This window comes from Meriones unguiculatus, chromosome 21, assembly GCF_030254825.1.
Source record: "Meriones unguiculatus strain TT.TT164.6M chromosome 21, Bangor_MerUng_6.1, whole genome shotgun sequence".
NCBI lineage: Eukaryota > Metazoa > Chordata > Mammalia > Rodentia > Muridae > Meriones > Meriones unguiculatus.
The window spans coordinates 13,429,950-13,574,128 of NC_083368.1; the positions used below are offsets into that span (position 1 = coordinate 13,429,950).

Genomic DNA, 144,179 nt, shown 5'->3' on the forward strand with positions numbered 1-144,179 from the left:
CTTCCTTGGGGTTGAGGAAATGGTTCATTAGTAAGGCACTCACCACAAGAGTATGAAGACCCAGGCTCGGATTCCCAGAACCCATGTAAAAGGTCAAGCCTGGACTGGGGAGATGGTTCAGTAGCTAAAACATTGACACTGAAAGCCTGACAAGAGTTCAAATCCCCAGCACTCACATAGAAAACAGATGGGCACAGCTGCCTATAATGCCAGCACAGGCACAAACACAGGAGAGACACAGGAGATCCCCAGGGCAAGCTAACGAACTGGCCCATGCCAGCAAGCTCCAGGTTCAGCAAGACACTTACCTCAGCAAATTAAGTGGAGAAGGTTCAGGGGAGACAGTGATGCCAACGTTTGGCCTCCATATGCCCATATACTCATATACACACCTGTGTGAACACCAGTAAGCACACACACACCTACAAAAAAAAGAGATTGCACGATGGTGTGCTCATGATCCCAATGACGGCAAGCTAGGAGGTAAAAACAAGTGGATCCCTGCACTGAATGAGCAGCCAGCCAGCCAGCCAATTGTGCTGGGGGTGGGCTACATCCCCAGGCCCCTGAGAGACCCTGTCTCAAACAAAAGGAAGAACTCTGAGGAAGGGTGCCTGAGCTTGTCCTCTGACCTCTGTATAAACATGTGCACACATACATGCAACTGTTCCCTGTCTTAGTTTGCTGTCTATTGCTGTAACCAGTCATGATGACCAAAAGCAACTTGGGGAGGAAAAGATTTATTCGGCTTAGACTTCCACACCACAGTCCATCACTGAAGGAAGCCAGCATGGGAACACGGACAGGAACCTGTAGGCAGGAACTGATGCAGCTGTTATGGAGGGACATTACTTACTGGCTTGCTCTCTATGGCTTGCTCAGCCTGCTTTTTTACACCACCTGAGACCACCTGCTCCCGGTGGCACACCCATAGCTGATCGAATCATCCCACACCAACCATTGATCAAGAAAACTTCCTAACAAGATGTGCCTCCAGGCCAATGTGATAGAGGCAATCCCTCAACTGAGGTTCCCACTTCCCGGGTGACACCAGTTTGTGTAATGCTGACAAACAAAAGAAAACAACAACACACACACAGGTACACACACACCTCCCTGTTGATGAGGGTCAGCAAGAGGAGGTAGAGAAGGTAGTGAGAAAGGGCTTTCCCTTTCCAATGATTTGAGTGGATGAAAATGTCATAATAAAACCCATTATTTTGTATACTAACTGAAAAATGAATAACAAGAGTCCAGTGCAGAAGTTGGAGAGATAACTCCATGGTTAAGAGTACTTGATCCTCTACTAGGAGACCCAAGTTCAGATCTCAGCATCCATATGAGGCAGCTTACAACCACCTGTATCTACAGCCCCCAGGGGGGGGTCTGATGCCTCTCCTAATATCACAATGAAACCCACCAGGCACCCACACACATCTGTGAACACATATACCTAAATATGTACATGTTAAAGAATTCTTTTGAAAGGGTAGGAATTTTCAAAAGGAAAAGATCGCCCTTCTGTGGTCAGCCCAGGCCAGCTCTCAGCAGCGGTGAGGCACTAGTCGTTTGGCTCCAGGTCAAGTCAGGCTTGCCTGCTGTTTCAACATCTGCAGCCACCTCCTTCCCTGCAGGCCGAAACGGACTCCCAAGCTTCTGCTGGTGCAGAAACTCTGTGGGTCCACTGAACTGTAATGTTCTGAACAGTGTCCACGGTGGCAGATCCTCCCCAGAAGGTTTACAATTCACTCACTGTGCCCAGATCCACCAGAGGGGATTGTCCACCGCAGCCTACAGATCGACCGTTTCACAGACTGAGAAGTCAGAATTCCTCCTTGCTCCATGCCCTATACTGTGGCCACAGACATGAAAACACTTGTGTGCCTCCACCTACAGTATCATCATTATTTTATTATTTATTGATTTGTAGATTTTGTTTTACCTGAAAACACTTACTCAAGAATATATTGTAGGGTGAACGTATTTTCCCCATTCTCTCCTACCCTTTCTTTTCTCGCCCCTTCCATTTGTCCCCAGACAGTTTTACTTCTAATTTCCCACCACAGATACATACATTATGTTATGTGTATATAATCCAGGAGTGAAACATAATAGTTGTCCTTCTGTGATGGACTTAATCTACTCAATTTGATAGTCTCCACATCCATCCATTTTCTTGCAAATGATGTGGCTTCATTCTTCTTTGTGAAAAAAAAAAAAATCCTTTAGTGTGTATGTATGTGTGTGTGTGTGTGTGTGTGTGTGTGTGTGTGTGCACGCGCGCACGCGCGCGCCTGCGTGCATGCATGAACATTCTTTTTATACATTTTAATTTTTATTTGTTTGTTAATTTAGTGTGTTTGGAAGGGATGTGCTTGCCAGTGTGCATGTGTGAAAACCACCAGTCACGTTTTCTGAGCTCTCTCCTTCCACCATGTGGGTTCCAGGGACTACATTCAGGCCATCAGGCTTGTCAGTGTCCCCTCACCTGCTGAGTCTGGCTGGTCCCTATCATACATTCTCATACATATCATACATTCTGCTGTTGGAATGTATTTGCCTTGTTTTGCAGCTTAGCGATTATGGATGCTGTTGCAACAAATATCAATTTGCAACATTTTGAGGGAATAGCTTTTCCAAGGGAACGTTTTGTCTGAATAGTAGCGTTAGTCACATGGTGGGCAGAGGTGACCCAGGGCTTTGCTATTCCACCAGCAGAGCACGGTTGATCTACCATGATTCCTAAGGACCATGGTGTCCCTGACAAGCATCGGCCTCTCCTTTGACGCCCACCCTTGGCTTCCCTTCAGCTATGAATGTCCTCAGGAGAGTCCTCATCCAGAGAAAGGTTTACTCAGCAGGAAAGCATGCCATGTGAAAAAGAGTGTCACATTTTCGGCTACCCTGTGTCTCTTCTGCAGCTCCTTTACCTTTCTGACAGAGACCCAGTAGTGCAGGAGCCTTCTCTGGGTCAGGCGGTGGCTGGAGGGAAAGCTGAGGCAGGTTTGATCACTCCACATCGGCAACATGGCTGTTTCACTTTCTTATCGCTAGTGTGCTCAGTAGAGCAGCACTTTCAATTTCCTTCCAGAAGGTTTCCTCAGCTCTAAAAACCTGGTTAGCCCCTCAGTGCAAGAGGCCTCACGTTAGGCTAAGCTCAATAGCTTCAACTTTTTATTTTATCTGAAAGGCACATCCTTCCACTTGGACATTTAGAGGTTAATAACCACAGTTATTAGTTGGCCAAACTTTAATATTGTTGTCTCAGAAAATAGCAAGGTTAATGCCAGAGAGGGCTCAGAGAGCAAAGGTGCTTTACTACCAAGCCTGATGACCTGAGTTCAACCTCCAGGAAACACACACCTGTGTGTGTGTGTGTGTGTGTGTGTGTGTGTTTGTATTATGTATATGTGTATATATATGCACTTACAAACTCAGTTTTATTTTTTATTAATTCAATTTACTTCTCAGACATAGGTCCCTCCCAGTCCCACCTCCTCCCACATCTCCTTTCCTCTATTTCTCAGAATAGGAGAGCCCCCTACCCAGACACCCCAGCTCATCTATTCACATGAGGACTGAGTTCTGCTTCCTACCCATGGTATGGTATGGAAGTCCCATCAGGGCAAAGTGATCAAAAAGCAGGCAAGATAGTCCATGTAAGAGACATCCCCCATTCCCCTAACTAGTGGGCTGATATGAAGCCTAAGGTGCGCATCCGACTTATCTTCTTGGGGTCTGTGTATTGCAGCATATCTATCCTGTAACATTATGACTAAAATCCACTTATAAGTAAGTATAGACCGTGGTGTCTTTCTGGGTCAGTGTCACCTCATTCAAGATGATCTTTTTTAGTTCCATCCGTTTGCCTGCACATTTCACAATTTCCTTGTTTTTAATGACTAAGTAGTAAAATGTAGCACAGTTTCTTCAAGTCTGTGAAAAAAGAAGTTGAAGAAGATATTGAAGATGAAAAAAATCTCCCATGCTCATGGATCGGTAGGATTAACATAGTAAAAATGGCCATCACAGTAAAAATGGCCATCTTACCAAAGACAATCTACAGATTCAATGCAATCCTCATCAAAATACCAACACAATTTTTCACAGACCATGAAAGAACAATTCTAAATTTCATATGGAAAAACAAAATGCCCAGAATAGCTAAAACAATCCTATACAATAATAGAACTTCTGGCAGTATCTCCATATCTGACCTCAAGCTATGCAATAGAGGAACAGTAATAAAAACTGGAAATAGAAATAGGCTGGTTGATCAATGGAACCAAATCAAAGGACCAGAAATGAACCCACACACCATGCACTCCTTTGACAAAGGAGCCAGAATCATGGAAAAGAGACAGCATCTTCAACAAATGGTGCTGGTCTAACTGGATGTCTACATGTAGAAAAATGCAAATAGATCCATACTTATCACTGTGCACAAAAGTAAAGTCCAAATGGATCAAAGACCTCAACATAAAACCAGATACAGTGAATCTGCTAGAGGAGAAAGTGGGGAATGACCTTGAACTCGTTGTTATAGGAGACAACTTCCTGAACAGAACACCAACAGCTCAGGCTCTAAGATCTACAATTAATAAATGGGACCTCATGAAACTGAAAAGCTTCTATAAAGCAAAGGGCACTATCAATAGAATGAAACAGCAGTCTACAGACTGGGAAAGGATCTTCACCAATCCTTCATCCAACAAAGGGCTAATATCCAGAGTATATAAAGAACTCAAGAAATTAAATACCAACAAACCAAATAATCCCATTAAAAATAGGATACAGAGCTAAACAGAGAATTCTCAACAGAGGGATCTTGAATGGTGGAGAAGCACTTAACGAAATTCTTAGTGTCCTCAGTCATCAGGGAAACACATCAAAACAACTCCGAGGTTCCATCTTATCCATGTCAGAATGGCTAAGATCAAAACCTCAAGTGACAACACATGCCGGAGAGGATATGGAGAAAGGGGAACCCTCCTCCATTGCTGGTGGGAGTGCAAACTTGTACAACCACTTTGGAAATCAATCTGGTGCTTTCTCAAAAAAATTGGGAATAGCCCTACCTCAAGAGCCAGCTATACCACTCCTGGCACTCCTGGGCATACACTTCCAAAAGATGTTCCACCATACAATAAGGACATTTGTTCAACCATGTTTATTGCAGCTTTATTGTAATAACCAGAACCTGGAAACAAGCTAAATATCCTGCAAACGAAGAATGGACAGACTCAATTTTAAAAGAATTAAACTACAAGAGTAACAAAGACTGTTGATCATAGACCAGCACAATGACCAGAATAATGGAAGAGCTGTGGTAATAGACTTCTGCATGCAGGGTGCTGCCCACCACAATGGAAGTGCGACACCTATAAATGGAAGTGCGAGCTCTGAGGTGGCTGCTACAGGGGTCTCTGCTCTTTCTACCCCATCCTTCTGGCTTTGAGTGTGGAGTTCCTTAGGACAAAGAGAATGAGCTTACTTTGGTCTGGGGAGATGACTCAGTCAGTAGGAGGACCTGAGTTCCCTCCCTGGTGCTGACATGAAAGTGGCATGTGCCTGTGTTCCCTGTCCTGGAGGCAGAGACAGGATTCTTGGGGCTCACTGGCCAGCCAACTTAGCTGAATCACTGAGCTTCAGGCCACTGAGAGAACTTATATCAAAAAATAAGATGGAGAACAACCGAGGAAGACACCTGTCCTTTGACCTCTACATGCATGTACACACACACACACACACACACCCCACACACTAAAATGAAAAGAATGAACCTGCTTTAAAGTGTACGAAGTCCAGCACTGACCCAAGCCATCTCACACCGTGGTAGCTCTGGGCCCTGCCCACACCCTATTTTGAAGCCTCCAGACTTCCCTCACAGCCACTGCGCTACGAAGGGCATCTCAGATCCACCTTGGGTTTGCTCAACAGAATGCCAGTTCCTCATGCCTCAGCCCTGTCTCACTCTGCCCAGGCCTGAGGTGTGACATGGAGCCCTACACGGGGCCTGTGGCAGCTCTAGTTCCTTCAGGGAGCATCAGTCTTGGCATCTCATCTTCTTCATGCTGAGATATTTATAGAAAATTTTGCTCCCTAGTCAGTCCTCCAAGACACAGTATTCAATCAAAAAAATACCCTTTTTTTAGGTCAGGTAAATGAGTTTTAAAATACTTTGGCCCTGTCTACAAATGTGTTAGATGGAGGGTGGGGAGGTGGAGACTTTCTGTCAGGAACAGCTCTAGAAGCTTCCTCTGGGTACACCTGCCGGGGGCAGCCCCTGGCCCCAGCAAGCAACCATAACTTCCTTCCCAGCCACAAGGTATCCACTAGCTGGCCAGTGTTGTCACAGACACCGCAGCTCCTAGAGCTCCTAGCCTGGCCTCCTCAGGAGCCTTGTGGTCCTGTGGCTCATGACCTCCACCCTCAGGAGGGCTAGCATGCCCTTGGAGGTTCTCCAGCAGTGACTTCTGCTAGAGCTGCTTCCTCCTATGACAGAGACCTGGACCTGCTGGTGACCCCACGGGCTCTGGGCGTGAGAGAGGGAAGGGCTGTGTATACCTTGTGTACACAAGTGCTTGCACACGGATGGATGGATGTAAGTGTGACTGTGTTTGTGTGTGCCTTTGAATATGTGCTATCTGTGTATGGTTCTGTGTCTGTGTGTGTGTGTGTGTGTGTTATATGCCACTGTGAGCATATTATAGGTCCATGTGTGACAGAGGTATAGCAAGGGGTGAGGGTACCAAGAGAAGCCACCACCAACTACCAAATCTTCCCGGAGGGTGGCTCTGAGTGGTGCTGGCCATAGAGGGTTCCTGTCCCAGGCATCCCTGTGAGCACCAGAGAGTGTTCACCCCACCCCCACCCCAGTCAGCTAGTGAGACAGTAACACCTAAGACCAGCTGCAGAGAGCACTCCCTCTCCCCACTCCTGAAAAGGCCCTTCTGTAGTTCACACTCTCCCCTCCAGCTTCTTAATATTTCACAGGTGGTCACACGGTGAGCAAGGAAGAGGCTGCCAGCTCCATGAGCCATCAATCATCAGAGCCTTTGACCAGAGCTCAGTGGTGGGCATAGGCAGAAGGGAATCTGGACAGGAATGGTCTAGAGCAGTGGTTCAAACCTGTGAGTTGCAACCTTCAAACAACTCCTTCACAGAGGTCGCCTAAGACCATTGGAAAACGCAGATAGCAAACCCACAGTTAAGAAGTAGCAATGGAAATAGTTTTCTGGTTGGGGGTCACCACAACATGAGGAACTGTATTAAAGGGTCACAGCATTCAGAAGGTGGAGAACTGCAGCTCTAGAGTGTCATGACTTGAAGGTGAAGTGTCTCCTGAAGGTGTGGAAGGCGTGGTGCTCACTGGGGGTTGAGGTTAAGAGGTGATTGGATCTGAGGCCACTGTGCTTTGCCTTTGAAAGCCTTCCACGGAAGGCTTGTATGTCAAGTGTGCAGCGCCACCTGACATCTTTGGTAAGTGCTTGCCCTCTAGAGGGAGCTGCCTTCCACAGTGGATTATCCACGGGTAAGTTCAGAATCTGATAGCATTATGGGGGAGAGGTAGAAAAGAGGATATGGGTCCTAGATGAAGCAAGCAGGTTATTGGGTGCTCTCCTCAGAGCCACAAATTATTCAAAGCTCCTCTCTGCCTCTCTCTGCTTCCTGGCTGCCAGTGCTGAACTGAAACCATGAGCCAAATTAATCTTACCTCCTTTAAATGACTTCTTTTGGAAATTTGTTACAGCAGAAGGGACAGATGCTAGCCAAGGACACTGACTTTCTTAATGAGTTACTCCACTAGTGAATTAATACTGGGCAGGAGGTGGGACCTGGTTTCAGAAAGGATGTCACTAGGGAAGTGCCTTTAAAGGTCTTCTCTCTCCCTCCCACTCCAAGAACACATAAGCAGTAAGAACAACTGGGACTCAGAGCTGTTGTGCTTCCTGGAAGAAGCAGAGGTCAGTTGAGCCAGCTGGCAGAGGCTCAGACCAACTGAGTTACCTGGAAGGAACACTCTCCAACCTGTCGAGCCGCCTGCAGCCTGTGCAGTGAACCCCAGGTTCCTTGCTTCTGTGAGCCGTCACCCAGGCTGTGGTAGGCTTTTGGTAATGCAGCTGTCTTTGAAACATTCCTTCCACCCCCATATGTAATCAGCCACTCATATTCCTATATGTACCCCCAATAAAACTCACTGGTTTATCAAATGAACTTTGGTGGTGTCTCAGTTTGCTTTCTATTGCTCTGATAAAACACCATAACGGCAACTTGAGAAGGAAAGGCCTTATTTGACTTATAAGTTACAGTCCATCATCAGGGGAAGCCAGGGCAGGAACCTGGGGGCAAGAACTGAAACGGAGACCATGAAAGAATGCTGCTTACCAGCTTGCTTTCTTGTATAAGCCAGGAGCACCTGCCCAGGGATAGCAACACCCACACTGACTGGGCCCTCCCTCATCAACCATTAATGAAGAAAATGCTTCCGCAGACCTACCTACAGGTATTTTCTCAATCGAGGCTCCTCTTCCCAGGTAACTCTAGCTTGAATAGAGTTGACAAAAAACAAACAAACAAACAACAAACTAGGCAGGACAGGTGGAATCTGTACTTTGATCTGTACTTTGTCTGGGGTGAGTAGATGCCTGTTCTTATCTCCTGGAACACTGTGACACAACAGCCTCTGTCACAGTCCTAAAAGATAACCCCTGCTGACACCCCAATCTCAGGTGCTTAGCCTTTAGGATTACAAGACAATTAGTTTCTGATTAAGCCCTAGGCTAAAGCGCTTCATTATTAATGGCTCTAGGATGCTGTGGTATTCATGTGTAATCTTAACTCGGGTTAAGACACATCTAAATCAGGTGTGTGAGAATGTCTCCAGACAAGTGGAACTAAGAAGGCCCACCCTAAAGGTGGCCAGCACTGTCTCTGGGCACCAACCCCAGACAGCAAAGGCGGAAGCCTCTCTGCCACTGCAGGTGGAAGGTGACCATGCTCCGGCCCCCCAGCTAGCTCAGCTCTTGCCAGTGTGATCCTAATGGGCCATACCCTCAAGCCGGGAGGCACTTCTCACCTTAAGCTAAGGTCCCTCGAGGACCAAGGAGTCTCTGACCTTTGGTTTGCAAATGTGTCCGTCCTCCCACCACCACCCCACCCCCATCCACCACTGTCCCCATGAGCAATGAACTTGCTTTCATTTGTTTCCTGCATAGTTACAGTTATTCTGACACACTGGTTAGCCACTGGGCCCAGTGAACTGAAAGTTGCTATCCTTACGCAGGCAGGCCTCCACACATGGCTGGGTCTGCTCCTGGCTTTCTCTTGCAGAAACTCTTCCCCACACTCAAACCACATCCTACCTGCCGGCATTTCTGTTAATTCTGATAACCAGAGTCTAGGGTCCTCTCTTAGCACCTCCTCATGACAATTTTCTCTATACTCGAGTCTTGTTTTCAACACAAACTCAGTCTTCATCGTAACATCTAATCCTGACAATTTCTCAGGAATTGGCAGACCCACCAACAGCTTCACCACCAATGATTCAAGGATGTAAAAAAAAAAAAAAATTTAAAATGTGCACAGGTGAGACTTTTCCTAAGCTCAGCCACCTAGGCACTCAGAGCCACTATAGCTAGGGTTTGAGGGAAATGGCTACTGCTCCAGCTGGCAGAGCTTGGCGATGCCCACATACTGCCACTGTGCAAGCATGCCAGTTTATCTGTTGGGAGGCTTCAGCTAGTTTCCAGAGAAGTCTTTGGAGGCCAGGCAATATGTGGAAGGTCAGTGTCCCTGCTAAAGGCTCCGTTAGGGGCCAATGCATGACACTGAGGGCTGTGATGCCAGAAGCAGAATGTTGAGAGCCCAGGAGTGTGTAAGATCTGCTTCAAAAAGCCATAAGCACTAGGCAGAAGGAAACAACTCCTGCCCCAGCTTCAGAGCCCATATCATGACACCAACTGGCCTGAATGTTCAGCACAGAGCGTTAGGTGCTTGAATGTTAGGTTCATTCAGTTTTGCTCTGGTCCAATTCTCTCTTGCTATGTCTCCTATTGTTTTATGTTGGGAATATGTAACTTTCCCCCCTTACTTTACAGGGGTTCACAGCTGATTTTGCCTTGGGTCTCAGAAGCGACTCTGAACTTGGGCTATCAATGTTGGAGCTATTGAACATGATGAGGACTCAAAGCAATGGACTGAACACAGTTTGCCTTAGAAGGTGGTCCTGGGCCTCTCAAGATGCCAGAGACAGAAGGCTGTAGTTTAAAGTTTGGATATCGAGTTGGCAGGGTGTGGACCGGAAACGTAGATCTTAGTAAGGCACACTTGGGAGTACCTATGTTTCAGATCACTGCTTTGTTTGAACACTGACCTGATCTACAGATTCCTGCTGGACTCATGACATGACAGCACAACTGTGAGGGGTTAACAAGTAGGAGAAATAACCTAGCAGGAAGCAGGATACTGGAAGCATGCTCCTGAAGCTCTGTCTTATCCTGGCTCCTCTCTGTGATCCTCTCTGCTTCCTGACTGCCATGAGTTGAGCTAAGATGCTTTGACTCCCTCCTGCCATGATGAAGGGACCCATCAAATGACATGCCAAGAGAAACAATCCCTACTTTTGTTTTGTTTCGAGATCAGGTTTTCCTGTGTAGCCTTGGCTGTCCTTTGTAGACCAGGCTGGCCTCGAACTCAGAGATCCACCTGCATCTGTTCCACGAGTTCTGGGATCAAAGGCATGTGCCACCACGCCCAGCTATACAATTCCTGCTTTTAAGTTGCTTCTGTCATATATTATGATCACATATATACAGGAGATAATACATCTGTGCTGCATCAAAGCCCAGTCTTTGGATAATGATGGCGCATTTGATTCATACACTAACTTGTGAACTATTATTGCTATTTATTAGGCACACTAAACGGGACCATGAAGCGTCCACTTACACTTCTGCCCTCACCTGTCTCAGGGTTCTGGCTGTTTTGATAATTTTATATTAATTGTATTCTTTTATTACTCAAGTGGCAATTTTCTCTTTTGTGCTATCACTATCAACTTGCCATTTATACAGGTGAGGGCCACAGATTTTTTTTTTTCATATTAATTTGATCTGAAGCTACCTTGGAATTAAAAAAATAATAATTGGTTCTAGGGTATAGATGCACATTATCATGTGACTTGCAAATAGCTTTTATTACCCTAAAGCTTCTAAAGATTTCTTCTTATTGACCATCTCCAGGCTATTGAGAAGCAGAGACAGCAACTGACTGTCCTGGCTGTTCCTGGCTTGGCAAAGATATCTATTCACTCAGGGATAAGACAGCCTAAATTGAGGATTGAAAACACATTATACTGTGTTAAGAAAGGACTTCTCCATTCCTCTCTTTCTGAGTGCTATGAGGAAAATGGATAGTGAAAGCTGGCAGAGTATTTTTTCCAGTGTTTTATGAGTATTTAATTAATAGATTTCCTGATATAACACCATTTTCTGGCATTTATGGCAGAAACCTTCAATGTTATGTTTTTGTTCTTATAGATGGTTATGAGCCATCATGTGGTTGCTGGGAATTGATCTCAGGATCTCTGGGTGAGCACACATTCCTCTTAACCTCTGAGCCATCTCTCCAGCCCTATGTTTTTGTTTTTTTTAATGTCATGTTTCTTTCCTGTAGCACTGATATGTACATAATGGCATATTTGGGGGTCTCTCAATCCCTTTGTTTTAAGACAGTGTCTCAGACTGGCCAGTGAGGCCCAGGGATCCACCTACCCTCTATCTCCTCAGCACTGGGTTTAGATAAATGCCTTCACATTCACCTTTTTATGTACATGCTGGGGGTCCAAACTCAGGTGCTCATGCATGCATAAAAAGCACTTTAGTAAATCAGCCATCTCTCCCATCCGGTCTATTAATGTAGTATTTGGTCATGGTATTTTCTTTATAGAGTTTCTGTTGCACTGATAATCAGAATAGTAAAGATGAAGTTGCTTTGCATGGACATAGAATGTAGCATGGCTGCATCTCATCTCATCATGACAAGCTGATCATGTTGCTGCTCCCATGAAGAGCAGGTTAAGGTAGGTGTCCACTGTGGTCTCTCATGCATATTTTTAAGTTTATTTGCACAGATCTGCAAAGCTGGCTTTGGTGAGTTTATTCCTAAGAAAACACAAATGGCCATGAGCACAGGGCATTCAGCTCTATCAGAAGAAAATCAAAACTCCTGACATCACTGCATACCTGATGGTGGAAAGCAGAACGTGGGAAACCTGGACTCCACAGATGAGACTGTAAAATGACGCAGCCACTGCAGAGACCAAGAGGATGGTTCCCCACAAACTAAACAGTTATCATGTGATCCAGCATTTATTCTGGACATGCAAAAATTACTGGAGGACTTAAAGACATTTAAATCCTCATGTTCACATCTTCACAGTAATAAACTACCCAGATGCTCAACACATGGACAGAGAAGCAAAGTGAGGCCCATCAGCAGACTAAAAAGGAATTTCTAAAACAAGCTGCATGAACAGACATTGAGGATGTAACAAGTCATAAAAGGACATATCCTACATGTTTCCTTTGCCATGAAATCCATTCAGAGTACAATGGCAGCTGCTGGAATCAGGTGTTCAGTGGGGACAGACACCCAAGCTGCACAGGATGAAGAGGGTTCTGTATCATTTAGGGGCTGCACAGAGGTGTGGCCTAACACCTCAAAGGGCAGAACATACAACCAGAACCACACACAGACCTAATGACACTCTACTGGCTCATCAGTCATCTCCTGAATGTGCTTCCTTTTTTTTTTTAAACTTAATCAACTCATGGTCTGTGAGAACCAGTATTTTAACCTGACTTTTATTTATTTTCTTCTTAAGTACAGAGGTTTCTGTACTTGTCAGGAGTATAATAAACCATGACTAGAAGCTGAGGACTCCCCAGAGCAGAGTGGGTCTCCACTCAGTGACTTCTCTGAGTGGTCTCCACTGCAGGCAAAAGGAACCGCATTTTTACTACTTGCTGGCCAGCAGAACTAAAATGGCCCCACTCCAGAACACATTTGGAACGGGTCTCTGGGCTCCTGTCCTCTGGCCTATGCTTGGACACAAAGCCCCTTCATGTACCCCAGGCTGGGCTGAGGACCAAAATTTAACAACCTACACCTGGGCAGCATGGGATGTGAGGCTAGACCAAGTCTTCCCAATCAAGCTACCAGAGCTTCCCCATGCCCCTTCCTATTGCCTGTCAATACTCAGCCTTGGCCTGATGGACAAGGCACAGGGCCAACAGGGTATGACTGCATGTGCACCCGCCCTAACCTCACTCACAGTCACAAGCTGCTCCAGGTCTGGATCAGGTGTGACATGCACTCCCTTCTCAAGAAAGTCAAGGAGCAGGCAAGAGCAGTACTGTGCAGGACAGTAGTTGGCCCAGACAAGAGGAGAGGTACACGGGAGGGAGGAGGGAGACGAACAGCCCAGGATGAACCCTGGCCTATGGGGCACAACACTGTCTGGTTTCTCTCTTTGAACAGTACCCAGGAGCAGGGCAACTTGATGATGCCTCACTCTCAAAACAGCAAGCTCTGCATGAAACAGGCAGTGGCTGCAAGGAGGGCTGGGACAAGATGGTATTTGAGATGATGGCCCTCTGCCTAGTCCCTAAAGAGCAGTGGCAGAACACTCATTTCTTGCAAGTTGTAACAATTACCTAGGAGTTGGGCTAGTGGTTCTAAGGAGAGACAAAGTTACTGACCCCAGCAACATCACTTGGCCAGTTCAAAGTCCTGAAACACAGAGATAGTGTTGAGTGGTTACCTGATTTCATGGTTCCACTAAGGAGACACCTGTGTTGCAGCTGTGGGCTGTGCTAACCTCATGCATTCAGGGCCAGTCACTGCCCAAGAACTGAGTGGGGAGGCAGACGCAAGAGGAAGTAAACTCATCAGAGACAGGAGAACCTCTAATATTTTATTGACAGAACTTTTGGTTACAATACAGCTGAAACACATTTTTTTTGCTATGAAACCACACAAATGATACACACAACAATACATTTTCTTTTCACCTATGTCACTACTATTCTTCACATATACAGCCTGCAAGAGTTCCCACGTGGTTAATGCAAAGGAAAACTGGAGTAAAGCATGACAGTGTCACTCATAGGGGAAGGGCACGCGACTGGCAGAAACAGTGAGGCCAGAGGAAAGCAAGGCGGTGTCTCGTGGTTTCTAAGCAGTCAGCGCACTCCCAGCAACAGAGCCTGCACTCCAAGCTGCCTGCACAGCAGCGAGGCACACACATTACATGACGATGAGGGCCATATCAGCAAGGGCAGTTTAACGGCCACACGGCCACCACTTCCAAGCGAATGAGAGCACGCTACCACTAACACTGACCCACGCCCTGGGTCCTGCAAAGGTAGAGGGGTAAAAACAGAGAGGGGTCGTTAATGACATGCAGACCACAGCTGAAAGTCACTGGCATAAGCCCAGAGTCAAACTGCAAAATAACAAGCAAAAGGTCAGGCTCTCCAATTCAGGTTCTGGAGGAGTAAATCCCAAGGAAAGATCTGTCAAGGCAAAAGGGTTAGAGAAACTGGAGATGAGGCCCTGGTGCAGACATCCACACTGTTCCCTCCTGCAAGAGGGAGCCTGACTCAAGTGAGTATCAGTGGCCACTGCAGGTGTGGAAACCATGGAGGTGGAGACAGAGAGCATGCAGACAGGAGAATCACTGGGTGGGGGAACAGTGACAACACCTCAGGTGTGAACAATAGGGAAGAGAAGCTGAAGGTAAAGAGGGAGCCAGAGCCCCAGCCAGGGCAGGACAGTGGACTGAATAGTGGGAGAAGAGAAGAGAACATCAGAAGCTCTTAAAAGGAACACACACCATCAATGCTGCACCTGCAAATTAAACAGTGGAATTAAAGCCAAGGAAGGAAGTCTGCACACAGGACACAGCTCTGGATCCCACCACACCTGTAAAAAGTTAAGAACAAGTGGTTATCTGCTCCTCGGCGGCCAGTCAGTGTGGGCTGGGTGCAACATGCTGTCTACAATGTGTGTGCTTTAAGACAACAATGCAGAATGCAAAATGTGTTAGTCCCCAAACCAGCCTCCGCCGCACGTGTCCTTAAAATGAAAAGCAGTTTAGCAGAAAGTTACATAAGAAGGTCAAGAGGCCTATCAACTAGAGCATATTAAACTTTTTGATACAGAATACAGTAACATGCACCTATCTGCCCCAAACTACACAAGTTTCTCTCTAAAGCACCTGAATTTTCCCACAAACCTTTGAAAAATCAGTAAAGTGAACCAACCTCTTCTACTGCATGTCTAAGGGGAAAGGAGAGCTCTTCTCAGTGCAAGTACTTGTCCTTTCAGCTCGTCCTACCAACACACGATAGAAAGAGTTAGCTGATCGGCACTGTCTAGGAAAGTCAGGTGAGATACCTAACAGGTGCCCCTTTCTGACACCTGATACCAGCAGGCAGTATACCTGGGATCCAATATGAATCAGTGGATTGCTCTGGTTCTAGTACACAAAGCCATGGGCTTGTGTATCTAAGAAGTTAGGCATTTTAAGTGATAAAAACGGAATAGGTTACAAAAACCTTACAGAAAATCCTTAGGATTTAATAAATCAAGGCTAAGTGCCTTTCCAAGTTTAGCAAAACAAAACTAAACACAAACAAAAAAACTTACAGAAAATCCTTAGGATTTAATAAATCAAGGCTAAAAGGCCTTTTCAGTTTATATTTAAGAATATAAAAACAACACATCATAAAATTTAAAATACGCAAGCCATCACTGCAGTATCATTAAACATGGTGACGTTTCTAAGGTTCTGTCATAACTGAGCTAAGCTTTAGTGGCTTCCCCTGTGGGGATGGGTCTTGTTTGTGTCTACCCTGCACCTTATTAGCTCCTTTGCAGAGCACAGGAGTCAAGTCTCCCTGGCCTCATCTTCCTCTCTGAGTAAACCAAAGAAACTAAGCATGAGAGTGAGGATGCAAAGCCAGAGCTGGGTCTAACAAGCAGGAGGCGGGAATTAAAGCTGATTCTTAGGAAAGGAAACAGCAATCAACAGAGCCACCCAATGTGGCCTATAGCTCTGGCACAGGGATGTGCTTCCTGACTCCTGCATTTGATCTTGGGTCAGAGGACCCAGAGAAGAGCCTCGGAGTACCCAATGATGACTAAGAACAATACTTAGTTACTGCATGGACCCCTTGGGCTAGTGCTCTTCTCACTAGGACCTATCTTTACATAGTGTCATTCAATGGTCTACATCAAGCTTACCTTCCCAATAATGCCACAAGGAAATAAAAGACAAACAACAAAACAAAAACCAAAAGACAGAAGACAGGGATAGTCCTTAAGCCTAGTCCTCCAAGACCCTTCACCTAGTCTATGTCACCCTGAGAATTCTTTCATGTGCCCATCTGTGGACCACCTCTGGGGTCCATCAGTGAACATCACTGACATCCATCCTGTAAGACTCTCCTCACCCACCAGACCACTCTCCAGTCCAGTCCTCCCTCCCATGCCCTTTAGGTACCCTGCCAGCTTCCATGAGCAGCAAAGCCTTCTACCTGCTTCAGGCAGAATGCTACCTGGGTGGGGGAAAATGACCACTGGGGCTCGGACCTAAGCTCTCTCCTGATTCATACAACCATCCCTGAGCTTTGCACATCACATGAGAACTACCCAGATGAAAATGGTTATGGAAAACCCACCTCCCACCCCATCCAGCCACGCTCCTCCACAGCAAGGCCTGGGCGCAGAACCTGCACAAGAAGCTGCCTATTTGGATTGGGTGGGGGCTGGGGTGGGGGTTTGCCTCAGACTCTCTTTTGGAAAAGAAAAGGTGAGATATCCCCCTCAAAAAGAGTATAAATATAAGGATTTAACAAATGTGGCCAAGCCAAGGGCAACATAAGGTTATGTTCAGGTAAGCAGCTAAGTGAACTCACATTCATTACAGCACAAAATAAACAAGGCAAAGAGAGGGAAAGTAACTTGTCTCCTCCCCCTACTATCTACCTCAGGACAGATGGGAGAGTCATTCCTTCAACCTCCTAGAACTTGAGAACAAATAATACACAGATGAGGGTTAATGTATTGACTCACTACCATCTTTATGAAAATCGAATGTACACACAACAACAATTATGAAAGTGTCTCCATTAAACTTTGATAAGACAACAAAAAAGAACTAACAAATAGCTAAGATGTTACTGTTTGAGTTGAAAGCATTTTCAATAACGTTTTAATCTTAAAAGGTCCGTATTTACACAGTACGCTAATGCTTTTTCATCTCATTTTAAATGCATGATAAAGAAAGAACAGAGATAATGGTTGCAGCAGATCTTCCACGGTTTGAGTTCGGGGGGTGGTTTGACTTCACTGTGAGAAGTGCACTGCAAGTGGGGAACATTCTTTCTAATTCTGCTTCTTTTCCTTTCTGTGGTCTCCTTCACAGAAGCTAAGCCTTTAGGACTAGCTTGGAGGTCTGACGGTCCACTCCCGGTGTATGCATATCAAGGTCAGAGTGAGTGGCTGTTCTAAGCAGTGCTGGTTTCACAAGCTCATGTGTGCAGACAGTTAAGGGACACACATGCTCCTGGGTACCTCATCACACTTGAAGCGGCCCTGAGGCCAGTGGTGAACAGTGGTGTTGATGAGGATGTTTCCTTAACTGACTTCAATGCCTCAGTGCCTACTTTTCAAACAAAAATGCAGATTTGGGTTTTAAAGGTCCAGCACTCAAAACTATTTGAAAAAGAAGCAAGCTTGTTAAACTCATTTGTCCTATCCTCAACCTCCTACATAGCCTCCATCTCATCCTACTAGAGCTAACATATTACCAAACTCAGCAATTTAGAAAAATAACTATCAACAACCCCTGTGTCTAAGTGCAGTAGGTGGGAACGACAGTGGGGCGACCAGTTGATAGCACTTGGATGGGCTGGGGCCAAACATGCTACAGACCCCACAGAGCTGGCCCTTAGTGCACCTGTCAGGGGGCAAGACAGAAGCTTTGCGTCAGAGGTGGCACCATAACACAAGGTCTTCTAAGACATCCTATGAACGCCTCTCAATTGCCTAGAACCCAAACAACCACTGTATTCCCCCAGTGCTCCTTGCCAGCACATTAATGTCATCTCAGAATCAGTCCTATGCAAATTTTCATGGAGCCTTGAATACCACTGGCAACTTAATTGAACAAATAATGGAAAACTTCAGCTGTGGAAGCCAGCTTGAAGTCCTGTGCCTACTTCTCATTACCCAGCAACAGTAATTGAAAACAGATTTCTCTCTCTCTCTCTCTCTCTCTCTCTCTCTCTCTCTCTCTCTCTCTCTCTCTCTCTCTCTCCGCCCTACTAAGATATGTGAGATAAAATTACAGGTATAAAATAAAACTAAAAAGTCCTGAGTGTGTCCTAATGTCATTGTCCATTTTTTAGTATGTCCCAAACACTGAAGCATTCATGGGGGAAACATTTTAAGGCACCGTGTTCAGTGTCTGCCCGGCATGGACTTCCAAGGGATGCTTTGTAGAACGCAAGTCTCACCTGCTGGAATTGACCAAAAGACTAATGTGGACAGATACAGTTATTTTGGGCAGTGTCAGTCCTGCTGAGAAATCCATCCCTCACACATGTGATAGAAGGGTAACCCAAAGGAAACTCAGCCCTAAAGGACAGCGAGGTAATCAAAGCAATGACAGCACACGCCACAGAGCTAGGGCATTAAAAAGCGGAGAAGCCCAAGCAGGTCTGACCACCCTTCAAGCTGTGCCTCAACCTATGCCAGAAAACTAGGCCGAGAGGGCTGCCTGCAGGGTGGCAGAGCCACTGGCTCTGGAGTGCCCTGTGCTTGCCTAACACTGTGCCCATCTGAGTTTCTGCTGAAACAGGTGGCACTTTGGAGGTATTTACAAGAAGCAGAATTGCCACTTCCATGGCACCATTCCCAGACACCCATTTCACACCCCAGCTTTCCAGGGCAGGTGTCAATCATAATCACCCGAATTTTTATCTATGTTTTGCCAGAGCTTGTGAGGGCTTTCTGAGGCCACTCCAGTTAAGCCTGGTTGAGAACTCTTTTCTATCCTGTACTGAAGATAAGTGCAACCATTATCAAATATTCTTTGTTCTGGAAAAATCCTTGGAATTTGAGCTGGTAACGTTCTTTCCTGAATCTAAGACTCTGTGACCAATCACATAGTAGTATCACGAAGAACAAAGTCTACATGCATTGTAAGCACTTGGAAACAAAAGAACATGAGAACAGAGTTCTTGTGGACAACAGAATTCAAAACAATCTAACACCAGACTCCAATCCCATGTCCACCAGTTTAACTTTCTTCTGGAATCACCCTGTGGCTGGCTGGCGCGCAGACAAGTTGGCAAACTGCAGACCGGAGAAACCTATACTTCTGGGGACCTTGAGCCGACCTATAGCTTCCTTGAAGAAATTCCACAGTGTGTGCAGCATGAGGTCAGATTTTTCCATTCAAGATCACTCCACAATCAGGGCCACATTTATGTGGGACAGATCAATCATGTGCCTGTAGAAATTTGAAGAAATAGTTAAAACAAACTCTTACGACAGCAGTTTACCAAGGCACATGAAAATAAAGCAGAATGGTAGAGGTCCTGATGAGCAAGACCTAAGGTATCTAGAAGAAGGGGTCCTCTCCAAAAAAGGAAAGCGGTTTATTAGAAAGGATGTGTTCTGCACCTCTGTACAGCACAGCATAGCATAGCACAGCACAGCACCCCCCTCCTCCCCAGTTACCAACTACAGAACACACGGAATACCTGTGGAATTTCTGCTGAAATGCTAGTGCATGGGCTGGCTCCTTGAACTTTGCTATGGCTTTCCGCTGCTGTGGAAGCATCTGTAAACTCTAGGGGAAGAAAACAAGGACAATTAATTAATTAATGCCCGATGTGACATGAAATGAGCAATTACATGGCATAAGTTTATATGCAAAATAGGAGCCTACGCCATTGCCTTGAATAAGGAAACAAGCCACCTTTCCTTCTTGGCCTCCCTGGGCACCTGTGCAAAGCAGAGCTGCTCAATCAGCTGGGGAACAACACATCCACACTACAGTATGACACTCAGACACCACTCCACCTGGACACACAAGCTGCCCACATTCTGAGACTAACACAGGTATCCACGGGTGAAGACATTTTCTTTTCCTGTGCCTTTCAGGAAGGTGACTTTTGAGGATATCCTCACCATCTAAATAATGACACTCACCCCTGGTTTACCACAGGGTAAATGAGTTATGAACATGTGGCAGGATGGGGGCAGGGACATGAGACACATAACACATTCACCTTACCCAGAGTAGGTGCTCTGGGTGAGGGGCCCTGTGCAAGGATTGCACATTGCGCCCCGGGAACTTGGGTTTCTCTGATTTTAACAGATGTAGCAGACCTGGCTCCCAAGTGAGAACTCTGACAAAAACTGTACACTGAGAAACAGCAGGCCGCAGAACCTATTATCTCACAGCTCTGGCCAACTGCTTTTCCAAGGGTTAATGTGGTAGTGAGAAACAAACTCACAATCCCCAGGCATTTCAATCTAGTCCACAGACCTACTAGAACAAGCAAGTGAGCTAACACAGAAAATGAAAAGCAGTGTGTGACCAGAGGCAGAAATCAGATGCCAGTTATCACTATATTATGGTTCACACCCAGTACTGGCTTTGAAGTCACAGTTACTGAGCCACATGGGAAGGAGTCATTTTTTGCTCTCAGATACTGGAGGTTCATTGGATAAAAATTTTCTTCTCAACATAATTTCAGGAAAAGCTTAAGAAACAGATTTGTTTTAGCAGAAGGGTCTTGAAATTACAATGAACTTATTTCCTTGGCTCTGAGCTTTAACCTGGGTTAGCTCTCCAAACAGAGGCCCTCCCTAGTGACTTTCCGACTTACGGGTCTTGGGTACCTACACTCTCTTCATATGAAACTGAAACCCCAGGAGACTTATGCCAGAAGTACCCTTGTTCTACTCTTCATTGTCTCCTCTGGTTTAGAGGGGCTTGTAGAGTAACAAATACCATGCTAATTAACATCAGCAGTGTCTGTGGGATCACTGCCCTGCCAAACACAATCCTCAGGTCTGACAGGTACTAAAGCACGGTTTACCATCCACTCTCTCTTGAGTAAAAAGGCTTGGAAGACCAGATATCCCCTCCGCCAACACCAGTACTGAGCTAGTGAGCACTAGGTGGTGCCATACCCAAAGCACACTGAGCTTGGACTTCACTCTCAAACACCAAAGTACACTTCCAACAAGGAAATACAAGCAAACAAACAACAACAAAACACTGCTTCTTCTCAAAGCAGGATAACAGTGCTGGAACTAATTAATAATTATTATTTAATACTTATTATTTAACCAGCCAAAGTAATCAAAGACTCCTGAGTGAGAGTGAGAGAGAGAGAGTGTGTGTAAGGGTGCCAGAGAAGGACAGACATGTCAATTGCTTATAGGCAACTATGAGTCACCTTTTGTGGGTGCTGGAAATTAACCTCTAGACCTCTAGTGCTCTTAACTACTGGGCCAGCCCTGAGTCATTTTCTTTACCCATCAAATGGTACCATCAGACCTTGTTTTGTTTTGTTGGCGCACACATTTAATCCCAGTACTCAGGAGTCAGAGGCATTTGGATCTCTGAGTTCTAGGGCAGCCTAAGCTACACAGAGAAACCTCATCTCAAAAAAACGAAACAAAAACAAAAACAAACCAACAATGAAATAAATAGCCACACAATCTTATGCAAAATCATCCCACTAACCTAAGACCAGTAGGAACCAAGTGTTCTGCTTCCAGGTTGAACAAGCCTTCGCCCACCAATCCCTCTGGGACTCCCAGGGTGGAACACAGCACTGAAGCTTCTATTTCATGTAAAGGGTAGGCATATTACTAGCATAACCTAAAAAAATTCTCCACTGGTTTCAGACCTTCGTTTCCAACACACGCCACTAATCAACAGCAGCATTCCTTCTGCCAGGGATTTTAGATGACCACAATTAACTTTATATAAAACAATTATTCTTTTTTTTTCCAGAACACAAAAAAGTGACAAAAGGGGAGTATCTAAGAAATCTATATTAATCCCAATATATAAAATTCTGTATGAGACAGGTAAGTCAAAGGTCACATTGTTTCAACTAATTATCTCCAAGAAGACTGTGTGTCCCACTCAGTATGTCTGCTGGGGATCACGAGAGTCAATAGAATACCCAAAATTGCTTATGCTGAAACCAGGGCACATGGCAACAATGCTACAGCTGCCTTCACACTCAGTGCAGAAAGCCCAGAAAGTGAGAATTCTCACAAGACCCGATTATAAACTCCAGCCTTCAAGGAAGGACCTGAGGCTATGCGTGCATAGCAGTGTTAAAATCTGGGCTATCTGGGCCATCATGCAAACCAGAATTTTCAACTACTACTTATTTTGATTCTCTGGTTATAATAACAACATGCTAACACATGTGTAATTCTCCACCATTAATTCTGGTAATTAATTCACAAATAGCCCATACTAAATCACCTACTCAGAAAGCATCTACCCCTTTTAAGACAATCTCAAAATGTACCCTTGCTAACCTCAACCCATGTTCCTCCTGTGTGAGCCTCTCAGTGCTGGGATTACAGGTGTGCACCATCACAGTAGCTAAAACCATTTATCCTTAAAGACAGAGTGTCACCAACAGCTAGCAAAAGTGGGAGCCCAAGTCTAGAGATGAATCTCTTAATAATAAATGCTAAATTAAATCTAACAACCTCTCTAAGAATCCCATAATAAAGGTGGCTGTAATTAAACTAAATACCTAAACACCAGGCTCAGTTTTGGAAGGCTTTCTCTTCTACTCATTTTTAGAGCACTTAATAATAAACAGACATACTTATGTTTGAGGAAGGGTCCTTCTTGATTGCACCCACACACACACACACACACACACACACACACACCCTGGCTGGCCCAAAACCTACTTTGTAGACTAGGCTGGCCTTAATCACAGAGAACCCCCTGCCTCTGCCTCCCAAATGCTTCAAATTAAGTGTGTGAGCCACCACACCCAGCTGTAAATGAAGATCTGAAACATCTTAGCCAAGCACTAAAAGAAAAGAAAGCCCTTTGTTCTGCTCAGAAATGTAACATTCTCGTTTAACCTGCATTTTTCACTGGCCATGCACAACTCTGAAGACCTCCTGCATGGTTAGAATATGGGGCAAACTTGCTCATAGCAGACACAGAATGGTGTCTGTCTCTCATCTTTCACATCACTGGTAACAAGCTCAGACCTTAAGGATCAGACTGCCATTTTAAAGGCCATGACAACAAAATGCAAGTTACTGCATTTAGCATCTGTACTCCAGATGCTAAAATGAGTACCAGAGTTGTGTGTTGCAGAAAATAAAACAAGGAGGCTATCTACTTGAAAATTTGAGGAATTATCACAAATAAAATGTGATTTAGTAAAAAAAAATATATATATAGGTATGTGTACACATATGAACTTCAGGACATACTTCAAAGGATAATTTATTCTACTAGAGTATTTACTTTTTAAACTTTGAAAATAGCAATCTGAGCTCAGTCTGAGGCAAGCAGTAGCATCTTTCTTCTCAAGTACCATCTTAATACAATGTAACGCACAATGTTCACTGTTCAGTACCACAAGATAGCTCTATCTGGAGAGGTGACCTACTGGCATCATCACCACAAGAAGGCAACCCACCTGGATGGGGCCCACGGACATCAGCAGGCTCTTCAGCTGGACATCAGTAGTGGATGAGGATAGCCCTTCCACAGATACCACACAGGGCTGTGGCTTGCACTCCACCACTCGAAGGTTCTGCTTATTTGGCATTAGGCGACCCCGGCCCATGGGACCTGCCACTCCTCGGCCTCGTCCATGCATGATGGCCTGGCAATGACAAAAAAGATTCTGATATCTGAGTGGATTCTTCCCATACTGGCTAATAAGGTACAAAAGTAAGCATGTGCTGAGGGTCCCTCAGGACATGCTGTGAGCCACAGAATCTTCTTCGAGGGTGAGGTCACCCTCTTAGTCACATTATAAACACTCCAGTATGGATTTCAGCTAGATACTAGGTTTTGACATAAATTCTTATAAAAAAGCTTCACAATAGCTCCAACAAATGAGAAACGTCATTGTCTCTTAAAGGAGAGCTAATGAAGAGAAGGGTGAAGCCTCTCTAAGACACCCACATATAATTTCCTAAAGTCATATTCTTTATACAGTCAGGTGGTTAGGTCTAAAAGAAAATGCAGCCAGGAACAGTCTGTGAGATCCACCATTTTATACTTATCACTAATGTGCACACATCTGCCTGCTGCACCTCATATCTCAAGAGAGCAGACCAGCACCAGTCTCTCCCTCTGCCTGGCTTCACCTGAACCTCAGACATGTGCTGCTGCAGGGAGGATTTTGAGTTCACCACGTCTGAAAATTAGAAGGCTGCCTTTCCCTTAGAAGCCGAGGGACAATACACTGTTACTTCTCTGCCTTCAACATGACTAGACTAACCTCCTTGAGAAGGGACAGGGAGCCTGTGGGCTCCAGGCCTCCCATGTGGCTGGCTGGGCTCAGAGGAGACGCCCTTCACCTCCACAGGGCTTTGTCTCTATTCCTTGATCTGAGGAGGTCAGACAGGAAGAGCACACCTCTGGTTCTGCATTAGGAACATCCCTGGTCTAAGTGGGTGAGAGGAACACAGAGGTGCCCAGTCCTGTCTGTACGATGCAGTAGCCCTTCAGAGGTGCAGGACAGCCACACTCTACAATTGTACCACTGAGTAAAAGCCTTTCTAAACCAGGGCTAAGAAAACAATGTCTCATTTACTAACGTGACTATTAGCAAACACCAGAAAAAACATCTAATGCCAACTTTTCTCAACCAGTGAGCCAGGAAACCTACAGGGGCCAGGGCCCTTCCACTTCAGTACCTTCTTGGCCGGGTGAATCCCTTGGATGCTTTTGATCCCTGGAGGAATAGCCGGGTACATGTGCGGCCCCACAGAAAGGTGCTGGGGCTGCTGAGGAACCCCCTTGGTCAGCGTCACCTTGCGGGTAGGCTGCTGTCTCATGTCTGGAGGCTGGGGAAGCCGCTGGGGCTGGCCCTCTGTGTGAGAAAAGCCATCGCTCTCTCCTCCCTGCTGAAATCAACAAGGCAAACAGGGGGATCAGTGTCTGCCCATATTCTGGCTAGGCACTGGTACCCATGTCCAATGCTGACCTCAAAGCAGAATCTTTCAGACATAAATAATACTAAATTTGCCTCTTCCCTAGAGCCAGTGAGTAAACTTCTCACTGAGCAATTGTTAAGGTTTCAAATACAGTATTTCTGAAATTTAAAACATTGTTTTCTTTTAATGGATATGTCCATTTAAAGGGGCTACAATGAACATAAATACTATTTAATATGTACTTGCTACACTGTAAAATTACTTCATTTTATTGCCAAGAACAGTATTGTTGAAAACTGACTGTGTACAACCAATGGCCCTAACTTTGTAGTTGCTGCTCAAACCCACCATAAATGGGAAAGCTGCCTGGCTCCAGGGCCAGCTGCAGGAGGACCCCCACCTGAGGATCTGTGTCACCAGCAGATTTCACAGACAGTGAATGCCAGAGAAGTAGCACATGTGCTCTGTTAAGAACTTTGGAAACATCCACAATCTGCTTTCTGATCCTATTGTTCTCAATCTCAATAGCTCCTGACCACAAGGACCATGAGGTATGACCATGAGGGATGCCTACATCAAGCTGGCACCTGAATCTACCAAGCAACAGCATAATGGTAGTCTATGGGTGGGCCTAAGGGCAACCTGCAGTTTTCAGGACAGTGTTTCAAAGAATGACTGCTGGTTGGAACAGGAAAAAAAAAAAAAAACAAAAACAAAAACAAAAACAGATGACAAGAATTATTATGCAATCTTAGTAGAAATGGATGCTAGGCCTTGAGAAGTGGCAGGTGTAGTTGTACTCCTCTTGATGTGAAGAGGCATATACCACGTAGTAACCTTCCCACACAGGCTACACAACAATGGGGGCAGTGGGTGATGACTTAGCAAACAATTTCAAAAGAAGTACATGTCCCACCTCCCACTCTCATCCTACTGTAGGTGGATTACAGTTTATCCCTTCCAAAGTCATGTTGAAGTTTAACCGTCACTGCAGTGATATGAGAAGCTATGAGGCCTTTAGGTGTTTTGGTCAACAGGGCTCTACCCCCATGAATTAGGATTAATTAATTAACCATGATTAATATGGTTCTGGGAAAATGAGTTAACTGTGCCAAAAGCTGCCAAAAGGCACCTGGCCTCTTACACCACTACCCCTTCTGCAAGCAACTGTCTGACTTTCCTCCATGAAGTCCTCATCACAACTGAGATCCTGATACCCCACTCTGAAATTTCCCAGCCTGAAGAATCAAGAATCAAATTAACCTCTCGTTTATATCCAGCTTTTGGTATTTTGTTATAGCCATAGAAAAAAGATGAAGAAAATCTCCCAAGTTATCTTTTAGAGACCCCTTAATGGAAGAAAAGGACCTTCAAGGAAAGCAACCAATATAATTCATGATCCAAGAAAAGATAAGCTTAAAACTGTTACTAGGGGGCAGAGCTTTGGCCCTCTGCAGCATGGAGAAACTGGCAAGTCTGGTCTCTCCAAAACTTCAGACTTGCTGAACAACCATTCTGAGGAAGTAGAATCAATACAGTGAAAGAAGAGGGAACAGTGCTGCTTGCCAGAACTGACTGTGTATGTACTGCTGCCTTTCCCCAATCGCCCCAGCACAGAGCTGGATCAACCCACGGAACCCACAAGCTTCTGGGGCTATGGTCCTGTTTGATGACTGAAAGAGCCGTAGACTTTCCTCCACGAAGCCCTCACTACAATTGGGATCCTGGTACCATGCTCTGAAATTTCCCAGCCTCTGGGTATTTGGAGGCTTGGGGAGTGGGGGGGTGGAAGGGAAGAGAAATGACCTGAAGGCCTGTGCTAAGCTAAGCAGTACCAGTCCAGCACCAAGAAAGTCACGCTAAGAAATAATGATTATTTTTAAAAAAGGAAGGAAGAGAAAACATTTAAAGTGAACTAAAGCAAATGTATAACACAACAAAATTTAGGGATTCAAACACGACAGTTATTCCAAAAGGGAAGGGGAAAGACCTAAGAACAAGCTGAGATCTTAAGAGGAACCAGCCCCACTTCCAACAGAGAATAGAGACAAGGAAAACCACAATGAAGAACAGATACAGAGAAGCCACTTCTCCATCCATCCCACAGGCTGTCCTGAGAACAAGAAACATCACACTCCTTCAACCATCTGAACCAAGAAAAATGGACAGAGGATACATGTTCATATTGGAAAACAAAGAGGAACCTTAACAACATACCCCAAAGCAGTGAACAGGATGTTATGAGCATTATGCCATTGTATCAGTCAACTTACATGGAATGGGCCAATAGTACAAAACACACACACGCCCAGACTGACTCAAGGAGCAACTGACTAGAGCTCTGAGGAGCAAAGACACAGCATTAATGAACAAATGTTTCTCACAAAGAAACACACAAGACTCCCCCCCCCAGGGGAATTCTACCACAGTACTAAGGTAAAAATGTTATCTAGTTCAGTCTCTTTCAGAAAAAAAAGGGGGGGGGGAATTTAGGGGTTGACATAGGAGGCTGATCACAAAACCACCAACATCAAAAGAAAAGGCACCTACTAAAGAACATCCCTCAGAAACATACACACAGGAAAAAAAAAAAACCCACTTCATTAAGCTGTTACCTGGTTCACTCTAGCAAGACAGAAAAAGCATCTCACACATGGTGATTCAACTCTTAATTAACTAGGAACCATAACATGACCCAGCTGTGGCTAGCTAGACCACAGCCTGAGAGGTACTGGACCCAGTGAGTGCAGGCAGGTCACTGGCTCTTATAATATGTGGCTATGTTCTTAAATTTTAAAACATTCTACTATGTAAATTCTCCAGCATGTACAGAAAGAGATAAACAAATCACTTTTTATTTTTGATCACTTATATTTTGAAAAATGTTAAGCACTCAGAACAGGCTTTTCTACCTGGTTGTATCTCCTGCTCCCAAGGACATTAGCTTCTGAGGGTTCTTGACAGGCAAGGGCAACACCCTGACTTTCCGAGAACCACGTTCCTATGATTCAGTCAGCCTTTCCACAAATCACCACTGGATAAAAGGTCAATTCTGGACAAATTTGTATGCCCTCTACAACTGCGAATACTACCTAAGATGTTAAGTGTGAGGCATGCCAGGGTCTTAACTATCAAGAGAACTACATATCACTCTGCACTTTCTACCTGTCCTTTGCTGTGCAATAGTGACTAGGAACTTGACAGGATCTGTGTGTGAACTGTTTTCTTCAGACCTGCTCGTAAGCTGAATAGTAGAATGTTTTGTAGATGGAACAGAAGCTTTTGGACAAATTCGCACAATGCCAAAGACAGCACCCCAAGACCAAGCCTCATACAGTTCCATTTTACTCCTTGTGGTGGCATCTCTTTTTACAGCTCAGGCTGGCCTGGAAACTGTGGTGATCCTCCTATGTTAGCCTTCCCACTGCTGAGATCATATAACTTGCTTTCAATTAAGGTATTACAATGTCATGCTTTGACTTTTTATGAAGCTCATCTTACTCACTCAAGGCCCAAATGTAAGCGAACAAATTATTTTCCTTTGTAAAGAAACTGAAACTTTTTTTTTTCCCCATTGAGAGAACAAATATTATATTTCACTTCTGCACAATGGAAAGCTCATTCTAGGGCAAGTTTTTGGCCCTCTGGATTAACACTAAAAAATGGTCAATAGACAGGCTAACAGGCCATTGCCAGAAACACATTTTTATATCCATAATGCACATACACAAACCTGAATGAGAGTCAAGACAAACTAAACCTACCCCATGCTGGTAGGCTTGCTGTGACTTGTACACCCAGTTCTAGCACTGAAAGTGGACCGTAACTATTAATCTCTAAGTCTTGCAAATTTTAAAATACTGTTACTTCAAATTAGGCATCTTAGAAATCTGTTGCTCAGATGTAAGCAAACCGGTGTCTCTGATATATGGCAGATTAGGTTCCCATATGAAAGCAAGTCTGAAGGAAAGGCAGTCTCTGAGGCAGTGTGGCATACTGTAACTTCTGGCATAGCAGTTTACCCAAAGTAGATGAAGGGGAAAAAGTTGTACCCTTTTTACCCTCTGAATACTGAACTGCTCTAAAATGACTGCCTTTTAATGAATACAATAAGAATGTCTCTTTAGACATTTGGTTTAGTATTTGGTTTTAAAATGCCTATCTGAATTAAGTAAGCGCAGGGAAGACTTTTTATCAACTTAATCTTGCAAAAAATGAGGTTTGTGGCCATCAACATTAGCAGGACAAATTTATTTATAACAAACGGTTTAAATGTACAGATAAAAATGCCTATTGATACTGTCAGGCTTCTTGCAATTTGACAGATCAAATCTTATTTTCATTCTTTAAAGCCCATGAAGAAGTGGTATCGCTGAGTTGCATTCACTAGCAGGCAAATTGATTAATCCCTCTCCATAGAACCTCAGCCCTTGATTATACCTATCAGGCGTTAAGCAGCATTATTCTGGAGTGACAACACTTGACAAATTCCCCAATCATTTTCCTCAGCCTTTGTGGCCCTGCTAGCTTGTATTAACCCTGATGAAAAATTAATTTTCCTTATCTTCTTCTAAACCCCAAAATCCAAATCCGCCAAACTGGCAACTCTTTCTGTAAAGGTATTATGAAAACCTCTAAAAGATTAATTGCATGTCTTCAGGTGACATTAAATTAATTTCTATACTCATGACAGACATTTGATACTCAGCACTGAAAGGACAGATAACATTGTCAGGACACACAGAAGGACAGTGGCGTGGTGTCCCAGGGCAGCCTCTTATGAATTCTCCTTCCGATAAGGCCACACTTCACTGTCACCAGCAGTGTAGATAGATGGTGGTGCAGCCACAGCCCTTGCCTCACAGGTTTCTATTAAGGACAACAATACAGGCCTATCCCAGCAATCTCTAGGAGGCTCGTCTGGGATCAGCACAATAAATGATATGCAAGCTATGTGAAATTTCTAAGCACACATATGTGTAGAACACTATTTTCTCTGTGTAGACTGCTGGACTACACGAGAGACAGGACAGAAATGCGCTAGCCCGAACCTCCTTGCCCCAAGTGCTGCTGTGAGATGTGGAGCACCTTACATTTTCTATCTGCATCAGCCATGCTTACAACCAGCAAGCATACTGGGGACAGAAATCTGGAATATTATGTCAGATAATGGGTCCAGAGGCAACTAACAAACCAAATCCTGAAGGCTAAAGCCACTTGAGTAGCCAGACCTAACTACTGGGCTTCACTTCAAGGGGGATTCACTTAGCATATACATTCCACTTACCACATGAAAATGTGGCAGTTATTTGGGTGCTTACTTTATAATAATCCATTCTGACACCAGTTGGGTATGAGGAAATCTTTAAAGCAAAAAATTAGCTAGTCTTTAAATAAAAATAAATAAATAAATAAATGAACCCAACACCAAAGCCCTGAACCTCTGAGGAGAAGCAACAATGCCCAGGACAGATGGCACAAATCTACCAGGTGAAAATGGAAATATACTACAAGTGAGGCTCTGGGTCTTCTGCAATATGGAGGCTTCCTAAGCAGTGGGCTGTGAACTGGTTCTTTAAACTCAGAGGTGAGGCTTCAGGGGCCTCCAACATGTAGTTCTGTCCCTGCAGGCCTGCACAGTGCAAACCTGTTACCTACTGCCCTAATCATGCCAACAACAGTCTCCCTAGAACTCTATGGTCCTGTCTCTTATACCTGCAAAGGCCATGATCCCAGTCAGTTCTACCACAACCCTTCACCTCCCTCCACCTGAGCCACCTATGCTATGCCCAGGTGCTGCCAGACTGCCCTACAAAGCTAGCTTCTGCCAGAACCAAGCAGGGCAGAGCTGTGTCCTCTGAAGAACAATTCTAAACTAGCATGCAACAGATCTACCACTTCAAAGTTCAAAACAGCAGGCTAACAAGATGGTTCAGTGGGTAGCGGTGTTTGATACCAAGTCTGATGACCTAAATTCTAGCCCTGGGACTCACATGATAGAGAGCCAACTTCCACAAGTCTTCTGATCTCCACATGTAAATCATGCCACAACCTCTCAAGAAAATAAATAAATGTGAGCATTTTTAAAGTTCAAAAGCACCAAGCAGACCTTACAAAACAATCTTGTTCAGCAATCCAAATGAAAAAGGGATTGGGGAGGTGGGGGAGAAAGCAGGAAATGATGGCTGAAAAGTTAACAGTAAAGATCAATGTTATCCTCGACCCTGCTCCCGTTTTGCTTACTTCCTGGTATCACAACTACCCCGCTAGAAGAAGAGGATTCAGGCAATCCTAATGAGACTTGATAGGCTGCCGTCAGATGGTAGGGGAAGAGGGTTCCTCGTTTCTGAGGAATAGGAGGGAAGAGGGAAAGAGGGTGGTACTGGGAGGAGATGAGGAAGAGGGCTACAATCGGATGTAAAGTGAATAAATTATAAAAAAACAACAACCCTGCTTGCTCTCAGATATTCGGAGAGATACTGTGTTCTCTCCAACTCTGCTTTGATATAAGAAACCCAACTATGCAGATGTCTTCAGCTTCATATTTAAGTTTCGGAAGTATTTATAATACCCTCAAAACTGTTCTAGGTCCTAGTGACACACATAGTGAAAAGGCAGAAGGCCCTCTAAGAGGAACAGGGACCTGGAGCTGGAGCTCTAAAGCATGGGGCGCTCTAAGCAGTAGGCAGGGCAGGGCATGTGCAGAAGCACTGGCAGGATCCCATAACAGCAGCAGTCCTGAGCAACAGAAAATAGAGGCTCAAGACACTTCCAGAGAACAGAAGGATGAACATTCTACAGCAGCCTGTGACCAAGGACAGCAACTCTCTGTCAGTCAGGTACTTCCCAAAGTAACAGAAGATCTGAGGGATAAAATGTATGTTTCTGTTCATCACAATGTCAACACTAAGGTGACTAGTTATGTCTTATGTCCTCTGTGTATTATGCTTAAGATAGAACTCAATCCCAAATCTGTAAAACAAACAACTAAATGCCAGTTTTCTATTTCCCTGATTTTTTTTCTTAAGCCAGCAAAACAAAGTGAGAACATCAACTCATCAGAACTTTCAGGTGGCTCCCATTGCTCTAAGGGTTAAGACTATGCAAGGCCCATCTCCAGACTCACTCACTCCCTGTGCTCCTTTAGTTAGGAACTGCTACAGATGCACAAACTGCACTCTCCTCACACACATACCCGGAAGAATCACTCCTTTACCCTGCTTTCTTCGCTACTGAGAAGCCATTCTTCAGGTGTCCCTGCTTTGTTGCCCATGTACTACTTATACCTGCTATTACACACAGTCCACAGAGTTCTCAATTCACTAGAGAGCTCCACAAGGCAGGCCTGCCTTGGTATGCAGCTCAATCACCACTAATGCCTAGTGCCAAGTACATGTCATATCTGCTGTGACAACTGAGTCAATGGCTGCCCTGCAGGCTCTGACCAGACCTCACTGCTGACAACAATACTATGCCCTATCTACTGGAGTACCTGGGGCAGCTAGAAGGCCTCATCAAAATGCATGAACACTAGACTCCAGAGACCTAGTCATGAAGGGCGATATCCCACAGCCTCCCCTCCCTGACAGGGGCATGTCTTGGCCAGAACCTGAGGTACAGAAAGGACTCACTTTAAATATTTAAATATATTCAATTTCTCTTTTGATTACCAAATAAGTACAATGGAATTTAGTTAAAAAATACAAACATATGTATATGTTGCCTGCCAATAATCTTTCAAGAAACATGAACCCTCAGTAAAACCCAGCAGGCTCAGCAGTGCCTTGATGGTTGTTCTCTTTGCAACTCCCAGAAGAAGGCACAGATCTACATTAAGGACAATGATGTGCTGACCACTGATGGCCACGGTGTTACATGTCCTTCAAAACCCAAGGTTAAAGGTAGGATTGGTTCCAATCTGTGGTGTTCCTGGAAGACTGGGCAGGTCACTGGAAAGTATCCCAATTATACGGCACTTTTTCTTCCAAGCATACGTAGTATGAGGCCATCTTGGCAGTAGAGAATACTGTGGCTCAGCAGCCACGGCCACTAAAAACAAAACAACACAGTGGTAGCTAGGTCAATGCAAAGGAGTGGAATAGTCTCTTCTGGGATTCTTGCCTTTACTCCTTCCTGCCCTCCTGCAGCTCTAAGTGATCCTGGGAAATGCTAGAGTATTAAGATATGGAAGGTTCACTGATGGAACTCCATGATGCATCTTTCATGAGGTCATTGTCTATAATGGAGTGGGGCTTGCTGGTGATACAACTTGGAGGTCACTCATGTCCTTGTATGTCACTCTTCCTCTATGCTCTGTAAACTCATTGGTTCACCAAGTTGGGCTTGAGTGGAATCCTACTTTGGTCTGCCATTGGGATCCAGAACAAATATTTCTTTCATGTTTCACCAGAAAAAGCTAATGAAACAGCTGGAGGGAGATTTTAGGGACCTTGGCTCCTTTCTTTGCCTCTTTGCCCAGCTGCTGGGAGACAAGCAGGACTTCTCTGCCATGATGTACTACTGTATGACACAACACTAAGGAGGTGAAGCTTAGAAACCATGGACCAAAACCTATGAACTGGTGAGATGAAGTAAACCAATTACCTTCCAAACCAATTATCTCACCTTACCAGAGTAATGGGAAAACTGATAACCACAGCAGTCCCTGACATTTGTGTTCTATGGAACTGAAGCTTTCTAAAGAGAAGACCCACCCCAGAGCCATACAGAAAACGGCCAAGACACTTCAAACAAGCTTGAGTACAGGAAGTTCACAGAAGAATGGCAAGCTCCCAATGGACACAAAAGCCACCAGGAAGAGGCCCTCTGGCCAGTCAGGCCCAAAACTAGCATCAAAGTAACAGGAATGGTTCATTGAAAAAAAAAAAAAAAAACAAAACCTCACACACCTGACAGGATGTTAAGTAAATGAACAAGTAAATGACATCTGACAGATATACAAGGTATGCTGGAATTGGACACATCAGTGCTGGCTGGTAAGAAGACAGTATAAGAAGTAGGGCACACACACAGAGCTACTTCCCAACTACAATTTGCAGACACAGGGGGTAAGGCCAACTGTAGGAAAGACTTGGCCACTACCTCACCAGACTCATCAAAGCTAATCTCAGCAATATAGGAGGGCAAGTCTGAACAGTTGTCACACCAAGGGCAGGTTCCCTTCTGTGGCCAGCCTGCCAAACACAAACCACCTCCAACTCCTCAGAAGGAAGCAAAAGATAAATGTAAATGACAACATAGGCCACAAAATCACTGGCTTTACTCTTTAAAAAGGTCATAGGCAAGGAACACAAAGACCAAGGGCCTGCTCGAGACTAAAAGAAGACTAGAAACCAAACATGTGACTCTGGGTGAGACCTCAGGCCTCATACACCTGCAGTGTCTAGTGTCTCTGGCCTCAGGCCACACTGTGCCTCGAACCTTCACATGAACATCTGAGGAAGACAGAGTGAGCAATCATGAATGGACACTAAGAGACAGATAGACTGGGGTTGGAGGTGGAGGAACAAATGCAGCAAGACAGAAGCTCCTGGTGAATGCGGTAAAGAAGCAAGGCCTCAGAACACCTCACAGAAGATGTAACAACACAGAGTGCAGTCTGTGGCCCACAGGAGGACCCATGTGCTGCCTCTAAAGAAGCCTGGTGAAAACAATGAAGATGCACATACTGCCTCTCTAAGATGGGGGAAGAGATGGACAAAGTCACCCGACTTTCCAAAAGAGCCATAGGCAAACAGCTGGCTTTCCTGCTGGGTGTCCTTAGTTTCCCCCACTTCTCTATGTGCCACTAAACCAACAAATGTTTACTGCATTTGTTGCCAAATTTCTAAATTTTTCATTACCTAGCTGCTTTCCTAACACTTTCTCCCTTCCACCAAAGGACAGTGTTATGATTCTTACTGAATAACAACCATGTCCTAAGGCACTATGCTGTACTCTTCACTCACTTCCAGGATCCTGAAAGGGGATTAGGCCCTCATTTTACTGGTAAGCAAAGAAACTCAATAATCCAAGTAACCAAGGTCACTCGGAGGTGAAACAGGTGCCATCCCCCACGAGCCAGAATAGGCTGCAGTGCTTTCCCAGGCACACGCGTTTTAATTGTTTCTTTTTGTAGTTAGAGAATGTTTGATGATCCTAGTAGTTCACATTAAATCAACTTTTTCTATCATCTACCTGTGCTTTTATTATTAAATAGGGCCAAGACTCAGAATTAAAGCCCACTAGATGTCTGGCCCTACTGCTTTGCTGTATGGAGACTCAGTCTGCTTCCCTATGAAATGAGAACATGACTGCTCATGCAGTGCAGTGCATGCTCAATCCTGAACAAACAATTGCCACTGCAAACACCAGCAGAAGCAGAGACCTCTTTAAGGCCTTAGAAACACTTTCACCTGCCAGCAGTTTTTCTTCTAGAACTCTTTTCAGCAACCAGATTAAGCCCATTTATAGGTAGGAAATTGAGACTGGGGGAGAGAAGGAAGAAAAAGGGGAGGAGGGGGAGGGAGAGACTGTTAGTGTCCCAGAAGCAGCCAAGATAAACAACTATCCAAACATGTGTTTTTCTGCACCCAAAGCTAGAAATGTTCTATGTGTCAGATAACCATACAAGAAGGTTAGAGAGCTCCAAGCTGTGTGTGCTATTAAAATGAGTTTCAGAGCAGCCAATGCCAGACATGATGCCAACAATAAGCCCTGTACAAAATGTAGCATCTCCAGGCACAACTAAACAGAGAGACCCAGCCATCACAATTACACAAGAAATAATATCTCCTAATCATTCTTATGAAAGTCTTTATTAATATTTTCTGCTACCACAATGAAACAGTTTTAATAAAGAGGACTCAAATGGTTTCAATAAAGAAAGAGAACCAATGTACAACTAGAAATTACCTTAAGACAAATGAATGAAAATGGCTAAAGGTTTGTCATTAAAGAAATGACAAACTTAAAATCTACTGTCTTAGACTCGGGCTTTCCATCTTTCACAAAATCCAGTTTAAAAAATAAAATCCTACGAAAGCCAGGTACAGTGTCATAGCACTTCAATTCTTGCATCTGCTGGAGCAGGCAGAAACATGAGGAATTGAAACTACATAACAAGCCCAGGGTTACACAGGACTCTGTCTCGAAGACATAACAAATCATGCAAAGATGAATGATTTAATTTTTAAATGACAACAGACACCCACTGTGATTCACAGAAGCCTCACAGGTTTGAAGTCACCTATAGAAGCCCAAAGAAGTTCAGGCATTCCCATATGGTATGAGATACAACAACAGCTGGCTACAGGCAAGCACAGACACAAGCTCTTGAGTAGTGCTAGTCAGAGAGCCCATATCCTGGCTAGACAGTGACTACCAGAAGAGACTCCTGAACACTTTAGATTTAGTTATATAAATTTTGGGTTAGACAAAGTAAAAGAGGCAGCTCTCTTAGGAAGCCTGTGCTCACGTCTGCCCCATAATAAAACTGTCCAATGGTCAACCCTGAAAACTCCAAGACCATTTTACAGGATGAACAGATTGAATTTATTTATTTAGGAACACACACACTACAACTAAAGAAGCAGTTCTCAACCTGTGGGTTGCGACCCCTGGAAAACCTTTTGTTGTTGCTGTTTTGTTTTTGTTTGTGTTTTTTTTTTTTTTTTTTCTTGAAGACAGGGTTTCTCTATCCTGGACTCGCTTTGTAAACCAGGCTGGCTTCAAACTCAGAGATTGGTCTACCTCTGCCTCATGAATGCTGGGATTACACCGCGCCTGACAGAAAACAGTTATTTACAAGTGATAACAAGAGAAAATTGTAATTATGAAGTAACAACAAAGATAATCTTATGATTAGAGGTCATCACAACATGAGGAACTGTATTAAAGGCTTGCAGCATTAGAGAGGTTGAGAACCACTGAACTAAAGAAAAAGGGGCTATAAAATTGAAAGACAAGCAAGTTGGGGGTATATAGAAGGCAACGGGAAGAAGAAAATGATACATAATCTCAAACAATGAAATGTGTGTTTGTGTGGGGTGCATGCCTGTAATCCAAGCATGCAAGCGGCTGAGGCAGAAGGCTAACAAATTTGAGCCCAGCCAGGGAAGCAGTAAGAAACTATCCCCCTGAAAGGAATCAAAAAGAAAATTCACTAGATTTTTCCTTTAAAAACTTTAATATATATTATACTTTTACTCTATTAGAAGTCAAGAGCTCCTAGCAAAATGGAATTCAACCAAAAACGAAGTGTCACAGTTCAACAATGAACTGGAAAATTAAAACATACAGCTAATATTCTACACAGATGCCATATTACAAGCTTGTCTTCCCCTCACCCCCAGATAGCCCAACTGTGATGCTGGCACAATGCAGACTCACAGCAAGATTCTTAGAGGCAGAGCACAGACCTGAGCCCTAGCAAGATACCAGTGTCCAGAAGAGGACAACTGTGGTCTGATGCTTGCTTGTATTTTTATGCTAATTATTGGCCCTCCAGATCTGGTTACTGCCTGGATACACACCCTTGTTTCATAACCCTGCTTAGACATTATTTCTGATTGGTTGATAAAAAGGCCTAAAACTTGGGCAGGGCAGAATGGGGTAGGCGTGGCTAAGGTTCCTGGGCTTTGAAGACAGGAGAATCACAGGAAACAGACAAAGAGACAGGAAGAAAAGAGGAAGGAGGTGGCTAGGATGGGTTAATGTAGAAAAGGAACCACATGGGCCGGGAGGAAGGATTCCAATAATGGCATAGAAACATCAAGATGAAAAATATAAGCAAGTATTTATAAGATTATGAATGCAAGGTAACTCAGATAGGAATGGTTAAGGGGGGTGGCAAGGAATTCAGGCTGGAGGTGGATGATAAGGTTATTGAGAGAGCACAGATGGAAATATCTGCTCAGCCCAAGGTGTTATAAAGCAATTATAAAATCTAACAGGTGTCTGTGTCTTATTAATTGTGGTAGCAAGTTAAATAATACGGCTGTGATAATCATGGGACAAATAATAAACGACATATAGCCCAACACCCATTATTTCAACAACAGTGAATGATACCTAGTAGCAACTAAGGACAATGATAAAAGTCAAATAAATGTGACAGCACCTGATGCTGGGACACATAGCTATTTACTTTTTGCACTTTCCTAATTAGGCACATTTTGCAACTAACCCACAATTATGTGTTCTCTTAAAAATAGTTTCCTATCCACTTTTGGGGGTGGCGGTATTAAGGAAATACTACTTACCCAAGATAAAAGCAAACCCCATCAGAAACTTAATTAGGTTAGTCAAAGTTGCCAACACAGCATTAGAAGAGCTGCTAGAAATGCTTATCAGTACTTAAGAGTCAAAAAAGGCAACTCAGAACCTGTTCCAAAAGCACTAGGCTGGTAGCTACTTAAGTGGAAAATTCCAAAGACCGTTTTTCCAATTTGTTGTAAAATTAAGCAGCACAATTGTAATAAGATCACATATAAATTTCATATTTTAGTTTTGTTTTTATGTTGGAGCAGACAGTTAATTTTAAGTAAATAACAGTTTTGAAGTACAGAGTCTAAATGATGCTCTTTGTGGATCTACACAACTCTTCCTATCAGTGGAGAAGTTCTATTTCCACCATGGCCATCTTCTTCTCGGTGTTTAGTGTTTAACTCAATGAGACAGAGCAGTATCTCAAGTCTAAAATACAGCTCAAAGCTAAGAAGCCATCATATAAACCCGTGAGCATTTACTGTGCCACTGAACATAGCAGCTTCATATGTTAAATGTGACATGAGGAAAATATTCAAATGAAATAGAATTATTGATTATCACTGAGTATTCTACATATGTACTTTTACTCGGCATTATTGCATAGAAGTGGGAGAGATTCTGTTTTCTGTCTTCACGAACTCACCCAAGTGACAAGCAAACCACATGGCACTTCATACCCCAAGAGGCATTGCTTTCCTCCATGGGAAGCAATGGTCTTACAGGTCCTTTCCCTTTTTGATGTAAGAATTTTGTGCCTTTCCTCAATCACTACAGTTGATTTACTCTAAAAGCTTGTGTTCACAAGGTTGCCACTTCCCCAGTTTACAATGTAAAATGCATACAACAGGTATCGCTGCTACGGAGCACAGCAAATACATGGACAATAGCAATTGCGAAAGGCAACAGATATTAATTATGCACTGTAACAAAGATCATACAACTGGAAGAAAGCAAGTATCTAGCACCTTCTTAATGGAGAATATTCTAGAGTGCCGAACTTATCCTGACCATAGTACAAACTGCACTTCCTGTGTTTCACTAAAAACCACCCTAAAGGAGTGATCCACTTGTGAAACCACATGGTAAGATGACCTGTTTTCAAAACAGAATTTCTCCTGAAAATATAAGGGAGTCTTGAGAACAAGGGTAACAGTCCATTCTGATTGAAAGTGGGTCCAGTCCCCTCTCATCACACATGCTCACTGACCCTACAGTTAAAAACAACTATCATTTGCATAAGAATATTTTTGTTTGCCTGTTTTTTGTTTTTGAGACAGGGTTTCTTTGTGTAGCACTGGCTGTCCTGAACTCACTCTATAGACCAGGCTGGCCTCCAACTCAGAGATTCACCTGCCTCTGCCTCCTAAGAGATGGGATTAAAGACCTGAGCCACTTCTACAACAAACTTGATAGCTCACGTTTGTTGGAATATGAAAAATCTGTTTATTACACAGTTGAGTTACTTACAAAGAAGCTGAAACTGAGAAAGGTATAGCTGCAGGATATCACAATGGTCTCTCACTAGACTTAAAACAGATGATACAACATGGGTTCACATAAAGTAGAATCTGAATGATAGTCTTCATATCAATCTTGAGGTTTGGTTAATATACATGGCTCTACCAGAGGCTAGGTTCAACTCTTTTTGTGGCGACTAAAACCCCCTAAGTCAAATAAATTTACAGAGAAATGCATAAAATTTGTCAACTTACCCCTCCAGACAACTTAATCACCCTGACCTTGGAGCTGACATGTGGCCCATCTCCACCACCTCCACTGTTGGCCCTGTGCATGACAGTCCTCTTCACCCCTGGCTTGGTGTCCTGAGGCCGGCCCTGGAGGGATGTCACTCTGGCTGCCTGTGGGGAGTGGGGGGTCTCCTCCACTTCCATAGGTTTGACTTGGAGGACTTTGTGTGGCAGCTGTCGCAGATGCTTCAGTGATCTCACATGCTGCCCTTGATGCTGCATGTTAGCACCAGGCGGGACAAAGTTTACTGCTTTGGGCTGAACATTAGCAATGGTGACATCTTGGTTTTTAACAAGAAGTCTGGTTTTCACATTCTGCCTGCACTGTGCCCCTGGAAAGGGCAACAATGGGTTACCATTAGTGGGCGATGGCGTAGCTGCCAGCTCCTCTTGCTCCATGGGGGTCTGTGAGCCATAGATCTGCTGTTGCTGTTGCTGTTGCTGCTGCTGCTGTTGCTGCTGCTGCTGTTGCTGCTGTTGCTGTTGTGCAAGTCTTTCCAGTAACTCTTTCTTTCTGGCACCAGCCTGCTGCTGCCTTCGTAACTCCTTCTGCTTTAGGATTTCTTCTCTCAGACGCTTCTGCTCTTCTATCTTTAAGCGATATAACCTTGTCTCTTCATCTTCATCAGGAAACTAAAAATGGAAAACACAGTTCATTTTGCTTTACATGTCAGGGTAGCCATTTCAAACAAATTAATTTCTCCCAAACCTTTCAATGCGGTATTTGAAAGAACGCATTCAAAAATCTGCTTAACAAGAAGTATAACTCTTTCCTCCAGGGAGGGGAAAAATTTATATAGCTAAGCCTAATTTGGAGAATCTTATCAGAATATTAAAAATGAAATAATGTAAATTTCCACTCATTTATAAGTTTGAAACCAATTAAACTATTCATTTAAGATATCAAAATATGTTTCAAATGGGAATGGCAACATCCATAAGGGTCCTGCTGTCACATGGGTTTTATCTGGTTCTTCTCTGACAAACCAACAAAAGGTGGGGTGTAAATGACCTGAAAGGCCCTGATTAGAACTATTGATTTTTCGTACAGAATTTTCAGCCTGATCTCAAACTCATTTGTCACAGAATAATTGGTTATAATGAACAGCACAAGTCAATCTTTCTGACCTTGAACTCACACACCCTCCTCAGAATCAAAATGCTGCCAATAGCAGTATTGGAATATTAATGGTAAGTGAATGCCCTGAATATCCTAGACCCAAAATACACTCAAAGTCTTTACAGAGAATTCCTTTCTGAAGCCTAGTAAATTTTTTCACCAATGAACTCAATGAAGAAAGCTTGTAATTTAAAAATAATGTTCTATAAAATTACCTATCCATAGTCTTTACAGAAGTATAAGACCCAATCTATAAAGAATTCACCTAGTTATAAATCTCACCTATCTGGCATAAATCTCAAGAATTAGAAACATAAGACAAGCACAGAGCTTGAATGAGTACACCATGGAATTCTTGGTGAATGTCAAAGTCTTTGGTACATTTCAAACAAAACTAAAGGTAGGCTGGTGGAGGACCGTTACTCCACAATGTGTAAGAAATCATACAATAGCAAACAATGCAGCTGTCAGCAGCAGAACCCAGATGCAGGATTTCCTAACACAGGAATAATTCGCAGCATTTGTTTCCCAAGCAGTCAAGAAAAGGTTAAAGTGGGTTCAGAGATATAAAAATACCTTAGATTTATCCTTTACTGTACCAACTAAATAAATCTAAGCCATCAAATCACCTTTAGCTAAGCAAAATACATTTCTTTAAAAAGAAAATATAAGCCTGGTTTCATTTACACACAAACACACATACACACACACACACACACAAAAAAAAAAAAAACTAACTAAAACAAATTAAGGCATTCAACCTATACCACTGTAACCTGATAACTTTGCATTTTACTTTCATAAATTATCTGCCTATAGTAAATTTACAAAAGATTCCTGGTAAGACTAAAACAGAATGAATAAGCATGGCTAATTGTTCCTCTCCTTGTGTTATTTAGTAACTGTTATTATGTGAGAAACATGTTCGTGAACCAGACTGAACATATATACAAGTTCTAAGTTGGCTATATACACCAAAGGCCCTAATAAATGTTTAGCAAAGAATTATTTATTTTTTGGGTGTGTGTGTGCGCGCGCTCAAAGACTGAACACAGGGCCTGTGAATGGTGTGCAAATGTTCAACCACTGAAATATATAATCTCTTTATTACTTTTTTTTTTTTTAATTTTGAGAAGGACCTAAGTTGTCCAGACTGGCCTTGAACTATTGATTTTCCTGCCTCATAGTAGCTAAGTGGGGCTGGAGAGATGGCTCAGAGGTTAAGAACACCGGCTGTTCTTCTAAAGGTCCTGAGTTCAATTCCCAGCAACCACATCATAGCTCATAACCATATAAAATGAGATATGGTACCCTCTCCTGCCCTGCAGGCATACAAGCAGGCAGAACACTGTATAAATAATAAATAAATCTTAAAAAAAAAAAAAAGTAGCTAAGTTACAAAGGTGCAATCTAAGACCCAGCTCACAATGAACTCCTTATAAACCACTCCTTTCCAGTCCGTATATCCACATTTTCTTTCATATACTGATCATGAAACCCTAAGTTTATTCAATGACATTCAAAAACATTCTTCATAATTTTCATGTGATGATTAAAACTATCATAATCACTTATCAGAAGGAAAGCTGAATGACAAAAAACCTAATTAAGAGGTTCAAACAGTGTTAACTGGTCTTATAAAGAAAGGATGAGTTCCCTAAATTTTTACTTAAGGAAATGCTCCATGCTATCATTACAATGCACAATATAATAACCAACTGACTCGTCACACTGCTTCACTACACTCATCATGGATTTTATTGGTGCTCAAAAACTCCATGTACCTATCTATGCCCAGCTCTCAGCTGCTCCCCATATTATTTCATCCTCATTTATCATATAGGAAAGTTGAGGTTTGTATGAGGTGAGGACCTTAAAATTAAAGACCAGGTAAAATACTGACCCACATTTACGACTCTACATCTATCTTAAATTACCAAATGTAAGTAAGGCCACAGAGCCACAAGGCTTTGTGACTAAGGTTTTACTGGCACTGAGCATCTGTTCCTGTAAGAACTGCATATAATCCACCTTGTGCCACAGTGGCAGAGGTGAGTGATTATGATGGTCAAGAACATTTATAGAATTTGGAGACCTTTAGAGAAAACATCTGCTAAACCTAGATATATACTACTTCCATATAATACAACAATAACTATACAAATATAAAAAAATTAGTATCATAAACCAGTGAGAATGTTGGCGTACCCATGCACACACCAAGGAATTAAAATATAAGCTGCTCAAGTGCTCTGCCACCTATGTCCCCAACAGTAAGAGTATCTTTTATGAACATGTCTGTTGGGCTAAAAAAAGAATCCACTTAAGGGAAATACACGGGCAGAGTTTCTGGATGAGGAAACTAAGCAAAACGTATTGACACTCAGGCTCCCTATTCCAGAACAAAGAAGTCCCAGGAAGGAGGTCCTACCTCTGGTTCTGCTTTTGCTTCTTCCTTAGCTTGAGGGCCAGGACTAAGTGGCTTGACTTTTGCATCAGTCTTTCCCTGTGAGCTCCTGGAAGCCACCACAGCCCTACAGGGTGGGGATGTGTTCACAATGGGCTTCACCTGAGCGGCAGGTGTAGAGGAGCAGCGATTCCCACTCATTTCCAATACATGTGAAGGTGCTATGGGGAGTTCACGCAGATTGCTGTTTCTGGGAGCAGTAGGTTGCATCTGCTGCATGGGTCGTTTGCTTATATTCTGAGATGCTGCGCTCTGTCACACACACACAAAAAAAACACAAGTTTATTAGAGAGTAAAAACACAAGCCATCAATAACTGTCTTCTCTTCTGAGAGGTAGATCCCTACTCTTTGGCAACCTTCTTGTGCATAAGTGTAGCTGTGTGCCCTGATGCTTAAGAATCAGTTGATATGACATGATTAAAACTATAAATACAGCTTCCATTTATAAAAGTCAAACCCAGTGATTTTTCAATATATGAATTAACATTTTTAACAGAATTCTGAGCAACAACAAAACAACAACAGAATACTCTCATTCTGGCTTCTTCAAGGACCCAACTGAATCAATGGCACATTGTTTCTACTTCTCCTGAGTTTAAAATGGAACTAATACTATGTTTCAATCTTGTGAAACTTCCTACAGAAAACAGTGTCACAAAGTTCTATCACAAGAAGTCTTGGTTACTTGGACATTCTTGGAAAAAAACTCAATGTCAAGGGTCAGAGGTGGCTGAGACAGGAAAGGACTGAGCTTCTACTGTTACCTTAACAAGGAAACCCAGTCACACATGCCTCTCCTCTATCTAGAAACCCCCTTAATGCTTTCACCTGAGTCACATTAATATATAAAGAGGCAGCTGGGCGTGGTGGCGCGCACCTGTGATACCTGCACTCAGGGAGGCAAAGGCAAGAGGATCTCTTCATGTTTGAGGCCAGCCTTGTCTATAAAGCAAGTCCAGGACAGCCAGGTCTACACAGTGAAACCCTGTCTTGAAAAGAAACAAAGAAGAAGGAAGAAGAAGAAGAAGAGGAAGGAGAAAAAGAAGAAGAGGAGAAGGAGGAGGAGATATAAAAAGGCAAGGTAAGGAAAAAAGTTCAATGCAGCTCAGTGACCTGCTCAAACTATGAGAATAAAAGTACAGGACTGAGGCTGGAGAGATGGCTCAGTGGTTAAGACCACTGGCTGTTCTTCCAGAGGACCCTGGTTCAATTATCACCACCCATATGGTAGTTCATAACTGTCTCTACCTCTTATTCTAGGGGATCTGACACCCTCACAAAGCCATACATGTAATCAAAACACGAATGTACATAATAGAAATAAATTCTTAAAAAGTACAGAACTAAGAAGACTTATAAACAGGAATTCTGTTAGCAACATTATGTTTTGTCCTGGAAGAGAAATTAACATTAGTTACTGGTGGAGTCAAGGCAATGGCAGCTACATTTTACTATCACAACAACCTCCTAATTCCCAGTTCCTTTCACTGCATCACAAGACCACATTTGCTGGCCATCTGTAAAATGTAGCACCACAAACAAATGCAAGTTAATTTCCAACAGATAATTCCCACAGAGGCAGATAATCTATATCAAAAGCTAAGGCCCTCACACTGGAGAAATGACGAAACAGTATTGTCTACTCACTACAGAAAACTCAAATGCATGAAAGTAAATACTAATATAGCCTTTAAGACTCACAGAAAGATAAGTTATTATCTATAGTTTAAATTTTTTTGCAAAGTGCTCTAAAATAACAACTATAGTTTACTTTGGAAACTATATGGTATATTTATTAATTAAAAAATGACAAATAGCTGGGTACAGTGGCACACCTGTGATCCTAGCATTCGGGGAGGCAGAGGCAGGTGTATCTCTGTGAGTTTAAGCCAGCCTGGTCTACAAAGTGAGTCTAGGACAGTCCAACGCAACACAGGCAAACCCTGTCTCAAAAAATGAAAATAAAAATACAACAACAACAAAACTGAAAAGTGACCTAACTCATCAGTTGTGTCCCATAAGTAATGTAAGTTAAGCCACATCTAGTACTCACATGTCGTAGCCCTTGACGTGGGGTGCACTGCATCCGACTGCTGTTGGGCTGAGGCTGGGCAGTCTGTACATGCGGCCTGAACTGAGGTTGAGACATGGGCATCAGAGGAGGAGGAGGAGCAGAAAGGTGGTGATGATGCTGGTGCTGTTGTGGCTGATGCTGAGGGGGAGGCTGATGCTGTGGGGGAGGCTGGTGAGGAGGCTGGAGGGGAGGTTGCAGGGGTGGCTGGTGCTGGTGATGCTGGGGCTGCTGCTGTGGCTGCTGAGGCTGCGGCTGCGGTTGATGAGGTGGTGGCAGCGGAGGATGCAAGGGTCCCTTCCATTTCAAAAGAAAGAGAAACAACAGGTTACAAACAGATGTGCAAGGGAGATTTCAACCCAATGGTTTCCTTAAAAACCTCAGCATGAGAAAAAACTCATGTGGAGAACTAAGAGCATCATAAATGCAACAACTGGCTGGTGACATTACCTTTGTATGCCTAAAACATACGCAAAATAATAAAAGGCAGCCTCCAACAGCATGCTTAGCTGGTGCAGTCAAGTCCACTAGACTAGAAAGACCTGAGGAAAAGAGCACAGACCAAGGACACACTGCTTTCCAACTAAGAAAGACATCTACATGTTCATGGCAACTGCTGCTTGGTAATGGAATTATTTAATTTTTTTAAATATTCACATATATCCTAATATTTCAACAACAGAGAAATTATTTCCATTTTTATAAAAAAAAATCAAAATATTTAGGCCTTTTCTGAACACTACAGTTAGCTCTTCTTTTTAGCTTAAACAGAGTCTTTAAAAACTTTTCATTTCATTTACTTACAGCTCAACTAGCTGCTGTATATGAGTACATGTGTACCAACATGAGCACGTGCCGTGCCACAGTATGCACGAGGAGGCCAGAGCACAACTTGCTTGAGTCAGCTCTTTCCTTCTACCATGTGAGTCCCAAGGGTCAAGCTCAGGTGGTCAGGATTGGTAGCTGGTGCTTTTACCTGATAATCTATCTTGGCCAGCCTAGATGTGTTTTTTTAATAATTTATTAATGTATGGATGTTTTAGGTGAATGTATGTCTATGTACCATGGGCATGTCTGGCGCCCACCAAGGCCAGAGAAAGACCTTGGATCTCTGGAACCGTTACAGATGGGTGTGAGCCACCACATATGTGCTGGGAGCTGAACCCCACCCTCTGGAAAGACAGCAAATGCTCTTAATGACTGAGCCATCTCTTTAGTAGCCTAAATACACATTCTTCTATTTCCTATGTATCCAAATAGTTGATGTAAGTTTACTATTGCCAACTCTATCTCTTCCCCTTTTTGGGTACACAATAGCTCCCAAGTGCTGGAATTAAGCAATACCACAATACCTTGCTAGTAAGAGTGAAATACAAAGAAAATACACCAGGTAGGAAAAAATGTCACAAAAACTTGTACTGGCCAGTAAACATCTACCAGCAGAGGGCGCACAAGCCTGTCACATATAGTGTGAGAAACTGAACACTGTTCCTCCCCACCAAAGCCTTTTTTCCTCCCTAGTAGGAACATGATGCTGGGAAAAATACTACACAAGGTAAGTAAACACACCATCAGGACATCAGGACATACTTTAATATTAGTAGTCTTACTTCCCCTTTAATATTCCCAGGGTGACAAAGTTTAGCTCCCTGAAATGAGAACCACTTTTTACATATTCCCTAGTATTAAGGAAATAATATTGTCAAGAAAGGTGGCTGTAACAAACAGTACACTTAACACTACTATTCATATCCTTTACATGACCATAAGTTAGCAGAAATGGTTAGAACCTGAAACTTCCCCTTCAGGAAATACAAGGCTCATCACCTATAAACAAGGTCTCCTTCAAGGCTGGTTCATGAGCATACCTGAAGGTTAGGCTGTGCATGTGTAGGCAGGAACGGCTGTCCTGGGCTGGGTAGAAACGGCTGTCTAGGAGGAATGAAAGGCCTGGCAGTTGCTGACCCTGGCTGGCTAAAGTGCAGAATCCCTACTGGGCCTGGGGGCTGCAGGGCTGGTCTTACAGGCCTCTCTCTAGGGAACACTGGCTGCTGTCCTTGCTGATTAAACGCTGGTCCAGGCTGAGTGAACGGTAAAGGACTCTGAGTGGGGACAGGATGGCTGCTGTTCAGGAGCGTGGGAGGAGGTGGTGGTGGAGGAGGGCTTCGCTGTTCCAAAAAAAGATGACTGGGGAACCTTGGTTCACCTGAAACTGAATAATAATACATCATTACCTTTAAGTTAGAAAGACCACACACTTCTTAGATGAGCATTTTCAGAAACCATCTCACTATTACCAAATGTTGGCAGTGGATTTTATAAAGAATCCCCAGATCTTGGCTATCTCGGCATGGTTTTGTGGGTTGTTTTCTATAAACCTTTCCTTCTTTGTACAAAACTGTCATATTTCTGATCCAATTACTGTTTAATTTTAGCCACTGAAATGACCAGTAGAATCATTATAACACATTTTCCAGTGAAAGGTAAATTCTGTTTTAGCAGTAGCTGCACAGATCCACATTCAATGCCGCTTCTATCACCTCATCTTATGCCCATCACATCCCTACATGTACCTCCCAAGAAGAAAGGGTCTCGTTCCTGAGGTGGGGGCGGGGCTCTCCACTGGTCTTGGAGAGGGAGTCGAGGTGGCTGATTAAAATTGCTGGGAACAGGTCCAGGGGTGTGCTGTGGAAATTCTGGAGGGCCCTAAAGAACAATGAAAAACACCATGTCGTTTTCAGAATATACACATAATACCAAGCTTAACAATATCATCACTCATTTTCTATGGTCAACCTACTTCTTTCTGTTGCCTCTCTACATATGCTCACGTATGAGATAAATATCTATGTGCAACTATAAATGACATTACATAAAAAATTATTTTGTCATAATAAAAATATTTCAAAATGCAGCATCAAAAAATTAATTCAGAATTTTAACATTACTAGAGAGCCATATCACTGCCCCAAAGGTTATGCAAATCTACACAACTACTGACCTTCAGTCCCATAAATGGAAAAGACTAAATACATATTTTGGACATTCACAGCATTTGTTTTGTCAAAGATGCTATTCTTTGTTATCTACTTAACACAAACCTAAGCTACAGCTATGAAGCAAATTTACTTCAAAGAAGAAAAAAATTTAAATTTGTATCTTAACAAAAATTAAAAACATCTGAGATAACAGAAAAACATGAATTTTTAAGAAATCAAATTACTAAAGGAAAAATAACATACAGCTGATTCTCCTGGACAGTAAAAAGATTTGGGCTCGCTCATGTCTCGATGGTAGAGTATACCTCAGTGGTAGAAGTCCTGGGCTCAATACCCAGCACAAGAAAACCAAACTAACCAACGAACTCAAGAATTTCTCAGGAACTTCATTTCCCTAGCAGAACTGAGAGAAGTAAAGGCAAACAGCTTCATTCCAGTGTTCTTTAGTATACTCATGGAGACAGTTAAACTACTGCGCTAGTACCTATGGAACTGCTACTCAAAGAAAAAGAAAGCCACAAAGTGCCCTTAACAAAATAATAAATTCAAATTCTTTTCATTTAGTATCACCTCATCCACAGGAAATGACCCAGTATTTCTCAACTCTTAGGCAGTTAAGACTGCTTGCTGATTTTGCAGAGGACACAAGCTTGGTTTCCAGCACCACTGCAGGCAGCTCCAGCTGCAGTTGATCCAATATCCTCTTCTGACCTCTGCCAGCACATACGCCCATGTATATTCCAACATGGAGATATGCAATTAAAAGTAAAATTTAGAAAAACAAAATCTTCTTCCTCAGAAGTTCAAAACTCTAATGTCTTGTTTATTGTTTTATCACTAATAATTTTGGCTATTCTCCCTAAATGTGACTCCATTTTATAGCAACAGGCGTACTTTTTTTTGTTGCCTTTAAAAATCTGTTCTAGGACCAGCAAGGCTATCAGTGGGTGAGTTTGATCCCAGAACCTACATGGTGGAAGAAAAGAAAAGAAAAAAAAAAAAAAACAAAAACAAAAAACAAAAAAAACCCTGCAAATTTTCTTCTGACCTCCACACATACATACAACAAACAAATGGAAAGTGTACTTTAGATTTAATAATTTAGTCTCAATAGCACTTGCTGCATAAGCATCAAGACCTAAACTCTTTACTCTGCATCCATAGAAACACAGGATGGCAGCATAGACCTAGAAACCCAGCTCTGGCGAAAAGAAGCAGAATTCCTTGGGCTCACTGGCCAGCCAGATTGGCTAAAATGGCTCCAGATGAGGCGACAAACTCTCAGAAAATAAGATGGAAAAGTAACTGAGGAAGACATCTAGCATCAGCCTCTGGCCTCTACATGTGCTCCCACACAACACACACACTCATACAAATATATCCACAGACAGTGAGTGTGTGTGCAGGAGAGAGAGCAGAGGGAAGAGGAAGAGGAGGAGGAGGGAGGAGAGGAAGAGGGAGAAAAAAGGGGAAGAGGGGAGAAGAGGGGAGAGGGGAGGGGAAAGAAGGGAGAGAGCAAGGGAGCAGCTGGGGGAAAGACAGAGAGAATGAAAGAGAGAACAAGCAAGCACCTGAGGGCACAATAATACTGTAAAAGGGACACTGCCAGTTACCACAAACCTATAAGCCTAATTGTTGCTAAAAATGGCAATAAAATGAGGTTAAAATGCAAACATTACATCTTTCTAAAAACAAAGCACTAGGATTTATTGAATGATACAAAACAGAAATACCCCCAAATCACATTCTTTTAGCTACTTCAAGTGAGACTGAGGCAGCCCTCACCACACCAAAATCACACTGCTTCTTGCTACCAAAAAAGATGTCTAGTCATATCCTCTTCCCCTCAAAGCACAGACAATAAGGAGAAACCTGAGAATATGTAACATAAACTTGCCCATCTTCAAAACAATCACACAAACAGTGGTACTCGCTAGAGACATCACTCTAATGTTTAGAGAGGTTTAACATCTTCACTTTGATAACATTCAAAAAAGCTTTTTCTAACAATACAACAGCTTCAGTTTCACACGTCAGCATATTCTGGCATACAACAACTTGAGACTCCTTAGTCTAAAAAAAATCAGTGACTTTCCAAATCACTCAAACTCAGAGTTTCATATTGCAGATTTCAAATTTTGGTATGGGAACTCAGTGCGTTAAAATCCAGGGTATGAATTCCCAAAACTAGAAACTCTGAAACCTGAAATACTCTGGTCCTAACCATTTCAAGTAAATATAAATATATCCACCTATAAATATATCCAAACATGTTTTTTTTTCTTAATTTTTTTAATTCTTTATTAATTACACTTTATTTGCTTTGTATCCCCTCTGTGGTTCCCTCCCTCCCCCCATCCTAATCCCTCCCTTCCTCCACCCTCTGCATGCATGCCCCTCCCCAAGTCCACTGATAGGGGAGGTCTTCTTTTCCTTCCTTCTGATCCTAGTCAATTAGGTCTCATCAGGAGTGGCTGCATTATCTTCTTCTGTGGCCTGGTAATGCTGCTTCCCCCTCAGGGGGAGGTAATTAAAAAACAGGCCAAGCAGTTCATGTCAGAGACAGTCCCTGTTCCTCTTACAATGGAACCCACCTGGATATTGAACTGCCATGGGCTACATCTGTGCAGGGGTCTTAGGTTATCTCCATGCATGGTCCTTGGTTGGAGTATCAGTCTCAGGAAAGACCCCTTGTGCTCAGATTTTTTTGGTTCTGTTGCTCTCCTTGTGGAGTTCCTGACTTCTCCAGATCTTACTGTTTCCCACTTCTTTCCTAAGATTCCCTGCAACTCTGCCCAAAGGTTGCCCATAACTCTCAGCATCTGCATTGATAGTCTGCAGGGCAGAGCCTCAGCCTCATTTGTAATAGCCAGAAGCTGGAAACAACCCAGATCCATTCCTCCACTGAGAGAATATACAACAGAAATTGTTGTATATCTACACAATGGAATATTACTCAGCAATAAAAAAAACAAGGAAATCATGAAATTTGCAGGTAAACGGTGAGATCTGGAAAAGATCATCCTGAGTGAGCTATCCCAGAAGCAGAAAGACACACATGGTATATACTCACTCATATAGACATATAATATAGGATAAACCTACTAAAATCTGTACACCTAAAGAAACTAATCAAGAGGGAGGACTCTTGCTAAAATGCTCAATCCCTATCCAGAAAGGCAAAGAGGATGGACATCAGAAGAAGGAGAAAAGAGGGCATAGTCAGGAGCCTGACACAGAGGACCTCTGAAAGGCTCTGCCCTGCAGACTATCAATCCAAACATGCTTTTAAGTGATCTTCAAAATTTCCTGGATGAAAAATGAGCAATCACATGTATGTAACACCTGATGGTGTAGGAGAAAGGAAGAGGAAGTAGAAGGAAGGGATGGAATGGATGGATGGATGGATGGATGGACGGATGGATGAATGAATGAATGAATGAATGGGAACCAGTTTACACACCTCTGGTATGTGAAGAGGTCTAAGTGGCTTCTAATCCAAGTGTCTTAGTTAGGGTATCTATTGCTGTTATAAAACATCATCATCATCATCAACAACAACAAACACTTGGGGAAGTAATGGGTTTATTTCATCTCAGCCTGCCTTCTTATACCACCCAGGGCCATCAGCCCAGAGTAGCACCATCCAACAGTGTGCTAGATCCTCCCACATGAATCAAGAAAATGGCCTGGAGGCTTAACCACAGGCAACATCTTGGTTAGGGCTCACTCTTCCAAAAGGACTCTAGCTTGTGCCAAGTTGACATAAAACTAACCAGCATACCAAGCAAATCAGCAATCCGGACCCTTTCAAATTAGACAACTGTTCTCAAAAGCTGCAGAGGATTGTCACTTAGGGGCAGTCTGAAATGGAACATACTGAGGCCATCAGAAATCAGAAACAGTGGGCCTATCTCATATAAGAGTTTAAAAGATATAACTCAGTATCTGCAGATAAGGTGTAGCCTTGACTCTAGAGTCAGGCACTTGGCATCCTTACAAAAGGTTACTTGAATTCAAAAAGTGTTGTTTGTCTTTGGCTATATGATTAACCTTGATGTCAGGGAAGCTGGAAGAATGGGTCTGAATGAAGGATCACATACAATGATTCTCACAGAATCTTAATAACTACCATGTGAATCCAACAAGAACCAACAGAGTTCATAATCATCTACAGAAGAACAAAGGTGCCAAACACTGTGCCATCATAACTGCACATACAAGGCCCATTACCTCATCAAACACAGCCAGAGAACAAAATTTTACGGCATAAAATTACTGCCTAAAGTAAAGAAAAATCATACCTCTATTTTGGTAATTTTAAACCATACGTTAGTCATTCAACCACTTCTGAAAATTTCACTTAAAAAACTCAATGGGAGCTCCCACAGGTCATTTTTGTCAGGACAAATTGAAAAGGCAGAAAGTAGTTTAAACCAGCCAGCAGAGACCTGACAAAGATTACAGAGCTGAAGATTTCAAGCAGCAATCAACTTTCCCCTTAGATATAGGATGTCAGTGCCTGGATACTACATGGCACTATAAACTCTGAAAACTATACCACACTGAATATAAACTTCTATAATGCATCTTCTTCTCTAAGAACTTAATTCATGTGTTGTTTTAGACAAAAATACAAAATCTTCCCTCCCACGCCCAGAACAGCTTCTCTGGTGGAAACAGCATTTTCTGCCATCTCTCCTCATTCCAGAGAGGCCCTGACTGACTCTGCTCCTTGAGGTTTGCTTCACAGGCCCACCATGGTGTAGAACACAGATAACCCACATTCCCATTTCCCAGCTTGCTGAGGGACTGTGCAATGAAACAGTTTTGTTATAGCAGATTAGAATCACCAAATGTGTATTTAATCTTAACTGGTCCATCATCGCTGGGTTGTTTGTTTTATTTTGTTTTCCCTAACCCTAGTCAGCTTCTTCTCCCACTGCTCTGGTCACTTTACATTTGATCATCTTCTGGTTCTGATCTGTAACACAGATGCGCCTATGCCTGCAACAGCCTGAGCAGCTTCACTGTATCCAAGTATCATCTACAGCAATTAGTATTGTATGTGCTAATTTTTAGCAATAGCCTATTTAAGATAATCTACATTTTCATTCTATTACTGCATTTAGTCAGATTTTTCATAAAACAAACAGTATACTGAATTTCAGCAAGCACTCAGGCATGCTACTGATGTGATATTTATCAGTGAGCGTGCTTCAAGCTCCTAAATCTTTATGTTAACAAGCTGACAAAAAGTAGATCTATGAGGATTTGAATAGGAGAGAATTTACCACTTAACAACAACAGTTATACAATAGTTGTACTGATAGCTGGAAATCAACAACACTCACAGTGAAAACTTTTATCAACTTACAAGTTTCACCAGTTTCAACAAAGAGTGCAACAAGCCTAATCTATTTGCAATTCATCATCACATGTTGCCACTGCTGCTCTCCCCACCTATTTCCTTTCAAAAACCAGAGTAACTTTTTGCAGGGTGTACCTATCTCCTTCCAGAACCAGCGTAGCTTCCTGCAGGCTGCACCTGACTTTCTAGACATACCTCCTACATTATCAAAAAACTCAAGACAAGACCCTCTACAGCTGGCCTTTCTGTTCAGATCTCAGGAAGACCAAAAAGCTCCAGTTTCCCTTCACTCTAACTTCCTCACGAAGACTTCATAACTGAATGTAATTTAGCCCAGCATTCCTGTCTGGTTTTGTTACTGGGCTCACAGAACTAGAAAGTGTATTGGTTCTATGTAAAATCTGCAATCGCATATCAATTGGGATCGATGGTGGCCCCTCTTTATCAGACTGTTAATTGTGTGTCCTCCAAGGAGAGGTTTTCTCATAGATAAGGCCAATGTACTGAGACAGCAGAGTAGCTTCCACACTCCCAGAAGTGAAGTTCTACTGTCATGGAGAAACCAAGGAGAGCATCACTTTGTTTTTAACCCATCATCCTTGTCCTAACTAGTGGTTAGAGTCAGGAGGACTTAAAAGAGACCAATGCACAGTTTCCAGTAAGAACTTCAAGCACTGGGCAGTGATGGTGTAAGCCTTTAATCCTAGCTCTCAGGAGGCAGAGGCAGATGGATCTCTGTGAGTTAGAGACCAGCCTGATCTTTAGTGTGAGTTTCAGGACAGCCAGGCATACACAGAGAAACCCTGTCTTGAAAACAAAAAACAGAAAGAACTTCAAGCTACCACAGACTAGGTGTGTGTCATGGCTGCAGTCCAATCCCAGCTGCTACAACCTGTGCTACAAACCTGTTCTCTAAGACAGGGTCTCACCAAGCAGGCCAGACTAGGTGCTCAGAAAGTCCCAGGGATCCTCTGGTCTCTGTCTCACCAAAGTTGGGATTACAAGCATATACTATTATATCCAGCTTTGTTATGTATCCTTTGTATTGAACTCAGGTCTTGATTCTTGAATGGCAAGCATTTTGCCAACTGAGCTATCCTTCTGGACCTAAGCATATTACTTCTCGAGTCTCTATGCACTATCAGGATCCACAGAAGAATATTCTATGTCTTTATAACTTCTAAAGCCAGCCTTTTATATTAAACTGAAAATATAATGGGATCTCAAATCCTGCTCCTTTGAAATGTTATTAAAACTGCTAAGTTTTCTTTTCTAGGTTCCCACATGCTGCTTAAGTGCATACTCACAAGCATTACAATGTGAGGTGTATGCAGCAAAGCCTCCAGATTCTCACATGATAATTCTCTGGCTAGAACATAAGAAGAGTTTTTTAAGACCCCCTGTAATGCTTAAGCAGAACATTATTCCAGCTTCAAGATGAACCTTTAAGAGCCCAGATTGAGAAGAGATGTTTACAATAACACTGACTGCAGCACTTGCTCCAGGATATAGAGAAGAACCCGGAGCTGCCTCAGCCCTGTCCTTCTGCCCAGCTAATTTCCAGCTGCAGCCCAGAACAGGTGACTTAATATGTCTGGACCCTGGTTTACTCATTTTTAAAATGGAAATAACAATAGAACCTAAAAGTCACGAAAAGAAAAGTACTCCACTCAGTACTCTACAAACAACCTAGCTCTATCAAACATGTCATTATTACTCTTGCATGACAGTTTCGCAGATGGTCGTCTAGACTGTGAAATAAAGCACATGACTGTTGATAATTTCCAGGTTTCCTTGTTGTGTAAGAAACAAATTAATTGAAACTGAAAACCCCCTCATCTCTCCAGTCCATTCCTACTTCTTTCGGCCTTAACTGCACAGAATGCCATGGCTATCATAGATACTAATATGTCTTCCTCACTTAGCACAAGGTCTGACACACAGACTGTTACGAAGTGTTAGAGATAGTAAATAAGTAACTTTCACTTCTAATGGCCATCGAATACCAAGCCTCACATTCTAACCTTGGAACTACTGTGTAGCACACCAGCTTCCAAGAAGTACACAGGTATTTATAGCATGACACAAAGCAGAAGAAGTGAGAAAGGGAAAGAAGGAAGGATGAAAGGAGGGAGGGTTAAGCAGGGTCTTAGCCTAAAGATTCCTTTATCTGAAACTTCTGAAGTCCACAGAAGCCAAGGTGTGACGTGACCATTGGATTACAAAAGACAAGTAAGAACAGCATACTCAGACTCTCTTGCTTATTTGTAACATTACTGGGGAAGAATGAGGAGAAAAACATGGAAACTGTCTCCCGAATTCTAAGAGGCAACATCTTTTCTTTGAAGAGTCAGTTATTTGGACAGTATGCTGTCTACTTCCAAGGCCCCTGTCAGCCTCCATGGCTCTGCTTCAGATTGAACTGAGACTTAAACACCTATAAGATACATAAAGTCCAACTCTAATAATTCACCCCATACATATTAACAAGTACTTTTCAGGGTTAAAGCCAAATATAAAATCTGATCAATAAACTAGAAATAAGGCAAAAATTTCTCAAAGAATAAGAAGATAGCAGGGAGTCTGTTCCATGGCAGAATTATCCATTCATTACAGCATCTATGTAAGTGATTCCTGAATTTGTCCGAGTGCTAGCCAATGGTTTATGTCTATGGACAGCAATTAACAGGGAAAAAAAATGAAAAGTATCCCGTTGTTACTGAAAAACATGGGTGTTAATAAAATACCAATGAATGCAAGCACCCTTTGCTTCACAGGAACCCGAGCCCCACTCCTCCAAAGACAGCTAGCTGCTAGAGTTCCCCAAATGTCTGTCATTTTCTGAAAGCCACCAAGGCTCTGGCATGGAGCCTGCCCTGAAGGCCATGTGGCCAGGAGAGCATATACAATGAGTGGAATCTCTAACCCAGAAAGCTAAAGCCTCCCCAAAATTATCCTTATTCTTTTCCCACATGCCTGCAAATACAGAGACTACATCAGGGTCAGAGCCAGAGAGTCAATCTACACGGAACCTGGCAAACCATGAGGTAAGAAGTAGGAACACCCTGCAGGTCCACCTGGAGGGTCAGCCCACTCTACTGTGCACCCCTGAGATGGGCACTCTGAAGCCATCTAGGAATCACAACACACTGCACATGTCTCAAATGTCATCCAGACTCCCACTGACTGTTTTTCTGAGAACTGCCTACTAGGAGAAGGGGAGCCCTTACCCACACATGCTGACCCCAGCTAGGATTGATGCTCAGGACTCTGTCTTAAATTAAGTTGCTAGGGCTCAGGACTCTACGCTGGAATCCTATCTCAGCCTTGCTTTATAGCCTTTCCTTCTTGTTTCCCTCTGCCCAGCCAGGTTGTGCTTCTGCTAACCTCAGATTCAGCCCCCATTCCCAGAATTCTAGCCCACAATCCCAGAAAGCCACAGCTACAATGCTATCTAATTCCATTAATCCTGGGGTGTTTCAGTAAGCATGCACCACCTACCCAGCCTTACTCTGGAATGAGTAGCAACTAAGCAGAAAAGTAATATAAGTCCCCAAAATATCATAGAACTACCATCAACCCAAACTTTCTCTTCCCTTTTCAACCCTCTCCCTTACAATAACTAATTGAGTTCTGCTTTATGACCTTTGAATATGACCTTTGAACACGCCTGGCTCACACACATCAGATACAATATTGTACCTAACATACATACAATTAAGAAATGGGTGCAACAAGCCACTACTCCTTAACAAGGTGAAGAAACTGAAGGTTAAGAGTTTCACCATAGATTAATGGCAGCTCAGAACAAGGCCCCACACTTGTGGTTCTTCCCATCTACCTCAGCTCAATGCTTAAGCCACAGAAGACAAGGTTCTGAGTTCTGACTCTACATTCCTGCAGTGATTCCTACCAATGCATGGGTATAAAGGTTAATGAATGATTAATTCCCTCCACCAAATGCAGAATTATTTTTCAACTGTGTTGTCATGTAACTTTCAGTACTAAAGTGCTTCTACCACTGGAAAGAAAAGACTAGTCTAATCCATTCAAACTGCTGTTTTGCTTTCTTTATATCCCTTTAAAAATCCAAGATAAGAGATTATCATCCCTTCATAATTCTTGTACAGATTGTGCTTTCACTGTTTTGCATCTCTTGTTAATTACATGACATTATCTATATTAATCCTATTCAGAAAGAACTGATAACTTCAGTTACAAAAAAAAAAAAAAAAAGATGGAAACTTTGCATAAATTGCTTAGCAAAAACTTAATCGTATAAAGACAGGAATAAAAAGGTTTCAACTGCTATTATGCCACTTATCAGCTTCTCTAAAAGGGTCAGTTGGTATGTTTTAATAAGACTAATTAAATACTTTAACAATGTCATTGAAATTTCCTGAATCTTTCAATAAATTACAACCTTCCTGTATAACATGTTTTTCATTTATTAATCTCACTTAAAATGCAAAGAACTGTATAAGAAACCAGCTGACACTTAAGAACACCTCACAGTTAATTCTGATTAAATGGGTTAAAAGCAAAGAATAAAGACCACAAGTGACCCCTGACACAATTAAAATTGCAGCCTTCTATCACAATGTGTTAATCCTCTTATCTGAGCATTCTCCATAGATTTTATTTTTCTTTCAGGTTGTGCTTTGTTTAAATACACTGATTTTCCTAGAAGGCATTTTTACATTCATAGATTCAAGTTGAACACTCCAAAGAAAAAACAACTAGTTTCATGTTCAGGAACACTGAATGAATTTATACAAAGCACTGTTGTTGGGTCAAGCAATAAATTAGAATGGTGACTGTAAGCTACAAACCTCTGTCATATAAAATACTGCTTTTGCAACCTTCCAAAAAATTTGCATTTTGCCCCAAAATGAAGCAGTGCACTACTCATGCACATGCCCTAGGATAGCCATGCCTAGACAGGCCCCACTAGCAAATCTTCTATAGGCATACCCAAGGAATGGTATAGTCTTGTAGAAATGGTCCAGCTCCCTGGGTTTCAAGCTCTCTTTCTGAAAAGCAAAGTCTATTACAGAGCATGTTGAGAGTTAGAGTAATGGCCCAGGATAAAGATACTTGCTGCCAAGCCTTATGACCTGAGTTTGATCCACTGGACCACAGGATAAAAAGAACCGAGTCTCACAAGCTTTCTCCTGACCTCCACACATGTGCATATATACATATGCATGCACACACACACACATGCACACCAATAAATACAGGTAATAGTAAATTCTAAAAGTGATGTTGATACTTAGGAACATATACAGCATAAAAATGCAGAGGAAAGGCGCTCAACACTGTTCAAGTGCTATATCCTGCACAACTAGGTAAGCTCTGCTTCCGAAGGGTGCTGGACACAAACTATGAGAAAAATCTAAAATGCAGTAATCCACCAATAATGTTTTTATTTCACATCTGACCTTTAAAAATACTGCTCTAAGATACACACATATATATATATATATAAGATACACACATATATATATATATATAAATATATATATATATTTTTTTTTTAAAGAAAAAGAAGCAATCAAAAAGCAAAGCCACAGCCAGGTGATGGTGGTACATGCCTTTAATCCATGTACTCAGTAGGCAGAGGCAGGTGGATCTCTGAGTTTAAAGCCAGCCAGTCCTAAAGAGCGAGTTCCAGGACAACCAGCACTACACTGAGAAACCCTGTCTCCAAAAAAAGAAAAGAAAGTAAAGCCATGGTCCAGTTATATAGAGAAATTCCCACCTGTGAACACATTTTCCACATGACCCAGTGACAACTGAAGGATGAGCACATGCTTCTTGCCAGCAACACTGTAGTGAAAAAACAAACTGCAGCACTGGAATGCTACATAACGACAATCAAGGACAAATTTCCAGCAGGTATAACAAAGCCAGCGGATCTCAGGTGCCTTGTGCCCTAGGATAGGAAGCTGAATGCAGACACATGTAATATTCCATTTAGAACATAAAATGCCTAGTGACTGGCAAGGCCAACACAGATGCTGTGTGTTGGCACTGTCCTTTATTACCATCACAGTAAGGTGCTCACAGACCAGTTTAACAAAAATACTACTCTAAGTGGGGGGAAAAAAAAAGTCTAATTTTGGGGAAGAAATACATTTTGATATGTCTAGGACATCTTTTAAAATTTATCTTTAAAATGTAGAATGGCTAGGGGGAAAGTGCTTGCTGCACAAGACTGTTCCACCCCCAACATCTCACATAATAAGAGAAAATCAACTCCTAATACTTTTCTTCTGACCGCTATGCACACCTTGTGGAATATGTACCCTACCCCTCACACTAATAATAAAACTTCTTTTTAAAAATTGTATCTAAGCAGATTTATGAGTGTTTTAAAACTGCCAAAAAAAATAAATGTTAAGTGCTGGGGATATGAGTCAGAAACATGGCTCACTGCGTAAAGGCTCTTGCTGCCAAGCCTAAATACCTGAGAACCTACATGGTAGAAAAGGGGACCCAAAGCTACTCTCTGAACTCCATAGGGATGCCAGGGCATGCACAGGTGTACACATGCAAGCTCGCACACACCCCAAAGGTAAACATGATACAAGTCTATTTACTGGGCACTGCACATCTCAGAAGAGTTTATGGTATGTTGTTGTCAACTTAACATTTTTACCCAGAAAGCAGATAAGCAATCATCATTCCATAACGTAGTTTGTACAGAGTAGTGCAATGATTTTAATTCCTGTACAAGAAATCAGTATGAAACAATTTCAATAGCTATTTCCTAGCCTGTGGGTTGTTAGTGTGGCCTTTAAACCAGCCCCACCTGCAGCCGTATGCATAAGGAAGGCATGCACAACATGATAAACCACCTCTTCCTTTAATGGCTGTTTCCACTGTGTTTAGCTACTCCTGTTACTGCTGCAGATGGGCATTCATTGATATGATTAAATTTGATGGTATGATAATATATGGTAATCATGATTAATCAAAAACCCAGAAGCAAGCAGAGGATGCTGGGTATTATGTCACCTGCATTTTAAACTGCATTCTCTGCTTGCAAGCCTGACAATATCTGACAGCTGGTAGGATCTTCTACTACATTCTCCTGCTACTACTCAAAGATCTGATAAGAGGAAATGTCCATCATCCCTTCTCTATCTTAAGTGCTAGTAATTAAAAGGCATTGCACCCATGTTGTAAAAACTGTAAGCACTCAAAAGCAAGACTTTCTTCCTGGAGAGCATAGTCTTGATTCTCATCAGTGAAGCTATAATCAGAAAAGAAATGGGATTTGCTGCAGCAGTCTCTCAGACATGATTTGCATGAAATAGCACTCAGGACCTATCTAGCAAGCCCCAATCACCAGCACCTGATACCACACATCACAATGTGGCCCAGAGCTCTGCTGCACCAGCCTCATTTGCCAGGTCAAGTCAAACAATACAGACACTGCTAAAGACTAATTCCAACTCAAAGCTACACACATTTTCATCCTTAATTTAAACAAAGAAGAACTAGAAATAATTCCACACCAGTACGGAGAAAGGAAAGTGGGCACAAAGTCCCACCCCTAACCAAGACACTATTTGCAATTGATAACCTGCTAGAAAAGGGAAAATCAATTCCCTCCAGTGGAATGTCACTGGTCTATCAACCACACTCCAGAGCAGGCCCCATGCACAGGAGGCAATAACATCTTGCCTGTGTTTGTGGGTGTGTGGAAGTTGGTGTGCTTTTAGTATTTATTTTAATTTTGGTCTTACTGGGCTTTTGTTTGACATTTGGTTTTGTTGTTTTGTGGGGAGATTGAGAGGAAGAACATGAAGTTGGATAGGTAGGGAGATAAAGTGGATCTAGGAAGAAGGAAAAATATGATCAAAATATATTGCATGCAAAAAACTTTCAGCTAAGAAAATTTTCCACAGCCTACCATATGTTGCTGGTCCCCAGAAATATCATTAGCCTAAACACAACAGTGAGAATAAACTAAAGGACTAATACAGCTTTAGCAACCTATGTCTAAAAGGCTTAAATCAATGGTTCTCAATCTTCCTAATGTTGTGACCTTTAATACGGTTCTCCATGTTTTGAATAACCCCCCAACCAGAAAATTATTTTCGCTGCTATTTCATACTGTAATTTTGCTGTTATGAATCATAATGTAAATATCTGTTCAAATGGTCATTTGACACCCCAAAGGGGTTGAAACACACCGGTTGGGTACAACTGCTTTAACTGGAGATTTATATATAAAAGAGCAATGAGACTGAAAATGCAGGCTATCTTGACAAAACTTCAAAGTAACATTTACTGCAACAATTGACATTTTAGCATTGCTGTGAGCTAACAATATCTTTTCTGGGACAAAAAAACTAAAAAATACTTGAAGAAAAGGACTCACAACCTTACATGGTAATAACATACAAAGCAGGACTGTCTCTGTGCAGTGAGACCAACAAGATTTTTAACATGAAAACAAGAACACCCAAGCTAAAAATAACCATGTCTGCCCTATCTGCTTCCCAGTTAGTAAGGCGAAGAGAGGAATCTTTCCTAGTTCAATTAAGAACTGCCTAATCCTCCTATACAAGGTCAATGTATCCTTAAAGACAAAACAAAAAGTATAAAAATTTAAACATTCTTCTCTACTCTCCTTACTTTCAAAAGTACCAGTAAATTCTCAACTCTACTACTTTGATTAAAATATTCCATCCTGCAGAAAGCGCCTTAAACTAGATGGATAAATGGGACCTCATGAAACTGAAAAGCTTCTGTAAAGCAAAGGACATAGTTATCAAAACAAAACCACAGCCTACAGACTGGGAAAGGATCTTCGCCAACCCTATATCTGACAGAGGGCTGATATCCAGAATATATAAGAACTAAAGAAGTTAAAAAGCAGCAAATCAAGCAATCCGATTAAAAAATGGGGTACAGAGCTAAACAGAGAATTCTCACTAGAGGACTATAGAATGGCAGAGAAGCACTTAAAGAAATGCTCAACGTCCTTAGCCATCAGAGAGATGCAAACCAAAACGACCCTGAGATTTCACCTGACACCCATCAGGATGGCTAAGATCAAAAACTCAAATGACAACACATGCTGGAGAGGTTGTGGAGAAAGGGGAACCCTCCTCCATTGCTGGTGAGAATGCAAACTTGTACAATCACTTTGGAATTCAATCTGGCGCTTTCTCAGACAATTAGGAACAGTGATTCCTTAAGATCCAGCTATACCACTCCTAGGCATATATCCAAAAGATGCTCAAGTACACAACAAGGACATCTGCTCAACCATGTTTGTAGCAGCTTTACTTGTAATATACAGAACCTGGAAACAACCCAGATGTCCCTCAATTGAGGAATGGATGCAGAAATTGTGGTACACTTGCACAATTGAATACTATTCAGCAATTAAAAACAAGGAAATCATGAAATTTGCAGGCAAATGGTGGGACCTAGAAACGATCATTCTGAGTGAGGTATCCCAAAAGCAGAAAGACACACATGGTATATACTCACTTATGTAGACCTGTAAGATAGGATATGCATACTGAAATCTAACAGGAGAACCAGCTGTATGTGCAGCACTGTGCAGGATAGTAGCTATCAGAGAGATGAGAATACTCAATTCTATTTAAACTGGTACACAGACTTCCAAATATAGATCTAGTTTTATGCACCAAGGAAACACAGTGATTCCAGAAGACCAAGAAATCTGAAGTTGGATTTCTTAACTGAATACTTTATGGTTTCTGTATAGTCTTTGTACACGTGTATGACCTGATGCTGGAAATGAAACTCAGAACTTTGAACATGCTTGTCAAGCATTATGCCACTGAGCTATAATCTCCAGACCTTCATTTTTCTTAAGGCAATGTCTCACTATCTAGCCCAGGCTGGCATCTACCTCAGGATCTTCCTGCCTCTGCATCCCAAGTGCTAGGATTACAGGCATATGTTGGGAATTGTAGGTCATTTTATAAAGCAAGAGTCTGCATAATAAATACTGCCTTTCAACTGTAGAAAAGGGCTGGAATAGGATCTGAAGTGCACATGACCAGCAGTAGTAATTAATGGTCAAAGGCTTAACTAGACCACAACCTTGCTTTATTGTCTTTATAATTTTACTCAGTTATTAAGACACAACTTGAACTTCATTTAATATATTCATATTCACTCTCTCTCTCTCCCCCCCCCCCGATGTAAAACTCTCAGCTAGAGTTCCAGTGCATGCCTGTGTGCTTCCCACCATGATGATCAGGGACTTATCCTCTAAAACTGAGGGCAAGACCCCAATTAGAAGTTTCCTGTTGTACAAATTGCCTTGGTCATAGTGTCTCTTTACAGCAATAGTATAGTATAGTCCATCCTTGGAACCCAATTGTAGGAAAGGAACAGTTTCCTCAAGTTGTCCTCTGACCTCCAAGTGCTAACCTTTCATTTTCCTCTAGTAATATTCTTAAAATACCATGAGTATTTTTTTCCTTCTATTATCAGAAAAAAAATATTTTTGTACAACTGAAAAATAAGTGAAAATTACAAATTACTCACAATTTCATTTTGACAAGCATTCTGTGTCATAAATTTCTGAAAACCAGAATTGTTTTACATCAAATTCTAGCACCATGGTGCAAACTAAACATGAAAACAAGACCAACAGCAAATTTCACAGAAGCTCAAGGAAAAGAAAGCAGCATTTCAAATTAAACCAAGGAGACAAGTGCTTCTTTACATGTGCAGGCAATGAAACCATGGCAACCTGGGGGGACGCAGCCATTTAAAAGAAAGTTCTGAATAGGGATTGGTAACCAAAAACAACTAATTAAAAGCTAAATTTATACAACGTGAACAGCAATCTAAGGGAAAACTTTAGCTAAATATGGGAACAAGGCAAGAAAGAACCAGCTTCAGATGGTACCACAAATAACAGCCACACAGCAAGAGTGTCTGAAAGTACTCCAAAGCCTGAAGCCAACACTGAGCTTGTCAGTGGACCTGGTTAATAGGCAGGCTCTCTATCTAATCCCCATCTATTGTTCATTGTCAACAGGCCACACATACATACTCAAAATCACTTTCTTTTTTTCCACAGATGGCATTGCCATTTCATTGCCTGAACTAATTTTCCCATGGTTCTTAAAAAGAACAAGTAATAAACCAAGAATTCAAGAAAATAAAACGCATACATTTAAACCAACAATGGACTTTTTTTCTTCTAGTTACAAATAAATATCTAGCAGCACATATGAGTGTGTGTTTTGCTTCAGACCTAAATTTTTCATTCAGAACAGGAAACCTGTGGCACAGAAAACTCTCAGCTCTTTCATGACCAAGCACTTCATTCTCATTTCCTGGAATATGATACATAGCCTCATACACATATCATGTTGCCTGTGAGACGTGCCGTCAACAGAGGACTATGACAAAATCAGAATTCATATTCTTTCAGATGAAAGGCATTCTGATGACAGTCCTGATTCAGCAAGTTTAGTGAAAATTAATTCTGCTCTCAAACATCTATTGACCATTAAGGTTTTCCAAGACTGGGGCTACAGTCAACACTGACCAGCACCCACACTGTTTCTGGCCAGGCAAGTGCAGTCCTTCTCAGCCAGGACATGCTTCCCCCAACCCCCAGCCCCCGCTAAAGAGAACAGTTGCTACTCACTGGGAATCTTTGGGGTCCCACAGCAGGCCTCGGCTGGCTCGGAACTGGCAGCAAGGGCACTGTAAGAAAACACCTTGCATTACAATCACTTGACATCAGACCAGCTCAAAGGAAGACAACACATAAGCTCTCACACAAAGTGTATACTACATACACAGTGCACACATAACATTAAGTTTAGACTTTACCTGTACACACTTGGTACTTTTAATAATCTCACAAGAGAAGAGAGTAGGGTACTTTTGGCCCCAGAATAAACCAGTACAATATGAAGCTTAAGTTCTAGCAGAGAACTACTATTTAGTAATTCAAATACTTTTGTAACAAAAGATGTTAATTTTCTTATATGAAATAAAGATCTAGTTTCAGTGGATGTTGTGGGGTATACTTGTAACTCCACCATTCAGGATTCTAAAGAAAGAGGACTGTTTGAGGCCAGTCTGAGCTACACAGTGAGCTTAAGACTAGCCTGGGTTATATAGTGAGGCCCTACCCAGGAACACATAAATTGAAATGTGAATACTGTAGAATCACAAGAGAGAAAGGAGAGAAGAGGAAGAAAAAGAGGCAGGTAGAAGGATGAAACAATGCTCATGTAGCCTTTCTAAGAATGACAAGAAAGCAACCTACTATGCTGACACTCAAAAGAAAACTTGGTTTATTAAATATTTGTTCTTTTAAAAGAACTATGGTGAAATTAGTCCAGGCAATAAAATGCCAACCATCTGTACAGGGGAAGAAAACAAGTGATTCTGAGTATGTGTCTACCAGTCTACTAGATCAAGAAGTCCACTTGTTTCAAGAGAATCTCTTTATCTCTCTATTCCTCTTTCCCTTTTTTTTTTTTAAGGCAGGATTTCTCTGTGTACTGCTGGCTGTCCTAGAACTCCCTCTGTAGACCAGGCTGGCCTTGAACTCAGAGATATACCTAGCTTTACCTTCTGAGTGTTGGAATTAAAGGTGTCCATCACCACTGCCCAGCAAAGGATAGCTCATGGTAGAAAAGAAGTGAGAGAGCTACGCCGTTGGGGCTAAACATATGCTGCCTCTTTGACATATGCCACACATTAAACTGATCTGGATTTAGAAAAACTCATCACTGTTGCTTTGTGGGAGCTTACAGTCAAACATGGTGCTAGATGCACCCAGGAAACTCCCATATCGGTACCTTAAATGTGATGCATTTGGAAAGCTCTTTAAAGAGGTCCAAATGGTAAGCACTAATACAATCTAACCAGAATCCTACAAAAAAGGAGAAATGCAAACATATGCTCACAGAGAGGCCATGTGAGGACATGGAAAAGCCATCTGCAATCCAAGAACTGAGCCCAAGGGAATCAGCCTGCCCATTCCTATACCTCTTGGTAGTGCTTGTTACAACGGGCTTAGCAAATAAATCAAAGTGTTAATACAATACAACTTTAAAGAGGACTCTTGAAAATGAGAAATAGACACAAAAATGCACCTGAAGAATCTATCCAAATCATTTTTATTTAGAGTGACAAGTCAAATTTTTATTTTCTACAGTTACAAAATGAATCCCACACAGTGAACTGAATCATGGTTAGTATAATTGGCATCACAGTTTTACAGACTCAGTGTTAACTGAGCATTTGGGACATCTATCTGAACAAAAACAAATGTAACTGAAACTTCCTTTTCCAGAATGTCAAGCTAGCAGAGGCCCAAGCCTCCCTTGAGAGCCTACTCCAACATAAGACTTCCTGTGAAAAGATAAAAAGCAACAAGGAGTCTAAAGGAAAAGAGCAGGCTATGAACCAAAGAAAGAAAAAAGAGCACTCTCATCTCAGAAGATTATAATGAAGGTAAAGAAAAGAATGGTACATTTAACAACAGACAGACAATATTTTTAAATCAAGTAACAAACATAAAACACTTGCCTCCTCTACCAAACCAATCATTTATAGGAACTAAACAATTCTAACACAGCACAGTAAGAATTGGGAGAGGTAAGAGCTGATTCTAATGAATGGGTATGTTAACAGAATCTTTGAGGAGTTGGCAAAACTAACGAAGTCTCCGTCCTTTTTCTTCAAGAAAATGACCCTTGTAGAGTTCACAGAGGCAGAACAGAGCACGGAAGCAGGTGTGTTCTGGCCCAATGCAAAGAGCAGTAGGATCCAGACCCAAGCATGAACCTCATAGAGCAGAAGATAACTTAAAACTTTTGATGTTTCCATCAGTCTAAGTTAAGCCTTGAATCTGAAAATTTAGTATTTACTATTTATGTAGACTCTTAGTAACCTAGATATACCAAAAGATGTCTTCAATTTATTATAGCAGTAAGGACAGATATCTGGAGAACTTAAGCTTCCATCAATCTGGTTTAGTTTTATTACAACGGGGGAGTCTTTCAGTCTCTCACTCTCAAAAAGAAAACACAGTGCAAAGATTGAGGACTATCTCAATGAAAAAGCATGTACCTAGCACCTAGCAAGGAAGAGGCTCTGAGTTTCAGCACCAGTACCGCATATATACACATGCAAACATATTCATACAATTATTCAATAAATTGTTTAGATGTTAATTATAAAAAGATTTTCAGGGGAATGATTAGATAATTAAGTGGTTAAGTGTGCATACTGTCTCTTGCAGAGACTCAAGTTCATAGCTCCATGTTGGACAGCTCACAAAACCACCTGCAATTGCAACTCCAATACTTTTTGGCCTCCATGAGCACCTGTATGCACACACACCTACCCTCATCCAGATAAACATTCACATAAGTAAAAATAAGTCTATCTAGGGATAGGGATACATGCCTTTAATTCTAGCACCCAAGAAGCAGAGGCAGACAGATCAGATTTTGAGGTACCCTGAACTACATAGTTCCAGGTCAACAAAAGCTACACACTGAGACTCTGGATGGACAGACAGATGAATAGATGGAATCTTTTTCTGTTTGAGTCAGGGCCTCACTATGTAGCTTTGGCTGTCGAGGAACTAACTATGTAGACCATGACAGCCTCAAACTCATAGAAATTCTCCTGGCTCTCTCTGCCTCTCCAGTGCTGGGATTAAAGATGTACACTTTAAAAAAGACTTTTAAGAGTACTTATCTGTTAAGTACTGAGTCTGAGAAGTGCTAATTTGATCTGTATTTTGCATGTATAGTATACATCTTGGGACTCAGCCTCTCCCAAAAATTGGGGCTTCCGTTTAAGCTTATTTATAAAATACTAAATAAATAAACACTGCTAGGACTTCACATGTAACCAGTAAGAAGAAGGTTTTCGTTTCTCTGACATCATGTACATAAAAGGCAAGGAGCAAGTAGCATCAAAGCTTCTGGGTTCATGGTGACATTAAGGAGGCTCAAATAGGGGCTGGAGAGATGGCTCAGTGGTTAAGAGGCACTGTCTGCTCTTCCAAAGGGCCCAGGTTCAATTCCCAGCACCCACATGGCAGCTCACTGTCTGCAATGCTAATTCCAAGGGATCTGACATCTTCACACTAATGCACACAGAATAAAATTCAATAAATAAAAATATTTAAAATAAAAATAAATTTTAAAAAAGAAGGCTCAAATAGACTCAGCATTTACTGAGTCACTTAAGCTCCCAGATGAGAGATCTGCATTTAGTACTTTCCCAATCTGATGACTGCAAATGACACCACCTGGCCTAGAGAACATTCCAGGACCTACTTACAGCTTTATTATTTCGTACTTCCAATACCATTATTTTTATTGAGCTGAAGGAAACCTATGCATCTTATCAGCCACCAGTTTTCCACTAAAATTTACAAGGAAATACCTAATTTCTAAATATTGGTATAGGACAACCACTGAGAAGTTCAATTTAGGGAAACAAAGAGAAGGCTATGTTGAGGGCTGGAAGGATGTCTCAGAAGTCAAAGATGAGAATTAAGAGTTTAGGTCCCTAGCACCTACAGAAATGTCAAATGGGTGTGTAATCAGCTGCAATTCCAGCACTGGGAAGGCAAAGATGGCAAATGCCCAGAATAAGCTAGCAACTTGACCAGCACAGGCAAGGGACCTTGTGATTTCTCTCCCAACTTGTGAAATTTCTCTACCTCTTGAGCTCATCATCAACTATTCCTAACTCTCTCCCTTTCTCAGGAGCCCCAAGTGACAAGGATTCTTCCCATTCTTCCTGATAGGTGGATTCCTTCCCAATTCCACTGCTGTCCCAAACCCAGACCCAAACCTCATGCCACCTAAAGCTCCCACTCTACCTTGCACAATCAGTTTCTGAGTCATTGGCACCATTTTAAGAACCCTCTGTCCCAGTCCGACTGCCACTTCTGCAAGAATATGTCTGCCTTCTTTTCCATGCAGCTCTCGGCACTCCATCAACTCTCTCCCTTCAGGACCGATTCCAACAATTATCCCCTCCTCCAGTGTCTTCTCTTCACAGGACCCACTGATTTCAGGTCCTCCTTATTTATCTACTGCTCTGTAAACACAGCTGTCTACAATAAACCCGTAAGAGGAGGCAAGCATTGCCAGTGACAAACATGTCCATCTCCAGTAATTTCCTCCAAATTTGCAGTTCACTCCTGGTCTGTTATGGCTTCAAGACTTCTCTGAGCACACTTTCCAACATACTTTATCCCCAGCTTGCTCACTAAGAAAACTGAGGCCACAAGAACTTATCTAAGATTCTGCCTCCTACTACCAAACATGCAGGGCCACCTTCTGCACTCATGATGCTGCCTCTGGTCCCATGTCTGTAAGTTCCCCATTCCTGCTCCTGGCTCACAGGGCCCTACCTAAATCAGTGATTTTTCAACCATATGCAGCTAGCTCTTCCCTCTAAGTGTGAGATGTGACTCTCTCTGCTTTATTTTTTCTCAAGCCTGCTCCCCCTACCCCACCTAACAATAACAACAATAACTTTGTTTTAGAGAACACTATGGAAAGAAAGCATGTCAGTCCACATCAGGATCTTCCCATGCTAGGCCCAAATTAGTCAGGCTCCTTCATACCACTTTCACCTCACAAGCCATCAGCAGAACTGAAGTTTTCCTAAAGCCCAGGGCAATCAATAGCCTATCCAGGAGCCATCTGCTTCCTCAGCTTCCCATCCTGCCCCCAGCAGCTCCGCCAGATTCTCTTCCTACCACTCACAAGCCCAGCACTCCTGGTCTCCATAGACCCACACCTCTGCTAGTGATCTAGACCAGTGGTTCTCAACCAGTGCTTCTGCAACCCTTTAACACAGTTCCTCATGTTTTGGTGACCCCCAACCAGAAAATTATTTTCGTTGCTACTTCACAACTGGAATTTTGCTCCTGTGATGAACTGTAATATAAATATCTATATTTTCTGATGGCCTTAGCTGACCCCTGTGAAAGGGTCATTTGACACCCCCAAAAGGACTGCTACCCACAGGTTAAGAACCACTGCTCTAGCCCTTCGATATACCAGCAATGCCCAACTTGAACTGTTAGCCCAGAACATTTGAAGTTGCTCAATTGTTGACTAGACACTTCCACCCTCTGAGATACTTAGCCTCCCTCCCCTATTCATCCAATCCACCTATATTATACACAGCCTCCCATTGCCTCTGCTGCACAATCCTCTGACCCCCGGCTCTTACAGTCATCTGCTGGCTGAACACACCCTTCTCCCCAGGTGCACTTCCTGGTCCACCCACAGAGTTGGTCTTCATGAGCTATCATGTACTATGCCCCTTTCACATTCTAATCTAATGAAGAAACAGTTTGTTGTTGTTGACTAAATTTGCAACATAATGACACTTTTTTTCTATTTTCAAACAGCTCAAGAGGCACCCACCTATCAAGCCTTTTCACCTTTTTAATTTCCCCCAATGCTAAATGACTGCTAAGCAGATGCACTGCACTCTAAGAGTGCTCCACTTCAACACTGCTCTTTCGTCACTGTAACTTCTGATGACTGATGCCTTGGTCTTTCTTGATCCACCCCTACACTGGACATCGCTAGTGGCTCCTGGACCAAATGTGTTGTTGATGCTTCCAGCTGCATTCACAGTAGCCCATTTTGAACTTTGGTAAGAGAATCACTACAAGTTGTGTGGTCTAACATCACTTCCATAGTATAAGGATCAAATAGTAAGAAGTCAATAGCAAAAAAAAATGTGCATTAAAATGATGCATAAATAGAAGCACACAATGCACTCTATTATCAAATGACCAGTTTCAGCTATGAGAGAACCAAAACTTCCTTTTTGCTCCATGTTAATATCCTAAACCAGGCCATTTCTTCTAATAAAAATTAAGTCCTTACAAGAAGAACCCTGCATCACTTCTCTCCTTTTGTCACCCCAGAAATGATATGTCTCTCTTAATTACTTTAAATCCAAGACTTGGGCTCACTATTAACAACCCTTCCTCCTTGTACACCTCTCTGAGACTCGTGACCATCTTCTCTGACAAGTCACTCTTTATCTTTCTGAATACCTCTAGAACTAACCTAATGAATCCCCAGATAACCTACGCATTCCCTTCCCCAACTCTGCTCTACTTTCCCTCTTCATTTACATCTAGCATGCCTCATAGGCCTGCTTACCAATCAAGGTAAACTACCTCTGCCCATGAAGGAACAAGAACATAAACAGAACTCTTTTATGCTCTTCTCTCCAACAAAGCCCAGACATAGGAGCAAGTGTTTAATAGCAGCTCCCAGCTCTAGCACCTCTTTTGTCATAGCAACACAGTTAACAAACAAAGAGAGGTCCTTACTTGTCAGGTAACACAAACTAAAGATGAATACCAAGCAGAGGCTAAGAAGAAAAGTCATCACTTCCAACATTCTTGCCATGAGATATATGAAATAAGCATTCAGAGACTTCAACAACTACCTCCAGTTGTGCCTCACACTGAGACTGACACAGTATTTTCTATTCAGTCACAAACTAAGATACAGACATTTTGAAGAAAGGAACAGGTCAAACTACATTGTATCTGTGAATCTAGTTGCTATGTGGTAGCTTTGTGAATGAACACATACCAGGAAAGAACACCTACCTTGAACAGGGGTCACCACTGTCCCCTTGAAGTGTGGATTGATATGGATGTTCTTGGGCTGCTGAGGAGTCACTGGGGGAGGGGTCAGCATCATCCTTGGAGTCTCGATCTGGGGGGGCATGTGCACTCCCTGCGGTGGGGATGGGTGATGCGGGTGCTGTAAAGGAAGTAGAGGCTGTAGCTGCTGCTGCTGGAACAGACTTCTGATTGGCTGCTGCTGAGGTGGTGGTGGTGGAGGAGGAGGCTGTGGCTGTGGAGGAGGGATTAATCTTGGAGAGTGAGCCTGAAAACCACCAAAGGAGAAAAATACACAGAAATCAACATTTAGATGAAAACAAAAGTAATGCTGATGTGCTACAGGCTTATACCAATTAACTTCTTAGAAATAAGTATACAGTAAAATCTTGTACACAAACTTTGAACACACGATAAATAAACTATGCCATGAACTCACAAGATGGTATGTGGCTCAACCAGTCCATAGCAAAGAGAGAAGAAATAACAGCCCAAAGCACACAGCATGAATTCTGAAAAATAAAATTCAGCCCAAGAAACAAACTGCCCATAAAGAGCAAAGCCACCCATAGCCTCTAAACATAGCTAGCCCTAACTCTCCACAAGAAGACAAGAGACAGACAGGAGCAATCATTAGAAACCTGCCACTAAGAAAGGGTCAGGGCTACAGAGAGCTGTGCCAAGGAGAAGTTGCCTTTAGAAAGTGGTATCTAGGCCAAGCCTCCACTGGAGAAAAGAAATGCATTGCACACAGAGAATAAACAGATCATGAATGGAGAAAACCAGGAAATAGAACTTCCTGTTTGGTCAAGAAGACAGGAGAACAGCACATAAAAAAAAAAAAAAAAAAAAAAAGGTAAATAAAAATAAAGTACAACCCAAAGTGACCCTGCAACCCGGAGACTTGTACAGGAAGCAGCAAGCCTACTCCTGACAGTGCCAGAGAGTGAGTTGGACTCAGACAATCTGATTCCACAAGTTTTGCTTTTAACCACTAATCAAATCAGCTATACTGCCGATTAGCAGTCAAAACACTCGTAATTCAGCTGTCTAATTAGTCGTTTTCCCTGGGATAATGCCCAATTATAGAGAATCACTGCATTCCAAGTGAAAGATAAAGCATGCATGGGATCCACAATGATGCCCTCTCTAGGAAAGTGACTTCGTGTGAGATGGAAGAGATGAACACAGGCCTGTGACAGGCCACGGCAAAAGGCAAACAGAAGAACAGCCACAGTCTGATGAAGAACAAGGAGAGACTTTAAAGGAACAGTAAGACTGAAGTTAAATTGTATATGACATTGGCTGGCTATCTTTCCTAAGAAAGAACTTTTCCAAAGATTCAGAACCCAATAAACCTGTTCATTGCCTTTAGGCATGAAAGCGTGTGATATACAGAACTGGAAAACTGTCAAGTGTTGTTTGACCTCACTAAGAGAGGCTGGCACTAAAATTGGGAATCGTCCCCACCGATTTCAGACCCTAGCATATTTGTCTGGGGATGGAATGCCTTCCCAACTTTCTGACAAGGAGAGAAGAGAACAGCAAATTGCCCAAGAGTAAAAGCGTGTCACTGAGAGTTGCTAACAGGTAAACCATATCGAACAGGTCTTAGCACTGCACAATACCCAAATATTGCACAGTACCCAAGTATGAGAGGTAGGAGGAAAGAAGGGGTGGTTCTAGAACAAAGCAGCCCAAAGAATCAAGAGAAGGGAGTCAAGTGACACCTCAGATGTGTGTGGACCTGGGGTGTAGGCCGTAAGACAGGCATGCAAACACGTATTCACTAAGAGTACAGGCTAGGGCTGACCTCAAGAACAGAACCGAGATCAAGAAACAAGAGTCAAGAACATTCCTCCTAGAAAGTGGAGGTGAACAGGCAAGTAGACAGATTCACTCTGGGTGAGGAGCAAGCAGGATCTCAAGCATCTCTGTGCCTTGGGGAAGGTCACTGAAGACAACCCCCGTGAGAAAGACAAGGCTGTAGTCAAAGTGCATGGCTGGTCAGACTCAGTCCACCATCCATATGGTGGCTTTGGAACCTACCAGGTGGTCATATCAGGATCCAAGGATATAGCTACCCTGTCAGGATGCAGGTTACCTTTGCTTTTTGCCTGGCTGTTACCAGCATCCCCCACCCTCTCTCCATTCCCCTTCCTCACCTGTAAATAAGAAAAGGAGTTCTGTGGCACTCATGATGATGCAAAACCAGTCTGAGGCTTAACTTTTTTACCTTGATGGAGAACCAACTAATTGTGTACAAAAGAGCCATGCACTGATGTCACAAATTTTCAAGTGCTATCAGCCACCTATTCCTCGTCTCTTGGAGTACAGTAAACTGGATTCTAACACAAGACCAATAATTATTCTTTCTACTTCCTATCACCAATGGATTGTATCTGAAACACTGTTAACTGAAGCCAAGCGTAGGCTGCAAGCCTTAGGGATATGTGGTATACACTAAGGACACATTTTGCATTATGTTCCTTACATTATCTTCTTAACACTGACTGAAAGCTATGAGGTTTACCTCTAGCTTACAAAAGGACAATAAACACCACGGCTCCTATCTTTGCTTCTGAGATATCCCAGAAGAAATCCACTCAAGTTTAACTGCATAATTCAGTCTCAAGTCATGAAATTTTTTCTAAGATACAATAATTACAAAAACTGCTACTGAGGGGGAAATCTATAGAAAAACACTTTATCAATCAACTATGACCTAAATCCTATCTGTGTTAACATCAGCACCTCAAAAGCAGCATACTTGAGAGGGCCTCACTGATATAAGGGAGAAAAGCAGGGCTTGGTTGTAGCCACATAAGCCACTAGCTGATCAACCAAAGTGCTGAGACTACCCAATAATGAAAAGGCATGATCCTCAGACTACAAATAAAATCTTAACATAGACCCAAACCCAGAAGCTTCAGTCATTTCTTCTACTGATTCAGTGTCTTTTCAGAAAAGGTGTGAATTGTGTGACCCCCCAGAATCAAACTTTCATCGCTCTAAAATTGCAATAAAACACCATAATTACCACAACAGGAGGCTGTGTAGGAAGCAGGGCAGGCCTGTGCTCCTTCATCCTTCCCCTGTCACTGTTCTCTCGTCTCTGGTCTCCCATTCCACGGCACATCAGAGAGCCTCCTCGCCGTCCTCCCCGCCGGGAACCATAGCGACCTTGCTTATGCTGCCGCTCTCTTTCTTCAAATTCAAGCAATGCGGCTTTGGCTTCTGCTGAAAGCTCTATGTAAAAAGATGTACAATTGTTAAATACAGTCCATGCGATATACATCTCTGGAGAGAACAGTAAGACTGAGTAGCAATATCTTGATATATGTATATATAACTTATTGATCTTAAAAATGCTTTCACTTTCACACAATATGCCCAGTGAATCTAAAAAGTAGCCAGTGTTTACAGACTATTATAGTTGGAAACTCCTCCTCTATTGCCGGGCTCCAAAGAGGCCAGTAAGAAAATGCCACTAGCTAGGTGTAGTCGTGCACGCCTTTAATCACCACTCTTGGGAGGCAGAGGCAGGTGGATCTATATGAGTTTGAGGCCAGCCAGCTCTACAAAGTGAACTCCAGGACAGCTAGGACAGAGAAACCCTGCCCAACAAAACAAAACAAAAATCCAAACAAAATAGAAAATATTACTAAAGAGCCATGGCAGAATAAAACAAAAAAAACAAACAAGCAAAAAAACAAAACAAAACAAAAAACACCAAGTGTTCTGATATAAATCAAAGCCACTAGCGACCTTCTTTGGAAATAATTACGATAATTTCCTTTAAGGAAATACCCATTAACTTCATTTCACTTTAAACTTTTAGATGAATTAGAATATATGTATATATGTCATACTTTAAAAAAAAAAAGACACTGTATATCTGTACAGCCAGATCTGGATACCTTCTCAAATGAGAGGAGAGCTATCCAAAGAAAAGCTGGCTACTTAAAAGCACTACAGGAGCTTCACATAGCAACTTGTGTCTCTCCCATGCATCAGAGTGCAATGTAGGCACAGACCCTAAAAATCTTCCAACAGCACATTCTAAGTGCCTAAGGGAGCCCTCTCATCCAAACAGGGTTCCTCTACTTTACAGTAGTGTATAAATGCGGCAATACATCTTATATTAGCAAACATGTATTGTTCTAGAACATCACTAAAGACTACTGTAAGCCTTTCTTCTCCACTGGGGGTAATTAAGTATCTAAACTATGACTCATTTTCTTGGAAATGTTGATATGGTATCTCCTCTCATTCAAATGAATATGCACCCTTGGAAAGAAAACGTAATAATCTCCTTTTAACCAGCGCAGATTTTTATTTTAATCTTGACTACATGATTGCTTCACACACATTTTTTATGCAGTGAATCAGCAATTATTTTTCTAGTGGTTCTGAGTGTCAAGATTAATTTTACTATCCTCAGTAATAAAATGGTTTCAAATGACATCTTTAATCAGCAAGAAAAAATGCTCTCCTCCAATTGAGACAAGCTGTCACAAAAGGTCACCAAAATATGACAGGATAGAAATTACATTTGTAACTTCAACTGAAATGTTAATTTCCCCACAAGTGTTTTCTGAACTAAGTCCAAATCCTAAAAAGATATATCATAAAACAACTACAATTATACTACATTATTTCTAGTAACAACATATTTAAATGCAAATCATAGAGCAGATAGAAATGAATATATACTATGGAATAGTTTGGCAAAATAAAAATGACAAATCTCAAAAAATAACTGAACCCCAAAAATTATAAAACAAAACCAAGAACCATAGCATAAAAAGGTGACTATGTGGTTACTGGCATTAACAACCACCCACTGTCACTAGATGAAAGGTTCTTCCCACAGGTCTTTGGTCTTCAATAAGAGTATTTACAGTGTTAGTTCAATAGAGCAAGATGTAAGGAGTGCAAGCAGTTAAGTCAAATCATGTTAAAAGTAATTTAACATGATGCATGTGCCAGTGAGACTGAACACAAAATTCAGAGAGTTAATATTAAACTTAGCTTAAAAAAAAATGAAAGGAAAGAAAGGAAGAAAGGAAGGAAGGAAGGAAGGAAGGAAGGAAGGAAGGAAGGAAGGAAGAAAGAAAGAAAGAAAGAAAGAAAGAAAGAAAGAAAGAAAGAAAGAAAGAAAGGAAGGAAGGAAGAAAATAGGAAGACACTTTCCCTGAAGGTCCATATTGCTTTCAAAGTCCACCCCAGGGCCAAATCTACTTCCTAGAGCCAAAGAAGCCACTGCTCTTTACTCCCAGGCACAGCCTAGAGAAAAACCGTTCCAAGTGTCCATGTAGAGCACACCCTGGCATTTTCACATACAATAAACCAATTCTTTACATGCACAGTCTAGCAGTCTTACTCAACTGGGATCTACCAGAGCATTACCACCTACACCTGTGGCATCCTCTGCATAGAATGATTTATGTTCTGAATTCACAGTAGTGTGTCAACCTTGGGAAAGTGGAGGAAAACCATCACTTCATTCTTTTTCTGTGAGGTTTAACTGTAGAATCCTGACTGACAAAAAGGCTAACCAACTAAGTAAGAATAACTTTCATTTATGAAAACCCCAGCCTGAAGTAAATATCCCAACCAACAACTGAGATTTAGCTCTTTAACAGTGGAGTCACGAATGAAAGTTAGTGCTTTAAACGCTTGAGACAATACTGTGGGTCTGAAAGTGATCACACTCCCTTAGAGATCTCAAAAAGATTACTTCACACACAAGCTTTCAGAGTCAGAAATGGGAGGTTCCTCAGCAGCATTTGATTCTTCTTTAAAGAACAAAGGATTTGCAAGATTAATATAAGCTATCAGTATATAAGTTGTTATTTGTGGGCTGTAGAGATTGCTTAGAAGTTAAGAGTACTGGCTGCTCTCCCAGAGCACCCAGTTCAATTCCCAACATCCACATGGCCACTCACAACCACCCCTAATTCCAGTTCCAGGAGATCTGGACCCTGTTTCTGCACTACACAGGCACCAAGGCACAAATATGATAGGCATATATTCAAGCAAACACTCAAAACACACAAAATAAAATAAATCTTTTTTTTTGTTTATTTTTTTAGTTTTTATTTGTAAGCAAAATGACAAAAAGAAAAAAATCACTGTCCAAAAAAGTACAAATCAATAGAGAACACAGGGACTCTAGTAAAAACACACTTTCATCTCTGTATAAAAGCAGGCAAACTGTTTTACAATCCAATACACTCCATCTTGGGGCTGGAGACACAAAACAAACTGACAGGTAAGACTCATGTAAACTTCCACCTCTCAAAGGCTGGGGCACCCTCTTCCTCACCAAGCTGGACCTGTCCTCTTTGTCTGGGAAGGTGTAAGCCCTTATCAGGAAGCTGTTTCTCTAGGAAACGGTCTTCTGAGGAGTGAAAATATTCTTTACATATTAAAAATGACTCCAACTTTGAAGTTACTAGTAAACATTAAGCTTCCTTAAATTAGAATTCTAAATGGGGGGGGGGGGGTGAACTTTCAATTTTGTCCAATTACCTAGCCAAATTATTACATGCTACAAAAATGCACTTTAGTCCTTTTTAGAGGAAAAAATACATAATCAAAATATCCTTATCACAATGCTTCTATGGGTTCCAACCCCTCTCCTCCCCACAGTTCCAGGAATTACTCTACAACAAAACAAGCCACCTAGTCTTTTGTCTCTGGAGAAGAATGGTTACAGCTTGAAAAGAAGACTTAACTGCTTTCTGAATAAAGCAAAGTATAAATAACTATGAGAAGAAGGAAAGCAGGCAAAGGTCCTAAAAGGGATGGACCAAACTAAAGTATGAGAACAGGCAAGTGGAACATTTCAGAAGAACCATGCTCACATCCTCCGAGGGAGATAAAATGAATGCTACCAACTGTGACAAAGAGTTTAATATTTGTGTTAGTGAATGAGAACAACATAAGTGTTCACCTGTAAATCTGTATGTGCCCCTGAAAGATACATGCTGCTCTGTTCCTATTTGGTAAGAAGAACAACCATGTTGTGGCTTAAATGAAAATGGCCCTTACAGGTTAGGGACCCCGGGTCGGGAGAAGCCCCAAGTTAAGCCCTGAGAGAATGTGTACTCTGAAATGTACAGGACCATTTTGAGGACTCTAAGACCATGGGAAACTGACAAAAATCATTACACCCACCCAGGCCAGGCTCAAGAGGGATGGCAATTCTTTCTTCAGAATCTAAGTTTAAAAAACTGACCAGAGTGGGCAAGGCTAGGAGCTCCTTCCTCTGTGATGTTTATAGCCTAACTACCAAGACTAGCTAGCCCCTTCTCTCGTGCTGTACATAATGAAAAAAACTGAGGTTCCAAGTAGATGGAAGCAGCTCAAGGTAATGTTCAAGAACCTCACCTGAACCCAGCTTCTCTGTATGTCTGTCTTTTCCTCATTCCCTCACTGTTCCTAGCCAGGGTTCCAGGCCCCAAGTCTTGAACGACAAGGTACATAGGCTCATTTATTTGCAATGTTTGGTCCCATTTGGTGGAAGAATTAGGAGATGTGGACTTGTTGGGAAAGGGGCAGGATTCGAGGTTTCTGATGATTCACACCATTCCCAGTATGTCTGTGGTTCTCTCTGCCACCTACTTGTGGTTAAGACTTGAGCTCTCAGCTGTTCCTGCCACCACACCTTTGCTTTTGCTTTGTGATTATAAACTCAAACCCTCTGAAACTATAAGCCCAACACTTTTTTTATAAGTTGTTTTGGCCAAGACATTCTGTCACAGCAACAAAAAAATAAATAATACAAACCCCAAACAAAAGTGTTTAAAAGTAATAAAAGGAGCTGAGGTATGGCTGCCAACTTCTGTACACTGAGAGTCAGAGAGAGAGAGAGAGAGAGACAGACAGACAGACACACACACACACACACACACACACAGAGAGAGAGAGAGAGAGAGAGAGAGAGAGAGAGAGAGAGAGAGAGAGAGAAACTGACCTATGGACTAGACCATCAAGATAATGAAGAGGCCTTGACCTTGATTTTTATCTAGACCAAAATAGAAAGGCAGGTAGACCTGATGTCCTATGAGCTTTGCCTTTCTCCTTAGAAAGCCATACCCTGGTGGTCCTGTTCTTCTAAAGTCCAAGCAGAACCTGGCAATACAATCTTCCTGGGTACTGCCTGGGACTAAAAACTCAAAACAGCTAGGAGTGGCCCCAACACTGTTTTCAAAAGCTCAGGTCATTCTAGACAGATGCTTCTATCAATCAGTAACAGTCCCAGCCCCTGGGGTTATTGTGACAATTCTATATGAACCTAATGATCAGTGGAAAAGGATACAAAGTTTACAGAGGGGAACTAGAAAGATGGCTCAGTGGTTAAGAGCACTCACTGCTCTTCTGAAGGTCCCGAATTCCATTCCCAGTACCCATACGGCAGCTCACAGCTGTCTGATGCTGTTTTCTGGTGTGCAGATGTACATGCAGACAAAGTATCCAAAGAAAAAGAGAAGAGGAGGGGAGGGGAGGGGAGAAAAAGGGAGGGGAGTAAAGGGGAAGGGAGAGGGTAGAGGAGGAAAGGGGATGGGAGAAGAGAGGAGAGAAGAGAAGAAGAGAGAAGGAAGAGAGAAAGAGAAAGAAAAAAGAAAAGAGAAAGAGAGAAGGAAGAAAGAAAAGAAAGGAAAAAGAAAAAAGACAGAAAGAGAAAGAAAAAGAGAGAGAGAAAGCGAGAAAGAGAAAGAAAAAGAAGACAGAGAAAGAGAAAGAAAGAAAGAAAGAAAGAAAGAAAGAAAGAAAGAAAGAAAGAAAGAAAGAAAGAAAGAAGAAAGAAAGAAAGAACCTCAAAGTATGCAGTGCAGAGGGGTGGGGGTAGATGCTGTCAGCCAGCAATAGTTTGAAGAAGGTCTTCAGTGGCAGATTCTTGACACTCAGTTAATGATCTCTATTAGCTAGCCACTGAACACTCAGAATAGAGAAAACCCAAAAGGATGACTACAAGGACATTACAAGTGCAAAATAAAAGCAATTTGGCCCAGATTTAGCACTGGCTACCTGAGGGGCACAGTCTAGCAGAGAAGAGCCAATATCTATGCCAAACACGCCCATGCCACCACCTCAGCACAGCCAAAGTGACAGGGCATGAAGGGGTAGCTTTAGGCCATACTCCCAAAGAAAACTACTAAAAATGAATAAATACTTTTAAATATTTCACTCCAACACTTATAACCCAGCAGTGGCTGTTTGGCACCAGCCTCCTATATAACACATACCCTCCAGCAGTCACTATAGAGATCAGGGAAACAGGAAAAAAAATTACCCACAGGCAAAAACCAAAAATTACCCAATGTTTCTGGAATGTTCCTTCTCTCTCTAGTTACATCTGAGAGCCTAATAATTGTTCCTTCTTTCCTTTCAGTTTTAAAACGCAGTCGTCCAGATTCTTCATCATCATCATCTTCTTCATCTGATTCTTCTTTTATGTCTTTCTGGAGTTCCAGGGTTTCCATTCCTCCCTACAGGCAGACAGAAGCAAACAGGGAGAAGTAAGTTCATCGCCACTTGAAATGAAGTATACTTGAAAGATCTTGGTAAAAGGCTACGTGAAACATGAAGCCAACTCCGTCATTGGGGGGAAGGGTAAATAAAAAGGAACTTTCTTTTGGAATACCTTCAAACTCCTGTCTGTAGTTGACACACGAGGACCTCTACCTGCTGCTACTCACATTTGTTGGAGCACAGACATCAGTTAAACATCCCTGCTACCTTACATTTAATTCAGACCACAGCAAAGTGACACACAAATTAAGTTGTATATGACTAGTATTTTACATCTTATAGTAAATCCATACTACTGAAATAACACTAGAGTTAACAGTGCAGAACTCACCTGGTGGCTGCAATGGCTACTTGAACTTTGTAAGCTTTATAGTTCAGTCCCTAACCACATATTTTGAATTTCTGTCAGGAGAGCTGTCCCTCTCAGCTTGGATTTTGTGGCTGCTTGCTACTGCTCAAGTCTTCACAATCTTTCTTCATCACTAACCCTCTCCCTTTCCTACTTGCTTCACTGTTGCTGTCTAATTTTAACTCACATCTACTTAGTGTTGAGTCCAGTAAAAGACAGAACATTCTTTCTGTCACTTCATACTAAAATCATGTTTTAGCAGAGCCCCTTACCAAAACTCCCTCCAGTGCTAACCCAAACGAAAGCAGTTTTTGTACTGCTCTTCTTTCTGAGCTTCTCTGGCCCTACCATCTCCCTCTTAGGTCAATCTCAGTAGCCACTGGCAAATAAAGAAAGGCACATACTGAATATAAGGCTCATTTAAACACTTTCTACCAGTGTAATGAGTAAAAACGCAGTTTGCCTCTTCATTATCACTACTCTTAAAAGGAACAAAGACACACTATTAGAAAATATATGGGCAATCACTGTACACTTTCTTTACCAAACATTCTCAATGCAAAGACTCTATAACAAGTTGTACAAACACGAACACAGCGCCAAGAAATCAAATGCTGAATGAACATGGAGACTGACATTTCATTTTCAATCTAATGACTATGACATTTCAGTTCTGTATGCTGGAGAATTTTGTAGCGCCAGAATTTTCACATTCTTGCAAATGTAACACTATCTTTTCTATATCATTGTGTACATATCTGAAATCAGAGTAAGTGGCATCTACGATAAGTCCTCAATGCACCATTGCCACAATGTCTCTCTGTACCTCCATAAATACACTAGTGACTGGAAATCCTGTTCAGAAGCAGATTCTGACCTGGAAAGTCTAGAGTGGAGCTTTAGAGTCCACACTCTTCACAAGCTCCCGGGAGGCCAACTTGTATCTACAGACTATGCTTGCTAATAATATGGCCAGAGGGAAAAAATCATGTTCACCAAAGCAAAAACTTTATTGTAGCATTTATAATAATTATATAATTATTTTGATAGATACAAAAAAGGGGATCACTAAAATTTGGTGTTCATTAAAAAATCACTGTCAGCAAACTAGAACCAAAAAAAAAAAAAAAAAATCTTCAATCAGAGAGCAAAACTTACTGACAAGCAATAAAGTGCCTTCTTCCTAGCACCAAAAACAAGGCAAGAAAGTTGGCTTTGGGGCTAGTTTTCTGTTGTACCTACACTGAAAGTCAGTAAGGCAAAGGAAGTAAAAAGGATTCTGATTACAGAAGAAGGAGGAAGATGCTTTCATTAAATGTTAAGCTGGGGGAGAGGGAGAGCTGGAGATGGCTCAATGGTTGTTAAGACTACAAACTGCTCTAGCAAAGGATCCAAACTGAGTTTTGAGCACCCTGATTTACAACACCAGTAACTCCAGCACTGGCAGATCCAACACCCTTTTCTGGCATGCATGGGAACCTGCACTTGTGTATACAACCAGACAGACAGACAGACAGACAGACAGACAGATTAACAGAAAATAAAAAAATAAAATCTTTAAAAATTAAAATAAGAAACTTGTCCATTTCAATCTAGAGATACATAGTCATCTCCATCAAAACACTAGCCAGATTTCAAGTAGATATGGACAAATCCATTACAGAAAAGAACCTTAGAAAAGAATAAAGTTGGTGGGTTTACATTACCTGGTTTCTTGTTCCATTATTGCAACTGTTGTGGTGGTGACATACAGACTTTATAAAAGCAAATTAACGGATTGAAGAAAACAAGAGTAAATAAAGTCAGCTAACAACATTAAAAACTACACTGATTTGATGGGAAGGAAAGCCTACACAGCAAACCAGTGAAACAGCTGGAAAAGCATTTTTATTGAAAGACAATGGATTGCTCCCATATCTCAAATATAACTAATAATAATGATACCAAGCTTCCACAAGAAAAGAGGGAATTAATTAATCATGGGGTAGTCAAAATTTTCTTAGGTCACAAAATCATCTGGTCATCATCCAGATTATTTTTTACTTATAAAAATTAAATTTGAGATGGGCTGAAGAAGTGGCTCAGAGGTTAAAAGCACTGACTGCTTTTCCAGAGGTCCTGAGTTCAATTCCCAGCAACCACATGGTGGCTCACAACCATCTACAGGTGAAAGCTGGTGCCCTCTCTGGCATGCAGGCAGAACACTGTGTATGTAATAAGTCTTAAAAAAAAATTTTTTTTAATTAAATTTGAGGGCTGGACAGTTTAACAGAGAACCCCAGGGGTCTGCTGTCCTCTCTTCTGGCCCTCAAAGGCACTACATGTGCCTACATGTGGCATACCAGCATGTATGTAAAAAAAACTCCCATATACTTTAAAATTTTTAACAATAAAATTGTTTACAGTCATACCACCCTGAATATGAGTTATCTCATGTAAAAAACTTAAATTTAAAAACATGAAGATGTAATTCAGAGGCTCAGGAAAAAAATTTCACAAACCATATATCTGCCAATGGACTTGATATTTAAAATACACAAGACACTTATCTAGCAACCTCTCCCTAGATTACAGAAACTAAGAATATGCACATAAACTATACAAGAACAAAATATACTGTCTATATTGAATACAAATATACAAACAACAATCTCAATGAAGACCTTATGTACTCTGTAGCTTATATAAACAAAAGACAAGTCACTTTAAAGAGAAAGCGACTAAAAGCAAACCCATAGGTTATATAAAGTCCAAAAGAATATATTAACAGTGCTCAGTATCATTAGCCATCAGAGTAATGTAAACAAAACCCACAATGATGAAGCCATTGAAAGGCTGAAGAAAAAACTGACACCAAATGAAGAGGAACGATAAGGATTCTCAACTAGACAAACGAAATAAAATGACAACCATTTTGGAAAACCATTTGTTAATTACGTTAAGTCTACACCATGCTAATCTAGCTCAGTAAGTCTACCAATACCTATCAACAAAACAAAGAGGGTGAACATTCATCCCAAACCAAATACCTAACAAGGTATATAAATAAACAAAATTTAACTAGTCTACATGTAAGTACTTGGATTAATTCAAAACTATGTTGGGCAAAAGCAGCTAAACATGAGATTATGGGTGTAGTTCAGTGACACAGCCCTTGTTTAACATACCTGAGATTCTAATTCAATCCCCAACACCACAAAAATAAACCAAGGGGAAAGTGAGCAGGTAGACATTAAGATGAACTTCTAGTACAGTTAGATCAAGTAGGGTGAAAGAAACTGTAGTGTTAGCTCCTGCAAGGCCAGGACAAGAAAGAAAAGAGAAAGGAAAAAAAAAAAAGCTAGTGTTTCCTGGCTTATGCCATTTATTTTGCAGTGGGTGTTAATATCAGGGCTTTAAAAGACTATTCCTTTCTTTTCTCTGTGAGTGCTGAGCATAAAAGGCTTGGGTGCCTCTCCTGTGGAGCCTGTATGAATTCTGACACTGCCAACACACACATGTTCTAAGGCTTGACCTCATCTTAGATTATATCATCTTTTTAAACACTCATTAAAAGAGTAATGTTGAGTCAAAAGACAACATGCGTCTGGGCAGCTGAGCCTGTGAAGGACAGTAAGAGTGTTGATTATACTAAAAGCTGGCAAAGCGGCTAACCACACTTCTCACATCTCACAAAAACTAGGGCTTGGTGCAACTAGGCTGGGACAGAAGTCACCTCCCTAGCAGAAACACTTCCCGGAGGCCTTGCTTACCCAGGACTCTGTGATCATGCCCAGAGGAGTACTGCTTAAGGAAGGATCCTTGCATGTGGGACTCTATTCTGACCTCAACAGACCTGCCCTGGAAGAAGATGCTTTCTTTGAAGGTCGTCAGGTACACAAGCATACCTGGGCAGAGATTCTACAACAAAGAGCAAGTGGTGACATGCTCCCAAAATACACAGAACCCAGAGAAATGGTGCTGTGACATTTCTAGTATAGGTCCCCCAACAAAGTAAGACTACATCTTCCAGTGGTCTAAGTTGTCAATAATAACATAGGTTTTAATTCTTACCTTATGAATATATTTTCATGTGCTCATAGCTCATTTGCTTATCCTGTGAGGACAGATGACATGTACAGAGAATTCTGTTTCCCTTCCAACTTTTGACCACCCCAAAACCTCCTCGGTAGCCTTGAAACTGCTCTGCTCCCTGCTTTCAGTTCTTCCTGATTTCTTTCTCCAGTGCCCTTGCAGAACTGACCAAGCTGGGCGAGCAGTATGCCAGGCAGAATGATATTGAATGTTTCAGGCAACCATACTGCCTGTTCCAGGTCTCCCTCAACTTTGCCATGGTTCCCTGGATTAGGCACCTTCTACAACTGCACAAGAGGGGAAAAGAGTATCTTACACTAGTCTTATTATTTTTTCTCTATGTTTTAATTTATTTCAAAGAGTTGAGCTAAAAAAGTACAAAAAGAAAAGTCAACTTCGGCTTAAGAAAAAGGTTCCTGTTTTACACCCAGCTCTCTCACAGAGAAAGGAATAGTCTTTTAAAGCCCTGATATTAACACCCACTGCAAATAAATGGCATAAGCCAGGAAAGACTAGCTTTTGTGGGTCTTTTCTCTGACAAGCAGAAAAGAACACTACAAAAATTATTGCAGGAAAAAAAAGAAAGGAAGAAAGGAAGAAAGGAAGAAAGGAAGAAAGGAAGAAAGAAAGAAAGAAAGAAGGAAAGAAGGAAGGAAGGAAGGAAGGAAAGGAAGGAAGGAAGGAAGGAAGGAAGGAAGGAAGGAAAAAGAAAGAGAGAGAGAGAGAAAGAAAGAAAGAAAGAAAGAAAGAAAGAAAGAAAGAAAGAGGAAGAAAAGAAAGAAGGAAGGAAGGAAGGAAGGAAGGAAGGAAGGAAGGAAGGAAAGAAGGAAAGAAGGAAAGAAGGAAAGAAGGAAGGAAAGTTTGTTTCCAGGGATAAGAAGGTTGTATAGGCTGGGCATGGTGGTGCACAGCTGTGATCCCAAAGGCAGAGGCAAACATACACATAAAATAAAAAAGAAATAAATCCTTAAGAAAAAAGGAAAACCGGGTGCGGTGGTGCACGGCTGTAATCCCAGCACTCGGGGAGGCAGAAGCAGGTGGATCACTGTAAGTTGGAGGCCGCCTGGTCTACAGAGCAAGTCCAGGACAGCCAGGGCTACACAGAAAAACACTGGCAGGGGCGGGGGCAGGAGGGGAAGGGGGATGTTACAGACTATCACAGACCTAGATACAGTACCTACCTACCTCACCTACCTCAGTGAGAGAACAGCTCAGAATAACCAGAAGCCCACTCTTCTTTCAAGAGTACTTCAGAAGTCATTTCTTCTGCACACCCTCAGACATGGGCCCTCCCCACAGGACCCTTCAGTACTACCATGCCTAAGCTTCTCTCCTGGGAACTGTCTCTCACTTTCTGCTGTGCATAACAATAATTTTCAGTATCTTCTTCCTATATCAGCCTGCATTCCCTTGTGGTTTTGAAGAAACCCAAGTCATCACTGTTTCTTGAACATCTAAGACAAAATCTACAACAGGGAATCTTGCATTGTTTCTTAAATAATGGTTCAAATTAATATTAACTAATTAAAATAATCATAGCACTGATTTCAAAGCAGTGATATAACACTTTTAAAAGTCAGCCCTAAAAATTACTTTCAACACTCTACCTCTTGTGCCAGCTAAGATGCTCAGCCAGCTAAAATCTCAACAGGCAAAGTACTTGCTATGTAAGCCTGAATTGAGGTTGACTCCTCAGAAACCACAGAACAGTGGGGAAGAAGAGACTCCACAAGCAGCCCTCTGACCGACTATGTGTGTGCCATACACAGATACTCACAAACACACGCACACAAAACCATATACATGCAGTAATAAAGAGAAACACAACAAACAAACAAACAAAACAAAACAAAAACAAGCATTACCACCCCAGGGCACACACTTCTCACAGACGCCAGGCACAAGAACTCATTTATCCAGGCCCAGGCTTGGGTTTCTACTCCAATGCACAGTTCAAAGATGCATCAACTTTTCACTAATAGTTTTGTTTTGTTTTTTCCTTAGATATGTGCTCATTTTAAATCTGGAAGGAAAGAAACTCAGGAAACTGTATAAGTTGAACAAGTACCTCGTGGGTCTCAGAAGCAACCTGGGAATCAGTAATCTCATCTAAGTCATCTTCAGCCTCACAGTCTTCCCGCACTTGCAGCCCTTGTTGCCCACCATAAGCCTGCAAGTATTCTTCATCCTAACGGCCATTAAAGAGAAGAAACATTTTTTCTCACAAAACTTTTGGGTGTTTTCAACCACTTTTCATGTACGATTCATGCAGAGTTATTTTAACACATTCTACTGTGGTGATACCCTGACCAAGCATGTAGCACAGGAGCTTCCTCTGCAATCATACAAACCAAGCACACAAGCTGGTCCAGCAATGAGAGCAACAACGGCAAAGCTTCGAGCCAAGGCCAGGTTGAGCAGCTCTCTCAATTAGCTCAAAGGAAAATAGCCTTGCAAGAACCAGGCTTGTGTGCTCACTGAGGAGCTTGGCAGCAGGAGCTGGTCTCAATGCTCCTGGCCAACCTGAGGCCAACAGCAAGAGCAGAGGTAGGCAATTTTTGACACAGCAAAGTGATTTTCATATATCACACTACAGGGAATTCTTCATCAGGCCTTTCTTTCCCTTGGGTGAGAGGATGATTCTAGGTTTTGCATGAAATGAAAAGGGCTTATCAGTAGGCAAGCTTGTCCCTTCTGGGCTCAGGCAAGGTAGCAGTCAAGGTGAATAAAGATCAGCATACTGCCAAAGAGAGCAGACTGCTGCTGGCATTACCAACAAGTAGTGAGGTGGGAAGAGCTGACCCTCTTGCTTCTTAAGATGACCCTAACAATGCATTTCCACTTTGAACAAAAACTGTTAGCATCCCATCAAAAACAAGTGGAGATGCTAATCAACATTTCACAATGGAATAGTCTGCTACTCTCTACACAAATAGTAAATTTGAACATGATTTTACAAAACAACGTTTTATGAAATCTCATTTGTTACTAACTTCACATTTGTTACTAACTTTACACTTTAATGTCACCAATAAATACTACTCTGTTGGCTACTGAGCAATACAATTGTTGCTGCTACCAGAGTACAGGTAGCAAAATGCAATCATGTTCATTAACAGTGATGCTTGCAGAATTTACTTAACACAATACAACAGACCTCCAGAGCTGTGCTGACCAGTCTCTCAACATCTCTGGGATTTCTCATTCTTCACAAGTGACAGTCTCCCTTCCAGTTACAAAGCCTGTGGTCTTAAGAATTCTATAGCCGGTTCTGCACCAAATTCATGTTTTTAGGGGTGGGCTCTCACAGAAAGAAAGCCCATGCTTGTGAAGACACATTTCAGAGTTAATTCTGGCTTTGGAGAGCAGGTTAACATAGTCTGACCAGGACAAGGAACCAGTTTAAACGATTCAATAATGGACATACCCCTAGGGTACATGGGGACACAATCTATTCATGTGTTTACTGGTCTAATGACAATATGCACATCAGGGACAGTATGAGACAAGATCCCAGCTGCTGGACAAGATCAAAGCACTCCACCACTCAATTCTGACTTCTTCCCATCCAGGGCGGTCAGTCCTTTCAGACACTCCCATGAAGAGAAACGACAGCTTTGGCTCCAACACCAGACATAGTAAGGTGCCACTGCTCGCAGAACATTCAGCTGTGAAATACTAGTACACCAGAGTTTCTAAGTGAAATTTTAAAGTTTTTTGAGGGGTTTTTTTTAACTCTGAAAAATTATTTCATTTTAATGTAAAGGAGTTCTATAAATGTTTCAATTGAAGTTATTTTATTCTTTTCAGTACTTGAATCTTGGACCACAGGATGATGAATTATTTAAGTAGATTTTGTATTATTCCTGGGACTTTATGTAGTCCTGGGACTTTATGTGGTCCTAAGTTGGACAGCAAAATACATAAGAGGAAAATTTCTCAATGACTACAAGTTCTCTCTTTACAAGTCCACAAGAACCAAGTAAATGGCTGAGCAAACTCACCCTATACACACTTTCCATACTGTGTGAGTGCTTCCTCTATTCCATGCTTTTTATGGTTCAACATTTATATGACTTATAATTAGTAAAGATGTGTTGACTATTTAAGGAATAGAGGACCCAAGAAATGAACAGCTAATGTTACAAATGAATAGTTAATAGTTAAATGCTATAAGAAAACAAGCCCATTTTAGAAAGAACTTGGGTTAATTCAACAAGCTTGTTAAATTATGCTGTCTCACATAAGCAATCATACTAGTTTCAGAAGATACTTTCAACTGAAGGTCTGATTACTAAAATACATCATTACAGGATCACAGGCAACAGGCTCCATGATGCTTTTTCATGACTCTACTGACCACAAACTATACAAACTTTCTGAAAAACAAGCCCAAGACACCAAAGCCCAGTCATGACTGAACTAAATATTTGCAGGCTCTGTATCATCAAGCCCTCATAAAGAAGGCTGCTACATTACATAAATGACCAATATTCATTAGCTGTTGACCAATGTCCTCAAATGCAGGCACACACTAAATGATGACACCACAAGTGAGAATGCTACTTCCACCAGCAAAGGTTCTACACACTTCCTGTCCATCTCAGCAATCCCACCTCCACTCTGCCTGCCTTCAAGGAATCCCGATAAACTGAAACCCTTAGGCAATACACAATGCAGCAATAACATCTTTCCAGCATGAATGTCATTACGAACTTTTTAAAAACACAAACCTCTTCTGATAATGTACTATTATGACAGATGGTCAATCTTACACCACTACCCATTTCTTTTCTACTGTTTAATAAAAATTAAACACTACCTACCAAAGCCATCTTTCTGAAATAAAGACCAGCACCATATTATCTTGCTGATTACAGATAACAAATTATGTGTGACATTTTCTAAACTAACCTCAACCTCTTTATTCAGGTTTAGACAGTTCTCAGTAAAAAAGGGATGAATGAAAACAGGACATCAATCACTGTGGAATATTAGCACCTTAAGGATGTCTTTAGCAGGTCAATAATCTTTTCACCTTAGAAGGACTTTATCAGATCTTGTCTAAAGCCTGGATAAAAGCTCTGCATTAAGTACTTCTAACATTGACAGTGTGCCTCCACCACACAAAGCTGTTTTCTTCCTTAGAGTGCAATCCTCAAGGTCACAATTCTTTGCAGCCTTCTAGAATGACAAAGGAGCATTACCATCGGCCAAACAAGCTGTCAACACAAACTTTGTCATAGCTCTGATAAAGAAACTGGCAGACAGTGATAATAAGGTCTAATTTCTCTCCTTCCCATGGGAGGTAAACAGATTTCAAATCAGTCTAGAAACCTATATGCAGGAAGCCATGTTATCTATGGCCATTCAAAAGAGAAAAGACTCACTGTAAATTCATCTAAAGGTTCATTGATTTCGATGTCCAGCACTTCATCGTTGTACAGCTGCTCCTCCTCTGGCTCATCCCCATATTCTATTTGGTCTTCTGTCAATTCTGCATCATGGCCTTCATACTGTCCTTCTTCTGAGTACTCTTGAGCATACAGTTCTTGCTCCTCAGGTTTGTGGTAGGCTAGCTCATCCTCTCCTTGTTCATACTCAGATTCCTGTTCTCCGGATTGGTCATTAGTATTGTCAGACAGCTCAAATGAAGTAACTATGCCAGAGGTATTATTCAGGCTGATAGTGACACCCTGAGAACTATATGACAAAACAAAATGAAAGACACTGAGAGGAAGCACAAAGCTGCATCATTACATAAAGTGAGTTGCAAGACTTAAACAATTACTGATAACAAGACATCCCACTGGGTGAGTGTACTCTAATAATCTGAGAAAATATAGCTGTGCTAGATTCCAAGTGGCCCAGAGCTACTGACCCACAAAGCAGACAGCATCTCCACTTGTCAGCTCTGTTATCTGACCAAAAGAATTAAGTCAACCAAATGAAGTAGCTGGTCTGGCTGAGAAACATCCAAGATTGAACCAAAACACTTTGCATCTCCATCTACTTTTATAGAATGAAACACATGGAACCTGTCTGGTAGAACTGTTAACAGAAAACAAGAATACTACTCTATAATCAGAAAAGCATAGAATCGTTTTTACGACTTTTTAAAAATTTATCTTACGGTATGTGTGATTGCCTGCAAATACAGGCACTACATGTATGACTGGTGCCCAAGAACCAGAAGGGTGCCCAAGAACCAGAAGAGAGCATGGGATCCCCTGGAAATGAATTACAGGTGGTTGTGAGCACCCTGATATAGGTGCTGGGAAACAAATAGAGAGTACTCTTCAAGAATACTAAGTGATTTCAACTGCTGAGCCATTTCTCTAGCCCCCACAGTTAGAATATTAAGAACAATTTGGTTTCTGTTTAAAATATGTTATGTAAGTTATAAGCTCTAAGAAAATCAAAACATTAAAAATCTGTGTGAAAGCATATCAACATTCAAAAAATATATGCTAGTCGCAAATATATTTTTAAAAATAACTGATAAACCACCAGTTGCAGTAGCTCATACCTATAATCCTAGAACTCAGGAGGCTGAGACAAGAGAATTGACACGAGTTACAGAACAGCATATACTACAATATGATTCTTGTCTCAAAAACAAATTAGCCATTTCTTCAAAAGACAGCAAAGGGTCTTAAAGCCACAAAACCCATATTATATCTATTTATATCCCTAATCCTAAAGTGTAAATATTTCAAAGTAAGAGTTCAAATGCAGGGGCTAGAGATATGCCTCAGCTGTTAAGGACGCTGGCTTGTTCTTCCAGAGGACCTGGGTTCTAATCTCAGCACCCACTTGGTGGTTCACAACCAAATATACCTACAGTTTCAGAAGACGGGATACCCTCTTTTGCTTTCAGGACACACAAATGGTACACAGACATGCATTCAGACAAAATACCACATATAAAACTTTTAATTAAAAGTAATTTTAAAAAAAAAAAAAAAAAAAAAAAAAAGAGTTCAAATTCAAGACCACAAAGTAAATCTGTGCTCACAGCAAGTAACCTATACAGCAAAACTGAGCACACCATAGACTTTAGGCTTCTGGCCAAACTCCAAAGATACATTTAACTTAACTCAAAAGTTCAAAATATAATTCGTGAAATCAAAGAAAAGAATTGGCAGACACATCTTACTGGCAGAATAATTTAAAACTATACTTTTGGCTACAAATCATGTAAGAAAAGAGGTTTCAAACCTATGGCTTTTATGATGTATTTGCAATCACATTTATAACCTGGAAAGATGTGTATACTTCTCTCATGCTTCCTCCTAAAACGAGAAATTTTTCTAAGTATTTCCAGGTACTTTCCCTGAGTGGTCCAATTAAAAACTGTCTAAAAAGAAAACAAAGGCAGCAACATCAAACTGCAGTGGCCAGCATCAAGCCAGAGACCACTATACTCTATCTAAGCAGACAGATAACTGGGCCTTCAAAACCTGCTCTGAATAACATCCGTGACTTTAAGCCACTGACCTGTTTATGGGAACAATCTATATGGCTTCCCCAGCAATATCCCATTCAGAATGTAATTGTACCTTAAAAGTCCAATACCACACTATTCAGTTACTCATTATAATTACAAAGTACATAAACAGTCCCCATCAACTTATTTAAATATGGTCCAGTTTTAATGACTTAACATCGAGTACCTGAAATTTTCTTCATCTTCATTATCACTCTGTAAAAGATCATCGTTCAGCTCTTCATCTGACAAATCCGACTGATTCTAAATTAAAACAAGAAGTCTAATTAATGTGTGTCACTTCCATAAAAAGACTTGTCACCAAGCACAAGCTTACCCTGAGAGGCTTGTTTCTAACCTCCTGCTGCTCAACCTCTTGCCATCCAGGTTTGTTCAGTCTGGCACTGCCACAGAGAATCCAGAGAGCCCATACATATAGCATAACAGGCTAACCTCTGAGAAATTTTTTAATGTCACAGGTAAGTCAATATCAAGCAAGCATAATGGTCACATTTATTCTGATTCTAGCACAAAAGAAAAAGGTTAAGTAAGACATCCCTATCCCTGGAAGGGAATCTGCCGAACAATTTTCCCTTATCCAAAATATTCAAACAAGAATGGCTGCCTTGGCTGGCATAATGGCACAAGCACTCAGAGGCAGAAGGTATATCTCTGTAAGTTCAAGGTCAGCCTTCAAAAAAGATTGGTGGCCTTAAAATGACTAACAATGACAGAAACAAAAACCTGAAAGTTTTAAAACAATATAGGAGATAGAAATCTGATATAAGCTGTTTGTAAAGTCACTGGAACAAAAGGTAAACCCATTAGGAATATAACATAAGCTTTCCCATATAGATGGCATGAAAACACAAATAACAGCTAACCCTTTCAGTGTTGTCACCTATCTCATTAGTATGCAGAAGCAACAGAATGATTTTCCAGAGTTCTAAATTTTAGGGTGGGTATCAATATTCTAGATCGAGGGGCGGTTCCATTTTCTTCCTCCACTAAAAGTGTTCCTAAGTTTAAAAGGGGCACACCCTTCTAAAGACACACACACACAAACACACTTTAAGTGAAGAAAAACTGACCTGATTTTCTACTCCTTAAATGAAACAATCTGCCATCTATAGTTTGTAAAACAGGTTAAACAGGTTAAACCTGGCTGTGTATTTATTACAGTACTTCCAATAGTCAAAAATAACTCTAGGAAAATTAGATCCAGAGACCTCATCTATCTCTGCAGTCATATAAGCTACCAAAAGTTATGCTTCCAACACAGCAGGATGGATCTGTAATTCACAGACCTAAAATGAATTTGCTTTAGTGATACAACTAGCCACCCAAAGGGGCCAGTTCTGACAATGAAGCAGATGCTACCCAGTAGTCAGGCCTGCTATGGAGAAGCTTATGTTTACTCTCCAACTCAGCAAACAAAACCTCAGGAAATGCTCTAAAATTAGCAATACAGTAAAATTCAAGGAGGGCTGCTTCTCTCTCTCTCTCTCTCTCTCTCTCTGTGTGTGTGTGTGTGAACACTCACATGCACATTTAAAGTTCAAAGGAGTCTATATGTATATACTTATGCGTTTAAACTCTAAACTCCTGGTTCCAAAGTCATTTAAGTAGTAACTTATCAAACAATGAAATTTATGCTGTGATAGGTCCCAGTAGTCATCAAATCTTAGTTCTGAGGATTGAGCCTTTCTCTCAATTCTGAGCATACTTAGGAACAGACACTGGAGGCAGTGAACAAACGCCCGCATCCCTGGAAAAGCTTTAATCCTCAAAAGGAAACAGTACAGCAAAGAGCCAGAGATGGTTTTCAGCGCATCTCACTGAATTAGAGTGAACTGTTTCTCAGGCAAGCAGGGAGCTTTGGAGGATTCTGTTCAAACAGTCAAGAAAGCAAGGTTCAACCGATCCCAAGCAAAGACCAGAGTGGCAGTGAGTGCTTATGAAATCCTTTTCCTCACCTTCTCAAGAAAATAGAAAAGTCCCCTCCAAAATTCCTAAGAATGATGACTTGCCACAGGGAAGCAGGGGTTTAAAGATGTGGACAAAAAAAAAAAAAGGTCCAAAGATTGGCACTTACGGCAGAGACCCTTTCGTGTACCCAGGAAGGAGGGAGGATGACTGAAAAAGCCATGGGAAAACACAATATTTTATGCTTACCTAAAAAAAAAAAACACCACAAAACAAAAAACAACAACACTATATTGCTGGGCATGGTAGAAGTAGTAGAGGCAGACTCTGTTAGTTAGAAGCCAGCCTGGTCTACATAGTAAGTTTCAAGACAGTCAGGGCTATATAAAGACCCTGACTCAAAAACAAAGCAGAACAAAAAGCATGCATATATAAAAAGTATGCATATACATATATAAATAATTTTTAAAAAAATTACTCCACAAGAGGGGATAATGCTCCCTCAAGAGCCATGGACTATCTAACAGTGCCAAGCATGGGAAACCTCCTTTGAGCTTTGGTCAGGGGAATCTAAAGAGACTTCCTAAACAATATATGCAGCTGCCAAAACCCTTACTTGCCTCCCAAAACAAAGATAAGACTTACTGCTAATAAAGAATCAAGCCAAAACTGACCTGGAAGGCCCCTCCCTGAGGAATAGCTGTCATGTTATCTAAAGATGCTATATAAGATGCCAAGGGAGAAAAGTAATTACAAGTTCCAGAATGACAAGATACAGCCAAGAGTGCAATAGCAGCACTTACATCTCAAGGGTAGCCAATAACCACCTACTTAGCCTTAAGGCCTACTCCACTGGAGAAAACTCAGGCATGAAAACTTTACAATTAGCCAACTAAATTGTAGCTGGCGAGCTGACAGACTCTAAAAAAGGACCTACTACTACACTTTCCTAAACCAGTGGGGCTTAGTTAGGGTTTGTGCTACTGCTGTAATGAAACACTATTACCAAAAAGCAAGTTGGGGAGGAAAGGGTTTATTTGGCTTACACTTCCACATCACAGTCCATCATCGAAGGAAGTCACAGGAACTTCAACAGGGCTAGAACCTGGAATCAGGAGCTGATACAGAGGCCATTGGAGAGTACTGTTTATTGCTTTGCTCCCCATGGCTTGCTCAGTCCACTTTCTTATAGAACCCAGGACCACCGGTAGAGTGATGGCACGAGACACAAAGGGCTAAGCCCTCCCCATTCAACAACTACATAAGAAAATGCCTTACAGCTGGATCTTCGAGAGATGTTTTCTCAATTAAGGTTTCCTTCTTTCAAAATCTCTGCTTTGGTTAAGTTGGCACAAGACCACGCAGCACACAGTGTAATTCCCAACTTCATTCTGAAAACCTACCCTTACACTCACAAGTGTAGCTCTCACCTCCCATCAAAGAGGCATCTTTCGCAGCTGACAAAGACCATTACAGAAATCTACAACTGGTCAAAATGCAGAAAACAACTGACTGTGGTGTACCCACTCCCAGCTGATAAGCTAGAACACAACCCCCACACCAAAGGCTCAAGGAATACCTGGGAAGAAAGGGTAAAAAGATTGTAAGAGCCAGAGAACCAGGTCATTAATGATGAAATAGGTCTTCTATATCTGTAAGGTCATCTCGATAAGACCTGCACAATGACAACCAGCTGACATGCCAACAACAATGGTCTCACAAGGCCCCATCCTAGAAAAACAAATAAGAGCAATGACTGCTAAAGTAAAAGAATCCAGGGACAAGCTTTTCTGATAGGTTATCTAATCCCAAGTGGTCAGCTTAAACACATTTAAGCTATATGGACTCAGTGGATTGTGTAGATGTATGTGTATATTTATAATAACAATTAAAGAACCTCAGTGTGAGGGAGATATCGGAGAAGCTGAGGGAGGAAAGGATGGAAATGCTGTATAGACAGTACTCATATATAAAATTCTCAAAAATTTATTTTAAAAAGTACTTTTGGTGTTTTTAAAGTTGCTATGATTTAGACACTGTTCAACTATTCCCCAGGATTCATGTGTTAAAATGGGGAAAGTTGCATCAGCCCAAAACCAAGGAATGCATATGCTATGATCAGTGGGGTGGAGTGCATACAACACTGCAGGACAGGCAGGATGGACTGAGGAGGAATTCTAAGTCACATTCAATTACTAGAGAAAATGTGGAGGAGGCCTAAGAGTCACAGACAGAGCGACAGCAGGACAAATCTACTATACTGGCTGAAAAAGTCTTAACTGAAAGTATAATGAGTTTCAGCATAGGTCTTGACAATGTGCACACTAATAATTTTAAGACTTGAAAATGAAGCATAAAGAATTATGTTGAGGACCTGGGGAGAAGGCTCAATAAAGTGCTTGCCACACAAACATAAAAACCTGAGTTTAATCTCCAGCACCATATGAAAGTAGGCTGTAGTAGCAGCATGAACCTAGAATTCCACCACTAGAGAAGTCAAGACAGATGATCCCCTGGGCTTAGTGACTAGACAGTCTAGCTAAAACAGTGAGGTCCAGGTTCAGTGAGGAAACCCGTCTCAAAATAATAAAGGCAAGCAATTGAACAAGACTGCATAGCAGCAACCTTTGGCCTCCACATGCACACATGAACATACATAAGCATACATGTCTATATGCATAACCTCTTTCTCATATACAAACGCTTGTAAATATATACACACTCACAAATGCCATTAATAATATACTATATGTTAATAGTAAGTGAAAATTTAAAAAACTTTTAAACTATTTAGTAAACCAAACTTTGTTATTTCATGTTAGGGGACCTGGGAAGGTGGCTCAGTGAATAAAGCACTCACCAATCAAAGGCTGGAGTTCAGATTCCCAGCACCTTGCAAAAACTTGGTGGGCAGTGATCCACCTGTAACCCAAGAGCTCGGCAGAGGGAGACAGAATCCCTGGGGCAAGCTGACTAGCTAGACTAGCTGAATCAGCTAGTTTCAGGCTCAGCAGGAGACCTTGCTTCAATAAATAAAGTGAAGAGTGACTAAGAGATGCAGAATGTCAACCTGACTTCCACATACACATGTACATACAAGTACACCCAAACATGCAAAGCACATGTAGACATACCACCTGCCCACAAAAAAAAGGAAAACAAAATTTCACTTTCATCTCTTGCTTCACATTTCTACCTTTCACATGATTTATGAAACAAATTGGAAGTATATTACAGACAGACACACTAAAGATAATGCTTCAAAGCATTTAAGTCTAGAAAAGTTTCCATGAGAATTTTTACCCGTATTTATATGCAGATCTGTTACATATTATAGCTAGGCAAATTTATCTTTAAGCTATCAGTGAATATTCCCAAAAAGTGTATTCTAGAACCACTGTGTAAAGTATCAAACCTACATTTGATTCCTTTAAGGTATCAAACCTAATACATTCCTTTAAGGCAAAAGCATGTTTTATGCTACTGTTATCCCAATTCTGATACCTGCTAGAGTGAACTGGACACAGTAAGAATAAAATACTTGCTCTCCATGGTAATACCCAGAGCAACCACTAATAAGCAGCCATTCTGCTGGGCTGAAAAAGTAACTCCAAGGCAGAATACATGCTGAACATTTGTGAGGCTCTGAGCAACAAAACAATCACTCCATTTACAAACTTCTGGTCCATGCTCAGCTTTCTAGAACTCCATCTCATACACAACTGATGGTGGTATGTAAGTAGTTCTTGTAAGTACTTTTTTTTTTTTTTTTTTTTTTACCTTTTTGCCAGACAGTAAATCTTCTCCAAGCAAGTCATCTTCCAGTTCACTAAGGAAAGAGAAATGCAAAATGTCACTCTTACTAGACTAGAAAATAAGTAGTCACTCAGAAATCCAGTAAAGGCTCCAGGGTGTGGGAACTTGCAGGCAGCTATACTTTCTTTCCTCTACAAACAGAATAGATATTTTCAAGGACACAAGGACAAGTATCTGTCAGCTAAGGTCAGGATCAATAACAGAAGGTGGCTTATTAGATTTTAGCTGAAGCTCAACATCACAGTAGAATACTTTAATCCCTTTGTACCTGCTGAATAATTAGCAAAATAAGAAATACATATAAAGGAAGAACTAAGCTTCCTCCTATTTTAAAAACTTATGATATAAAGAAAAAGGTACTCAATATCATCAATCAGAAAGAAAAAAAAACCCACAAAAAATCATCTGATACGCATCAAACTAGCAGAAACCAAAATGAATTTAAAATAATTGAGCCAAGGTAGTGGGTAGTCCAGCAGTAAAGAGCACCTCCTGCTTTTGAAGAGGATGAATTCAGTTCCCTGTTAGACAATTCACCTTCAAGTACAGCTTTAGGAGATTCAACATTACCTTCTGGCCTCCAAAGGCACTGCACTCACATGACAGGTATACATACATACACACACATACATACATATACACACAAGCCTAATTTTTAAAAAAATCTTTCACAGAAAGAAATTTAAAATTATGATAAGGTTGTAAAATTACATGCAGTAACTAAGAAATGTGTATGTAAATCATAGTGGTCACCTGCTAGGCTTCCCAACATGCTTTCATGATGAAGTGACTAGAAGCAGGTTTTCTCCGGGCTCAAGGGAACCTTTATTACACCAAGAAGCTTGAAATAACTTCCACTTCATTTTTAAACTGTTTTTATTATTGAGGATTATATAAGAACATTCTATTCAGGTATATAGCATATTCCCTCTTATCCCCATTCCCATTTGTTCCCTTTGTACCCAAAGCAATTCTGTTTCTACATTCTTATCACTAGTACATACGTGATACTATATATGCATATGCAACATCTAGGAACCCAAGACAGAGAAAAAAATGTCAAAACAACATTTTTGTTAAGTGAAAATGACTACTACTAGACTATGCTGTTTTGTTGTTTTTAAAATTCCAGGAAATCAACTTTTTAAAAGCAAGTGTCTTTATAAGCCAACATAAACAAGAAAAACACAATTAGACTCATGACGATCTAGGTACAGAGAGGCCCACAAAAATCTAGCTGTGCCAATATTCTTACTAAAACTATTTAGGTTCTGGTTAACAAATTCTATAGGTTTTGAGATTAACACCATCACTAATTTACTATTACTGAACACAATACTAGAAGCTCTAAGAATACAGAGATGAAGCTGAAAAGCATACACCCATAAAAGGCCTTTCAGAACTAGAACCAACCTAGCAAATCATTCAGTTCATACTCTAAAGGCTCTGAGTTACTATAAGATACCCTGTTAATTAGTCTCATAACCTCACTTCATAAATAGAAATATGGACAAGACCTTAAGAACCTGCCAAAGGTCACACACAGAGAAATACAAAATGAGGACTTAAAAAAAAAAAAAAACTTTCTGACTTCTGCGGTTTCTTCTAACATTTTAAAACTGGTAATACCTGGGATTTGATTATCTAATATGTTAGATTCCTTCTGTAAGGGCAGGAAAACAGGCTACCAGCCAATGCTCTGTTTGAGAACCTGATTCTATATGACAAAAACTACGCTAATACTTCTTTGAAAATGAGTATCTCTCCATGCCACAGCTTTAAAAAAAATGGAAACTGCAAGGTAACACCACTTTCCCAGGACACATTAATTGGGATGGCAATAAAAGAAATGTTCATAATTACACCAGAAAAACTACAAAGAAAAATAAGAAACCAATTTTCAATGACTGGCCAGTGCTTGAGAACCCAGTCTCCTCCCCTCTGGAGACTGGTTCCCATTCACTCTAGTCCCTTTCAACCCATTCTGGACTTGCACCATGTCCTCCAGGAATGGCTCACATAGCTGTCCTCAGCTCCAGCTACTGGACGCAAACTACGTGAAGCACCTAGGGAAACAGGAAGAAATCAGCCCCTCCCCTCTCACCAATCCAAGGCAGGAAGAGGACACACACACACACAAATCAGCCCCTCCCCTCTCACCAATCCAAGGCAGGAAGAGGACACACACACACACAAATCAGCCCCTCCCCTCTCACCAATCCAAGGCAGGAAGAGGACACACACACACACAAATCAGCCCCTCCCCTCTCACCAATCCAAGGCAGGAAGAGGACACACACACACACAAATCAGCCCCTCCCCTCTCACCAATCCAAGGCAGGAAGAGGACAAACACACACACACACAAATCAGCCCCTCCCCTCTCACCAATCCAAGGCAGGAAGAGGACACACACACACACACACACACACACACACACACAGCTTTCCTGGCTGCTCAGACCTGTCCTTCTCCTGGGGCCTAGGCAGGAAGTACTATGTTCTGGGCGCCCCTCCTTTTTCTTTAAACTGGTACCCTAAATAAACCTTCATTAAATGATTTTCAGTTAAGATCTTCTCAATGTGCTATCTTGCTTGAATTATAAAAAAAAAAAAAAATCAGATGCTGAGTCAGCACCACCATATTCTCTTGAAAATCTTCGCTAAAACAATATAAGAAAAAGTATTCATAACAATCACTCTTCCAAACTTTAAACTTCTCCATCATGCAGCAGGCAGAAGGTGTTTTATACTTAAGCAGTATCAAAAACACGCAAATCACAGAATCTTGAATGTGCAAACATAATACTGCGGAACATGTGGGAAGAGAAGCCAGTTTACAAACAGAAACAACTGCTACCCATACTGAGTAATAAAATCAGATTTCCTCACACCATGACCAACCAGCACAGCAGGAAAAAAGGAAGCTGCCAAAAACTACAAGTCCAAACACCAGACAGATTCAGGAGCCAAGCAGGATAAATTCCAACAGACAAACTATTAGGGCAGCCTGACCACCAGAAGAGAACAACTACCACAGATTAAATAAAACTGCTTACAAGTCTATGCTTTAAAATTATTCTAAATGAATGCTCAGTAGTGGAAGATGTTATAGGTAATTCCTTTGGAAATAAGCAAATGAAAATCTCCTATTACTCTGTGCCTTGGAAGAACTTCCTAGTTAACAAAAACATTATAGGAAACAAACCACTGTGACTACTTGAAGTTCTCCAGAAGTGAAAGGCTAATGGAAGTGAAAGGCTTCCACATACCCTGACTCCCTAAACTAAGACTTTTAATGTGAACAACCTTTACACCTAAATTCAGTTACATAAAATACAAGAGGTTTGACTATCTAAAGATAAACAGCCAAGCAGAAATCCTACAATACATATCATTTTGTTTCTTTCACAAAGAACTAAAGGCTTCAGTTCTGAAAAAATGGCCTCCAAAGGCCATGATTCAGTTAAATAATTGTCTGGAGGTAATGGCATCTGAGGAGATCCCAGGGCCTTGTGAGCAGTTCCAGGGAAGTTCACAGGAAATAGTGGGACATAGGTATGTTCTTGGCTTATAACATGAGTGGTTTTACTTAGTCATGGGACTCTACCATGATGAGCTTCCTCATCAGAGGCCACCTGATCATGAACTGGAGCCTCCAAAACTATGAGTCAAAACACTTAACTTCCAGCTGGAAGGTGGTGGAGCATGCCTTTAAGCCCAGCACTAAGGAGGCAGAGGCAGGCGGATCTCTGTGAATTCCAAGACAGAGAGGGGTACATAGAGAAACCCTGTCTTGAAAAAAAACAAACTACACAACTTCCTATGTTAACTGTCCAAGCACTTTACTGTAGTAACAGAAAATGCAAATGGAAAGAACCAACACTTTAAAATATGGACCTTTATCTGGATCTCATTTCAAGCCATAGGAAGATAGACATAAACCTGCACTGACAGGCACACAAGCAAATATAACAGGTGATAGAGGAAATATGAACATTAGCCAGGCATGTATAAATTTTAGTCAGAAAATTCGCTTGGATGTAATGTGGCTGTAGTGTAAATACTCTGTATTTTAAGAAATAGTCTCAAGTGTTTCTAGGTGAAAAACTATGTCTAACCTGAGGAGTTTTTAGAGTGTATAGAGAAAAACCTGTAATCACTCAAGCTGGCTGAGAGTTCATTGGGTTCCCAGTGCTCTATTATACTTTCACATGTGCCTGGAAGTCTGAATAAGTTAAATATCAATCAGTGTAATCAATTTCAGACAGACTGAACTCTGTAAAAAAATTTAACTTTGTCAGAACCATACAACGCGTACATATATACATACCCCTCCCACCTCCACTCACTCAAATAAGACACATTTCTTTCACATCCTAACAGACCTTTCCAGAATCTTGACTGATGCCAGCCTGTGCACCTCCAGCACTCCTCTAAAAGTAGATCCCCACCCCCCAGAGGATCTGCCACACTGAGATGACATCAGCAATGTCATCACCAACTGTTTTCCATTTTGTGTGCAAGTGTGGATTACTAAGCAGGCATGTTCACCTGCACTAATAGTAAGGGAAACAAAATTAAAAATCAATATATATTAAAATGGCAAAAAAATTACAAAGTCTTGCTAACTACTTGGTAGGATACACAGCGAAAGGTACTGTGGAATCCAAATAATCGTAGTGTTGTTCTATAAACAGAATGCAGACTCATACTCCACACATCTACTTACAACATAAGCTTGGCCCTGTCCCTGGTGCAGCCTGAAGAGACCTCCCATCAGTCCAGCTGGAAGGTTCATGTAGGACAAGGCAATAAATAAAGGGCTAACACATTATCTTTGCTAGGGATCTCTATCCAGTACAGGATCACAGACATCACACAAAGCACTCTGGGGAAGTCCAAGTACAGACATACCTGTCCCAGTCTTCATCAGCAGCTCTTCTTCTCCAGGACCGTTCTGCACCAGGCTTGTCAAACTGGTCAAAGTCATCATCTGTGAATTAAGAGTCCACTCAAGTCAGTTTTGTTAAATTAAAACAGACAAAAGGCAAATGCTAGGATAACAGCTTCCTTAGGGGTCCAGCTTAACCCTTCAGATATATATAAATCTATCAATCATAAACTCGTAGCCATGCTAAAGCATTAGTTTTGTGGGGATTTTTTTTCTTTCTTTTTTGGGGGGGCAGGGCAAAGGGGTGTTGAGACAGTGTGTCTCTGTGTAGTACTCACTGTCCTAGAACTTGAATAATCAGATGAGAGCAGGTGCAGGGCAAAGGTTTAGGCCAATTAAGTTACTTGAAAAGGACACTTCTGAGCTGCCTGCAGGCTGTATGTAGCATGCTTCTTCAAGAACTCAGCTTTTGTGAGCTGTCACCCAGGCTGGGGCAGGCATTAATGATTAAGTGGTATTTAGGTAAATGCTGCTCCTACACCTCACTCATATTCATCTAAGTAACCCACATAAAACTCACTGGTTCACCAAGCTGGACTTTGGTGGTACCATACTTTGGTCTGTAGTAAATTTATTATCTGGGGTGAGTAAACACTTGTGTGCGTGTGCATGCAGGTGTGTAAGTGTGTGTGTGTATTTTCCCTCTCCCCAGGTCTTATGACACAACACACATCAATGAAAGGTATAACCCTTCACACATGGGAATGGGAGGAAACAGGTAGCAGAAACTGCTTGTGAGAGGTTCATGAAAACATTTATGTAGCCACCACAGATATTTAGGTTCACAAGCAAAACAGAAAAACATCAAATGACCACTACTGCAGGCAACGTGGACAATCACTATCCCATGAATATAAACACAAAATGAATACCAGAAAGAGGGTACAAAGGATCAGAAATAACATCTTAAGACATGGCTGAAAACTTCCCAAATTTACTGGGGAAAAAAAAATGGCCTTCATATCTAGGAAAGCACAAAAAATTTAATTTAAAACACAATAAAAAGGCACACATACCAGTTAAAATGTCCCAAAAGCCAAAGGCAAAATCTGAAAAGGAGAAAAGGCCTCCTCACTACAAGGTGATGCCGCTTATCACCAGAACCAGGAGTTGGGGGTGCAGAGAAAAACAGAGAACTCAGAGTGCCTTATAGCCTGCAAAACTATCCTTCACAGAGATTAAAATAACACGAACAGAAAACTGCAAGCAAGATCTCTGTGGCTAGCAGATCCACAATAAATGAATTATGTGATGTGAAAATTACTCCGTTACTGTTTTCTGAAATAAGGTGAAAATGATTTTTAAGTTGAGATAATACTGGACAATAATAGGACACTAAATCAATGGCCGGTGTCCTTGTGAGAAAAAGAAGATTTGGAGATAAGACAGACCCAGAAGAAAGGCCCATGTCAGGCCAGTGGGGCTTCTAGACAAGCACCATCAGAAACTGGAAGGGCATGATATCAATATCCCCCAGAGACCTTCTGATCTCTTGACCATAAATCACTTTCTATCAAGATACCCACTTCTTGGTGTTTAGATATGCAGACTTACATCTTCTACCTGAATCTGGGGGAGTGGGGATCTTACCCTTTGTCCCTTTGTCTGCCATTCCCTGTGCTCTCCTGGGTGTGCACATATGTTTAGGTACACTTCATGGGATCTCACAGATGCAAGCCTTCCCCCCCTTTTCCATTAAATGGATACTGAACTCTCTAGAGATTAGTTCAGGAATTGTACTCTTCAGATCTAGAATTGCCCCTTCCTTCCTTTTCATAATTTCTCTTTATTGCTCTGTCTCATTTGAACATGCTGTTTTCAAAAATTCTTTTAGTTTAGGTTTCTTCTTTTGTGGCTTAGGGGTTTTTTGTTTGTTTGTTTTTAAGCAATTTGAGTATTTACGACAGTTACTTCTAAGTGTTTCTGGGTTCCTGGTGGGTGGTTTCTATTTCTTTTTCTCCTGAGAGTAGTTCATACTTTCCTGGGTTCTTTGTACAAACTGATTTTTTTTTTTTCATTTAAAACTATGTATCTTGGACACTGCAATAAAGTAACAATTCATCTCTCCCATTTTACTCAAACAGGTTGCTGTCCATTATATGACTTCCAAACCATTTTTGCAAAGATTATTTATTCTATTCCCTCCTTGAATGAGTTTACTGAAATCCCTAGCCAGCCAGTGACCTAACAGGGTTATCTTTAAATACCTCAATACAAAGAAGTATGAGAAAATTCACCAACAATGCATGGCCATAATAAAAATTAAATAAACAAACTGAATCTGCATCAATACTCTGTAAAAGCACAAAAGAAAATGTTTTTGGACTAGGCAAAGATTCTCTCATTTAACAGCAAAATCAAAACCAATGGAACATCTGACAAACTGAGCACCATCAGGTATCAAAGATGAAGTGGAAAAGGTTGAAAACTTTTTTTTTTTTTTTTAAGGAGCTCTTTCTGGGTTGTGTGATTACAAATCAGCTCTGGCCTTGTAACTGGACTGCTGTCCTGGACAATGTGTGATTGAATCAGTAATGCTGTGTTCCAGTAAAATGTTTGTTTACATGAATGGGCTGTCATTACATTTAAATAAATAGCCCATTCTTTTTCCATTTCATCCTTGACATCATTCTTATGTATTCCTATCCAGCCAGTGAGGGTAACAAAAGCAATGTCAAGGTAGGAAAAGATTCTAAAAATCTTCCAGGTATCAATAAGGAATTCAGATCATCAGTCTTGCCAAGAACAAAAAAATGGATCCTAACAGCCCTGTAAACCACCAAACAAGATGAGTCACATCAAGAATTACAGACACACATAGGTCACTAATCAAAGGTAAGATGTTAACATTTCACTTCATACAAGCATGAGTCTCAGAATACTCACCCTTAGAAAGGTATAACAGTAGGCCTATTATCATTGCTCTTTTTTGCTCACTAGAACTACATGGTAATATCCTAGCTGAGACACACCCTCTGTTTTGGTTGCTGGACAAAGAGAAACCAAGCCAAACTGAGTTAGAAGCCTCATACCTAATGGGTAGCCTTCACAGTGCCAGTCCACAGGCTGCTAAGAGAGAAAAGTCAACAGCAGTCTTGCTCAGCTATGGACCCTGTCTATTATACTGCAGAAACACCAGGCAAGATGTGCCCACTGGTGCCACAATGCCATGACTGCCATGAGAGTAACATAATTCTGAGTGGATTTAAGGTCTGTTCCACAGAAAAGAATTCTTGCTACTACTATAAATCTAATCAACAGGCCATGGCTGCAGGGCTCACAAGCCATAGCAGGGAAGCTATTATTGTTATTTGGCTAAATGGGTGAATGTGCTCATCAAATTGCCTTCTGAATATTTTGTTTGCACTCATAAATGACAGCTGCTCTCAGACTTTTTCAAAAAAGCTTCTTTTTACTGTAGTTACCACTCACTGGTTACTGCAAACTCATAATTGGTCAAAGTGTGACAGTCTCTGTTTCATGTTCAGCCCTAATGGAATAGAATATCTGTTATCACCCCATCCAAAGGTCAGGGAGTATCTTAGAAAAGGGGACACAGAGAATGTAAGAGCTGTAGGAAGAGGTTGTCTTCCAGCGACAGCACTCATGAACTCACAGAACTTGTGATTACCTCACAAGACTGGACTGTTCAACATTGCATCAAGGATGGGGAAGGGACTCAGAAGGCCTCAACCCTCCCTGAGATTTATAGGCAGTTAATGCAGTTAAGTAGGAAGGACTCAAGAGGCCCTCCACCACCATGAAGATCTACTGGTAGTTAATGGTTGCTGGAAGGGAAGATTTTCTTTAATGCTACAGCCACTGTTGTTAGGTTGTCTATTCTCCTACGTAAAAAAAAAAAAGAAAGAAAAAAAAAAAGATCCTCACCCATGTTCATGTAAGCAACCCTAACCAAACTCAATGGGTCACCACAAAAATAAATAAATAAATAAATTTTAAAAAAGAAGAAAAAGAAATAAAAAAGTGGGCTAGTTGGAAAGAGGAAGCTCTGTAAGAGTAGAAGGAGACTACAGAGGACAATGAGGGTTACATATGATCCAAATACATTCTATACTGTATAGTCATAATAAAACCTTTTATTGTATATAATTAGCATGCTACTAAGTTTAACAGTATCAATTTGAAAATATAAAAATACTACAAAAAACAGAAAAGCTCCTATTTCAACTTTTAAAAGGCTTAAAAAGGTACAATGATAAAAGAACTTGAAAGAAATAACTTTACACCCATGTGTGGCTTCATAGTCAAGCATTCTCCCAACACTTAATACTTTTCAAACTTCCCAAAACTTCCTCTAGGAGAGCAGTATACAGTAGGCACAACACATGTGCGTTCACATCCAAAGACAACTGGAACAACCTCTGTGAATGAAACCTGACATTTGGGGGGTGGAGGGGATCTGTCTTTAATAGGGTATGTAGATATTTTTTTCTCTTTAACAAAGCATACAGATCAATAAAAATGTGGACAAAACAGAACAAATTAATAAATGAAGGAGGTTTTGAAACAAGGGATGACGGGTTGCTCATCTATTATCACAACACTGTTAAGGGACTGGAGAGGGAGGCTCATGATTACCTCAGCAGAACCAGAGAAAAGGGTTGATTTGAACACTGTGAGAGACCTATATAACAAATGCCACACTCTATGGTAAGACATTTAAAAACCAGCCCCTAAACTCCAAACCAAGAAAAGATCAGGACATCTCTGTACTGGACTTGATACAGGAAAGACAGCCAATACTTTCTATTTAAGTACCTGACCCCCTGAAAAAGAGACACAGATGAAGATACAGCAGATACAACTATATGACTTGAATATCTAAAACACCAAATTATTAAAGCATTAGCTATAATTAACGCAATTACCAAAGTGCCCTGGTTAGTTTTCTGTCAACTTGACACAATATAGTGTCATGTGGGAAGAGGGGACACTTGTCTCCATCAGACTGACCAAGGCAAGTCTACAGAGCATTTTCCTGACTGATATTTGGTGGGGAGGGCTCAGCCTACTAGAACAGTGCCATCCAGAGGTGGTCCAAGAAAGCAGACTGAGTAAGTCATGGGCAGCAAGCTGATAAACAGCGCTCCTCCATGGCCTCTGGATGAATTACTACTTTTGAGTTCTTGCCCTGAATTCCATAACTGACAGACTGTGCTTTTGGTCAACGTGTTTTATCACAGCAACAGAAATCCTACATGTCACAAAAGCAACGGGGGAGTTTTTGAACAGTAAAGCACTAAGAAATTTGAGAATGTAAACGTAAAAAAAAAAAACAAAACAAACTATACCACCTATAATGACAATTTGTCGACTATCAGAAATAGAAAAAGGCAGGCATGATGATGCCTTTATTCCCAGCAGTTGGGAGGTAGAGACAGGCAGATCCTGGAGTTCAAGGCTAGCCAGACAAAGAAACCCTGTCTCTTGAAGAGGCCAAAAAAGCCGAAAACAAGGAAGGAAGCTGTGTCTTGCACAGGGCACATAAACATCTGATATATGACAAATGAGAAAAATAACTTGACAGTGAAATAGTCTTGGTACTAGATGAAAGAATTCATACTATAAAAATAATACTCTCAAACCAAGCATGGCAGTGCATTCATATAATCCAAGCATCATGAAGACTGAGGCAGAGAGAGGCAAGTTCAAGACAGTCTAGAGTATACAGAGGCACTGCCTCAAACAAAAACCCACCTTGCGAAAATTATGTTAACAGACCTATTAAAATCCAAGCAATACCAAAAGAATTCTGTACAGACTCCTGGATGAAGTTCATTGTTTTTAATGAAACAAACAAACAAACAAACAAACATTCTGGAAAGAGCATGCGGTGTCACACGAACATGTGCAACAAACATGCTGGCAAGCCGTAACAGCTAAAAGCTACCGACTAGTTAAAAGCCTACATAATAGAAAGGTGGGACCTTCAGTACATGGAGCCAAAGAGGGCCCAAGTTCACACCATACCCAAAACAAGGTTCCTTTGGTTTAGCAGATACATACAAAGGCATGTGAAAAAGAGGAATTGACAAGAAGAAGTCTAAGAGAGGAAAACATAACAATAGATACATGTCACAATTTAAAGCTAAAACTGCCACACAGTGAGGTTCAAAACAAGGTCACAGGGGAAGACCAAAGGGCCAGTCATCAAAACAGGAACTTAGAAACAAGAAATCCATTTGCTGCCAAATTTTTTAAAAAAGTGAATGCATGAACAAGCAATTACAAAGCACAGATTCATTTGAACACTAAAAATAATGTAAATTACAACATTGAGGCTACTTTTTGATCTAGATTAGCAAAAATTCGGATTCATAAAAAAGAGTATAGGAAATGGCGACTGATTGACAAAATGGTACCAAGTGTTTTGAGGATGACTAGAGAATAATTACCCAAAATCTCCATATATATATACCTCAATAACCCCATCCTTAGACATTAGGAAAAGGCAGAAATAATAGAGGTACTCATGAAAAAGAAAAAAAAGGCACAGATATTAATGGTGGGTGGATGCATCTTTCACCTACAGACACAGAAAGAAATGGTTCTCAAGTGAACACGAAAACCCAGAATGATACACAATTCTATTCACACTATTAAAAGCACTGTTTTATTATCTTATTTATTATGTGCAACTAACATGTTGTACTGGCTGGTTTTGTTTATCAACAAGTTAAAAGAGTTGTCAACGAGATTCCTCAGTTGAGGAAATGCCATGAGATCCAGCTATAAGGCACTGTTTCTTAATGACTGATGGAGGAGGGCTCAGCTTGTGTGGGTGGGGCCATCCCTGGACTGGTAGTCCTGGGTTCTATAAGAAAGCAGGCTGAGCAAGCCATGGGGAGCAAACAGTGAGTAGCACCCCTCCATGGCCTCTGCATCAGTTCCTGCCTCCAGGTCCCACCCTTGCTTGAGTTTCTGTCCTAACTTCCTCCAATGTTGGACTATGATCTGGAAGTGTAAGCCAAATAACCCTTTCCTCCCCAACTTGATTTTTGGTTATGGTGTTTCCTTGCAGCAATAAAACCTAAGACACATGTGCACAGGGTTACCTTCCAAGGTGTTCATATAAACGACAGATATTTCCATATCTGAAAAACTACACTCAAGGACTGGGAAGATACCCCAGTTGATGAACTATCTGCCACATAAGCATAAAGACCTTGTTCAAATCCCCAACACCCACATAAAAAAACTGGACAAGGGGCTTTTGAATTTATAACTCCAGTGCTAGAATATGGAAGGGCGAAAGAGGGAATCCCTGTAGCTATAGGGGAATCCAACCCCTCTGGCCTCCATGGGCACCTACAGTTACACATAATTAAAAACATAAAATCTTAAAAATAGCTGGTGGTGCATGCACTTGGAGGGCAGAGTCAGGCAGACCTCTGAATTCAAGAGGCCAGCCAGAGCTGCACAAGACATTTGTCTCAAACAAAGCAAACAAATTTGAAGTCTATGTACCCAGAGAAACAAACCGGAAGAGCCTGTCACTAGCAGGCCTACACAGCAAGAACACTAGAGTCCTCTCCACTCCTCAATTTATTTTAAATGAAGCTACAATTTTAAAAGGGGAGCTAAAGAGATAGCTCAGCAGTTAAGGGGACTGGCTGCTCTTCCAGACCAGGTTCAGTTACCAGCACTTACAAGGTAACTCAGAACCATCTGTTCATACTCCAATTCCAGGAAATCTGACATCCTAGAGCTTCTGGTCTCCTCATACATGCAGGCAAAATATCCATGCACATAAAATAAAAATTAATCTTTAAAAAAGAGTTTTTAAATGCTGAGGATTAAGCTGCCACACACCTAACAATCAGCATGCAGAAATGAATGCATTCCACAGATTTCCTACCCAAGGAAAGCATGATCATAAAGTATGAATTCTCAGCTTCTCTCAGCTAATAACAGTCAACTTTCAGAACACATTTACAAGGTTGGCTAATCTAAGTTATGATGTTTTAGAGATTAGATGCTTAAATTCATTTTTAAAGTTTATTTATTTATCGTGGGTACATGCCACCACATATGTGAGGAAGTCACAGGACAACTTGGAGTCAGTTCTCACCTTCCATCAGGTGAATTCCAGGAATGGAACTCATATTGTCAGGCTTGACATCAAGTGCCTTTGCCCAATGTACCATCCTGATAACCCATTACATTCATTTTTTGGTACAGGGATGTATTTAAATGATAAACTGGGCTATGTGTGGTGACGTACCCCTTTAATGCCAGCACTTAGAGGCAGAGGCAGAGAGATCTCTGTGAGTTCAAGGTCAGCTTAGTCTACACTGCCTCAAAAAAAAAAAAAAAACTGGTTATGAGTCAAGGAATAAACTGTTGATAAACGTTGACACTAGGCTCATTATTCTTTCTACTGTTAGGTATGTCAGAAATTTCTTAGAGTAAGATCCACTCAGAAAACAAAATTTTACAAGTACATTTTATTTTCCTCACCCATACAAATCAGTGTATTTAAGGTCCAAGATTACTGTTAAATTGTGAGAAAAGGCACTCATCCTAACCCAGTTCATAAACTGTTTCATGAACTGTTAGGCCTTAGCATATGAATCAGGTGGAAGAGTTTTGCTAAAATTTATGTTCTGACTTTTTTTTGTACTGCAAAGCAAGAACCAGACCTTGAAATTTTATCAATTATTATTTATACTACAATTGTGTCCTTAAAGACCTACTTTTGCATTTATGCTGATCTCCAATGATCAATATTACAGGTGCAATATTCTCAGTAAGGATCCCCTGCTTCTCCTACCCTTACTTGGCAACAGCAAATACCTTAACAGAACTACTATCGAAAGTTATGGGCATACCTCATTCCTATAAGCACTTCAGTCTTATACTGACATAAGTGCACTTCTGTGATTATCTATTTTGGACACCCGGGATTCCATTTGTTTCTGGCTACACTCTAGACACTACTACCATCACCCTGTAAAATCAAGCACTTACAATATATGAGATAATTTTAAACTCACAATTCTGAGACATTTGATGGATTTATTTTAATAATGCAGTGGGTGTTATGGGGGGGGAGAATAAAGACAGGCTTTCACTATGCAACCCAGGGTGGCCTCAAACTCACAACCCTTCCACCTGAACTTCCCAAGTGCTGGAATTATAAACCTATGTCAGGTACACAATAGCCTTTTAATGTAATGAAACAGAAATCAGAGTTTAGCATAATACCCACTAGAATTAGCCATGAAACCTGTGCAAGTACTAAATCACAATATCAATGTGAGATATAACTATAAAAGGTCTGAAAGCCACTTCACTAGGTGATATGCTAAACTCTATAGCTATAAAGAAGGTATTACCTACAATGTAAAGATTTCCAGTGTAATGGTTTTGTTAGTTATACAGCAAAAACTACAGATCTAATGGACAAAATATTTTCTTTTAAAGTAAAGAAACATTTCAATCCCTAACTGAAGACATGCACATGGCCAGAAACCTGGGGTTCATGGCAATGCAGGCTGACATGCTTGTCCTCACTGGTATTACAGGTTACTCATGAGGCCATACTTAAGAAAAAAAAAAAAAAAGAACAACAGAAAAATTACAAATTAAGATAAATGGTCAAGAGAAAACAAGAGTGCTACTGGATGGGGAGGGAGGCACTGAGATGGTAAACAGATAAATATGAGCCAGTGATTTCTCCAGTAAGGCCTCCTGCCTCAGGAGCCTGAACCTGATGAATCAGGAGACAGACCAACAAGAAGGGACCAACAGCGCAGTGCACATGGGTTAAGGAGCTCAAGCTAAGACTGCAGGGCTGGTGAGTACCAGGGACCAACCCATACTGAACTTGACAATCTTAGCAAGAGCTGAGTCTAAGCAATGTGGTCGCCAGCACCTTAATAAAATGGAAGAAAAATTCCAAACTTCCAGAAAACAGACCTAGCCCTCTAAAACTACAACCCTCAAACTTTCTGGCCTAAAAATTAATAAATAGTCTCCAAATCTTATTTATGTGACTATTAATAAGTATTTACTATTTTTAAACGAGATACTTAAAAGAACATAAAAGCACACAGTCCCTAGACCGTGTCAAAGCCTCTGGACGACCCCAACGCACACTAGTGAAAAATGGATCCAAGGAGTCCCACAACACTGAGACTCACATAAAAAAAAAACAAAACAAAAAACAAAAACAAAAAAAAAAAAAACACCTTCTCTAATCAAGTAAGGGAGATAGAATTTTTATTTTAAAAAATAGAAAGCCTCGAATTTATGTTTAAGAAAAACATATAAGCTGGTAGTGACATATACCCTACCACATCCTACCAGAAAAAGCATTCTGGCATTGAGCCTCTGTTGTTTTATTTTTGTATTTTATCATACAAACATCCTGGTACTTGGACCAGAATTTCTAAGCAGGGTTGCCTTAACATGTCCGCCCATCTGTAAGCATCACAAAACGCCTCTGGAATATGTAGAATACTTCAAGTATCTAGAGCCAGAACTAGCTGTCGGTAAATGCTTTTGTTGTTCACACTCTACCATGTAAGGGTCTCCTGTTATCCAAGTCTTGAAATGTCATTTTAAGGCGCCGTTTCACATCTTTTTAAAAACTCTCATTCAACAAAATGTGGTTTAACTTAAAACTTGTTACTCTTTCCATACAGTTTACGGCTGCAAAATAAAAATACCCAAGAAACTGGTTCAGTAACTAACCCTTTGTACCCTATGTTCCTTTCTTTGAAGCATACAGTCAAACACAGGTTTTCTTTAGGTGACAATGGGTTTATTTAAAGACTCTACCACGCCGCGAAATTTTCTTGCATTCTGACTGGGCTGCATGCCGCTGCCCTGAGTGAATCGTCTAGGACTGGAAGTAGCCACGACCGCCCGACCCCCCGACCCCTCGCGGGCCAGCCGCCGACTTCGCGGCGCCGCCTCGGGCCTAACGCTCCGCGCTCCCGGCCTGAGCGGCGCCGGCAGGCCCGGGGCGGCTCCGGCTGTGGCAGCGCAGCTCGAAGGCCCTACATACAGGCTGCCCGGTCTACGGCCCCCGCCGCGGCCCACGTACCTCCAGCGCCTGCTCCTCCGCCCGCGCCCAAGGCGGCCGCCATGGTGGTCCCCGGGCCCGGCCTTCAGCCGTCCCCCGAGCCGCTGGCGGGCCGACGGCGCTGGTGCGGGCCGGGGGGGGCGGGGGAGCGGCGAGGGCCGGACCCGCGAGCGAGCAGAGGCGAGGCCCGCGCGTCGCGATCCGCAGCGGCCCCCTCGCCTCCGCAGGAAGAAAACAACACTACGGCAACATGGCCGCGCCGCGGTGCACGCCGGGAGGAAGGCGGACGGAAAAGCCGGCCGGCGGCAGGAGGGCGCCCGAGGCCCTGGAGCCCGACCGTCAGGGAGTGTCCGGCGACGCGCGCTGGAAGGACCAGCACAAAGAAACAGCTTCCGCCGGGCGACGAGGCCGAGGCTCCAAGCGGGAGGACTGTGGACGGCCGCACGCCGTAAGTCGAAACGGTGGCTGTCATAAGTCGCCTTGCAGCAGTCGGCACGGCTGCGCTTTACGACGACGCCCTCGCCGTCGCAAGTGGCGCTGAAGTGCGGCCCCAGCCGTAACGGCCGAGTCCGGCTTCCGCGCGGCTAGGCTTGGGGCGCGGGAAACGCCGCGTTCACGCACGCGCGCTCGCGGTCTCGCTAGATGGCTGAGACCGCAGTCAGAGTCGAGGTGTGCTGCGGTCGGGCGGGGAAGGGGCAAGAGATGGGCCGGGACTACGCACCCAGCCTCCGAGACCGACTCCGGAGCATTCCAGAGGAAGCGCCCACACCTAACGCCTAGAAGGGGAGGTTTCCAGGCAGAAGTGAGCTGAGAGGGCCGAGGGCCAGCGCTGGGTCGGCTCCTGGAGAGGTTGGGCATGGAGGCTGGTCACCTCTCAGTGAGGAACCCAGACACAAAGACGCAAGTATTAGTCGACGTTTGCGAAAAGTCATGGGAACGGAAAAGAATGTCTCCTATGAAATACAACTTTTGTGTGATTGAAATTTTTCCTCATAAAATGTTGGAGAAAATAAACATTTCTGCTTTTATAAGTAACGTTCATTTAAGAAATAGAAGAGGCCAGGCATGGTGGTGCACATCTTTAATCCCAGCACTTGAAGTAAGTCATACGGAATGAGCATTTGCTTGCACACTATATACTTCCATAAGCACCATGCATTTTACTAATTAAAAACTGGGCCAAAAGAAGATTAAATTCCTCAATCAAAAGCCACTGAATCTGCAAGTTCAACCAATGAATCAGGATTTTGAGTCTCAATCTGGAACGGTAGGCCCAAATAAAATCATTAAATAAAAAAAAGATGTATACTTGAGTCAATTGTTGAGAAACTCCTACTAAAAGATGTTCTGTGCATCTTTGCAGTCTTCAAAAGCATCAAATTTATGAAGATCTGGGGGAAAAAATAGATAGGTAGAGTTCCAGGCTAAACCAAGTACAGCACATGAATATGAAAGGGCTTTCCCAGAGTGAAGTGTAATAGTGGGATAACTTGTGAAAATAGGAAGGCCTCAAGATCAGAGAGGTGAAATATGACAGTTAATTTCCTGACTTTTTAAAAGATTTATTTATTCATTTATTTAGTTACTTAATGTATATGAGTGTTCTATCTGCATGTACACCTGCATGCCAAAAGAGGTCACTGGATCACATTATAGATGGTTGTGAGCAACCATGTGGTTTCTGGGAATTGAACTCAGGATCTCTGGAAAAGCAGACAGTGCTCTTAACTGCTGAACCATCTCTCCAGCCCCCCTAATTTCCTGATTTCAATGTGATTTCAATTTCCTGAATTGTAAGAATTCTTTTGCAGCTGGGTACAGTGGCACACGCCTGTAATCCTAGCACTTGGGGAAGAAGAGGCAGGTGGATCTCTGAGTTTGAAGCCAACCTGGTCTACAAAGCAAGTCCAGAATGGCCAAGGGTACACAGAGAACCTTGTCTCAAAAACAATAACAACAAAAAGAATACTTTCGCTTAATATACACAAAGGTAGGGATGGATACCTACTCAAAATTTACAAAGTCATGCGTTCAACCCAAACATGGAGGAGGAAAGCTGGCTCAGTGATTAAACAAATAAGCTGCATTTGCCAAGGACCAGTGTTCAGTTCCTAGTACCCATGTCAGGCAGTTTACAACCACCTATAATTCCAGCTCCAGAGATCTGAAGCCCTTTTCTGGACTCTGAGTGTGCCTGCACACTTGTATATCCACACACATACACATAAGAAAAAAAAAACCTTTTTTTTTAAAAAGTAGCAGAACATACGATTGATACCAGAAAGAAACAAGAATGAGATAGAATCAGTGGAATTTCAAACAAGGAATAAGGGAAAAATAAGGTCCAAATAAGGAAATAATTAGATGATCTGAAGTAAAATTTCTAGAGCTATGCTTGAAATAAAGTATTTAGTGGAAAGGAATAAAAGATTAGAAATTCCTACTTGAATCTCAGAGATGTACAGAGCTCAGAATATCGCTCCCAAGCTTACTATCAGGAAAAAGTGCACTCTCCTGATCCAAAAGAATCAAGGTTCCAAACCAACCAAGTAACTGAAAATCTGAAGTAAGACAAACACCTGAAAAGGGTTAAGACTTGGGGGTATTCACTTGTCTATGATAGAAACAAACTGGAAATGAATCCACCAAAGTGGTTAATGAGTAACCACTTTGTAAATGCCATGAGTGAAATAGGGTAAGTTTGGAGCCCCTAGCCATAGAGTAGAAACACTGGCTCTCTTGTAGACTTCTTCATGAGCTGTACCATGTACCCCTGAAAGGAGGGGAGAATCCTGAGACTGCCCATCACTGTGATGGCTGAAGAAGGGCATGGTGACCATGTAAGAAATTTTGCCAGCTGGGTGTGCCTGGAAGCCCAGCACTGGGGGAGGCAGAAGCAGGAAGATCTCTGAGTTTGAGGCCAGCCTGGTCTGCAAAGTGAGTCCAGGACAGCCAAGGCTACATAGAGAAAGCCATCTCGAAAAGAAAAGAAATTTCACCCACACACATCTTCCTTTTCATCCTTATGTGTTGGTATAATGTTCTTTTAAAATGTATACGCCTTACCCTTGTTAATTCAAATGCTGATTTCCCCACCCCAACTCTCTGGTTTCAATCCGGATATTGCATTGTGATACTCACTATAAGCATCCTGTCTCAACTCTTGTGTAAACAGGATAAAATAAAGCAACTAGATACAATGTTGTGCAATGGGAGGAGCCAGAGGACAGGAAAGAGGGGAGGAGCTAGAGAGCAGGAGGTGAGTGGGAGGAGAAGGGGCAAGAGGAGAGCTAGGAAGCAGAGCTGGAGGAGTGATCTTGGAGGACATGGAGCATGAACCAGAACTAAGATTTCACAAAAAGCAAGTATAATGTGGGAAATCTAAATGTTAGGAAACTGAGGGCTTGGAGGTTTAGGAGGGAGTAAATATTGCCCAGCATTGTGTTCTAGGTTAACTAAAAACCCAGTCTCTGTGTGGTGATTTGGTTATACAGCTGTTTAAGATTAGCAGCAAGCTTTACAAGAAGATAAAACACTAGTAAATTTTAACTGATTACAACACTTATGAAAAGATTGTGAATCTTCACACTGGGTTGGGGGAGGGGAGGAAAATGGACACTGAATGTTAGTGGTTTTAAAAATGTATTACAGTGTCTTAACCTGGCTAGCACCCAAATAATTGAGACTGGTTTATTATATTTGTTTAATAAGCTTTATAGCACAAGAACCGAGCAGTGCTATTCTATTTTAACCCTCTAAGCAAATCTAGCTACCTCCTCTTGTCTTTTGAAAAATAAAAATCCCAACCATTTAATTTTAACAATGAAGACTCAGGAGCCAGATATTGGCATGAAAATCTACTAGCTCAGAGAGGCAGAGAAAGCACCCAGTTGATCTTCCTACTCAGCCCATGTCCCAGAAAGAAAAATCCCTTCCTATTCACCTTACATTCCAGAAGGAAGAGCTAAAAGCCAAAAGCCCCTTCTTCTCTACAATGTCTTAAATACCCGACAATTCAAAGTCCCTCTCTGTTTAATCACTGTCATCTGGTTACTTTCTCTGCCTCTTGACCTAGGGTTAATTTTATTTAGTCCTGTGTACAGAAAGCTCTTGGATCAAAGGTGTGCGCTAGGGCTGAGCCACACCATAATTACCTGTTTACAATAAACAGAAAATTCTTGGACTAAAGGTGTGTACTAGGGCTGAGCCACTCCATAACTAGAAACAGGTTTTTACAGTTCACAATGGGATCAAATATCCTGCAACAACCTCCCAAGATACTTGCTTTTACGTCATTCTCTTGCATTTACGTCCAGCTGCTGCCTTCTGACATCTCCTGGACCTCTCCTCATGGCCAAATCCCCACTTCCTCTTTCTCTTCTCCTCCCCCAGCTGACAGGAAGTCCAGCCCTAGTCTCCCTCCTCTTTAGTCATTATTGACATATCCGGGGACAATTAAGGAGCAAAGTTTACTCAGGAGATTCTCAGAAAAAGGATAGCAATCAGATGTGGGGGCCACAGAAGTCAGCAATTGAATCTTTACACAGTGTACAATAACATGCCTACAACTGAAGCCACGGGGCAGTGAGGAAAACCAGTTCCACTGTGGGAAGAGCACAGAAAAAAAACAAAAATACAAACAAACACATGCTGGTCTAGCACAAGGGCTTAAGTGGGAGCACTAGAAAGCCTGCCCTACCCCAAGATTTAGGGGCTGCCTGCCTAACCTGGAGGCCTGACCAATCAAAAGTGGACTTCCCCCTCTTCCCTTCTTCTACCATGGAGACAACAAATAAATACCAAGTGGTGAAGGGCTAGGGGTGTGGCTCCGTGATAAAAGTATTGGTCTATTATCTATGAGGCTCCAGCTTCATCCCTACCAGAAAAAAAGGAGACAAATGTTTTTAAAACAAGTGTCAAAGATTGGGCATGTAGATAGGATGACATGCACCTGTAATACCAGTGCTTGAGAAGCAGAGGCAGAAGGATTGCTTTAAGTGCATGGCCAGTCTAGTCTATATAGCAAGTTCCAGACCAGCCAGGAATTCACAGCTAAACCCTGCCTCAAAAAATAAAATAAAGTAACTGATGAATTCATTTGGAAGTCATGAAAGGCTGATTCTGTCAAGAGTGCAGCAGGAAGAGTAGGAAAGCCTGGCAGTTTCTTTAAAAAGTAAAAGTACATTTATCTGGCCAATGAGATAACCCAGCAGGTAAATGCACTGAACCTGACAACCTGAGTTTATTTCCCAAAACCCACACAGAAAGAAAAGAACTGACTTCCACAGCTTATACTCTGACCTCCATGCACTGCCGGGTATACACACACAACAAATTATATTTTAAAGTACACATTATATAATCCAGCAATGCCACTCCTGATCAGTTATCCAAATGAACTAAATAAAGACTGTATTCACAGAAAACCTCTGTGAGTGTTTATGACTTGCATGTGAGTGCTTGTAACAGGCTTATCTGTGCCAGAAATAATTACCATTTTTCAGTAGGTGGCTGAATGAATTGGTATGTTCATGTAAGGGAATAATGAATGAGCTGTTAATTCACACAGCAACATGGCTGGATTTTTTTTTCTTTGAGACAGGGTTTCTCTGTGTAGCCTTGGCTGTAGTGGAATTGTCTCTTGGCTGGCCTGGAACTCAGAGATCTGCCTGCCTCTGCCTCCCTGAGTGCTTGAGATTAAAGGTCTGCACCACCACCACCTGGCATGGATCGATTTTAAATGCATTTGGCTACACATTCAGAAGGCTGAGCATTTCAGAGTTCATATATGTTCCAGAAAAGATAAAACCAGAGAAATGGAAAATCAGTGAGTTATTGCCAGGTGGTGAAGTGATGAGAAGCATATTATAAAGGTCTGGCACAAGGGAAGCAAGGGTGATTGCCTATTCTGTATAGCTCAGACATCCCATATACGACTGCATTTCTCAAAGTCTGAATCTGTACAAGGGCTGGGGTCATAGCTCAGCAGCAGATCACTTAATTAACATATGTTAATCCCTGGGTTCAATCCTTAGTATCAACACAGAAGTGTAGTTTAGTCTCATCTATCATTAGTCTTAAATGACCGCATATCTATTCTAAAAACCCCACCTCAACTCTGACCACACCCCCACACAAGAATCAACAACCTGTATATTATATACCTGTACAAGAAAACCAGTGATGTAATAATATTCTAGGGCAGAGTTTCTCAACCTGTGAATCAAGACCCCTTCTGGAGAGGAGGCCAAATAACCTTTTCATAGGGGTCACGTAAGACCATCAGAAAACTAAGTTATTTATAGTATGATTCATAACAGTAGAAAAATTACAGTTATAAAATAGCAACAAAAATAATTTTATGGTTGGGGGTCACTACAATATGAGGAACTGTACTAAAAGATTGCAGCTTTAGGAAAGTTAAGAATCACTAGTCTAGGAGAAAACAAATTTTTATAGTATTTGGCTTGACAAAGTTTTTTTAATGAAATAGAAAGTAAGCTAGAAGAAAATTGAAAAGTTAGGTTTCCTAAAAACATTAAACATCTGCGCTGAAAAAGCTTACCACATAAGTAAAAAGGAAAGCAAGCCAAAACAAAGGAAGAAATACATATCTCTCTCTCACACACACACACACACACACACACACACATAACACAAAAACTATGAATGCTATAAAGCACAGGAGCTCAAATATTAAGAAATGAAGGGGGGCAGGAGAGAAGGCTAAATGGTGATGGGCACCTACTGCTCTTCCAAAACACCTAAGTGTGATTTGAAGCACCCATGTTGATGGTTTTACAATTGCCTGTAACTCTAGTTTCGGGATATTTGACGCCTTTCTAATGGCCTCTGCAGACATCTATATTCACATGCACATTTTTTACATTCTTTTAGAAAAGGTGAAGAAATGAAAGTAAATTACAGGAATACAAACAATGCACTCTTTTCAAATAGACAAAAGATAAGCAGAGCAAGACATGGTGATGGATGACTTTCATCCCGGTACTCATGAGGCAGAGGCAGGTAGAACTCTCTGAGTTCAAGGCCTGTCTGTCTACATAGAGAATTCCAGGAGAACCAGGATTATGTAAAGACACCCTGCCTAAAAAAACAAAACAAGAGAAACAGGCACCTCAGAAGAAGAAGGTATCTGTGGCCAATTAGCACATGAAAACACAGCATTACTCACTTAGCCAATTAATATTACATTTAGATTCTAATATGCATGCATAGTGATGCATAAAACTAGGAAGACAAGCTTTTCAAGGATGTAGCTAACTATAACATACACATTGTTAGCATGGATTTTAAAGTAGTATAGCTTTAGGAAAAAGTTTGGCACTTTTGTAAAGTAAAAATAGACCTGCTACAGATACATAATTCAGTTGTAGAACAGTTGCTTAGCATGTGTGTGACACTAGGTTCCAATTCCAGTAAGGTGGTGAAAGGACTTATCTTGTGACATAATTCTTTATCCGAGAGAAATGAAAACATGCACATGAAATAGTTTTTGACAGTTAACAATGCTGTCATGTGCAATGGCTTCTATCCAATAGTAGTGTGTCAACAAATAGTCATATATATACATTATATATGTATTATGTATATACATACATAACGGAGCATCACTTAGCAATCAGAGGATCAAACTATAATGCACAGTATAGTCAGAGCTCACAGCTACAAGCAAGGCAGCCAAATATCTAAAGAGGACATACTGCATGTCCACTTATTTGTCATTCAAAGGGAAAAAGTCATCCATAGTGACAGGAAGCAGATCTCTGGTCACTAAAGTTGCAAGTGCAGAAGGCTAATACAAAGGAATAAAGGCATCATCACGAAACATATTGTGCCATCAGTCACAAGCACATATAAAACTGCCAAGCTCATCCAATCATGATTACAATGTGAATGTTCAACCAGACATGATAATGTATGATGGTAATATGAGCACTTAGGAGGCTAAGTAAGGCAGGAGCATTTCAAGTTCAAGGCAAGCCTGAACTACATAGTGAAACCTTTATCACATAAACACACATTTATTCTATATGAATTGTTCCTCAACAGTTTTAAGTATAACAAATTTTTCAGTAGTTAGAACCAGTCTGGTCATCTACCAAGTGAAGACAAACTAAGAAAAGACCCTTTCAGCAACAAAAATAGAAATGAGAACAGGAAAAGATTTTTTAGAGCTCCTGATGAAAACTGCAAACCCCCAGTGCTGTCGCCAGTCATGAGGGCACAATAAAGAAACACTCTGAGGAACAAAAATAGTGTTTGCAACCACAAGCCTGAAAAAAGCGACTCTGAAGGAAGTACTTAAAAAGGGTAAAAGTGGCCCCAATGCAAGATCTGAGATTCTGAATGACAAAGGAAGTCAATGTGAGGGTGGCATTCCTGCACAAAATCAGATCACAGCTAACGTGGAGTTCTCTTTTTGCCCCATTCATGGAATGGTTAAGTATAAAGCACAAGCAAACAGCAAATGGAAGTTAGGAGGCTGTGACCAGAGTAATTCTACTAATGACCTTCTGTTGCTCACAGTATGAATTCAGCATAAAAACCTTCACCTTTTCTTTCATATGTACAATTAAATGTAATGAGCAAGAGAGAATAAGAGTTATGTTGAACACATTTTAAAGTTTTCTTACCAAAGTAGGGGAGGAAGGAAAATTGAACAACAAAAAAGTGAAGACAACCACCAAAAGAAAAAATCAGTAAAAACAACAAAAACAAACAAACAAAAAAAAACACTATGAAAATATTAGAGACTGGATTAACATTATAGTGGCAGATACTGGCTATTAACAGGTTATTAGCAGTCATAATATCAATGGCCCTCCAATAAAAAGATTGATAACAAGCTGGGTTATTAGGAATCCACCTTCAAAGCACAAGCCTATAATTCCAGCATTAGAAAGTGTGAGACAGGAGTATGGCCATGAGCAGCAAGCCAGCTAGGGCTATGCAGAAAGACTCTTGTCACTAACAAAAACAACAACAATAATAATAGTAATTAGGGGCTGGAGATGTAGCCCAGTTGGTACAGTGTTTTTGCCTGACTATGCACAAAACCACAGTACCACATAAGGGGGGGGGGGGCGCCATGCATATAGTCCTAGCACTGCTGAATTAGCATGAAAATGCAGAGGAAGGAGATGACAAAGACCAAAACAAGAATGTATGAAAGAGAACAGTTAACAAAGCAGTCACAGTGCTGACTCTGAGACACAGTGCTGCTCTGTAGAGCTGTGTGCATCAACGAAGGACAACCTTGAGCCATGTTGCTGGCTCAACTTGACAGGATTTAGAATCACCTAGGAGGCATTCCTTGGGGCAGGTCACAGAGTATTAACTGAGGGAGAGAGGCCTTCTTTGAAAGTGGATAACATCTTCCAGAGGCCAGCCCAAATACAAGGCATAGTGAAAAAGCAGTGTTTCAGGAACCTGGCTTCTTCCTCAGAAAGCACACCTGTCACTGCTGCTGACATGACACCACAGTTCTTTCATCTTTCCAATGTGGACTCAGTGGCAGACATTCTTCTGGAGAGATGGATTGGGACTGCTGAGAATCAAACTTCGTATACTAAGAAGCTACTGGGTTCTCAGCTGCTCTAGAATGCAGCCAGACTACCCAGACAGTTGTGTAAGTTGATCTGATAAAAATCCCTTCTCTGCCCATGGTGGCACATGTCTGTAAGAAGATGGAGGATCACGTGCTTATTGGTTCTATAGAAAACCCTGCCTAATACACCATCTATCTTCCTTTTTACTTCTCAGTTATTACTTTCAATCATAATGAATCCTCTTATTGTGCTGCACGTTTCTTAAGTTGGTTTTGTCCTCATTATTAAGAACATGTCACTATAAAGCCATTAAAACCACATCATCCTAATGTGTACTGATAAGACTGAAAGACTCCATATGAATTGGATGATTTCTAAAACATGTCAGTTAAATAATGCATTTAGAAATGGAAACTGAAAACCACACAGAAATGACAGACTCACTTCTGAACCACCTGCTAAGTTCAGTCCACTGTGGAAGCAAATAGAAGCCCAAGGTCCTGAGCGCTCCTGAAACAGCAAGTGCATCTAAGTGTAAACAGAGAATGATGATGGGTAAATTAATTGCAGAGAAATAGCAATTCTAGTTCCTTTTTAAAAGAGTTAGTTATTTCCATTGTATAAGCTTTTTACCTGCATGTATATCTGTGTGCTACATGTGTACAGTTTCCAAAGTAGCCAGAAGATAGCACTCAATCCTCTGGAACTGGAGACTTTTGAGCTACAATGTTGGTGCTGGGAACTGAACCTGGGCCCTCTGCAGTAAGTCATCTTAACCGCTGAACTACCTCTCCAGACCCCTATTCCACTTCTTCTACACACAAGCAGCACACCTCACCACAGTCCCAACCAGATGACAGGAGATGAAACACAAACAAGACAAGTACACTAATCAAATGGTATTGTTTATGAAACAGGAATTAGTTCTGTCAGTGATGACTTACTGTGTGACACGCTGTTTGTTGCTACTCTGGTAAGATTTTGTTTTCTATCATGAAAGAGCAGAGCATTACTCTGGAGAGGTATTATAGGCACTGTAGACAGCCTGGGTGAATCTCATAAGCCTTTACTATCCCTCCTTTGCTATTAACATGGAAGATCTGGGAGACAAAGTTCCACAGAGGTGCTGGGAACACAGTTCATCCTTGTACTCTTAGATCTGTTTTTGTTTTGTTTTGTTTTGTTTTTGTAGAAAGCAGTATAAAATTACTGAATGCTATTAACACTAACATTAGGGATTGTGTAAATCAAAAGAAACATCTCTTCTGACCCCAAGACAGCCCAGGCCTGCAGCTGTGCAGTGGATTCATAGTGGGGAAAAAAGAATGCCTTTCTCCACACAGTAGTCTCAGCCTTACATCTGTCTGAAGATCTGGGCTGACCAAAACAACTGGGTCCTTGGTGAACTGCAAGGTCATGTTCTGAAACATTCTTATTCAAAGAAGCTAACGGTTTGGAAAAAATCAATATGCCCCATTCAAAAACTGGCATTTGAACATCTCAGATATTGACTGTGTACATAAGCCTGGCCATTGATTACTCCAACTAAAAGTTAGATTGAGCCAGACATGGCGTAGTAAGATCCTGTTTCAAGAAAAAAAATTTAAGCTGCAATTTAAAATTTTGTTAATGAAGTCACCTCCCGTGACATTCCTGAGCTTTCCTTGAATGCATTTTATGGTGCTGATTGGAGAGGAGACAGTTGGCAGTTGGCAGTCAGAGAATAGAGCAAGAAAAAAAAATGCAAGTTGCTCACACATTACAGTGAGAATAGACAGACAAAGACCCTATAATCTGAACCAGGATCCATATCCTATGTGGTGACTATATCATTCTATGTGGTGACTGTGTTAACATTCTCTCTGTGAAGGGAGATTACTCCCTTTTGTGAGGTAATTGCTCTCTTCTTAACTCCCCACACACTTTGTGACTGGCAGGAACAGCTGGGAGGCTATGTCTTGAGCCAAAAAGACAGAATTTGGGCAGCTAAGCCCTGGGTAGACTCCTGTTTTCACCACTCCTGTGTCTTCAGAAGTGTCTTTGGAGGTGGTATGGATTCAGTGAGGACCCTCTACAGAATTCTCTACTCTACAACTGTGGTGGGAGTCTTCTCACAGAGCAGAGATGGGAAGGCAATGTCTGAGTAGTGCTGATGGATGTACCCTTCTCTCAAAGCATCCCCAAGAAGAAAAGAAGGAACAGCCAGGAATGAGATCTGGGACCAGAAACATCTTGCAACCTCAAAGTTCGTTTCCTAAAGTACCAACCAAGCAGTGGTACTTCCACCAGTAGACATAAAAGGAAGATGGACTTCTGGGCTATGCATAAATATTTGCCCATCACATGACGTTTAAACAGCCCTGTGCAAAAAACATTTGCCAACTACTATTTGCATTTGACTTGCCAGCTGCCTTGTATAGCATGTTACACAACATGCCCAGTATGTTAAAAGCAGCTTGAGTTATCTCTGCCTAGAAGGACTTTGAACATGGCAGAAAAGATGGGCAGCACAAATACAGCAGCAAGCAGTAGAACAGAGGGAGGACCGAAGACATGAGGCTGTGTGCATATAATAAACCAGACCAAAGGGCATAATGGTCTATGCCAGTGCTGGTTTTGTTTTGTTTTTGCTTCTTTGTTTGTTTTGAGACACAGTCCTACGTAGGTCATGCTAGCCCCAAACTCTGTAATTGAAGATGACCTTGAACTCCTAATTCTCCTGCCTCCACCACCCTGTTGTGAGATTGCAGGCATGCACCACCACATCTGGCTGTTTTTGTTTTTTTGTTTTGTTTTGTTTTTGCTTTGTTAATATTCGACTCTTATAATTTGAAGATCTAGCCATCATCATTGACGATAATATATCCAGTAGTCCCTTTATTTTCTGACACCTAGTGGTTGAGTGAAATGACTCTTCTGTGTTTTACACTATTCTTCTGTATAAATGCCTATTACAAAGTTTAGTTTATAAGCACACAGTAAGAGATGAGCACCAATAACTAGTGACAAATTGAAACAATTTTAAGGATATGCTGAATAAAAGTTTCACCACAGGCTATTATTAACATAAGGGTAGGCTGAGCACAGGCATCACTACGATAACCAACCTTTAGCTGACATGGCCAAGTGATCGACAGGCACGGATGTGTTAGACAAGGGATGATTCTGTCTTAAGAGATTCTGCCACTTAAGAAAGGTAAGCAATTTGAAACATAGGAATTGCTGACATCTGGAATTTTCCATTGAATATTTTCAGACTAAAGTTAATGTGGTTAACAAAAACTGCAAGGATTGGGGCTGAAAACAATTATGAAATTGTCTTGCTACTCAAAAGAGCCATCGGTACCATTTTAGACAATTAGTGGATTGTTTGGGACCATTAAAGTTAGCCTGCTGCTAACCGTTGGAACTTTGGGGAAAATATCAGTATTTTGATAAGCAGCTGCCCATTAGTAGAATTATATCAATTCAGTGGATAGGGAAGGATTATTTTAAATCAAGATGGGGTAATCAAAGAAATGGCTTAACTTGTGAAGGCACTTGCCACTGAAACTGATGACCTAAATTTTGTCTCCTGGACCTACAACATGAAAGAAGATAACCACATCTGCAAATTATCCATGCCTGTGACCCCAGCACACACAAAATAAGTAAATGTAAAATATATATTAAATAAAAACAAAGATAGGAAAAACATAACTTAGTGTAATGGCCCATGCATATAATGACAGCACTTAGACAAAAGAATTGCTGCAAACTTGAGGCCATCTTAATCTACATAGCAAATTCCATGTAATCAATGATAAACAATGAGACCCTATTTCAAGGAAAGAAGGAATGAAGAAAGATAGGAGGGAAGGAAGAAATGAAGGAAGAAAAAACCATTTTTATTTATTTATTTATTTTGCTTTTTTGAAATGGGTTCTCTCTACATAACCCTGGTGGTAGTGGAACTAACTGTGTAGAATAGGCTGGCCTCAAAGTCGCAGATCCACCAGCCTCTGCCTCCCAACTGTTGGGATTAAAGATGTGCGCCACCATGCCCAGCAAGAAAAGCACATTAAAATAAATAAATAATAAACAAACAAGAAACAGACAGATACTGGAACAAACTGGCCAGGTGGCCAACCTTAGTTATTGAGTCCCAGGTCTCAGTGAGAGACCCTGTCTCAAAAATCAATGTGTATGGCTCCTGGGGAATGATACTAGAGATACCAGAGGTTGTCCACCAGCCTCCACATGCACCCATACACGTCCACACACAAGCACACAAAGAAACTGCTTTGTTTCTGGAGACATTTGAAGTGTTAAAACATAAGGCCGAAGAGATGGTTCACAGCAAAGATCATGTACTGTTCTCATAGAGGCCTAAAGTTTGGTTCCCCAGCACCATGTTGGGTGCCTCACAACTGCCTGTAACTCCAGCTTCTCGGGGATCTAATTCTTCTGGCTTCTGTGAACAGAAGTATTAGATCTGTACCGCGTGTGCACACACATACACAAACACACTTTTAATGTTAAAAGACAAGCCATGAACCAAAAAAATATATTTGCCCCACACCCAACAAATGATTGATTAATGTCCTGCATATTACACATCTCTTATTACAAACACACAAATAGGCCAACAGGAAAACAGACAAAGGAAATCAACAGATTACAGATGAGGAAACTCAGAGTCTAATGGTAATATGAGAAGCTGCTAAGCCTCACACTACATAAGAGGTAAAAGTAACCACATTTCACACAGGGCAGAGAGGAGACATTCAGCTAGTGCTAAAAAATGTTCATGGTGCTGGAAGCACTACAGAGGAACCATTGTAGAGCGTGGCTTGGCAACATCAAATGATTACTTTCCATACAATCTTATCACCTAGAGTGTCACGGATATACATAAATATGAACCAGTTCTTTTGCAGCATTGGGTGACAGGAACAAAATTTTCAAACAAAAACACATAGAAAACCAAATTAAAAGAGGAAAGAAGTGGGGGGTAAGAACAAAAAGGGAGGAAGAGGAGGAGGAGCAAGAAGAGAAGGTGAGAGGAAAAGTGTAATGAGGAGGAGAAGAAAAAGGAGGAAATAGACAGTGATATAGTCACAAAATGAAAATAGTGGACGTGGGCCTAACATACCAATGTGAAAATATTTACGTGCTTTTCTGGCCCAAAATCACAAGCTGCATTTAGAAGTTTTTACATCTCATTTAAGCCGAGATGGATCCTCCTTGCAGCTCTGTAGTTTGTGTCCTCACTGCTTTAAAGAGTACTGGCCAAGGACTGTATCTGGCTTGGTCTAGTTTAAAGCTGGATGAGGATGAGTGTCCTCATTGATCATCATTTGTGGGGGGGGGGGAGCGCACAATAATAGATGGTGGCTTGGATCCCATGGTGAGGTGACATTAGCCTATTTCTCACCTTCAAGTTCTCCCTGTGTAACACACATCTTGTAGAGGGTCACTGCAACCATGTGAAGATTCTGCTTCTGATAGAGTGCCCTGAAGGAGGCTCATTAGCACTAGCAATTCCTATCTGAATCAGTGGTTATTATAACAAGCATCAAGCAGTGCTGCCTGAAGCCCATGATCTTAGGTTTATGCCTTGTGATGCTGCTGTAAGGGGGTTTTCCCTTACCATAGTCAGCATGGACCTATGGCTCATTTTTTCAATTCTATGGGTTATAATTTTTTATCTTCTCAGGGTTTATTGTGTTCAAAGTGCCATAGAATTAACTAATAAAAATCCCTCCCAGCTAGATCCAGTGTCCTTTTGTGTTTGGTGTAACTTTTTTTTTTTTTTGCTATTAATCTATCTTTATTTTGTTTTTATTTTTTAATTTTTTATATTAATCACAGGTTATTTACTTTGTATCCCAGCCATAGCCCCTCCTTCATTCCCTCCCAATCCCACCCTCCCTCCCTCATCTCCTCCCGCCCCTTTCTAAATCCACTGATAAGGGAGGACCTGCTCCCCTTCCATCTGACCCTAGCTTATCAGGTCTCTTCAGGACTGACTGCAATGTCCTCTTCTGTGGCCTAGCAAGGGCCTTGGGGAGGGTGGTGTCGAAGAGCTCGCCATTGAGTTCATGTCAGAAATAGTGTTTGGTGTCATTTAATCACAGCACTTTGTCCACAGTTACTTAGGCCAGTATCTCCACCAAGAAGATGCAACTTCTACAACTATGCCCAAATGCCTCAATTTACAGCAACAGCAGAAACAGCAAGAGATGAGTCAGGACAAGGGCATGAGGCAGGGCCTCCCTCCTAGGCATCCTGATGATTGACAAGAAGTGATTCAGACTGGGAGGGTACACATGGTGTGTCAGACAAACCAGCTCTGCCAGAAAATGCGCCACATATTTAAATCCCAGAATAGCAGTTAAGGAATTGTGTCGTGGAGATGCGCCACACAGCATAAAATGCCTTATTTTAAGTGTGCAGTGCAGTGGCACCCAGCATAGCCATGTCAGTGAACAACTGTTCACACCCCAGGTCCAGAATATTCTCATCTTTACAACAACTGTGAAAACACAATAAAAGTAAAGGGAAATTAGCATTGTTTAAATTTGGTTCCAAGCCCTGCTAAAGCATAGAGTGATACAGCCCCATCTCAGCTGGAATGCATCAGTTTATACCTTCCTGTTCCTTAGTGGTCATCACTTCTGATCTACTTTGTGCCTTTTTGTTGACTTTTCTAGAAAGTTTACAACTGGAATCTTGCCTGGTGCCCTGGAGGTTTACTTTTTTTTTAGCTATTTTATTGGGTTCTTATATCTACCACCCTTCAAACTGTTATTCTACCCTAACCCCTTCCAATCACCAACACTAGGTAGGAGAGAAAGGCAGAGGAAAGGGGGCATAGACCTCTTTAGACTACTTCCTGATGATTAGAGGCATTGGGTTTCTAGGGGCAAGTCCAATCTTGCCCATCATCTTCTTTGAAGTAGAGTCGGAGTCCTTCCGGGAACAGATGTGACTCTCTGTCAGAAAAGCCTTTTATTATTAAGACATCTTAAATTCCATATTCTGTACATCTCTGAAGTGTTTGAAGACCCCTGACCCTAATCTTAACAGACAAATGTTGCTTGTCTCTAGCTATTTACTATCTGCTTAACTTTGAAAACATACACAGGAAGCTGAATAAAGCTTATTTCTGTAATTAATAACCTAGTACTTAACAAAACTACAAGTAACATTATTTATAGGTGACTGACTACCAACTTGCATTTCTAAATATCCTAAACAGTTTGTAATGGGAGCTTTCATGAAACTAGAACTTTGCATTTTTAAATCAGTTGCATATGTACAACACTTAAGTAAGAGTTGAACAAAATAACCTTAGCTTTCTATCAATATACAATAATCCATACCAAGGTAAAATATTTGAGACTTGTTGCTTTCTAGTCTAAAAGGAGATACAATAATCTATCTTTTATCCTATCATCTCTATAGCCCCCTCCCATTTTTAATTTACTCCCTTTCCCTCTCCTTCCCCCTAACACTCGATAGGAGAGAAGGAAGGATAGAGGGGAAAAAGAGAAAGAAATACCATATTCTAACCCCTTGTACTTTGTTTCTTTCCTGACCATGACCAAAAACAACTTGTAACCAACCCCCTTTAAACAACAACAAATATAACCCATCTACCCTACCTCTTAAAATGGGGGTGTCATGTTCTTAAAATTGCTTCCTGTTGTCTGGGGGCAAAGGCAACTTTTGGGGACCCTAAGAAAATTGGGATATTGGCCAAGTTTGGAGAGCTAGCTGTATTTTTTTTTTGATGTCTAGTCTCTATGGGATAGGAAAGTTGGACTTAGCTAAAGTGCTGGCTGAAAGGCTATGAGGCTGGACCATCTGAACAATCCATTTTGAAATTGACTGAGGCAGTCTGTGACGCTGAATTATCTGGAATACTTACTTTGTCTTCATTGGTATCTGGTTTTTGCTCTGAAAACACACAAACTTTGAAAAGTAATATTGTAGGTACATTTCTTCATTAACATGTATGGAATTAATAGTGTGCACAAATCAGCTAAAGATTATCTTCCGCTCTATGTTTGAGCAGGTGAAAAGCATCTGTCAACTTTAAAAGTCTGTTTGGACTGCATAACCAAACTGTAATAAAAATCTTCAGCCATGCTATATGAAATTATGCAGTGTAATGATGCAGTGTGGTCAGTCATGAGGACCAGGTAGCCAAAAAGATTTATTGGCTTTGCAGAGAAATTCATGTCTCAGCTAGCAGGGGTCTTCCCTGGTCAAGTCTAATCTTTATAACTTTGATGGTAACCATATTTTTTTCCCCAACTCTTGTAGAAACAAACAAAACTGTGTCCCCAGTATAAATCTGTCGCACATTTTCATCCTTCTGTTAGCACATCCCTATAGTATATAGTGTGATTTAGTTCTACATTTTTTTCTATAACCTAGTGTCTCTCAGCTGCTGCTGTTCCTTTTTCATTAACATTAAAAAACTTTAAAGTATAAACAAAGCACTATTTAGTCTGTTTATGGGGGTCTTTACTCTTCTTTTTTTTTAAAAAAAAAAGCATCTGTTTTAAAGCGCAATTAGATCTTTCTACAACTGTTTGTCCTGTGTGAATGTGTGGTATACCTGTGATATGCTTTATATTATAATATGCAAAGATTGCTCCATCTTACTCGATACATATGCAGGGGTGTTATCCTCTTAATTTGTGCAGATATCCCCATAATACCATTATTTTCCATCAATGTGTAATTACAGAATCAGTTTTTTCAGAATTCAAAGGAGTTGCCCATTGATACCGTGAATATGTACCAATGCTATGGTGTGCAAACTTTAGTTTTCCAAATTCTGCAAAATGAAACACATCCATCTGCCAGATTTCACTTCTTTTAGTACCCATAGGATTACTTCCAGTGGAGTTTGTTTATACATAGAACAAGTAGGACATTTTTAAAATAATTTCCTTGGTTTGTGGCCAAGTGACAGATTTTTTTTTAACCTTTACTGATAACATGGTGTTTTTCACAAAAATTTGAGGCTTCTAATACTTTTCCTATTAGTAATTGATCAATTTGTTCATTTCCTTGTGCCAGTGGACCTGACAAACCTGTATGAGACTGAATATGAACAATGTATAATGGATAGTTTCTAATTCTGATTGCCTGTTGCGGTTGCATAAATAACAGATAATTATAAATTATCATGAATAAATTCAGCAATTTATATATGAAAAACAGTTCTTTCTGCATATTGAGAGTCAGAAATTATATAAGAGATTCAGGAAAATCTAATAATACCATAAAGATTGCATACAACTCTTATTTTTGAACTGAAGTATATGGGCTATGGATCACTTTACTTATTTTGCCTGACTTATACTCTGCCATCCCAAACTTATTTGCATCAGTAAAGACTGTAGGTGCTTCAGGAACTGGAGTTCCCTTTACAATACATGAGAGAACCCAAGTAGTTTATTTTATAAACTGCAGACACTTGCTTTTTGGATACTGTTAATTTCTCCCAAATAGTTACAAGCTATTTGCCAATCTTCATTAGTTACCCATAATGACATAATATCAGCATTAGTAAGAAGTACTACAACGGGGTTGGGGATTTAGCTCAGTGGTAGAGCGCTTGCCTAGCAAGTACAAGGCCCTGGGTTCGGTCCTCAGCTCTGGAAAAAAAAAAAAAAAAAAAAAAAAAAGAAGTACTACTTTGGCCAGGTCTGTTCTTGACAATTGATGTAATCTTATTCTACCTTTTATGATTAATTCAGAAGTTTTCTATGTAAATCTTTAATTTTATACTTTGTTTATGTGATAAGAAAATCCATTCTATAATACTATCCTTCCTTTGCATAATAATCCTAGTAGGAGAATGAGTTGAAGGCAAAATAACCAAAATACAACCAAGTTTAGGATTAATTCAATCTACGTACATATCTGTAGTCTCTATTCTACCAGAGTTAACTCTCTTTCTGCTTCAGCTGTTAACCATCTTGGACTGTTTAAGTCTCAATATTTTTGTAACATTTAAAACAAATTGCTTAACGCATGAGTAATTAATCCAGTTGTAGGCCAAAGCCAATTAATATCTCCCATTAATTTTTAAAAATCATTAAATATTTGCAACTGATCTAATGGGTCTGTACCTTTTGTGGTCAAAATTTTTGTTGACTTATTTTATAATCCCAATAGTTAGGAGCAATCTGTAACGTCCAGCATGGAAGAATATTTTGTGTTTCCTTAAAAATTTTCTCTGAAGTATCTGCATTAGAATCAGCCAACAAAATGTTATCCATGTAATGATGAATAATAGACTGAAGAAATTGCCTATGAATTATTTCTAGCGGTCATTGCACGAAATATTGACATGAAGTTAGACTATTTAACAGTCCCTGTGGAAGCACTTTCCAACGATATCTTTTTTTTTTAACAACTATTATTACAAGTAGGTCCTGAGAAAACAAACCTTTCCCTATCATGATCATGCAAAGGGATTGTGCAAAAGAAATCCTTTAAATCAATTATTATCATGGGCCATGACTTAGGTAATAAAGAAGGTAAAGGAATTCCAAGCAGTAAAGTACCTATTGGTTGAATTACTCTGTTCACCACTTTTTAAATCTGTTAACTTCCTTCATTTCTCTGTTTCATTTTTTATGGCAAACACAGGGGAATTCCATGGGCTGGTAGACTCTTCAATATGTTGAGCCTCTAGGTGTTCTGATACCAGCTGTTCAAGTGCCTGCAATATTTCCTTAGTTAAGGGCCATTGCTCTGCCCACACAAGCCTGTCAGTCAGCCATTCTAGGGGTAGCGATGTTGGTATTTTAACAGTGGCCCCCCTTATAAATTTGGAAACTCAATCCCTGTGACGTCCTGTGTTTGGACAATGAGCACAGCTTCTGATTGTTTTTAATAACATATCAATATCATTTCACCCCTAATTTCATCATGATTTGTCTCTGGGATTGTAGGAATATTAATTTGAATACCCCATTATTATAAAAAATCTTTTCCCCATAAATTTATGGGTATGTCAGCCACATAAAGTCTCAACCTTCCTGTTTTCCCTTTTGTTCCCACACATTTAACCCATCATACACATTGTTTTATTTGAGATAATTTACCAATTCCTATAAACTGTATAAACCTTGTGAAATGGCCATTCTGAATTCCAAGATTTTTGGGAAATGATAGTCACATCAGAATTTGTAACCACAAATTCTTCTATTTCAACAACATTCACTTGCAATTTTAATTTTAGTCTCTAATCATTAGCAATTGTTTGCCAAAACACACATTTTTCCAGTACTCCCAAATTTCCCAGTTCTTTCTACTGGAGCAGCTTTCCCCTTATTGTAGGAGACAGTAACAGCTGAGCAATTCTATCCTATTCATTAATTTGCATCTTTTTTTTTTACATATGCCATAAGTTTAATTCCTTCCTTGCAATCACAAACTATAATACCTGGAGGCACAATGGATCCTTGGGATGTTAATGAGCTTCTTCCCAAGATCATCCCTACTGTCCCTGAAGGCAAAGAACCACAAACACCAGTGGTTATTTTGTAACATTGAATTTTGGGGGATAGGACAAGAAGTTTATCTGTGGCCAAATCTAAAGCCACACTGTCTTCAGTAGCGTGGATAAGATCAGTGATACTTAGTTGTGGTTATCTTCTGGCTGACCAGAGGGAAATGGATCTTTTTTTTCCCCCTTCCAGGGCCTTGAGATGGCAAACCCCACATTTTATTTCCCGATGTCCAGAGATTACCTTGTGTTTGCCTCCTAGACCTGCACTCAATAGTTTAATGACTGTTTACCACATTGTCTGCAAACCCCAGGAAGGCTAGGCATTCCATTGCCACCAAAAACATCTGTTCACTTCTTCCTGGGAGGTTCCATATTCCGCAGAGTTAATGCACCTGTCATTTCAAGCTCTAAGGCCTTTAGTTTTACAATTTCTTTGTAAATGGCTGAATTCACCACAATTAAAGCACTGCGTACTTTGATATCTGAGACCTCTTGTTCTATGATATTGGCATGAGGCTCCTGAGAGCTGATATCAGTTGTGTCCTTTATCCATTCATCCACTGATGCTGTTCTTGCCTTTAACAATCTAATTACACTCAAACATTTGGTATTCACATTCTCAAATGCCAGCATCTCTATCAATACCTGTCTGGCATCAGGGTTGGACATGGCTCTGCTTACAGTTGAAACCAGTCTCTGCAAGAACTATGTGAAGCTTTCTTCAGAATCTTTTATTATCTTGGTAAATGAAGCCGATCTTTTCCCAGGCTTCTCAACCTTGTCCCAAGCTCTTATAGCCACCAAGTGGCATTGTTCTATAACAGCATCATCAAATTGAATTTGTTCTTGTAGATAAGAATACTGTCCTTCACCAAGCAATTGGTATTTAACAATATTTAGCAATATTCCCCTTGTTCTATCTCATAGTTCTATATTTGCAGCTTCCTCCCTCCACCACATTAACTATTGTAATGGCTGACCAGTCTCTAGCACAGTTGTCATTAATCCCTTTCTATTTTAGGAAATCTATTTTGGATAAACCAGTTACTTAATATTTTTTTTAACAAAAGGGGAATGCATTCTGTAGGAAACAACAGCCTCTCTAAAATGCTTCAAATGTATCATTTCTCTTGGATGCCACATTATCTCAACAAATCATGGTCAGCCCCATTAGCAGGCACATACTGCACAATTACTGGGAACACTGAGGTTGGCTTTATAATCCCAGGCCACTCATCTGGTGGTGCACTTGTTTCAAGATTAACCTTTCTCTCAAAACAGGATGTTTCTCTTTAACCCTGCTGCTCTGCATGGCCTCCTCCTCCTCCCAGCTCACCATCCAGTTCAGGAACTGAGAAGACTTGAAACTCAAAGTGCAGAGCGTGGTAGCAATCTGCCGTCTAGCCCAGTCTGTTTTCCTCTTTTATTCTTCGGGAAGCTCAGGCTTTCAGTCACCAGGTCTGAACCCTTTTGTTTTCCACTCTCCAGTACTACTTGCTCCCGAAGTATTTCCATCTCCATCTGTAATCTCTCTAGCTGCCCAGCCAACTCTGCAACCCTTTCAAAAATGAGAGAATAGAAGGATCCCTCTGATTTTCCTATTTCGTCCATGTTTTGTTTGTTTGTTTGTTTCTCAGACACCTCCATATCCACTCACAACTTTTCCAATTGCTCAGCCATTCTCACAACTTTTTTTTTTTTTTTTGAAAGGGAATAAGGAAGGCAAAGAAGAAAAACGAAATGCCCTCTAAGGGAAAAGCAGGAAAGAACCCAGCAGCAGAAGCCACAATAAAGTTTTTGCTGACATCCTAAAACAGAGTATCCATTCCTGTATACCCTGCCACCTCCTCTGTGGCATTAGAAACCAAATTTTCCATTATGCCTAGCCCCATGTTGGGTATAACAGGTAGGCATTCCTTTTTTAGTATTCTATTGGGTTCTTATATCTACTACCCTTCCAATCTTATTCCACCTTACTACCATCTAACCCCCCATCACTAGGTAGGAGAGGAAGAATATTAGACCGGGCAGGGGGACATTTACCTCTTAGATTATTTCCTGCTGATTAAGGGGCTTCAGGTTCCTAGGGGCAAGTCCAGTCTTCTTTGTCAGAATATCCAGCAATCCAGGAAACCAGCAAACCAGCAATAACAAATGCAGCAGCAGGGACCAGCAGCAGGAGAAGCAGCAGCCGCCACAGGACCATTTATTTATACTATCTCCAAAGTTCCCAGAATTAAACTATCTGCAGCTGGTAAAAATCATGTCCCTCCTAGAGCATGTGACAATTATAGTTGATGGCTGTGGACAAACGGTAGCAACCCCATATCCCATACCTGGGATTAAAACAAACATATTCATATATCATAACTTTTTGTTGTTGGTTTTTGTTTTTAAGAAACCAACATTCTCTCTACAGTCTTTCTCGGCCGAGTGCATCTGGAATTTCTCCACTGTGGTGTTTATCTGTGTTCTTTTCTTCTTGCTGCCAAGCAGTATTCCATTGCAGCAATGAACCCCGCTTTCTTATCTACTCACCAGGCGGCTGGGGCTGTTTCTATCTTTGGGAGATAAGAAAGTGCTATGCAAAAGGTGTAGAGGCAAATCCCGGGCATCCCAGCGCTCAGAAGGCTAACACAGGATTGACTCAAGTTTGAGGCCAGCCTGAGCTACAAAGAGACTTCAAAGTGAATTCAGTATGGGATACTGTGAGGTCCTGTTTTTTAAAAAGAGAAAGCAAAGGAGGAGGAGAAAGAAAAGGAGGCAAGAAAGAATGAGTTATAAACATTCTGAGGCATAATTATGTTTTTGTTTCTCTCAAGCAGACAAGCAGGTACCTGGAAGTCCAAAATAAAGGAACCAGTAGGTTCAGGGACTAATGAGGACCACACTATTTCCAGGGTAGTCCTGGTTGCTGCATCTCAGAAAGAAAGGGGATGTTCTGTCCTCATATCATGGGGAGAAAGGCACGAGGCAGTGAAAGGTACTGTTATCAGGATTCCAGTTTCATTCCCAAGGGGGAGGGACCCTGAGACCTAAGATTACCTCATAATCCTTCCACATTGACTGTTGCATTTGAACATCTGAATTAGAGAGGGAGCACATTCAAACCCCAGCAGCCACTGCCCATAGACTTAGCAACCTGTGACCTAGATATCTCCTTTATTAATGTGTATTATTTAATTTTGCTCACACTGCATACAAAATGCATATATTTCTCTTACACATTTAATCTCTTATTATAATTCCATGATTGTCTTACTTAGGATTTGTATTGCTGTGATAAATAGCCATAGCCAAAAGCAACTTGAGCAGGAAAGGAGTTTTCAGTTTATCTCTCAGGTTACATTTACTCCATCACTGAGGGAAGCCAGAAGCTCAAGGCAGGAAGCTGGGAGCCGGAGCTAAAGTAGAGGCTTAAAGGAACCATCTGCCCAGGGGCAGCACTGCTCCAGTGAGCTGGGTCCTTCCACATAAATCATCAATCAGAAATATGCCCTACAGACTTACCTACAGTCCAGACTGATGGAGGCATTTTTTTTCAATTACGATTTCCTCTTCCCAGATATGACTAAATTTGTGTTGAGTTGGCAAAACTCATTGAGCACATGGGTCAAACACTCAGTGAATTTTTTAATGCATTCATCTTACATGTACGGGTGTTAGCCCACATATATTTCTGTGTACTACATGAGCGTCTGGTGTCCCTGTAGACTAGAGAGAGTGTCAGGATCCCTTGGAACTGAAATAGCAGATTGTGAGCTACCCGTGAGGGTACTAGAAATAGAAGCCCGGTTCTCTGGAAGAACATATAGTGCTCTTAATCTGCACTATTTCTCCAACCCCTACCCCCAAGACTAGGTTTCATGTTATAATTCAGACTGATCTAGAATTTACTGTGTAGCCCAGGTTGACCAAACTACTGATCTTCCTTCATCTGCCCCTCGAGTGTTGGAATTACAGGTGTGAAGCACCAAGCCCAACTGTAATATTATATATATATATATACTATATTACATATATAATATTATATATACATATATATTTCTTTTAGTGCAGGGTCTCACTATGTAGCCCTGGCTAGCCTAGAACTGACTTTGTAAACCAGGCTTAAATGAAGTCTCCTGATGGTTTTTCCTATTACTGAAACAAACATATGCATTGCCTAGAACTATCTAACCTAGATAAATAAGGGAACAGCATGGAAACCTCCTGAATGCATACCTGGAGACAGCTTGCCTGTGTGCTCCCAAATGTTTACCTCCAAGGAAAGGCAGAGGCTTTATCTTATTAAGTATATGATCCTGGATATCTTATACTGTGTGTGTGTGAGAGAGAGAGACAGAGACAGAGAGAGACAGAGAGAGAGAGAACTACACAGTGAGACCCTGTCTTAAAAGTGTTAAAAGTTGGGCTGGGCAGGCTGACCGGACTTGCTGGCTCACACATGTAATCCCAGCACTCAGGAGGCAGAGGAAGGAGCTCTGGCTAACATGGGTTACATACCACTGTCAGAGGAAACAACTGTCCCTATGTCTCTGGATTTCAGCATTGTTCCTAAGGTTAGATTCTAAGAAGGCGTAATGAGTTTATAGCTATGAACAGTATTAATCCTCTCAGACCTCTGCTTCATTCTCCCCCAGAGAGAGTGACCCACTGGTCTTCTCTCACATGAGTCTTTGTGCACACACACAGTGTGAATGATTATTTCAGTGTGACATGGAAACTTGGGATTGACTCTTACCAGTCAGGAGAAATGCTTTCCCCAGTGTTGACTTTTTGTCTTTTTCATGGTTTCTCCAGTCATCCTTTTTTTTTTTTTAATAAGTTAGCATCTCTGTTAGTAGGCATACTAAGGCATGCTCTTCAACAGACAGAAGACATAACAGTCCTGTCAACTTGCCATCTCTACTGCATAATACAACATGTGAAAGAGATGAGGAAAATGTATTCCTATCAATCTTTGCGTTGTTGGGTTACTGTTTTTTTTGAAAAATAAAAAAGACAAAGTAGATTTTTTTTTTGACCTTTGAATTCTTCAATTACTCTGCCAAGCTTCCAAGACAATTAAGACATACATACTGTTTCTGTGGGCTCTTCTTAGTCTGTGATTGATACCCTATGCTGAGGCAAGTGTGCTGGTGTACAAAGAATTGTCTCAGATACAAACATGTTAATAAAGGACGGAATGTCAAAATGTTTAAGCAGAGAGAAATCGGGAGGACGGAGTAAGGAGGTAGCCTGCCTGTATGTATCTTGGTAGAAGCAGGACCACCGCTTAACTTGGCTTTCTCTTCTACTTGCGGGCCAGCTTGAGCCTTCATGGCACCACCTGCTGGCAATCATTGGCACTGCATACGAATGGCTCTAAGAAGAACAAGTTTGGGAATATGGGTGGAAATGAAATTGTGTTTGGGGAGAAGCCTGTTTCATCCTAATTGCTTTGTGACAAGTTTTGTCTTGTAGCTTGAGCCATTCTTCAGTTTCTGGTCCACTTGAGTCAGCCACCCAAGTGCTGTGATTACGGACATGTGCCACCATACCCCACCTGGTTTTTTATGTTTTAACACGAATTATATCTGCTCTTTGGGTTAACACTTAATAAAGTCTCTAAAAGACAGCTTTCAGAAGTCAGTTCTCACCTTCCACCATGATATTAAAAACCAAACTCGGTTTGCGGGGCTTGGGTGGCTTGAGCTTACACAAGCTGAACCGTCTTATCAGCCCTCCAAATATAAGATTTTCAAAACCCAACATTATAAAGTGGATAATGTAAAATGAATACTTGAGGGAGGGGCCTACAAGATGACTCATCAAGTTAAGACTCTTGTTGCCTGCCAATCCCTAGCACCCTTGTGAAGAACCAACTCTCATAAGAGGTACTCAGACTTCCAAATGGTTACCATGGGGTACGTGTGCCCCATCCCCATACTAAGAAAATAAATATGGTTTTAGGAACAACAAAACAGAACAAAAACCTTGATTGATTGCTTTGTCAAAGATTTTTTTGATGCTGGGTAGTGGTGGCGTGCACCTTTAATCCAGGAGGCAAAGGCAGGTGGATCTCTGTGAGTTTGAGGCCAGCCTGGTCTACAGAACCAGTCCAGGACAGCTAAGGCCACACAGAGAAACCCTGTCTCAAAACACACACACACAAAAAAAACCAAAACATTTTTTGGAGTGCTTTTTATTTCCTGTGTGTATCCTCAGCTTCCTTAGTTTTTTCTTCATTTAAAGGAGCCCAGCTGACAGACTTTCCATAACTCACATCATCCATTTCTCCAGTGCCTTCCTGGTATTTTACAAATAGTTTGAAATGCAAAACCTCGTCCATCCTGTGTCCTTTTTGATTTGTACATGGAGATTTTGCCCAGATTAAACAAGGGGAAAGCCAAGCTAGAGGAGGCATGTTACTGTCTGCCTGAGACCAGCTCTCAGCACTTACTTTTCAGATCTGGGAGGAAGAGCCCATTCTTTTCTTCTCTCTGGGTTAGAATAGTATTTCCCAATGGCTTCATGCTGGAAGGGCCCGAGGGCTGACCAGTCAGAGCCGATCAACTCATTCAAGCCCCTTCATGCAGTACTCCTGCCCTGCAGAGCAGAAGTCTGGGGACCAGCCCATGATTTGCAATTGAGAAGGGACACCTGTTTGGACACCTGCATTCCGAACCCTGTGGTGAATCGAAGACTATTACTCTCAATAGAAGTTCTCAATCCATCAAATGCATGTTTAAAAGGAAACCGTCATTGCAAAAACACCACTCTCACCTCAAACAGAAAGAGACAGTTTATTCTGGAACTAAATATAAGTGACCGTGGCCTGGGACACACAGATTCAGGCCCATGTTCCAACATGGCACCAGGTTCACTGAGGTCTTTTACAGTGACTCAATAAAGATAATCT

At 41.4% G+C, this 144,179-nt stretch overlaps 1 protein-coding gene across 5 annotated transcripts; it reads right to left on the reverse strand.

The window, feature by feature from the left end:
• Positions 1-13,957: 13,957 nt before the first annotated feature.
• Rbm33 (RNA binding motif protein 33) lies at positions 13,958-116,344 on the reverse strand. 5 transcript variants are annotated; one of them, XM_021656064.2, is made up of 19 exons: positions 116,204-116,344; positions 105,093-105,171; positions 100,141-100,189; positions 94,622-94,698; positions 92,336-92,648; positions 89,014-89,133; positions 82,308-82,479; positions 76,020-76,228; positions 72,965-73,247; positions 65,972-66,030; positions 48,510-48,642; positions 47,805-48,148; positions 45,919-46,233; positions 43,829-44,116; positions 40,242-40,910; positions 25,021-25,227; positions 23,790-23,978; positions 19,839-19,927; positions 13,958-19,585 (listed from the first exon to the last, which is right to left on the reverse strand). In XM_021656064.2, the coding sequence occupies exons 1-19, from the start codon at positions 116,244-116,246 to the stop codon at positions 19,537-19,539; spliced, it is 3,687 nt and encodes a 1,228-aa protein (XP_021511739.1). In that variant the 5' UTR covers positions 116,247-116,344; the 3' UTR covers positions 13,958-19,536. The 5 variants fall into 5 exon arrangements, with proteins under 5 accessions (XP_021511739.1, XP_021511738.1, XP_021511742.1 ...); XM_021656063.2 differs by having other exon boundaries at positions 25,021-25,230; XM_021656067.2 differs by lacking the exon at positions 89,014-89,133.
• Positions 116,345-144,179: the final 27,835 nt, after the last annotated feature.

Excerpts from the sequence above, each read along its gene's own strand:
- Rbm33 (XM_021656063.2), bottom strand. The coding sequence starts at position 116,246 with ATGGCGGCCGCCTTGGGCGCGGGCGGAGGAGCAGGCGCTGGAG. Across the intron at positions 48,643-65,971 it reads TGGGACCCCAAAGATTCCCA|GGCCCTCCAGAATTTCCACA; the intron begins GTGAGTAGCAAC and ends ATTGTTCTTTAG. Across the intron at positions 19,928-23,789 it reads TGTCCGTGGGCCCCATCCAG|AGTTTACAGATGCTTCCACA; the intron begins GTGGGTTGCCTT and ends TTCTTCCCCTAG.